General features: G+C 37.9%; 6 protein-coding genes, 1 long non-coding RNA gene and 1 other non-coding gene across 10 annotated transcripts; 7 read left to right on the top strand and 1 right to left on the bottom strand.

The window, feature by feature from the left end:
* The first annotated feature begins 29,198 nt into the window (after window positions 1–29,198).
* LOC147503984 (ABC transporter C family member 3-like) lies at window positions 29,199–41,172 on the top strand. 2 transcript variants are annotated; one of them, XM_086557103.1, is made up of 10 exons: window positions 29,199–31,736; window positions 31,972–32,058; window positions 32,144–32,800; window positions 32,898–33,062; window positions 35,331–35,625; window positions 35,723–35,937; window positions 36,441–36,746; window positions 37,082–37,145; window positions 37,341–37,580; window positions 37,680–38,005. In XM_086557103.1, exons 1-10 carry the CDS (start codon window positions 29,394–29,396, stop codon window positions 37,796–37,798), a joined length of 4,491 nt encoding a protein of 1,496 aa, XP_086413229.1. In that variant the 5' UTR covers window positions 29,199–29,393; the 3' UTR covers window positions 37,799–38,005. The 2 variants fall into 2 exon arrangements, with proteins under 2 accessions (XP_086413229.1, XP_086413228.1); XM_086557102.1 differs by lacking the exon at window positions 37,680–38,005 and adding an exon at window positions 40,768–41,172 and having other exon boundaries at window positions 29,266–31,736.
* Window positions 41,173–45,425: 4,253 nt separating this feature from the next.
* LOC147503983 (ABC transporter C family member 3-like) lies at window positions 45,426–55,797 on the top strand. Its single transcript, XM_086557101.1, has 10 exons — window positions 45,426–47,901; window positions 48,157–48,243; window positions 48,329–48,976; window positions 49,084–49,248; window positions 53,276–53,570; window positions 53,675–53,889; window positions 54,196–54,501; window positions 54,863–54,926; window positions 55,123–55,362; window positions 55,444–55,797. The coding sequence occupies exons 1-10, from the start codon at window positions 45,598–45,600 to the stop codon at window positions 55,560–55,562; spliced, it is 4,443 nt and encodes a 1,480-aa protein (XP_086413227.1). The 5' UTR covers window positions 45,426–45,597; the 3' UTR covers window positions 55,563–55,797.
* Window positions 55,798–57,137: 1,340 nt separating this feature from the next.
* On the top strand, window positions 57,138–57,210 carry TRNAA-UGC (transfer RNA alanine (anticodon UGC)). Its single transcript has one exon. It is a non-coding gene; the product is annotated as a tRNA-Ala (tRNA).
* Window positions 57,211–57,583: 373 nt separating this feature from the next.
* LOC147503981 (uncharacterized) lies at window positions 57,584–58,024 on the top strand. Its single transcript, XM_086605034.1, has one exon. It carries the CDS (start codon window positions 57,584–57,586, stop codon window positions 58,022–58,024), a length of 441 nt encoding a protein of 146 aa, XP_086461160.1.
* Window positions 58,025–70,042: 12,018 nt separating this feature from the next.
* Window positions 70,043–70,849, top strand: LOC147503980 (uncharacterized). Its single transcript, XM_086605033.1, has one exon. The coding sequence runs from the start codon at window positions 70,043–70,045 to the stop codon at window positions 70,847–70,849; it is 807 nt and encodes a 268-aa protein (XP_086461159.1).
* A 768-nt stretch (window positions 70,850–71,617) lies between these two features.
* Window positions 71,618–72,980, top strand: LOC147503979 (uncharacterized). The gene is made up of 2 exons (XM_086605031.1): window positions 71,618–72,116; window positions 72,229–72,980. The coding sequence occupies exons 1-2, from the start codon at window positions 71,618–71,620 to the stop codon at window positions 72,978–72,980; spliced, it is 1,251 nt and encodes a 416-aa protein (XP_086461157.1).
* Window positions 72,981–73,036: 56 nt separating this feature from the next.
* LOC147503978 (uncharacterized) lies at window positions 73,037–73,951 on the top strand. Its single transcript, XM_086605030.1, has 2 exons — window positions 73,037–73,164; window positions 73,495–73,951. The coding sequence occupies exons 1-2, from the start codon at window positions 73,037–73,039 to the stop codon at window positions 73,949–73,951; spliced, it is 585 nt and encodes a 194-aa protein (XP_086461156.1).
* Window positions 73,952–122,963: 49,012 nt separating this feature from the next.
* On the bottom strand, window positions 122,964–124,826 carry LOC147503977 (uncharacterized). Of its 2 annotated transcripts, none has more exons than XR_015220314.1 (4): window positions 124,408–124,826; window positions 124,242–124,314; window positions 123,413–123,560; window positions 122,964–123,321 (listed from the first exon to the last, which is right to left on the bottom strand). It is a non-coding gene; the product is annotated as an uncharacterized LOC147503977 (long non-coding RNA). The 2 variants fall into 2 exon arrangements; XR_015220313.1 differs by having other exon boundaries at window positions 124,214–124,314; window positions 124,408–124,818.
* Window positions 124,827–144,179: the final 19,353 nt, after the last annotated feature.

The raw sequence follows: 144,179 nt of genomic DNA, 5'->3' as shown, positions 1-144,179 counted from the left end.
CAACGAAATCTCTGTAGGAGAAAATCAAGGCGCGGTGCGGGTGAATGAGGCGCGGACGCGTGTCATATGCGGGCGCGCGTGAACTACTTGCGGGTGCTTGTCTTACGCGGGTGCGTGTCTGACATGTGCGGGTGACAGGCGCGGCGTGGGTTATTTTGCTCCATTTGCGCTCATTTTTCTCTAGCAAGTTCTGGTGATTCATCTCGTGCTATTCTCGGGCTCCATTTGCGTAGAAGTGTGCTGGAAACATGCGAAAAAGAAACATCAGTAACGAAATCAAGGGAAAAAAACTAAAATTTTTTAAATTAAGATTGAGAAGAAGGTTCAATGAGTGATTTTTTTCTCCATCTTCCTCTTCCCATTTGAATCCATGGCGGTGGTGCCATTGACAATATTAGAAAGTGGTGTTGGGTTTTGTTGTTGTTCATCTTAAATCCTTAGGTTAGAGGAATGGGTTGATGGTTGGAAAAATCTCTCTCTACTATTTTCTAGTCTCTCTCACTCTTGTTCTTAAGTTTTAATGGTGGAAACACTAGTTCTTTATCTAGAATAGTTGAAATCTTAAATACATTATGGATTGATTGCAAACATATATGGAATTGGTTTTTATGGATATCTTGCTCACATAGTTATACTCAAGTTCAAATGAGTATGACTAGTGTTTTGGGATTGAATAAAAGATGAGAGAAGAAATGAAACCTTGTATTGAAGAGAAGTAATGAAAACTTGTATTGAAAAGAAGATGAAAACTTGTATTGAAAAGATTAAGAACTTGGTTTAAACACGTACTAAAGCTTTGAAGAACATAAAAATGGAAAACAAGGAAATAATAAATTACACTATTAAATTAAAACATATTATCTACTCCTAATGACCAAAGATTAGCTCTAGGGTAATATTCTTTCTCTACAACTTTGGTTAATATAGGACACCAATTACATATTTGCCCCTTCTAGAAACAACCTTGAGGGTAAGATAAAGCTTGTGGGCTTTTTGAGACTGAAGCCCATACAATTGATTTCTTGATTTTGGCTTTAAATCCTTGAGTCCATAACTTTTAGTCTAGAGTCCTTGGGTCTTCAGCTTTTAGTCCTGAGTCCTTGAGAGTTGACTTTGATAGTTGACTTTGACTTTTCACCACTTTTGCTCCAAAGCTAGAATCTTCCCAAGCAACGTCAATAGTAATCCTTTTTGTGCTAAAATGCACGTATTAGGAATATACGTCCTAAATGGCCTGTATCCTGCAAAAGGTAGCAAAAGCTATAAGTTGTCTGTTCATAATTAAGCATAAGAAGGACATATTTGAAGCATTGTAAAGGTAATAAAATGCACATTTGGGGACTGATAAGATATCATGAGTAATGGAAACTTTTTAGATAAAGGTGCTACAAAAGCTCTAACCTTTCTTGGAGACCAAGCAGAAAAGAGTACTTACTGGGGTGACACAAACAATTCCAGAACATCCCAGCTCAGTACTTCTAAAGACAATGGTATCATTGAGGTAAAATATAATCCAGAGATGAAAACACTAATCGAAACCATCACAAGAAAGATAGATGCCCTTGCAACCAAACAAAAAGACCATACTCCCCAACTAGTCATGAACATCGATATAGCACCTTGCACTTTCTGTCTCGATCTAAATCACGTATCTACATATTGTCCCTTGCTCAACAACATAGCATCACTTCAACCAGAAGAAGTTTGTGCTTTCAATGTACCAAATGCACTATAGAGGCAACACCCAAATTTTCAATGGAATACTAATCCACAAACGACCCAACCACCTCCAGGGTTCACAAATCATGTCAAACCACAAAATACATTCAATCAGTTCAGACAAGGACAATGTACCAACAACAATCAAAATAGAGCGATGGTTCCATCCAACTTTAACTAGAACTACCAAAATCCACCAATCAACAACCAAAGAGACCTAGTTCTAGTTGCCTAACCTACTAATGTCCCGTTAGACAAAACATCCGAGATGATGCTATCCTTGATGCATGATGCTATCCTTAATGAATCAACAATCTCAAATCTTGGTGTCCATACAATAATCTCTAAGCCACCAAACTCAAGGGAAGGCTCAAAAAGGTGTGTTCCCAGGACAAGTAGTTCCTAATCCTAAACAAGTGAACTCAGCCTTGGAAGCTACAAGCACCTAAAACACTATCATGAATTACGCTCTACGGATGTAGAAGAAACCATTCTCGACGATCCTATTTATGAGGATTAAATCCTCTGTTCCGTGATGTATTTCCAATCCTTTCATTCCCTTACATCTGTTTCTATGGAATACATCAGAAAAGGTAACCGGACCACTCCACTTGGAGTGTGTGGTTGTAAGTGCCGGAGCCTTGAATCTACGTATACTTGCATATTCCTTGTTAGCACTTTTACTCGTAGTTTGAGTAGTGTACCTCTATGGAGCAAGTATAAAATTTCTTTTTCTTTATTTTACACTCTTTTTGTTAAAAATAGCTTTTCCTTATTGTTTTTACAAAAGTTTTGGTTTTTCCATTGTTTATAATAGAGGATTCTCGATACAACACTAGTCCTATGTTTTTTGTTCCAAAACGGGCGATGGATTCTACACAGATCAACCCCTAGAAAAACGCAATCCAGGGGCTGTTTGAGATCAGGTTTGCTTATTAAGGGTTGCCTAAATCACCGCGCTATTCGCACGGGTCAGAACATTCCATGTCTTGCGCAGTAAATCTCCCAACTCGTATAACTAAAGCTCTATCTATCTGGATTGGGTTCACTTGAATCGATATGAAAGGTGCCTAAGACAATCTGTTATGGTATGTTTTTAATCACTACTTTTGTACGAGTCCTTTGTTCTCTACATTGTTTTCAAAAACTTGAGGATATAAAAATTTTAAATCTTACTTCCCAGAGTAACCAAAATGATACTGGATAAACGAATGATTTTATCTTCTTGCAAAAGCCCTCAATTTTTTTTGAGATGCCTTTTAAGAAAAACAAGAACCAAAAAAAAAAAAAAAAACTCGACGAGGAGTCAACTTCTAGAATTAAATATATGGTGTAACCCAAAGTGAAACCATGATTTGTTTAATTCTATCATGCACCTCTCTATTATTGTCTCGAGAATCTGACGTCAAAAGACTCATTTTGTACAAAAACTTCAAAAAAATTCCCCTATTTTCTAAAAACTCTACAAAATTTCCAACTGCCAAAAAGTTCAAAAACTTCTTTTCTCCCCCCCCCGATAAGTGCTCAAAAAGTGCATTTTAACCCTCGATTATATCTTTTGTTTAGCCATCTTAGTGGACTAATAGTGCTTGTAAGTTATGTTTTATGATTCTATAGGTGAAAAAAAGAGTTTTGTAGAATATTAGAGAAAAAGGGGTAAAACGGAGCAATTCGGAGCATTGTGGATCCCATGGGAAGCCCGTGGACAATCATGGAGAAGGCCAAGGAATTGAAGCTATGAAAGATGCGACTTTGACCTATTTTAAAGCCTATTTGGAAGCCCAAGGCAAAATGATTTGTTGCTTGGACCAAATCCCGAAAAAGAGAAAAGAATGATGGAGCAAAAGAGGAAAAATAGACTCGCCGTTAATGGGGGGCGCAAGGATCGCGGCGTCCGGGCCTTGGCCTTCAGCGTCGAGATGCAAGGATCGTGCGTCCAGACGCATGAACCGACACTGTAGCCACTTCTTTCACAATTTTGGAAACAAAGTTGGACTCTGAAAGAAGTTGATTTGTATTAGGAAACAAACCACGGTTTGGGATGCTTCTAGAACTCATTGTAACTCCTATAAATAGAGGACCTAAATGCCTCATAAAATTTGCCAATTCACTTACATTCTTGTTTCCAGAACTTGAGGCAGAGAGAGATTAATAATAAAATATTTGGTTTTAACTAGTCGAGTCTTGATAAGTAGTCTTTCTAGTCTTATGTTCTTCGACTCTTCTTCTTCTCATTCTTCGTGTTCTTCCTTCTTTATAGAAGGCTAATCTTCTCCTTCAAGGGAGGAGATCTGGTTCATGGTGTTCTCCAATCAGGTTAGTTTATGTTTTTAGCTATTAGTTCCATTGCCCACACCAGGGGATGGAAGTATAGAATAGGGTTTATATTTTGCAATATTAATATCATGCTAGTGTTCTGTACTTTTCTTCTAGTAGTGTAGTTCTTTAGAGTTAGGGAAGTATTCTTTGTATTGCCTTAGAAGGGGTAGCTCAAGGAGTGGCTGCCTAGGGGAAGTATTCTTTGTGTTTGCCTTAAGTGGTGATTCATTGAATGGCCGCCCTATTAGGAAGTACTCATTGATGTTGCTCTCGGTAATACATTGAATGGCTGTCCGAGCTTACATAAAAGGAAAGAAGATATTAATAGTATAAACATAAAAACAACCTTAAGTAGAGTTATTCGTCAATGATGTTTCGTCCAAGAGGGTATCGGCACTCGCTCAATTGCCTAATTGTAGTTTACTTGTGAGAACAACCATGAAACAGAAGATCACAGATCAAAGGTAACGGTGGATTCTAATCTCTTGAATTCTCTCTCCTATAAATTCTCAATAGTTTAATTAGTTTAGTTTAGTTTAGCATTAGAATCTAAAATCTCTACAATCATAGTTTTTAATCCCTCAAACCCCCTTTCTAGTCCTGTCCTTCACATAGCATACACTTAAAAGTGGAACGATATCCTACTCATCCTTTACTAATTGAGGGATAATTAGGTTTTGATACGCTTCTATTTTGTTCATCGGTCATCATCTATCTACATCATCCATATACCATCTCATACACACAAAAGGAGCGCGTGTCACCCCCTATTTCTACAAACCTTTCAAAATGTCTAAAAATAGTTATTCTCCATCGAGCAAGGCTCAATGGAGATGTGTACCCTCTGATTCTGAAGTTTTAGCGTCTCTTCCGATTGATATTAAACATGATATCTGGAAAAGAATTCACACTATCACACCTGGTGTGGGAAAAAGTTCCTACGCCTGCAGACGGCATACAGTCAGGGAGAACTGGTGTTTGAGATGTCAAACACCAGACTGCCCTAGGCTTCATCCGATAAGTGAGGGCTCAATATTTACAGTCTACAGTACATGTGTCTTACACCAAAACACATAGCCCAGCTTCATAGAGTAATCAAACAATCTGGTTGGGATTGACTCGAGTCTTGGGGATCTAACTAAAAACGACCCACATTTTTATAGTTTTTCAAAATATAATCCAAAAATATTAATTAATCTTTAATTTCACGTTTGTATATTCTTTCCACCATCCGCTCCCTTTACTCTCGTAACACTCTTTTTTATTCATTTCGCTATTCATGCACTTTTTTTTTCAAGTTGGCATACTCTATTCTTTTTAGAGCTTATTCGTGTATACAGCTTATGTCATCTTCACGTTTCAAGACGTTCATCTATCATCTTGTGTGTCATACAACCTTGGATCAAAGTATGTGATATACCGTTGGATAGGATTTTTTGCGCTGATTGTTTAGACAGTTCGTTTGTCAGAATCGGACCGATAACAAAGCGGGGATTTGCATTTTACCAATTACGAGAAAGAATAGGACCTTTTCAGTATTTCCACATTTCATATGGGCTTGGGCCAAAAATTTCAAACCCTAAAAAACCCAACAACCGACGGTCGTACGTGGGGTTTAAATTCCAACCACTCAACGGCCTGATGCACCGTCACTCTCTCACTCAAAACCCTAGCTCACAATAATCCACCCGACATGCGCCCGCGCCTCACCTACCTGCTTTGCGCCTTCTTCTTCACCAAATTCAAAAAAAATCCTACTGCAACTAGAAAACCTTCACCCCACTTCATATCCACTTTCAATTTAACCAAACCATCTTTTCATGGCTGGCAATCGAAAGATCGTACCCGAAATGGATTTTTCAAATCTATTTGATTCGGGGGTTTTTGATGTTTTCTTCAAGGGACAGATCCTTAGAAGTGGTTGGAAGCCACTCTTGCTAGAACCCTTCGCTCATTACTCCCCTTCTCATGTTCAAGCTTTCTATCATGGCTTAGCTGGCAATAATGAAGGTTTGGTTACCGTTTCGTTTGGAGGCGGCTCGCATGTGTTGACTAGGCAGTTAGTTGGGTCAGTTTTGGGTATTGAAGCACGACACGAGGTCCCCGAGAATCAACAGTTCTATAGCACAGTGTTCGATTTGATGCATGCGACTGCGTTAGAGGGCTAGTACGTCACTGGTTCCACCTGCGCAAAGCAGACTTCTTTGAGGAAGAACTAGCTGGCAGTGGCAACTTAAATTGCGCATAACCTAGTGGGGAGGAAGAAACCTTCGGATATAGGTAAGTCGATCCTTCCTACCATTGTAACTAAGATAATGCTTACTTGGGGAGCAGCAGTTCCGAGTGACTTTGTGGTAGTAAATTTTGCCACATTCACTCCTGTCTACCTTCATTGCGTTCAGCACGACTGGTCCCCAGAGGCTATAGATGAGATTGAGCACGGTCTTGACAATGACGATGCTCCACCTCCACCTCCAGTAAGCTACTTTGCTCCAGGAGCTCTGTCTCAGTTCACGCGTCCCTTGGATGCTTTATGATTCATGCATGAGGGTCAGCGTCAACTACATCAACAGTTAAGTACAATTCAGCAAGAGCAGCGCGACTTTCATGCCAACACTCTCTAGATGCTTCAGGAGCTGCGAGATAAGATTGTTCCATAGGCTCATACACCTGAGAGAGCTTGACGAGAGGGAAGAGACAGGCGTAGCTCACATTCGTCTCGACGTCGTTAGTTACCCCACAGATTCTTACTAGGCAACTCCCTAGTGTCCGCATTGTTATATGTAATTTGTTTTAGTTTTAGTACATGTCTTTACTTTCTGCACTTCTAGTCTTTATTAGTATTATCCGTTATGTATGCCTGTGTTTTGTGGAATGTATAAGGATTTGGGGTATATGAGAAGAAGGACATACAAATATATCATGCCCAAATTTTCTTATTTTCTACACTATGCATGCTTTTACAAATAAAATTTAAAAAAGCCAAACATTTCATGTTAGAATAATTACATTTTTACCTTTTAGTTAACCCATGTACATCTTGTTCTTTATCTATCAAATCACGCTCCAAACTTGTTTGGGGGAGGTATATTTTCATAACGAAGAACAAAGTACAGGTCACTGTCGTTTTTGCTCATGTTCCTATGGTAATATCTTTCCTTTTCTTCATACTTTGAAGACAAAGCATATTTCTGTTTGGGGGTGGTATAGTAACATTCTGCAAAAACAAGACATTTATTATATAGCATTTCTTATATTAGATATATTAAGTATATTTCTATATTTCTTTCTTTCTGTCTAGTAAAAAAAAAATCGAAAAGGCCAAAAATATTTTTCTGTTTAGTACTAAAAGTCTTGTTTTCCTTTTTCTATGATGAATAAATGGTTTAGAAATCTCATTATAGCAATAGAGTAAAGATTCGTTCTTCGAACTCAGACTAATATACATACAATAGTTTTTGCATCTTTTCATAAATGGCATGCATCAGCATTTGATTGTATATAGCACCAAGTTTCCGAGACCAAGGTTAGAACAGTTAAGTTCCATATCCTGTGAGAATCTAGTCAAAAGCCTCATCTGAATGATTATTGAGTGATGATACAAAGGATATCTGGATAGAGAGATAACACGTCCACTTGCTTGATCACCACGTTATATCCTACGAGAGAATTTAGGCCATTTTTGGATCGATATAGCCAAATAAACGTTAAAATCTCAAAAAGATAGTGTTTCCTCTAGTTACCCCCTTTGATCCTTCACCAATTACTAAAAAACCTTTTTATTTATTCGACATAAATCCCTGAACCGTTACTACACACAATAAAAAAGCGTACCCTAGTGACGAGTTGAGAATTGGATGAACGGTAAAAAGAGAAGAAAAGGCCTTGTACAAAAACAGAATAGTTAGAAGCTTCAAAAGACAAAAGAAATATAAGAAAGAAAAGATTCAAAAATCGGAATCTCCCAAAAGTTCTAAATCAAAAGGTGTCGATTTCAAAAGAAATAAAAATAAAGTTAGAACTCCCAAAAATCAAAATCATATGGAGTCATAAAGACAAAGGGCTAAAGAATGAATCACAAATTCGGATGCAAAAGAACAAAACGAGGTTCTTCTCTAGTTACAAATAACTTGAAGACCCAATTTCTCAACTTGTCAGAGTTTGTCATTTTTTTTTTTTTTTTTTTTTTTTTCTAAACCACTACTTTAGCCCCGTAATTCCTAATAAAAGACATCTAGCTCAACTAGGAATAGGATGGTGTGATAGTAAGTGGATATTGTGATTAATCGACCCCGGGTTCCTTGGACATCATTCGTGTATGTGAGGAATATAAATGCCCGCTGCACTTGAGAAAATGAAACTTTAGTGAATCTATCAGAAATTTGTGATTGCAACACACCCCTGTGAGAACCCACCTTAAGGACGCTCTCCAAAAGTTTCGAAAACGACTCTGCTTTTGCATTTCACCGCTCATGTTTTGCACGTTTATTTTTAGATGATTAATTTACTGTGTATATATTATTCTAAGTTCAAAAGAGCTTTTCTTTATTCCCCCGCTAATGAGATGTATATACCTCTAAGAATAAACAAGGGACAAGACCCTTTGTACTAGATAGAGGAAGTTTGTGAGTACCTTCTATGGAAAACTCTCACGAGGCTTAAGCTCATCCACTAGGGAATTCCTAGTGGTTTAAGGCCTTGTTGCATATGGTCAATTCAATCGCACTCCGTGAAACGAGACTAGTATAATAAATCACACATTTGTGATCTTAGTTTTCTCTCTCATCTTTGCTTGAGGACAAGCAAAATGTTGTTTGGGGGTAGTTGACCAGTCTCCAAATGTGCGTTTTATTACCTTTACAATGCTTCAAATATGTCCTTCTTATGTTTAATGAACAAACAACTTATAACTTTTGTAGGTTACAGGCCATTTAGGATGTATATTCCTAATACGTGCATTTTAGTGCAAAAAAAAAAATTGCTATTGATGTTGCTTGGGAAGATTCCAGCTTAAGAGCAAAAGTGCCGAAAAGTCAAAGTCAACTCTCAAGGACTCAGGTCTAAAAGCTGAAAACCCAAAGACTCAGGACTAAAAGCTATGGACTCAAGGACTTAAAGCCAAAATCAAGAATTCAATTGTATGGGCTTAAGTCAAAAGCCCACAAGCTTAATCTTATCCTCAAGGTTGTTTCTAGAAGGAGGGGTAAATATGTAATTGGTGTCATATATAAACCAAAGTGGTAAAGAAAAAATATTACCCTAGAGCTAATCTTTGGTCATTAGGAGTTGTTAATATATTTTAAATTAATAGTGTAATTTGTTATTTACTTGTTTTCCATTTTTATGTTCTTCAAACTTTGGTGATTAAATCAAATCTTCAATACAAGTTTTCATTACTTCTCTAATTTTTTATTCAATCCCAAAAACACTAGTCATACTCATTTGACAAGTTCAAATGAGTATAAATTTGTGAGCAAGATATCCATAAAAACCATTTCCATACATGTTTTGCAATCAAATCAATAGTTTATTCAAGATTTCAACCCATTCTAGATAAAGAACTAGTGTTTCCACCATTAAAACTTCAAGAACAAGAGTAAAAAGATTATTAGAAAGACTAGAAAGTGATTTTTCAACCATCAAACCATTCCTCCAAACAAAGGATTTAAGATGAACAACACAACCCCCAACACCACTATTCTCAACCCTTCATAAGCCGGGTTAAGTCACTTAAATGACTGTTTGGGTAATTAACCCAAGCCAGACCCCATTAACTCTTCCATTTTTCGTGCAAATCGCTTAAACCCGGATGGTTTAGACCGAACTACCTGGGTCATTAATAGTGCTAGAAATAATAAAATTCAAATATGTTGTACCAAGACTCGAACGCTTTGTGCCTAGAAAACTGCTAAGAACCTTAACTAGTTCACCACAACTAGTTGTGTTGTTAATATAAATTTTGATACATATTGTAAATATAACAATATTTAATAGTAGTTTATAAAAAAAAAACAATATTTAATAGTAAAGAACCACTTTAATTCTGAAAACGTAACATGTAGGGAATCAAATCCTAGTCTCCTAGGATTGAATGGGCTAAAAGACCACTCGGGCACTAATGACTTTGTGAGATATAGGAACAAATTTAATTTATATAATATTACTGCCCGACCAATGACCCACTGGTTCAACTGGTGATCCAGTCCCTTTGCCGGGTTAGTGTTCGGGCTGTGTCTAATAACACTGGTTTTAGGTATGTTTGTTCTTATAGATATTTAGCAGTAGCAACATTACTGTCTCTGACCTCCTCTAAAGTTTAATTTGTGCCATTTGGTGAGAAATCTCATCAGCATCCCTCTTCTTAAACTTCCTTCCCCTTGGGCGTTTCTCTGATCCATGCACTTTCATGTGATGGTTGACTAGCTTCATCTAATGAAATATTAGCTATTCCAATACTGTTAGCTGTTGATCCATTGCTACTGACGCCACCACTAACATCACTATTAGAAGTGGTTTTTTGTTTTTTCGAACCAGTACCACTTTTAGCTTGGTAGTAGTGATTCCGTTTTGGACTTGCAATGAAAACATAATAACAATGCTCAAATTTAAACGGTTTGATCTTTAGCGACATTTGAATAAATATGACGTGCTCGTGACATCGAATCATCCGCGGTCCACATTAGTACCACTAGCATTCATCCTCGTTTGTTCGTTGATCATGAAAACCTTGAAATAAACTTACAGCAAGCTAGATTTGGTGAAAAAGAGATTGAACTGATCGATCCACTAGTTCGTGGTTGCCCTCCCATAGCAGCAACGACCATACGCTTGTTGAGCTCCGTATCAATTTTTTCAAAGAATACATGTCTATTTTGCAGTTCCAGAGTTATAGTATCTTATGAAATTGAAATCCAACTATGACATAAAAATTCATCTTCGTAATTTGTGAAATATTTTGAACAACCTTTTTTTTTTTTCAAATTAAGTTGGGGTTAGGCTTACCCCCATCTGTATTAATAAAAACTAAGATTTTCTTACATAGATTTTCCTTCCCTTGAACATATGTATAACCTTTGTGAAGACATTTTGTTGAAGAATGAGAGAAGAAATATGACAGAATGAGTGAATTAGTGAAAAACGAGAGAGGACATAATGTGTATAGGGTATATATATCCCAAAGTTCCAATGGACCTATATTCATCGGGCCGAACATATATATTTAGATCTGTTGGACACAACAGATAGAAATCGACCCGTTGAAATTTTTTATTAAAAAAAAACAAAACATTCAGACAGGAGCAACAACTATAATTTTCACAAAAATGGCTATGATTTTGACAACATAAATTTAGGCCCAAACACATAAATTGACCAAAAATTTCGGTTTTAGGCTTGGATGAACAGTAATTTCAGTTTTAGGACAAAAATGGGCAAACATTAACACCTATCATTAATAATTTCAGTTTTACGGCATTTTTTTGGCTAATGTCAGCAATTTATTTTTGTTTAATACCAATTCTGACCTTCTTCTCCATCTAGCAAAAAAAAACTGTAACTAAAACTTGTAAAATACTTTTGAGATCTAGTTGCTTCCATCTAGTGATTTAAGCTATAAGAAAACATTTTCTTCTCTCATGACAAACAGTCTTCTCACTTTGCAATCTATTTTTTCACTTTTCAATTCTAGATTAATATATATTATTGATAATTGAAGAATAATTGGGTCGATTTCGGCACCGGTTCGACAAACAATTGAACAACAATTTATTTTATTTTCAAATTCTCGAAACTTGTGTTAATCAATTGTGTAATTTATCTCGATTTTGATATTGTTGTCGTCGATGATATTTTTAAGTTTGGAGTTATCGTAGTCCGACACACATGCAAACACCACTATGCATGTGTACAACACACATGTAAACACCACAATGCATGTGTATACAAACATGCAAACACCACGGTGCATGTGTATACGAACATACACATACTATTATTTATGCATGTGTACAACACACATGCATACACCACTAAACATGTGTACAACACACATGCATACACCACTAAATATGTGTATAAACACACATGCAAACACCACGATGCATGTGTACAACATAGAGAGAAGAGAGAGGAAAGAGAGAGAGTGAGAGAGTGAGAGACACGTGAAAGAGAGAGAGAGTGGCTACATATGTTTGTTTTTTTTTTAATTAAAACACTTGAAGGTTTTTATATTTTTTTTAATTAAATCACTTTCTTTGTCCTAGAACAATAATTCCCAGCTGCTGCAGACATAATTATCACCCATTTCTATACCATGGGCCCGATTTCTGTTCTGGGCAATTGATGGGACGGAATCATTTGGTATTCTCTCCATTAACTTGTACTTCCAAAACACTCTTTCACTTGCTAGTCGTTACTCTCTCATAGTCTCTCTACACAGGATAGGATACTCAACCATTCATCATGTTGCTTCTGTTCATACAATAGGGAGAACTCAAAACATTTATTTTTGGAAAAGTCTTAGCAAGTAATCAATTTAATTCAGTTTCATTTGCTCATGTGTTAAGGGAAACCAATAAGGTTGCTAAATGTTGATCACCTAGCCTCTCTTTGTTGTAGTATGGACTCTAACTACTAAGTGTGTTTTGTTTCAACCTTAGATAGAATCCTTATGGATATGTAGAGGATGCTGCAGAAAAACAATATGTAATAATTGGTTAATTTGTATAGCAGGTGGGAGTCTGCCTCCCAGCTTATCTTTAAAAAAAAAGGCAAATTGGCATATTTCACCCTCGAACTTGTCAAGTTTTATCACTTACCCCCTAAAGTTTAGTTTAGGCAATTTTAACCATGTACTTGTAAAACATATCCACCTCCATATTTCTGGTTCATTTCCGGCACCTGAAGAGTGACGTGGATTAATTTTTTACTTACGTGGAATTTCTAATTTTGAGATGTATCAAATTCTTGAACACTCAGCACACTCTGGTCAAGTCAAGTCAACAAAGACACGAGAAAATCACGTGACCTACCAACAAAACCACTTCACGCACACACGAAAAATCATTCCATCTCGTACTTTCTATCCCCAAATCCCCAAATACCTAATTTGAAACCCTAATTCGCAAATTTTCAAATTGAAACCATGGAAAATCTAAATTGAAACCCTAGTTCATTATTGTTGCTCAAACTCTTCATTGTTGATGCTCAAATTCTAGATGTCTATGTCTAATTCTACCATATCTGTGAACTCTCGAGGCAACTCCCGAGGCCGAACCGTTTGCTATTGTGGACTTGAACCCAAGTTATGGATTTCTCAGACGCCAACGAACCCCGAAAGAAGATTTGTTCGGTGTAGAAAGTTTCCACACCCAGAAAGGTGTTTATTCTTTGTCTGGGTTGATCCACTGGTGGGGAATGATCATGAAGTGATTATTGCATAACTAAGAGCTAAAATTGCAGAACTAAGAGCTGAAATTGCAGAACTGAAGAAGAAGAACGAGAAGAAGAAATGGATTATAGTGTTTGTTTTTGCTTATTTGTTTGAAGTGAATTGTATCGACTTTAAAGATTGAATGTATTGACTGGTTAAGTTTGAATGCATTGACTGTGATTTTTGAGATGTCTTTGGAAGTATGTTTTATGCAAACCTTACTTATTGAGTTTTTAGATGATATGTGGATGTGAACCATTGCAGAGTAGAGAGCATTAGAGTCGATAGTGTCTGTTTGTTCTGAATGAAACAAGTTATAGATGATGAGAGCATTAGAGTCGGTAGTGTCCGTCCATCAATTTGTTTTGAATGAAAAAACAAATCAAATTTGTGCCTCCTGCTGTTCAAATGAGATAGACATCACATTCCACATTATAAACTTAGAATTGAGCAAATTCAATGGTAATCTTTTCCATAGCAACAGAACTTAAAGGCACAGAGCAACAGAGCAACATAATACATAACTAAAATACTGACAATTGTTCCAATAGAGCAACATAAAACAGCTTTGTTCCAAAATACAGAGCAACATCAAACATCTTTGTTCCAAAATACAGAACCAAAATACTGACAATTCCTACTGACAATGCCTACTGACAAAACTAACAATGCCTACTGACATAACCAAATTAAATAGAGGTGTTATATCCTCCAATTGGTCTTGGTCTTATAGCCCGTACCCTGAGGCTTAATACCCAAAGTCTTTGTTGATCTTGTATTCTTGGATGGACCTGAATCAAGAATCACAGCTGGAATTGATGCAACTTTTCTAGTAGGGGCTTTAGGTGCAGCTAATGTTTCTGTCCCTATAAGTGCAGCTGATCCTTTTCTGGTAGAGGCTTTAGGGGCTTTAGGTGCATTCTTGGCTGGTCTTGTATCCAAAATCATAGCTTTGCCTTTGGGTTGTTTACCTTTGGGTGCAGCTGTTGCTTGTGTCTCAGTAAGAGCAGCTGATGACCTTGTATTCTTGGCATGACTTGTAGCAAGAATCACAGCTTTGCCTTTGGGTTGTTTACCTATGGGTGTAGATGATGCAGATTGTGAAGCAACAACTGGATTTGATGGTTCTGGCATAGTTGGGACCTACAAATATGACATGTGTGTATATGTATGAAGTATACAAATAAAAAACAAAACCAATAAACATAGCAATACCATATTTACCAATAAACAGAGCAATACCATACCACATTCTCTTATACTTTTAAGTCTCTTATAAATGTAGTGTTATCAGCTTTCATTTTTAAAATCTCCAAGCCTCTTTACTTTTTAAGTCTCTGCTTTCTCTTAAACAAGTTATGAATTTCTGATTTCTAGCAAACTTTAATTTTCTACACATAGCAAATTAGGCTATATATGGCAGTACACAGTGAAGCAGAGACAAATAAAGGAGGTGTAAAGGAAGTACTAAGAAGTTGTAAATGAGATGAAGAAGTGTACTCAGAGGCAAATAAAGGAAGTACATGATACTACTATAAATAGAGCAATACCATATCATTTTTGGATATACTTTTAGGCTTTGTTTTACTTCGAGGTGGAGTTGTTATACTTGGAGGTGCATTACTTGGAGCTGATGTACTTGTGGGGGTACTTGGAGGTGGAGCTGTTGTACTTGGAGTTGATGTACTTGTGGGGGTACTTGGAGATGGAGCTGTTGTACTTGGAGCTGCTGTACTTGTGGGGGCACTTGGAGGTGGAGCTGCTGTACTTGTGGGGGCACTTGAAGGTGGAGCTGTTGCACTTGGAGATGCAGTACTTGGAGCTGCAGTACTTGGGGCCTACAAAAAAGGCATTATTGACCCAAAAGTAAACAAACATCATATGTTTAAAGATAAGAATGACATTATTGATACATGTTTCTTCTTTGATCTCTTTTGTGGTGGTGCACTTGTGTTCCCCTCTTTGTTTTTTCTTTTCACCTTCGAGTAGATATAAATATCCAAAATAACCCAAACAACAATATAAGTCAATAATGTAAATATCCAAAATAAAAATAGAAATAATAAAATAACCACTTACATTCAATTTGGGTTGCCTTTGAGTTGGTGCAATAGGTTCCTTGCATCCTTTCTTGTTATGCCCCATCTCCTTACAGTTAAGAGCACCTCATATGTTTCCCTTTCCTTGAAATTTGTGGTCCCTTCTTTGGTGACTCATGTGGGTCCTTCCTCCTATTTCTTTTGGGTCTACGAGGCATTCTTTTTGCCTTTGGAGGCAACAAATTTACACATTTGGTCTTCACCCATTGTACTTCTCCATTCAAAGGTTTTATATGTTCTTCATAAGCATGCTTAATTGTCTCAACCTTATACCATGACTACACAAAATTGTCCACCCTCTTGGTAGCTTTAAAGATGGCAGAAATTGCATGACAACATGGAATCCCAGTAAGAATCCACTCTCTACAGCTGCAAATCCTCTTTCTTAGGTCAACTGAATATCCATCATTCTCATTACTAACCTGAAAATCTTCATCCCCATGGTATATGGACAACCAGTCTCTACTTGCTATCTTGTTTTCTTCAATGGTTTTCCTAATTCTTGGAGCAAACACATCAGTCCACTTCTGTATTGCTTCCTTCTTTTTTTGCATCCTGTTTACTATACGAGTTCTTTTTTTTTTTTTTATATCAGTGTAATTATTTATTTCACTCCACACTCAAGTGGGTTTATAGAAATCTTATATACGCAAGCTTACTATGCTTATGAACAATGTGCCAGATGACATAAAGCACCTTCCCCTTCTCTCTCACCCACTCCCAAATAGCTATGATTTGCTTTGCCGGCTCGAGAAAAAGTCCCTATAAAGAATAGGGGAAAAATAGGCCAACTCGTTCATACTTATCGGCAAGTAGATATGAAAAGAAGATGATGCTCAGTAACCATCAAGAAATAGAAGGATCATTAACACACATCTCCAGCAACTTTATTTAGCAGCTTAAATAAAGCAAAATACGCATGAATCCAACACGTCTGTATTGTTACTGTATCATGCTGAACAGGTTCAAGGTCCAGCTACTTCCCCAGCATGCAAGCCTATTGACATATATTTGCAGGCATAGGAAGATCTAAATGTTGTGAAGAAAAGAAAATATAGTCAATTGATAAATCAACCAATTAAGCTCAAACCCCAATTCATTAATTTTTTGGCTCCCGGAGTGTTCTATAGCTTTATAAATAAATACATATCATCTTTCAATGTTCATTTTAATAACCCAAACTCAAGAAATAAGTTCAAATGATAAAAAGGGAATACATAGGTAAATATTGACTCATAAATACGTTCTTAAACTATGATGAAAAATGTATCGATCTTATGCTTCCCAACCCCTTAAGAGGTAGGTGAGAGAACCGACTGAATGTGAAGGCATCCATTCAAAGGCTACAACCCTGAGATTGACACATTGCCTTGATATTATTGAACAAAAGTGCGAAAGCGCGTCTCATGTACCTCTGCAGCTCATTGTTAACTTTCTCATCTCCCCACATAAAACCTTGAATGTTCTGGAAAAAAATGTAATAAACAGGTATTTTCCTCAGTATAAAGATAGAGGTATATGAAGTTCTAAGATAAGAATAAAGGAGAGAGGCCAAGTTCACAAATATTTAATACTATACCGTACCTGAACCCATTCAAAATAGTTCACTGTCATCCCGCCAGCTGAAAATAACATATGGATTTGTATCTTTGCATAGGATGATTTGACCAAGTTGAAAATCTGAAAATCTTTATTTGTGGGTGTCCAGCTTGGAACTGCCCCACTCTTTCTTCCTTCTCAAAGTAAAAATATTGATCAACAAATAAAATATTTAACAAATGGGTGACAAACAACCTTCAATGGAATCAGTAACTGTCACCCCAATTTTGTTGTTGCACGGTGTTAAATGTGTTGAATTTTTTTTAACACCCATCTTAATAGCTAAGGTGTCAAAGATGTGTGATCAAAATTGTAATATCTAAAAATTCGGCCTAAGAACATAAATAACTCGCCCAAAAATGTAGTAAACTAAGAAGAACATTAAAAACTTAAAATGCCTTTAAGAAAGCACCACATAAGACCATTATGTCAAAAAGAGCTAGAAAAGAAAAACTTTACCATTGTTGTACTTGCCAAGAACAAACAACCAATATAATGCTAGATATATAGCAGGAAAAACAACCTAACAAAAACAAATGTTACAGTGCCTCCTATAGACGATAAGAGGTCAGAGATAATCATAATTTAGACCTGAAAAAAGTAGTGTAAAGTGCAAATAGATCAGATGTGTACTATATATGCGGGAGCAACATATTCATACTATTGTAAACAAAGCAGTTTCCACCACTTTCTTCATGATAAGGTTATCCAAGAGACATTGCTAAGGAACTCCCGGTCCAGGATGATTGGGTCACTTCGAAAGAATGAAGTCCAGGGATAAGTTGGAAGAGTTTTTCTTTGAAGCGTATAAAGCATAAACCAAACAGGACTGCAAATATGTCTAAGCCTCTAACATATAACTGTAGATATAACTTTTTCATCAGTTTCCACTTTTTTCTATTTTCGATGACAAACCATTTCTTCTGACATGTTTTTGGCTTTTTCAATGGCTACGTAGAAAGATTTTTATTCACTTACTTTGGGTATTTGTATGCCAAATATTTTTGATTGCATGCCTTATCAAGACTGCTTTTGAGGCTTAGAATAACTCAAGAGGAACTAAACACATTAGCAGACTGTATCTTCAAAAAAAAATGACAACCAACCCTACTCTAAAAGAACATCTGGTTCACAACTTCAACAACAATACCCATTGGATCAAAGGACATCGTTCAGAAAAAACAAACTTAGTAGAGGTCACCTTCCTTGTGTGAATCAATCACCGAGGGGGTATGAGATGCATGTCAAAATACCCTTTGTCACACCCCGAATTTCCAGAATTCGAAAAAATTATTTGTCCCCCGACTCTTGATTTCGAGGTGTGACGACTCTCCACTCCCAAAACCCATAAACAGTTTTAAAATATGCGGATAATTAAAAACCAATAAAAATTTCAATTATACAAAAGTCCTCTTCATTACAAAAATTCCCAATTAAGATTAGGTTACAAATCTCTTTTCAATAACTCTTTAATTAAAATATACAAATGAGAATACAAAAACATTGTCTAGATCAAAGTTATATCACCTCAAGGGAAAAACAAAACGATCCAGGAGATGTAACGCTTAATGCAAACCACAAGCAGCAGCCAACCTTCTTTAACACTAAACCTGTCAAGACTTATCAACTATGTTCATTTAATGAACACACCCGATAAGCAAACATGCAAATCGGGTCAGCATTATAAAAATGCTGGTGTGAGTAGTCCTAAAATACAACATATAATATACATATATATACCGGGGCGATTAGTTCCTCCACCGAAGCCTTTAACTTTCAACGACTAATACAACATTCTTAAGTACAATAATCTAGGCGGGTAGTTCCTCCATTTGAGGCCTTTAACATTCTTAAGTACACTAATCTAGGCAGTAGTTCCTCCAACCGAGGCGCCTTTAACTTCCCACTAACCACACAACAACTATACTCATAATAAATAAGGCATGTAGTTCCTCCATCGAGGCTTTTAGGTTCTAACTAAACTATAACCAACCAACCATATACAAATCATCTATCTAGAGATATATCATTTACCAACATATTACCATAATTAGATTATTTCCTTTGTGTGTCCCTAAAATCACGTCAGATCTATGTCTTACCTAGTTTCCTACCACAATCGCAAACCCATCGCTTAACATGTACATCCACATGCCTCCCTTACATAATGAGTCACTCAGGCGTAACCACCCGAAGCGGGATGCCGCACACCGTAAATCCTCACACGGAAGCCAAATCTATGTAAGCACCGCCACTATTCGGCATAAAATATTAGCGATCATCGTTCTATTTTGCGAACGGAATAATCAAGCCACTATTCGGCTATGCCGGGAGGGCGCCGAAGGCCATTCGAAATTTTAATGAAACGCCGGGAAGGACGCCCGAAGGCCATTCGGTTAATCAAACGCCGGAAGGGCCAATCATACGAGTTGTGGTAGTCGTTCTAGGATTTTCGTTATGTAATTTATTCAGTGTCATACATTAATGACTCATAAACATTTCTACTATATCACGCGAGGGTCAATTACCTTATTGCACTAAGCCATAATATCTAGAAACATCTCAATTATATCTCATAGTCACTTTCGTTCTTTCATGTGCAATATATTATTGCACTACACCACACTCCGTGTATAAATATTCACCGATACTATATTAACATCTCACATATAAAATAATGGAGTGTATATACATTTCTCCAAGATATTGCATTAATATAACTATCCCAAAGATATTATATCATGTCACAATGCTTCAACGTGTCGCATACATTTTATTATAACGTATTATGAATATAATATCTCCTAACATCTCAATATCGTCACGTGTCAAAAATACACAACATCAAGGTCAAATCTTTTCTTAGATAATGACCACCCAATTATACTGGCCTTTTCCAACATTTTATTACTATATGTGTCCATATAATATACACATAAAACGTAGCACAAATAAACGGTCCAATGATCAACAATCAAAGCCCAATATATATATGCTTTTTACCCACTACTCACGTCAAATCTAAATTAGATAATGACAAACCCAAATTAGATAATATTCGAATAACGTTTTATTATTACATTTATCCATATAGTCAAATATGTAAAAACTGGAAAAGTCAACGGTCAAAGTCAACGGTTAAATTGGTCAAAGCCAAAGTCAACACATCATGGTCAAAGTCAAAGTCAACACATCATGGTCAAAGTCAACACATCATGGTCAAAATCAAAGTCAACCCATCATGGTCAAAGTCAACACATCATGGTCAAAGCCAAAGTCAACACATCATGGTCAAAGCCAAAGTCAACCCATCATGGTCAAAGTCAAAGTCCAATGTCAACGGTCAAAGTCAACCCATCATGGTCAAAATCAAAGTCAACCCATCATGGTCAAAGTCAACACATCATGGTCAAAATCAAAGTCAACCCATCATGGTCAAAGTCAACACATCATGGTCAACGTCAAAATCAACACGTCATGGTCGAAGTCAAACTGTCATGGTCAAAGTCAAACCGTCGTTTCCGTGTTCGACGGTTCAGTTCATAGCCACGGGGTTCATGGCTAAGGTCAAAGAATCATAGCTCATGGGCTCATATTAAGAAATGGTTCGGACCTAACCGCCGAGCCCAAACCCCAAAGCCTTAGAACCCAAAAAGTCTAAACATCCACTTATTTATTTTACCCCGATTGGATCTATTTTTTAAGTCCTATGGATCCGTCCCAAAGCAATATTAAAAACCGCCCAAAGCAGTTAAAGGGGTTCGGTCTAAAAATACAAATGAAACGGGCCATAGGCTAATATTAGAACCGGGTCCCAAAACTTAAGTTAAACTGGGCCCAAACTAGACTTAATTAAACCGGTCCAAAGATCAAATTAAACAGGCCCATAGATTAATATTAGAACCGCCCAACAAAACAACCAAAATAGCCCAAAATCGAAAACCGCCCAAGGCCCAACAAACTAACGGTGTAGAGAAAATAGAGTCGTCCGGAGCACTTGGGATCGCGTTCTCTGTCTTCTCCCTCCAATCCAAGATCACCAACCACCACCCAAAACCGCCGGCCACCATTCTTCACTTCATCAAACCGAAAATGAAGAGAAGGAAAAACCACATAACATTTACAAAACCAAAAACACCATTCACTAAATCGATATCCCATTCTCAAAACTAGATCGCAAGATTTGTTTTATCACCGCCATTAATGCGCCATTAATGGCTTCCCTAAAACCCACTCAACCGCCACACACCTTAATCCAACCAAAACACATCATCACCACATCACCACAAAACACCACAACCAATCAAACCAAAACAGCCCAACCACGGGTTCGTCCACCGCCATTAACACCTCCAACCGAAGCTTTGGCGGCATCGACCACCACTCCTAAACGGTTGGGTTTTCATCCCCAACAAAACCCAACACTATACCCCACAAATGAGTTCAATAGAAAAACAGCACATGCGGCGCCATTGAAGCTCATTTAAGCTTCAATGGTTAAGTTCGACGGTTTAAAACAAATCCGAAATCACTAGAGTTATACCAACTTCGACAACACGCGACGTCGAATCAAAACAAATATAATGAACATTAAAACGAAATATTAAACGATTATACGATATCACGAAAACTATAAATCCGGTGAAATAGCCAAATAGCTACTCACCAAAAACTCCTACTTTTCTCCGAAGTTCAAGCCGTCGGCTCCACCCTCGAAATCCAAATTTCATCTCCGCCTCCATTTTCATTATTTTATTTTTTTCTCGAACCTATTTTTAGAAAAATGTGTTTATATACTTGGGTCCAAACCCAAGCCCAACACCGACTTCGGCCCAAAACCAGGGCCACGTATCCCCGAGTCCAATCCGACGAATTTTGAAAATAAATAATTAAATTAATTAATAAATGATAAAATACGTATTTAAAAAATCTGGCGTTAACCCCCTTTTCCATCGATTATCATCAAGGAAAGATCCATCGGTTTATCAACGCCACCTTTAACCATCTGCCCGGCCGCGAGACAGAGCATGCCCTCGCCTTTCTACAAGAGTAAGGGAGCTCCAATCCGCATTTTCGGCAGTCAGGATATAACGGTCATCCGAGTTCAAACTCATTCTCATCACCATCTGGGCCGATGAGCTTGACCTCGTACACTGCCATTGCAGACACCCTAAAGGATGAAGTCTTCAAGCCAAATCCCTTTGAAACACTCTTGATGGATCCCAACGAAGATCTACGTGTCACACCCCGAATTTCGACAGAATTCGGAAAAACATTATTTGTCCCCGACCCTTCGATCTCCGAGGTGTGACGCACTCTCCACTCCCAAAAGCCCATAAACAGTTTTAAAATATGCGGATAATTAAAAGCCAATAAAAATTTCAACTTAAACAACAGTCATCTTCATTATAAAACAATTTACAAATGAAAAGGCAAATAATATTATCTCAACTGAAAATCTATATCACCTCGGGAAAACAAAACACAACACGAGATGCAATGCTAACGCAAAACCATAAGCGACAACCAATCTTCTTCATCACTAAACTGTCAAGACTTATCAACTATGTTCATTTAATGAACACACCCGATAAGCAAACATGCAAAATCGGTTGACATTATAAACAATCTTTGGTGTGAGTAGCTCTAAAATACATCATATACTTATACCTATATATACCCAATCCCTAAAGGCGGTTAGTTCCTTCACCGGAATTTAAACTTTCAACGACTAATATAACATCCTTAAACATAATAATTAAGGCATGTAGTTCCTCCACTGAGGCGCCTTAACTTTCAATGACTAAAACAACATCCTTAAGAATAATAGTTTAAGGCAGGTAGTTCCTCCACTGAGGCGCCTTAACTTCCCACTAACCACACAACAAACTATACACATAATAAATAAGGCATGTAGTTCCTCCATCGAGGCGCCTTAGGTTCTAACTAAACTATAACCAGCTAAGCATATACAATCATCTATCTAAAGATACATCATTAACTAACATATTTCCATAATCAGTTATTTCGGGCTTTCTTTGTGTGTCCCTAAAATCACGTCATATCTATGTCTTACCTAGTTTCCTGGCTACCACAATCGCAAACCCAACGCCGAACATGTACATCCACATGCCTCCCTTACATAATGAGCCACTCCGTGTCGTAACCACCACTGGCGGGATGCGCCGCACACCGTAAATCCTCACACGGAAGCCAAATCTATGTAAGCCCGCCACTATTCGGCATAAAATATTAGCATCATCGTTCTATTTTTGCGCGAGCGGAATAATCAAGCCCACTATTATTTCGCCCGAGGGTCGCCCGAAGGCCATTCAAATTAATCGAAACACCGGAAGGTTTACCGAAGGCCATTCGGATTAATGAAACGCCGGAAGGGCCAATCACATGAGTTGTGGTAGTCGGGTTCTAGGATTTTCGTTATGTAATTTATTCAGGTGTCATACATTAATGACTCATAAACATTTCTACTATATCACGTCGCGGTCAATTACCTTATTGCACTAAGCCATAATATCTAGAAACATCTCAATTATATCTCATAGTCACTTTCGTTCTTTCACGTGCCAATATATTATTGCACTACACCACACTCAGGTATTTATTCACCGATACTATATTAGCATCTCACATATAAAATAATGGAGTGTATATACATTTCTCCAAGAGATATTGCATTAATATAACTATCCCAAAGATATTATATCATGTCACAATGCTTCAACGTATCGCATACATTTTTATTATAGCGTATTAGGAATATAATATCTCCTAACATCTCAATATCGTCACGTGTCAAAAATACACAATCAAGGTCAAATCTTTCTTAGATAGTGACCACCAAATTATCAAGAAACCTTCCACAAACATTTTATTACTATATGTGTCCATATAATATACACATAAAGCGTAAAGACAAATAAAAGCGATCCAGCGGTCCACAATCAAAGCCCAATATATATATATATATGCTTTCACACTACTCACGTCAAATCTAAATTAGATAATGACCATCCAAGTTATATAATATCGACAATATTTTATTACTATATTTGTCCATATAAACAAACATATGAAAAACTGGAAAAGTCAACATTCACAGTCAACGGTCAAAGTCAATCGGTCAATTCAATCGGTCAAAAGTCAACACCTCATGGTCAAGGTCAAACTCAACATGTCATGGTCAAAGTCAAACTGTCATCGTCAAAGTCAAAGGTGAAAGTCAACCGTCCATGGTCAAAGGTCAAAGTCAAACTGTCCTGGTCAAAGTCAACAGGTCATGGTCAAAGTCAAAGTCAACATGTCATGGTCAAAGTCAAACTGTCGTTATCGGATTCGACAGGTTCAGAGTCGTAGCCATGGTTCATGGCTAAGGTCAAAGGTGCATGGCTCATGGGCTCATGACCAAGGTAATGGTTCGGACCCAACTGGCCAAGCCCAAACCTTAGAACCCGAAAGTCTAAACATGTAAAGACCGGAAGATCTATTTTAAGTCCAATGGACTGGTCCATACAATATTAGAAACGGGCCCAAAACGGTCAAGTGGTTCGGTCCAAAATACAAATGAAACGGGCCATAGACTAATATTAGAAGCGGGTCCCAAAACTTAAGTTAAACCGGTCCACAACTTAATATGAAACCGGTCCGAAACCAAGGGTTAATCCGGCCCCATAACTAACTAGTGTTTAGGCCCAAAACTGAAGCTGAATCGGGCCCCAACAACTAATTAGTTTGGCCCAAATCCGAAATAGAACTTCGCCCACAACTAACACTAAACCGAAATTTCGGTCCAACCACCACTGAAATTTCTACGCCCAAAACAAACAAATCGGTTTTGGCCCAAATAACTTAACTTGGTTCGCCCAACCAAAAACATAACCTCGGGCCCAAATAAACCAACCCGGGCCCAAGCCCAAACCGACATCTCTTTCTCATCTCCTCCGATTCTCTCCTCCACCTGACGCTTCAAATCCAATTACCACTATCTCTCCCTCCCCTCATCGGTTTGACTCCCCATCATAAACCAACCAACTTTAATTAAGGCAAACACCTCAAATGTTTAAATCTAGATTCCACCAAAACTAGATCGAGATTTGGTTGCCATTAAAGCATGCTCCAAGCTCCAATCGACAGCCCCACTACCACCATTCATCGTCCCTCAACCCAAACAACAACAATATCAACAAAAAGCGTTCAATCAGAATTCTGCGGTGTTTGGTTTGGGCAAGCCGCCATTGATGGATGCATTTCGGCAGCTCCCATCTACCGCCCTCACCCACTACAATCAACACTAAACAACCAAGCAAACCCAAAAACCCAAAATTTGACCACCGATTCCATTCGCCACCGCCATTCTCGCATCTTGAAGTTTCACTCAACCCCAAACTCCCCACTACCACCGGCGGTTCAACCACATCCACAATCCATTTAAACTCTAACATCACGGTAGATAACAAAAAAAGGAGTTTAAACAAGACCATCGGGACGATTTGTCCCTGCGTGGCTTGGCGGCGTCTGTCGAGATTCAACGATCCGAACGGTTTCACTACTAACCCAAAACACTATACCAATATTTAACATACCAATATTTAACTAGTTTAAACAAAATAACTAAACAGGACAAAAAGAATGAACAATAAAACAATTTTTGTATACCGGTGTAGTAGAAAACTAACTACTCACCTGTATGAACAGCTCGACGAATCCTCCTAGCCCGATTCGTCGCGCTCCAACGCTCCAGCAAACCAGTTTCTCTCTGCCTCCATTTTTAATATATTTTATTCTCCAGGAACCCTATTTTCTAGAAAAAAGTGTTTATATACTTGGGTCCGAAACCCAAGCCCAACACCGACTCGGGCCCAAAACCAGGCCCACGTATCCCGAGTCCGATCCGACGAATTTTGAAAATAAAATAATTTAATTAATTAATAAATAGAAAAAATACGTATTTAAAAATACGGGCGTTACACTACGCTTATATCTTTGCCGCGTCTGCCATTTTTTAAGATAACTGCTTTTAGTGAGTGGATTTTAATAAGATTTATTGGGCTCAAACCCGCGACCCCAACAAAGCCAAAATAACCAAGCGGGAGCCGTTCCCGTAAGTGTCCCAATTCAAAAATATCTCGACTATTAGATCTTGCTCAAAATTATCTGGATCGTCCTTTGTGTGTAATTTTGTCTTGTAGTGGAAAAAAAAACCCTAGTTTATTAGATAGATAAATCCTGATGTCCTCCAACATATGAATTAAAGGCTTGAACCTTGCTATAATAATACAACTATTAAAACACTCACTCATATTGTTCTCAACTGCATCACAAAAAGATGTATCCAACTGAAAATCTTTACACCAATGTTCTGGATTTTGTTTGGTCCTCAAGTACTCTGTTGCATCAGCTGACACTAATTCAATAATCCTTTTCATGTTCCTCTCATAAACTAGCATGGAATGGTGGTACTTTTAGCAGTCATCCAAAAAAGTCCTTTTAACATAGAACCATTAAATCTCTTCCTAAAATTGGCATATACATGCCTGCTTGCACAACACCTATGTTCTGCCAATGGCAAAAGTGTGTGCACTGCATCAACCAACCCTTCTATTTGTCTGATATAATAGTCCACCCAAACCCATCTGCCACACCAATGTCATGAACCAACAAATTCACAAACCAGAACCAAGAATCTTTGTTTTCACCCTCAACTACAGCCCATGCAATTGGATACATTTGATTATTCCCATCTCTACCCACAGCTGTCAACAATTCACCCTTTATATAACCCTTCATAAAACAACCATCCAACCCTATCACAGGTCTACAATGCACCCATCCCTTTTTCAAAGCATCTAGGCATACATAAAACCTTCTAAAATATTTTGGTGAATTAGGCTCATTTGTAACACTTTCACCCTACACTCTAACAGTACTACCTGGATTTCTTGTTAGCAACTCATGAGCATAATCATAAACCTTGGCATAGTGATATATCATAACTGAATCCCTCTCCCCTAATGCAAACTTCTTAGCTCTGGAACATTGATTCACTGAAACATTGATTGTATATGTATGCAAAATAGAAGCTACAAAGTCCTCTAGCTTCCACCTAGGGTTGCATTGGCAAGGATTTGAGTCTTGTACTTCTTAGAAAGCCATCTAGCATTGCAAAATTTGGCATTGAAATCCCTATTACATTCATGCAAATCATTTAGTGATTTAATCTGCCAGCTACACTCAACTTGCATTAGACTGGCATGACATCTCCATTTACATCTTTCACCACAAATAGCAGTTATCCTGTTTGATTCATTCTTTATAAATTTAATTGGGTAACTATTTGCCACTCCATAATCTCTTAGACAGTCCTTGAACTCATCTTTACTTGTAAACCTCATACCTAAAGCAGGTTCAATTGCAAATATATTTGTCTTTGTATTAAATGTGGGCCAACTCTTCTTTTTCTTTCTACAAACCTCTAGTTCTACTCCTTCATTTTCTTCATCACTCTCTGCTGGGCTGTAATCTCATCTTCTCCATACTCACTGTCATACCCAGTGTGCTCTGTTTCTTCAGACAATACCACATCAGGAACCATATCAGGAGGAGCACTAGTCCCTTCACTATTTATATCATCAGCAGCAGTTTGACTAGCCCCTTCACCATTTTCATCTATGTTTTGCTTACACTTCTTCATTTCAACCCTCATATGCCTAACCTCAAGTAACTCTTCATCACTCACATTGCCTATACTACCAACTTCACTTTCAGCATCACTCTGAGAAGCACTATCATCACTAGCATCACTGTCGTGTTCATCAGATTGCTTGTGTATAACATAAACTTCTATGTTCCCAAATACATTAGCCTCTTTCACCATTGAGTGTACATCACTATCGTCCTAAGTGGCCTTAACCCATTTTCTAATTCCACCCCAGGAGTGTTAAATAAAATTTCAACTATACTACTAGGAGGATAACCAAAATCATTTACCATATTTCTGAGATAAAAGTATGTCATTTTAGCATTCATATCTTCATAAGAACAATTCATTTCTCCCCTATCATACTGCAAATTGGGGCTAAGCACAAAAGTTACACCATGATGTATGCTTAAGATAAAAAAAAGATCCACTGCATTTAAGTAATGAAATTAACATCAGAAGATGCACAATTAACATTTATATAACGTAAATTACTATGGACATATCATAGAATCAAATTCATAATGAATTTACTTACTTCAGGTCGTATTCAACAAAAAGACATATAGAATTTGAGTAGCAACAATGAAGAGTTTGAGCAAAAATGATGAGTTTGAGCAACAACAGTGAACTAGGGTTTCAATTTAGATTTTCCATGGTTTCAATTTGAAAATTTGCGAATTAGGGTTTCAAATTAGGTATTTGGGGATTTGGGGATAGAAAATACGAGAGGGAATGATTTTTTGTGCGCGCATGAAGTAGTTTTGTTGATAGGTCACGTGATTTTCTCGTGTCTTTGTTGACTTGACTTGACCAAAGTATGCTGAGTGTTCAAGAATTTGATACATCTCAAAATTAGAAATTCTATGCAAGAAAAAAAAATTAATCCACGCCACTCTTCACGTGCCTGAAATGAACCGGAAATATGGAGGTGGATACGTTTTACAAGTACTGGGTTAAAATTGCCTAAACTGAACTTTAGGGGATAACTCGTAAAACTTGACAAGTTCTAGAGTGAAATATGCCAATTTGCCAAAAAAATAAAAAAATAAATAAAAATCCACAATTCCGAAATTCTTGTGTTTGTTCATTTAAGGTTAAAGATACTCTCGATGATTTGTTTAGGGTTTACTACCTTGTACTGAACTACTGATACTCTTGATATATTTGTTAATTAGTCATCATTAAACCCGAATCAGTAAACTTAGCATAGAAAAAGACACATTTTCACACTACCCCAAAACTCTCCTCACACGAGACTAATCTTGTCTGGTCCTATTTTCTCTACCCTTGGTTATAGGCTTGCTCTCCACGTTACTTTCTTCCCAAGGAAGCCATCTTCCTTTTGACTCTTCTCATTTTTAGCGCTGTACTCATTTCCCCAACAAAACTATATATATTTTTTCTTTTTTCGGCGTATCTCTATATTCTAAAACAATATTATCTCGTTCACTTGTTTCATTTCAAAGCAAACAACATAACCAGCCATCACACAAAAACAAAACACATCTTCATGGATGATGGTAATGGTATGTTGATGTTTCTCTTCTCGCACTCTTCTTCTACTCTTACAGAAATGCATCATTTACTTCTTAAGCCCATATTTATTCATGGGTTTTCATCTGTTTCTCATTTTGTTGTGTTACTTGTTCTATTTATTTCTTATGCATGCAACAAGAGAGGCAACAATGAGAATGTGAAGAGTAGACCTCTGTATCACAAGCCAACATACTTTTCTTGTGTGGTTTTATCATTGTTTCATATTGTATTATGCTTTTTGAACTATTTTTATTGGTATGCAAATGGTTGGTCAGATGAGAATATTGTGAACCAGTTGGATTTAGTACATAGAACAGTAACTTGGGTTGGGATTTCTGTTGTGTTGAATTATTCAAGTGATCGAAAATTTCCTGTGTTTTTAAGAATTTGGTGGGGGTTCTTCTTTTTATTGTCATACTATTGTTTAGTAGCAGACCTTGTTATTTTGTATTCAAAATTCCATCACTTGGTAGCATCACGTATTTGGATTTGTGATGCTGTTTCCGTTGTCATTGGTTTGTTCCTTGCTTGCGTTGGAATATTTGGAAACAAGGAAGGGGAACAAACACCTCTTCAAGAACCTCTTCTGGACAGTAGGGGGAAGAATAGTAGAAAAAATGAGGACGAAAATCCATACACAAATGCAAACCTTTTCAGTCTCCTTACTTTCTCTTGGATGAGCCCTTTGCTAACTGTAGGTAGTAAGAAGACATTAGACATTCAGGATGTTCCTCAACTTGATTGCCGCGATAGTGTTGATGGTGTCTTCCCTACTTTTAGAAATAAGCTTTACTCCAGCAAGAGTAGTTCCACTGGCGACCAACAAATATCAACTCTCAAACTTGTTAAGGCGTTGCTTTTTGCAAATTGGAGAGAATTCATAATTTCAGGTTTCTTCTGCCTTTTCTACACCTTGGCAAGTTACATTGGTCCATACCTAATTGAAACTTTTGTTCAGTACCTTAATGGTGTTCGTGAATTTAAAAATGAAGGTTATGTTTTGGTTTCTGTGTTCTTTGTCGCAAAGCTTGTTGAGTGCTTCTCGCAGAGGCATTGGTATTTTAGGATGCAACAGGTCGGCGTTAGACTTCGTGCTGCCCTAATTACAACAATCTACATGAAAGGGCAAACCCTTTCTTGCCAATCAAAGCAAGGTCATACTAGTGGAGAGATCATCAATTTTATGACTGTTGACGCTGAGAGGATTGGCGATTTCAGTTGGTACATCCACGACGTGTGGATGATCCCTATGCAACTGATTCTGGCCTTATTGATCTTGTACAAGAACCTCGGGATAGCTTCAGTTGCCACTCTAGCTGCCACCATACTAGTGATGTTGGTAAATGTTCCGTTGTGCAAGTTACAAGAAAATTTCCAGGGGAAGTTGATGGAGTCTAAAGATGCAAGAATGAAGAGAACTTCTGAGATTCTACGAAACATGAGAATCCTGAAACTTCAGGGTTGGGAGATGAAGTTTTTGTCTAAGGTAGTCGAGCTAAGAAAGAATGAGGAAGGGTGGCTGAGAAAGTTTCTATACACATCAGCCATGACCACCTTTCTTTTCTGGGGAGCCCCTACATTTGTTTCTGTCATCACATTCGGGGTCTGTATGCTTCTTGGAGTCCCACTGGAGTCGGGGAAGATTCTATCTGCACTTGCAACGTTCCGGATATTGCAAGAGCCCATTTATACTCTCCCTGACACAATCGCAGTGGTAGCTCAAACTAAGGTTTCTCTTGACAGGATTGCCTCCTTCCTCCGCCTCGATGACCTGCCAGCTGATGTTGTAGAGAAGCTTCCCAAGGGTTCTGAGGCCTCCATTGAGATTAGAGATGGGTGTTTCTCTTGGGATATCACTTCTTCTAGTCCTACGTTGAAAGATATTAATTTCCAAGTCTTTCATGGCATGAGGGTAGCAGTATGTGGTACGGTTGGCTCTGGAAAGTCGAGCTTGCTTTCATGCATCTTGGGGGAAGTTCCAAAATTATCTGGCTCTGTTAAATTAAGTGGTACAAAGGCTTATATTCCCCAATCTCCGTGGATACAGAGTGGGAAGATTGAGGAGAACGTATTGTTCGGTAAGGAGATGGACAGAGAAAGGTATGAGGCCATTCTTGAAGCTTGCTCTTTGAAGAAGGACCTAGAAATTATGTCATTTGGGGATCAGACTGTAATAGGGGAGAGAGGAATCAACTTGAGCGGTGGGCAGAAGCAGCGAATACAGATTGCACGTGCTTTATATCAGAATGCCGACATTTATCTCTTTGACGATCCTTTCAGTGCGGTGGATGCTCACACTGGAAGTCATCTGTTTAAGGTAAACATTTCTTTTGAGTTTTGAAGTGAAACTGCATCCGGATATCAGTGAACTAATGCAGAGTATTATTTTTTTTAGGAAAACACCAAGACAGACACATACTGTATATTAAATTCTGCTTTTATATTTCTGCAAAAACACATATGGTTGAGTTATCGTGTATTCCTGAATTTGAATTTAGTTATCGTTGCAACTCGTCACTGAGAATTTACACTGGACAACCTTTGCATTACAGGAGTGTCTACTAGGACTTCTGAGTTCAAAGACGGTGATTTATGTTACTCATCAAGTGGAGTTCTTACCTGCTGCGAACCTTATCCTAGTAGGTGTCTACACTTGTTCCTTCTCACTCTTTATTGCAGTTGACCTGACTTGGCGGTAATCCTCACCCTTCTCTTGTTTAACAGGTGATGAAAGATGGAAGGATCACACAACTGGGTAAGTATGAAGAGATTTTAAATTCAGGAACGGACTTTAAGGAACTAGTCGGTGCACATGAGAAGGCCTTGATGACCCTCAGTTCCACAAAGACAGCACCAACTTCTGAAAGTGTAAGTGACAACAAGCATAATGAAAGTGTAAGTGACAACAACATGGAGAATGGGAAGAAATTTGAGCTCGAAGAGGAGAAAAAGACCGAAAATACAGATGCAATAGTTGGGCCAAAAGCACAGCTTGTTGAAGAAGAAGAGAGAGAGAAAGGTAGAGTTGGTCTTGGGGTATACTGGAGATATATTACCACGGCATATGGGGGAGCTTTGGTTCCGTTTATATTGCTTTCCCAGGTTTTTTTTCAACTGCTTCAGATTGGGAGCAATTACTGGATGGCTTGGGCCACTCCTGTATCAGAGGATGTCGAACCGCCAGTTAAAGGCTCTACTATGATAATTGTCTATGTTGCCTTGGCCATTGGAAGCTCCTTTTGTGTACTTGTGAGATCTGTGCTTCTCGCAACAGCTGGATATAAAACAGCCACCACACTTTTCAACAAAATGCATATGTGTATTTTCCGTGCCCCTATGTCTTTTTTTGATGCTACCCCAAGCGGACGGATACTGAATAGAGTATGTGAACCAAAACTTTTTTTTTCCTGTTTCTAAGTTACAGTTCATATTGATTGTTGTTTGAGGATTTTGAGTTAGTATACTATCTCTCCTTCAGGCTTCCACAGATCAGAGTGCGGTAGATTTGAGCATTCCGACCCAAATAGGTGTCGTTGCTTTCTCGATTATACAACTTGTGGGAATCATTGGAGTAATGTCGCAGGTTGCGTGGCAGGTTTGCATTATCTTTGTTCCTGTGATTGGGACCTGCATTTGGTATCAGGTAATGCTTAAATCTTCCACACTTTCTCAAAGATTCACACTTTCAAGTAAATCCTGTCAGATAACTCTTTCATATACAAAAAATGGCCACTTTGTATAATGATATGTTGAACATAACACATGCCAATATTTGAAGTACACTGTTATGTGAAGCAGCTAGAACCATATCAGTTAAATGAATTTCAAAGTGGCATGTCATGCAAATCATACAATGCCCTTTGTGTCAGAATTTAGAGTGCCACATCTATTCTACGTTATAATGGGCAGCGTAGGGGTTTGAGCGGGGAAGCCGTGACATGCACCGTTCGCACAAAACAACAAAACAAATCCTTCCGCATTTTTTTTCCTTTTGGCCCCACCAATAACAAACCCTTCACACCTCTTCTTATTCTCTCTTCTTTTTTTATTGATGGCCCCCACTAATCTAAATCAATCAAACCAAGAGTAACAATATACATGTCTAAAATTAATGTGGCATCGCCACATGCTAAAAGCTAGTGGTATTGTGAAATTTAGAGTCCCATTTGTTGCTCTTTAGGTCTTCCTATCTCACACTATCTTGGACCTTTTCCTTCTTTTCATTGATTTAAATCTTGATTTATGATCTCATGATACTATTATGTACCTTTCATAAGCATGAGTGAAGGTGTGTCCTACTGGTCAAGACTTGGGTAATAAAGAACGAATAATTTAAGGAAATAGGGAATTTAAGGGCAACAAATGGCACTCATTACAACGGGGAAAGGTAATTTAAGGGATTTGGGAATAAAGTTTTAGCTACATAAAAGAAGGGCATGAGTTGAATACTCTTCTCATGCTCTTGGTATTTATTTTTTTATTTTTTCATTTTTGTTTTACGTTCAGTACTCTATTAAATTTATTTTTATACTTGTAAAAGGAGGTGCACATGTTTTGCTTCTATTTCTTTTTCTACCCTTTTAGAGTTCTCTGATGAAACATTGGAGGTATAACATTGTCAAATCTGTTAACCTGAAGTTCGCTAGGAATCACTTGAGACAATGGTTCATATATGATTAATTTATTTTGAGATAAATAATCCTAATTGGGAAGTTATTTTGTTGAGAAATATAGTTCTTGTGTTTGCCTCAGCTTTTCCTTATTACATTGCATGTAATGTTCTGTTGTCATTCTCAATTTTTTTGGTTAATTTAGTATATATTATTTTATATTTTTGCTATATGTGGATAATTGAGACGTTCGCTCAGTAATCCTTTTTTTGTTCTTCTATGACATTTTTTTTTTATAAAGATAGTTATTTATTGCATAACAATGCGGGATGTCGACACACCCTGCATATCGCGTCGTAAACTATTTACAACAAACTGTGGTGGTCTCCTCCACCAAGCTGAACATAAAGATGGTAAGGAAATAAACATATTTGCATTTATATCATTCCTATGTATATTAGGATTTGCCCACCATTGTTGATTAGCAACAAGGTTGGTCGCCCATTTAGCAAATGTATCAGCTGCAAAATTCACTTCCCTGTAATTCCACAATATCATATACTCATCTATCATCGTAATCATGTTTCGTATATCGTGTACCAGGGATTCGATAGCCTTCGGTACCTTAGTTTCCCTTTCAATGATAACTTGATGCACATACTTTGAATCTGTTTCAATTATAATCTTACAAAAGTTTAAGCACAGTGCAACTTTGAATCCAATCCATACAGCAGAGAATTCAGCAACCATAGCCCATTAGCTAGTGGAATAGGTAAGTGCCGCTCCAAATAAGAAATTTCCACCCTCTCCTCGAATTACACATGCAGAACCTGCAGGTCTAGGGGCACCCAAAGCTGAGCCTTCTGTGTTTAATTTGACCCAGTGTCACCAAGGAGGAGTCCAAGCAATTGGATTTCAATAGAGCTAGGTGTGGGTTTGTTGATTAAAACATCATTGCTGATCTTGATCATATCATCAATCAGATTGAATGCTTTAAAAAGGGATCTAACATTTGTAATCATAATATATTTGCCTTATTATTTACTGACCACAGGCTCTGACTGCTACTAGTCCATAAGCATTTCTTCAACATCTCAATTTTACAATTTCTCATATGTAACTACCACTTACTTAAAATTTTGGGCCATCAAATAATGTTTCCATGATTTCATAGTCCTGAACATGCACACACCCCAAAATCTATGGAGAGCTTAAGCTTAAGTCATTGCGGTATAAAGCTTTTCTGAAGCCCTTTGTTTGGCCACTAAAGTAGTTGGGGTTGATTGCTCTGTTGTTTCCAGCAATACTACATACCGACGGCACGAGAATTAGCACGTTTTGTTGGAGTATGCAAAGCTCCACTAATTCAGCATTTTTCAGAATCTATCTCGGGATTGACAACTATTAGGAGCTTTGACCAGGAATCACGATTCATGGAGACAAACCTGAAGCTGATGGATAGTTACTCACGTCCCGTGTTCTATTCTGCTAGTGCGATGGAGTGGTTATGCATTCGGTTGGATATGCTTTCCTCCATGACATTTGCCTTCTCTCTTATGTTCTTGATCTCCGTGCCAGAGGGAACAATTGATCCTGGTAGCATTTGGAACCTATAGTGACAATTCTCATGCCGAGTGTAACTGCCCACAGTAAGAACATGGATATCATTCTTGTCTTCTCTTCTGTTTTATAGGAATTGCGGGATTAGGAGTCACTTATGGGCTTAACTTGAATATGATACAAGCATGGTTTATATGGAATCTATGCAATCTTGAGAATAAAATTATCTCTGTTGAGAGAATGCTTCAGTATACAAGCATCCCCAGCGAGCCTCCTCTCGTGATAGAAGCACATAAGCCAGACAATTATTGGCCTTCGCATGGTGAAATTGATTTTCGTGATCTACAGGTATTCTTAGGTCATCTACAGGCCTTCACTATGCTTGTTTTTCTTCAATGATGTTAGGATACATGCCTGTAAAACTATGTTACATGGACACGCCATATTTTAAAAATAATCCGTGTTGGATACGTGTCCACGTGTCCATGTCGGACACAACACACACACATATTGTACATGATATATACTTAATTTTTGGTATTTTGCTGTGTTGGACACTTCGTATCTGTTTCAGATGCAGACACATGTTTCCATGTCAGTGTAACTTAGCTGTAAAACTATGATGAAATCTCTCTATATAACACCAATAAGAAGAGTGTCATAGTTGAACTTATCAAAATACTTGTGTTTTAGGGCTAACATAGTTTCCCTGATGTCTACCTACAGTTCTAGAGGCGCACTCATTTGAGTGCACATGCTCATCCTCTGTTATGCTAGTTAATACTTTTTACTAGTTAGTTCTTGCAAAGATAGATTATCGTTATGCGAATTGAATGCCATACGGAATGCAGGTTCGTTATGCCCCGCGAATGCCACTTGTATTGCGAGGTCTTACATGCACTATTCCTGGAGGAATGAAGACAGGCATTGTTGGGAGAACAGGTAGTGGTAAATCAACTATGATTCAGACACTCTTCCGCATAGTTGAACCTGCTTCCGGCCGGATACTGATAGATGGTCATAATATTTCCACGATTGGACTGCATGATTTGAGGTCCAGATTAAGCATAATTCCTCAAGATCCAACCATGTTCGAGGGGACTGTTCGTAGTAACCTTGATCCACTTGAAGAGCATACAGACGAACAAATTTGGGAGGTGTGTATATTTTTTCTCTTGATTTCGTGAGACTCTTGGGAAGATAATGGGAAGTTTTACTGTTTTTTGTGTTATCTTCTAAAAGTCTCCTTGAGCAGACTATAGTAACACTCGCACAACAAATGAAATTAACCACAAGCTTCTGTGATAGGTCATCTTAATGTAAAAAACTGTCCAATAAGTTTTTATTTCAAGAGGTAGGTCAGCATTTTATCTAGGTGATGCCTAGCCTTTTCAAGCCGTTTTTCTCATTCTCTACCACTCTGTCTTTGTTTCATGACGTTGCTCTCATCATGAATGAAGTAACTGATACATTTTTGTATGAATTTTTATAGGCTCTGGATAAGTGCCAACTTGGGAATGAAGTAAGAAAAAAAGAAGGAAAACTTGATTCCACAGGTTTGCTCTTTATTCTCCTTAATTCCATTCATTTAATCATTCCATCACCATGAACACTTGAGCGAACAACTAGCATCTTCTTAATACATATATCATTGTGAAGCCTGTAAGGAAAGTTTAGTACCATTTTACTTCATGATGTCCACAGTATTTACACAGTATAATATGGACTTGATTGCCTTGTGGATGTTGCAGTTACTGAAAATGGAGAAAATTGGAGTATGGGTCAAAGACAATTGGTTTGTCTTGGAAGAGTACTGCTAAAGAGGAGCAAAATTTTGGTGTTGGATGAAGCTACTGCGTCAGTTGATACTGCAACTGACAACTTGATTCAGCAAACGCTCAGGCAGCACTTTTTGGACTCCACAGTTATTACTATTGCACATCGGATAACTTCAGTTCTTGATAGCGATATGGTTCTTCTTCTCGATCATGGTTAGTACACACAAGTAGGTATAAGAGCATCTTTAGAAGAGACACTTTTCTTGCATCAAACACTAAATTTCCAACAATTTGGTGTTTTTTCAACTTCAGGAGAGTCACATGTTGATGAAAACACCAAACCAAACACCAAATCGGCCAATATTTGGTTCCAGCTTTGGTGCTGTACCAAATTTCTCTCACGCGGTTTTTCTAACACCGCATGGACTTAGGCTGCTAAGTTGGCTTCTATGGCGCGGTTTTGCAAACACTGCCTGGGCTTGGGCTTCTATAGGCGCAGTTTTGCCAACACCGCGTGCGTTTTTTTCAAAAAATTAGGAACTGTGCATAGAAGTTAAGAAATTAATAATTGTGATCCAAAATCTAAGAAATTAAAGAAATTAAGAAATTAAATAAATTAAGAATTGTGCAATCCAAAATCTATGATTATGATCTAATATCCAAAATGATCCAAAACCTATCATATTACATAAAATTTATTTTGCTCTCTTCTTACGCCCCTTACCACTCGATGCTTCTCTTCTCTCTATTTGGATGTTTCGAAACTGCTTTTCTAAGTTCATAACATGAGAACCAAGATCTTCTCTGTCTGCACGAAAGTTAACTACCTTAGCCTGAAGTTCCTCATATCCTTGACGTTGTTGCGTGTCCACCTGCTGAATATCCTCATACGCTTTTCGCGTCTCGTCATACGTACGTTGGGATTGCTGATATATTTAAGAATATGCCTCCTCTCTTTCTTGGCTATAATAATACATGACAGCCCTCATTCCATCAAACAGACAAATCTGGTTCTCATATCTTTTCCGAATCTTAGCCTGAAAATCTAAGAAAATACATTGTGAGTACATATTATATATATAATGAATAAGAAAAGTAAAATAACTAAACTCACCGTGGTGTATTAATCAATCTGCGGTTCTAACTCATGGCAACGAGCACGGGGCACCTCAAGAATGGAAATGTAAGTAGCTTCCCCATCAGGTCCACACACGGCAAATATCTGAGGATTACTGGCAGACACAGGAGCTGGATAATATGCATTCAGAGGTTGTGGATTGTAAACAGGCTGTAGCGGATGAGGAATACGTAGCTCAAGTCTCATCCCTTCTAGGCCCACAAACTCGAAGTTGTTAGCCCGACCAACAGGGGGCAACAACGGACCCATGGAGACACGGTTCCACCATCTATAATACTGATTAGCAGTCTGCTCAATAACAAAAGAAGACGCATCTGGCCAAGGACCACAACTGGTATGAACTTCATGAACTTGAGTTCTACTCCACGACTTCGCATCACTAACATCTGGCATGGGAGCACATGGAACTCCATAACGTCCAGTCATCTGTCTCCAACATCCGCCGCCACAAAGAAAACCTTATAGTCACGTCTGCAAAAAAAAACTCGTGGACGTGACAACACACAAGCATGCTGCACAACTGGATCGTCAAAGGCAGTAGACAAACGCCAAGGTCTCTACTCAATAGATGACAATGATATAATATCAATCTTAGCACGAGCCATACAAACATTATTTCTAATCTGCCCCCTGTTACGAGTCAAGTGATTCCCTGACCAACTAGCAAATCTAGGGCGAGTATCAACAATCATGTCTATATTAGGACAAAGACATCGAAAGTACTTATAAAACCAAATCTCTAAAAGTCATGTGAATCCTGCAATCTGAGGACTTCTACTTCCGAATATCTGTGAAACTTTATCTAACGCCGATATCAATGTGGCATATACTAAGCTACCAAAGTCATAATCTCTCATATTATGCAAATCAGAAACATAAGCATAATATCCAAGTCGTACCGTAGAATGATCATTGTGAAACAAAACATGCCCAATAAAAAACATCAAAAAAGCCTTAACATACACATCAGCACCCTCACTACCAGGTAGAACAGTCAAAGCTAATTCCGCTCGTGTATCAGGATGCAAGAGGGGTTCCATATATGCTGTCTTAATATGAGATAGTTTAACACCAGAAGAATCATAAGCATCCGCATCCAAGCGAGGAAAACTCATAAACATACTATCCATATTCTCATAATGTGTATTAAAAGGTATCGGTTGGCCTATACCGATACTCAACCCAGAAATCATGGTGAAGTCTAGTGGTGTGAACCCTAACTCCGCACAAGAAAAATGAAATGTATGAGTTGTATTCCACCATTTTTCTACTAAAGCTATGACCACTGCCCTAATCAGCGTTCTCATAATCGACATCAACCAAAAGACCCAAAGGTGCCACAAAATATTATCTCTAATATGTACAAACTCATCCAAACTCTTAATAACTTTCCACCACTCTCTAACACCAAGTAAAGCCGATCTAACTCGGTAGTCAATAACATGTTGATATTATGAAAAAAATAATAATGCGTATAAGATAAATAATTAATGCAACTCAACTAATTAATGCATAATATTCAAAATATTTAATCAAAACTAATTAATTACCTAAGTATTAGCCACTGCACTCGACACGTGTTTTGTATCACGTGTAGAAGACACAACTTGCATATCAAGTGCTTCACCGGGATTAAATTGTCAATCGAAGTCATTCATCTGATACTCAAGTACATACGGATGTCTATCAGTCGGCGCGACATTCTCGGCTTCTTCTCCCCCACCGTCTTGTACTTCCTCGGGTTCTTCTCTCCATCACCAATGTCGTTTGTGTACTGCCAATACACATCGTCATTATCGTCATCACCCTCGAAAGGTTTAAAAGGATCCATATAAAATTTCAAGAGTTTAGATAGGTTTTTATTTTTATTTTTTTTTACTAAAGAGAGGGTTAATAATTGAGATAAAAGTTGAAAGTGATTGAACCGCGCGGTTTTGGTCATGTACATATAGAAATAGCACGCGGTGTTGAGAACACCGCGCGGTTTTTGGAAAATCCACGTAGGCTTGGACCTGTCACATGGGCTTAAGTGGCGCGGTGTTGGAAAAACTGCGTGGGCTATTTGGCACGGTTTATCCAAAACCGCGTCATTTGATGTCAAAAATTTGATGTTGCTCTTAAAGATAGTTGGTGTTTTTATGGTTTGGTGTTTGGTTTGGTTCAAAATTTTGGTGTTTTTTTGGTTGCTCTCCTAAAAATGCTCTAAGCCCCCGTCTTTTAGACGTTTTCTTTGGTTTTCAAGTTGGTTTTGTTTTTCCACAGGCCTTATTATGGAATATGACTCCCCGTCCAAATTGTTAGAGAACAAGTCGTCTTTGTTTTCAAAGCTTGTGGCGGAGTATACCGCAAGATCAAATTCCAGCTTTTAGACAGCAATTGGATGTTACCATGGTAGTTAGGTTACATTCAGATGACACACATGGATTGTTGATGACCCTATTCCAGCAGAGTATACCAACCTATGCAAAAGATTTTGGTTACAAAAGGCCACAATGTGGTCTGAGAGATTAGAGGGGAACTGTGTTAGGCGTGATTTTGACTGCTTGATGTGTTAATTGGTAGAGGCTCTAGTTATGAATGGAAGTGCTACATTATTGTAGATTTTGTAAACTTTGTCAGCTTTATAGAAAGTTGAATGATAATGACGATAAATCTGCTTCATGCTTTTACGTCTGTATTGTGCACTCTCTGAAATCTGCAATGTCATGCTCCCAACTTCCTAAGCAGTGGGAGAGAGAGGTAGAGTCATACAAAGAGTCTGTTTCTCTATAACCCGGTACAGAGATTAATCTCTGTAACCATGTTATTTCACCGTTAAAACTGTGCCGATATACACAACACACGAATTTCGAGGTCAAGGTTCACCATTGGAGTTTTTATTATTCCCCTTGAGGTACAAGCTATTTTACCATTTAAATACATTGCCCAGCACTCCAGGTTGTCTTCTAGCTCATCCCCGTTTCGTTTCTACAAAGACCTATTCAACTGCTCACATTCAAATTAACTCCCTCCTGACTAAAGTCAAAATTACAATTTTGTCTGTTATATGGGGAACATCATACCAAATAACAATCTCGTTTGTTCTAACCTTGCTATTTCTATTTAACTTCTTTAACAGCTTTCTAACTAAGTCAACTTTTCATGAAATGTTCAACCTATTTTCTAGAGCTGTTATCTTTACTTTATAGAAAAATGTGGGGGTCGAGTAACAGAGATTTTGGTGTACGTCCCGGGGGTAAAATTGTAATTTCACTTTTTTTTAAATATTTTTTATTTTTGGAAGGGTAAAATGGTAGTTTTAGTTTTTAAATTTGTTTTTAAAGTAGGTTTTCAAAATTGGTGGACAAATAGGGCTATAATGGTAAATTTACTCTTAAATTAGTATTTTTAGTCAATTTGTAGGACCTTTCCATGTTGAGAAAATACAACACAACACGTGTTTTTACATGTGCACAAGGCTAGTTAATAAAAAATATATAGTATGGCTATTGAGAAAGTACGGTCTCCGGTGTTTGGTCTGTCAAAAGTCAAAACACAGCAAAGAAAAGATAATAAAAATGCGCGTATAGAGAATATTCATTTGGGTGCTAATCCTGTTAAGCCATAACTTATGTCAAAAACTCAAAATATACGAAAGTTACTTAACAGATTCCTCTCGATCACTTTTTTTAATGGCAACTGATAAGGAGAGAATGTTCTCTCTTTGAATTAGAGAGCGCTTAGATTGTAACCGTCCAAACAGACAGTCCTAAAATCTGTGGTGGGTTTTACCATAGTACAAAATATCAGGGTATGGATATTTATCGATATTCAATTTCTGGATATCTATCGTGGATATATCTCTCTCTTTGGGGATATTTGATATTGTTTTACATGTAAATATCGTGGATATATCTAAAATATCGATAAATATCGTAGATATTGTAGATATTTCTTGATATATAATGATACATTATTTATATTTATTTGAAATATAATGATAAATATTAAATAAAATTGTTATATACACAAAATATCTCCAAATATCCCAAATATCATTAAAATATCGCCGATATTTACAGTCGTATATATCTCTAAACATATCGTGATATTTATATATCTTTCTTTGAAATCTGGATAGATATCTCCAAATATCGCGATATATCGAGATATTTTGTACAACTAAAAGTAAACATGACGTGACAAACTAACAAAAACGAGTAGGTCGACAATCCCAATAAATCCGATGGAAAGCCCTTCTGCCAAAATTTACAAGTCTTCTCTTTGAGTTTTTGAGTTATGTTTTTAATATCTTTTTGGCAACAAATCACTGCTGATATTGTTCAACAATCATCCGAAATGGTATTGATTTCTATTTTGATAACTTTGAAGGAATTTACGAACTTGTTTTTTATCCATACCAAATTGAATAGACTGATAAGCATAAACATTACAATTCATTAATAAAATTATAGATGATATTGCTGGAAACAATGGAAATAGGTCTCAAAGTGTTGAAATAGAAGAGGAAGATAATGAAAATGAAGTGGCTGAGTTATCAATATTTGTAAGATTTCTTGTAAGATTCCTTTTTAGGTGTTGAATAGTTCTATATTTGGTGTTGGCTCCAGCTTTTAGTTAGCCAAATTAAGCTTTCTTATTCGAGAGTTGCGAGATTTATTTCCGACCCAAAAGTGGAGAGAAGAGTTCACAAAACAAGAGAGAGAAGATGAAGAGGAGTTATGCAAAATGGAAAAGAGGAGAAATAGAAAATCTTTAGTTGTATTAGCCACATGTGAGTTTAGAGATACAAACCATTTTCATTTCAACGGTTGTCGTGAAGTGCCTTCTAAATGTAAGAGAACGATCTCTCCTCATCAGAACTCTTTTTTAATATTGTGGTCACGGACTGACTTTGACAAATGCGTCACCACTGTGCCAGCATCTGGGGCCATGTCTATTGTTCCGTATATCTTCACAGTTCATGAACCAAACGACCATTTGTAGACTTTATCTCAAAGTTTTCTATCGCTATCACACTGTCGATAGATAGAAAATAAAGCTTATTTTGACTTTTGTGCACATGTTTTGAGTTTTGACAAATAAAGCTTATATTTTTTCGGCTAGAAACCTTTCCTATATATTACTTAAATTGTAACCGGAACCAGAACCGAAACTCAGACATACAAATGGTTGTGGCTAATCCAAGCGGGCAGGTCAAGATGTACATTAAAAATAATCCTATTATTAATCCAGCTAAATTTACTAAAATTAACCCTGCTATATGCCAGTTACATGAACTACAATCACTCTTCAAAAAGGAAATCACCTCCTTCAAGTGCAACTATCTCTGCTCTTCCTCTGCATCCTTAGCTCTATTGCTCCCACTAATTATGGTTGTGCATGGTTCATGGAATACAGTGGTAGAGCCAGAAAATTTATCCAAGAGGTCTAGTGCGAAACAGTTGGGCCTGACAATTTTTTTAAAGAGATTATTTGGTTAAAATATTGTTTTAATTTGCACTGTGATCATGTTAGTAATGATGTAGCAGTGTTGAAATCACAGTTTGCATTGTGTGCACCTTACCAAATTTACTTGCTTTCATTGCCAAATGTTGGTTTATTTTGCTTTGCTTTGTTTACAAGGAAACAAACATCTTTAATTTCTTTTGGCAAATATTTCCCTCTAAGATAATTAACTTATGCTTTTACTAATGCTATTTAAAATATGTATTGGTTTTTTTGACTTCAAAGGACCTTATATATTAGATATAAACTTGAAACCTCTACTTATAATGTGGATTTTAGACTTTTAGTGACTTTCTAATTCTATCTAGAGGCACTTCATTCTGTACACACAGATGAAGTCTCCTATTTAATTTTCTTGCGCTATAAAGCTGTGGAGTCTTCAAAAGGAGTGCACTTCATTCCGTAAACACATACGAAAATCTCCTGTTTTCTAGGGAAAGTTGTGGAACCATTAAAGGACATGAAAGCTCAAGTACGTGCGGTCAAACTCTCAAATGATATCTAAAATCAGTTAGCCAGGAGACATCATACATAAAGGGAGAGGGTGTAGCATACCTAATTTTTTCTTTAAAAAAAAAAAAATACTAGTTATAATAGTGTATATAATTCCTCTAAAAAAAATAGCTGTAGCAGTCCCCCTTGAATAGCAATCCTGAATATTTGTGGTGTATATTGGTTGTAGCAGTCCCTCTTGAGTGGCAATTATGGATCCACCCCTGCATATATATATATATATATATATATATATATATATATATATATATATATATATATATATATTTTTTTTTTTTTTTTTTGGTAACTATACATATATTTAGTTGAAAGCTCATTTCCAGGTTTGAATGATCATTTGGTGAACTTGCATGGTGAGGGAGGGAACAAAAGTGAAATGATCTATGAATCATTTGCATGATTTATTGTTTTGAAGTGTGGGCTTTGGATTGGGGTTAGGACAAGAACATTTGTGAGGAGAAGAACATTGGTTTCAAAAACTTTCAATTGTAGGAATGAAGCTCGTGACCAATTAAAGTCAATAGAGTACATAGTGGTTCTTAGCCAGTGAACAATTCAGCCCAATTACAAGTCAGTAAAGCTCTGGACATATGCTATCTGTTAGTAGATAGGAGTAGCAGTACTATTTTTTTTTGGTCATAATAAGTTCAGGGGGGTCTACGCCCTGCCTGGCCTGCACATAGCTCCGCCACTTTGGAATTATGAATTAATTTCAGTGAAAACAATACTGAAATATTTAAGGATGTCGCAGAATTTCGCAAGCATCACGTTCTGATCATTGAAGCCTTTTTATGAAAGAGTTTAACATTTTTCAAAATTCTTGATGGTTGTTTAGGGTTTAATACCTTGGACTTATACTATTGATATTTCTTTTCAAGTGTAGTCATCATCATCTCTCTCTCACTATCTTGGAATAAGTGCCACCTTATTTTGTCTAGTCCTCTTTTTTCTACCCTTTGTTCTTTCCGCCTACATGTTACTTTCTTCCCAAGGAATCCGTCTTCCTTGACTCTTCTAATTTTTCTTCTTCTCTGTCCTCATTCCTCTCTCTCTGCGTATCTATACTCTACTATGTTGATGTTTCTCTTCTCACACTCTTGTTCTACTCTTGCACAAATGCATCATTTACTTCTTAAACCAATATTTATTCACGGGTTTTCATCTGCTTCTCATCTTGCTGTGTTACTTGTTCTAGTTATTTCTTATGCATGCAAGAAGAGAGACAACAATGAGACTGTGAAGAGTAGGCCTTTCTATCACAGGCCAACATACTTATCTTGTGTGGTTTTATCATTGTTTCATCTTGTATTGTGTATTTTGAACTATTTTTATTGGTATACAAATGGTTGGTCAGATGAGAGTATTGTGAACCAGTTGGATTTAGTACTTAGAACAGTAACTTGGGTTGGGATTTCTGTTTTGTTGAATTATTCAAGTGATCGGAAATTTCCTGTGTTTTTAAGAATTTGGTGGGGGTTCTTCTTTTTATTGTCCTGTTATTGTCTAGTAGCAGACCTTGTTATTTTGTATTCAAAATTTCATCAATTGGTAGCATCACATATTTGGATTTGTGATGCTATTTCTGTTGCCATTGGTTTGTTCCTTGCTTGCGTTGGAATATTTGGAAACAAGGAAGGGGAACAAACCCCTCTTCAAGAACCTCTTCTGGACAGTAGTAGAAAAAAAAAGGATGAAAATCCATACAAAAATGCCAACCTTTTCAGTGTCCTTACTTTCTCTTGGATAAGCCCTTTGCTAGTTGTAGGTCACAAGAAGACATTAGACCTTGAGGATGTTCCCCAACTTGATTGCCGCGATAGTGTTGATGGTGTCTACCCTACTTTTAGAAATAAGCTTTACTCCAGCTCTACTGGTGGCCAACAAGTATCAACTCTCAAACTTGTCAAGGCATTGCTTTCCGCAAACTGGAGAGAATTCGTAATCTCGGGTTTCTTCTGTCTACTCTACACTTTGGCAAGTTATGTCGGTCCATACCTAATTGAAACTTTTGTTCAGTACCTTAACGGTGTTCGAGAATTCAACAATGAAGGCTATGTTTTGGTTTCTGCATTCGTTGGCGCAAAGCTTGTTGAGTGCTTCTCGCAGAGGCATTGGTTTTTTAGGATGCAACAGGTTGGTGTTAGACTACGTGCTGCGTTAATTTCGACAGTCTACAAGAAAGGGCAGACCCTTTCATGCCAATCAAAGCAAGGTCATAGTAGTGGAGAGATCATCAACTTTATGACTGTTGATGCTGAGAGGATTGGTGATTTCAGTTGGTACATGCACGACGTGTGGATGATCCCTATTCAAGTGATTCTGGCCTTATTGATCTTGTACAAGAACCTTGGGATAGCTTCAATTGCCACTTTAGTTGCCACCGTTCTTGTGATGTTGGCAAATTTTCCATTGGGCAAGTTGCAAGAAAAGTATCAGGCGAAGTTGATGGAGTCTAAAGATGCAAGAATGAAGACAACTTCAGAGATTCTCCGGAACATGAGAATCTTGAAACTCCAGGGTTGGGAGATGAAGTTTCTGTCTAAGGTAGTCGAGCTCAGAAAGAATGAGGAAGGATGGCTGAAAAAGTATGTATACACATCATGCGTGACCACTTTTGTTTTCTGGGGAGCCCCTACATTTGTGTCTGTCATCACATTCGGGGCCTGTATGCTTCTTGGAATTCCACTAGAGTCGGGGAAGATTCTATCTGCACTTGCAACATTCCGAATATTGCAAATGCCCATCTATACTCTCCCTGATACAATCTCAATGATAGTTCAAACTAAGGTTTCTCTTGACAGGATTGCCTCATTCCTCTGCCTCAGTGACCTGCAAGCTGATGTAGTAGAGAAGCTTCCTAAGGGTTCCGACGTCTCCATTGAGATTAGAGATGGGTATTTCTCTTGGGATATCTCTTCTTCTAGTCCTACATTGAAAGATATCAATTTCGAAGTCTTTCGTGGCATGAGGGTAGCTGTATGTGGTACGGTTGGATCTGGAAAGTCAAGCTTGCTTTCATGCATCTTGGGGGAAGTTCCAAAGGTATCTGGCTCTGTCAAATTGAGTGGGACAAAGGCCTATATTCCCCAGTCTCCGTGGATACAGAGTGGGAAGATTGAGGAGAACATATTGTTTGGTAAGGAGATGGACAGAGAAAAGTATGAGACGGTCCTTGAAGCATGCTCTTTGAAGAAGGACCTAGAAATTCTGTCATTTGGGGATCAGACAGTTATAGGCGAGAGAGGAATCAACTTGAGCGGTGGGCAGAAGCAACGAATACAGATTGCACGCGCTTTGTATCAGGATGCTGAGATTTATCTCTTTGATGATCCTTTTAGTGCAGTGGATGCTCACACTGGAAGTCATCTGTTTAAGGTAAACAATTTTTTTGAGTTTTAATACTAATTCTTGTGTTGAATATGATGTTGGAACTGCGTCTGAATATCAGTGTACTATTGCAAGGTATAACTTTTTGGAAAACACAGAGACAGACTCATACTTAATATAAAATTCTGCTTTGATATTTCAATAAATACACATATATGGTTGAGTTGTGTATTCCTGAATCAGAATATCTTTATCCTTGTCACTTGTCCCTAAGATTGACACTGGACGTCCTTTGCATTACAGGAATGTCTTCTAGGACTTTTGGGCTCAAAGACGGTGATTTATGTTACTCATCAAGTGGAGTTCTTACCTTCTGCGGACCTTATCCTGGTGAGTGTCTATACTTGTTCCTTCCCACTCTCTATTTCAGTCACCTTTATTTGGTGGTAATCCTCGCCCTTCTCTTGTTCGACAGGTAATGAAAGATGGAAGGATCACGCAATTGGGAAAGTATGAAGAGATTCTAAATTCAGGGACAGACTTTCTGGAACTAGTGGGTGCACATGAGAAGGCCTTGTTGACCCTCAGTTCCACAGAGACACCACCAACTTCTAAAAATGTAAGAAACAAAATGCTAAACGACAATATGGAGAATGGGAAGAAAGTTGAGCTCAAAGAGGACAAAAAGAATGAAGGGGACAACAGAGATGATATAGTTGGGCCAAAAGCACAGCTTGTTGAAGAAGAAGAGAGAGAGAAAGGTAGAGTTGGCTTTCAGGTATACTGGAAATTTATTACGACGGCGTATGGGGGAGCTTTGGTGCCGTTTATATTACTTTCCCAGGTTCTTTTTCAGATGCTTCAGATTGGGAGCAATTACTGGATGGCTTGGGCCACTCCTGTATCAGAGGATGTCAAAGCGCCGGTTAAAGGCTCTATTATGATAATTGTCTATGTTGCCTTAGCCATTGGAAGCTCCTTTTGTATACTTGTGAGATCTGTGCTTCTCGTAACAGCCGGATATAAAACAGCCACAACACTTTTCAACAAAATGCATATGTGTATTTTCCGTGCCCCCATGTCTTTTTTCGATGCTACCCCAAGCGGACGGATACTGAATAGAGTATGTGAACTGAAACTTATTTCTCTTAAATGGTTTCCTTGTTACATTTCCGGCCTATTGATACATGTTTGAGGATTTCAAGAGCTATTATACTATTCCTCCTTCAGGCTTCCACAGATCAAAGTGCAGTGGATTTGAGCATTCCCGGCCAAATAGGTTCCGTTGCTTTCTCAGCTATACAACTTGTGGGAATCATTGCAGTAATGTCGCAGGTTGCATGGCAGGTTTTCGCTATTTTTGTACCTGTAATTGGAACCTGCATTTGGTATCAGGTAATGTTTAAATCTTTCACATTTTATTTGAGATTCAAACTTTCAAGTAAATCCTGTCAGAGATCCGTAGTTTCTAAAATTTTCATATACAAGAATGGCCACTTTGCGTGATGGTATGTTGAACATAACACATGCCAATAGTTGAAGAACACTGTGTCATGTGAAGCAACCTAGAACCATAGTTGTCAAATCGTATATCGTATCATATATCGTTTTCCACTTCTGCATATCGTATCATGTATCGTATCGTGTATCGTAAGATACGGTATTTTTAAAATTAACCATTATATATATATATGCAATAACTTCATACTTTGCAAGAAAGGGTATTAAGGATTGAAGAGTGGAGACTCATGGTTATAGTTTTATATGTGTTTGTGCATGTGTATGTAAGTTTTGTACAAAAATAGTCTTATCACACACAATACTACTAGTGAATGGTACAAAATGTCATCATTTTCAACCACTAGGCCCAAATTAGTATTAGACATAAAGGAATAGGTTAGTTGTTAGATGAGTAAGCTAGCTGTTGCTTTTGCATTACAGTTGTTGTTTATCATATCCTAAAACTTTAGATGGCTTTTTAAGGCTTAGAAAGGAGAAGAAAAAACTAAATAAATCTTAAAAACTCGTTTCCGGATAATTTTTTTTAATATTTCATGTGTTTGAAGTGTATCGCTCAGAATGTATCGTGTATCGTACGATACGCTCCTTGTATCATGCGATACATAAAAATTTCGATACACTAGTGTGATAATGTGACGATTTATGCACGATCGTTATCGCGGTAACGCATTTATTTGATAACTATGACTAGAACCATATCAGTTGAATGAATTTCAAAATGATTTTTTTTTTTGAAGCATTAATCGGGTTCGGCTGACCCTTGAACCTACATTAGAATCTGAGATAAACCTTCCCTCTTACATCAGTAGCTACAATTTATACTAGTGTAGAAACTAGAGGGGGGCTATTACATGTACATTGCTCATTAGCGGAAGAAGAAAGGCTAGCTAGATAGTCAGCACTACTGTTCACTTCCCTGTAAACATGACAAAATTTGACCTCAAGTAAGTGAGTTACAAGTTTAACTATAAAACCTACGATATTCATACAATACCATGGGGCTCTCTAGTTGCCATTCAGAATTTGAATTGCACGTAGGGAATCTGAGCATACTTGTATTCTGGCACATGAAGAGACCAACTTCTATTGTTTTCAGCTCTTGAAAAAGAACTGACCTTCTATATCCTCCCCCTGAGTATGTGAATATCACATTTCCTTCTTGATCAAAAGTTAAGCTACCATAGCCAACTCTCTGATCAGTTACAGATCTGTCTATATTGAGTTTAAAAAACCCTGAGGGTGGCAGTTTCCACTTACAGAGAAAAGGAGTCTTGTTCGTGTGCTTAACTTGTATATCGAGTCTTGTGAGTAAAGCTTTGATCTCTACTGTATCAAGTACTGAGTCTATCTTGATGCTGAGATAAGAGTTTCATGTCATGCAGGATAGTGTTTGCAAGGTTTTGCCATGTTACTGAGTGGTTTTGAAATCTTATGCTATTCCTTTCTGACCACTGATAGCCTATAGTTGCATTCACATATTCTCTGTAGACTTCAGCCTTGGGAGATCTTTTTCTACAGTGATTAATATTGCAGCACCATTCTTTATTTGAACTCTTCACATTGCTACCCAATCCCAAAGCTTGCGTCACTCTTGACCAGACATTTGAAGAGAAATGACAACCAAAGAAGATATGTTTAGAGTTTTCTCTCTCACAAGTCCAGAAACAACACTGAGAAGAATTCAAGACTTTCTTATGCTTTAATCTATCTCGAGTAGGTAAGCTTCCCGAGAACAATTGCCATTCACTGAAAGAATGCTTTGGCAACACCAGTTTTCCCCACACCATCTTGCACCAGTTAGGACTTATTATTTTCTTTCTAAGGTCATTATAAGCTGCTTTGGAAGTGAAAACACCTGATGGAGATGACAACCAGATCACTCTATCTTCTGACAAGTGGACATTGATTTCAGTAGCTAGAATTTGACTTTTGACTTCTCCCTCTGGGAAGGTGTGAAGTGCTGATTCCATACTCCATTTGTGATTAGTGAGCTTACTTTTGCACCAAGTGGTAGTGGTAAATGCTCTTTTACTTCTTGCGAGAGGAGAAGTGAGCCCACAAGGCACCATGGGTCGTGCCATAATAGAGTATGCTCATCATTTGCAATGATGTACTTTAAGAGCTTGATAGCATGTTTCCTATGCTTCAAAATACATCTCCATGTCCATGAGCAATCTCTAGGTGCTTGCATTGTCCAGAAGAATTTCTCTTTAATGTGCTATGTCTATGTCCATGTCCATGAAATCCAAAGACTAGGTTCTTTACAAGAAATTCTGTAAATGAGTCCACAATAAGAAGCTTTGTTCCAAATAATAGGATCCTGGATGCCTAGTCCACCCTCATTCTTTGGAAATTGTAGATTATCTCTGCTTGAATGATGCATCTTTTTCCCCATTTCTGGACCACTCCATAGAAACTTTACACATGTCTTTGAAATCATGGTCAACACCCTTTTGGAAGAATGAAGGTCTTGGCCCAATAAATATGAAAAGTGGCAAGGACTGAGATGATAAGTTGTAATCTCTCTGCATGACCCAAAAATCTGTTCTTCCAATTTTCTATCTTTGTAGAAGTCTTTTCCACCAAAGGTAGGCAGTCTTTGGTACTTATTCTTGCAAAGACAAGAGGTAGACCAAGATATTTGATAGGGGAGAAATAGGTTGCATACCTATAATCTGGACTAAATGAGTACTGTCATCCTGAGTAAGACCTCCAGATAGAAGAGATGACTTGTTTAAGTTCAGATGCAAACTAGTTGCCCTAGAGAACTCATCAAGAATGAATTTAAGAGCCACGATAGAGTCTTCTCTTCCTCTTATAAAGATAAGAACATCATTTCAATCCATCTTTTGAGCTTTGAGTTTTCAAAATGATAGATTATCCAAATCATGCAAAATTCTTTATGTAAGTATTTGCAATGCCACATGGTACTTTGAAATTTGGAGTCTGCACTTTGATTATTTCTATGTGACAAGTCCTCTCTTTCAGTTTTTCCCATCTTCTACTTGCTACTTGATTTAAACTTATGATCTTGTTATACTCTTTCAGTGGGTTACTGGTCAAGACTTGGAAGGTTGGGCCCAAGGTTTTGGGTTCACCAGAGAAAGGGGATTTAAGTGACCAGGGAATAAAGTTCTACCTATCAAAAAGAAAAAAGAATAACTATATTCAACTCATGTCTTGTTTTCTTTGTTATTATTTTTGGTTCAGTATTCAAATACATCTTGATACTTGTGAAAGGAGGTGCACGTGTTTCTCTTGGAAACTTCTTTTGCTTTTCTATCCTCTCCTAGTTTTTTCATGAAACATTGGATCTATAACATAGTAAAAACTTTTAACCTGTTAAAGTTCGTGAAGAATCATTTGAGTTTCTTATGGAACATTTTTTTTGAGATATGTAGTCCTGATTGTGATGTTATTTTCTTGACGCTTATAGTTCTTATGTTCTATGTTTGCTTTCACTTTTGATTATTACATACATGTACTGTTCTGTGTGTGTGTGTGTTTTTTTTAAACATAGTAGTATTTTATATTTTTGCTTGATGAGTTTTTTTTTGGCTAAGTGAGCTTGAAATTTTATTAATAAGAAGAAGAAAAGTTACACGGACTAGATAAGTGGATAAACTGAGAACTTCGCTCAATAATCCTTTTTTGTTTTCCTATTACATTTTTAATCATAATATGTGTCGGTTGTGTCCGACACGGACAAGTGGATACGTATCCGACACGGATTATTTTTGAAATATGGTATGTCCATGTAACATTGGTTTCTGTGATCTCATAGTCCTGAACATGAACACATGCAAAATGGATGGAGAGCTTAAGTCATTACGGTATACAGCTTTTATGAAGTCCTTTGCTTGACCTCTAAAGTAGTTGTTGATTACTCTCTTGTTTCCAGCAATACTACATATCGACGGCACGAGAATTAGCACGTCTTATTGGAGTGTGCAAAGCTCCACTAATTCAGCATTTTGCAGAATCTATCTCAGGATCGACAACTATTAGGAGCTTTGACCAGGAATCACGATTCATGGAGACAAACCTGAAGCTGATGGATAGTTATTCACGTCCCGTTTTTTATTCTGCTGGTTCTATGGAGTGGTTATGCATTCGGCTGGATATGCTATCAGCCATGACATTTGCCTTCTCTCTGATTTTTTTGATCTCTGTGCCAGAGGAAACAATTGATCCTGGTAAGCCGACACAGTTGGAACCTATAACAATAATTTTCATTCCGAGGATGACTGCCAACTGGAAGAGCTTGGATATCATTTTTGTCTTCTCTGTTGTTTTATAGGAATTGCGGGATTAGGAGTCACTTATGGGCTTAATCTTAATATGTTACAAGCATGGGTGATATGGAATCTTTGCAATCTTGAGAATAAAATTATCTCTGTTGAGAGAATGCTTCAGTACACAAGCATCCCCAGCGAGCCTCCTCTTGTGATAGAAGCACATAAGCCAGATGGTGATTGGCCTTCACAAGGTGAAATTGATATTAATGATCTACAGGTATTTTAAAGCCTTCTAAGTTTCAATGCCTACTACACTTGTTTTTCTTGAATGCATTGATGTGGGATACAAGCTAGTAAAACTAAAATGAAATCTCTCTATATAAATCCTATAAAAAGAGTGTCATAGTTGAGTTTATAAAGCTTAGGGCGAACATAGTTTTCCCTATATCTACTTACATTTCTAGAGGCCCACTCATTCAAGTGCAGATCCTCATCCCATTCTTTGCTTAATAATACTTTTTAATAGTTAATTCTTGCAAAGATAGATTATCATTATGCTAATTGAATCTCATCCCAAATGCAGGTTCGTTATGCCCCGCAAATGCCACTTGTCTTGCGAGGTCTTACATGCACTATTCCTGGAGGAATGAAGACGGGTGTTGTTGGGAGAACAGGTAGTGGTAAATCAACTCTGATTCAGACACTATTCCGCATAGTTGAACCTGCTACCGGACAGATACTGATAGATGGTCTTAATATCTCCACAATTGGACTGCATGATTTGCGGTCTAGATTAAGCATAATACCTCAAGATCCAACTATGTTCGAGGGGACTGTTCGTAGTAACCTTGATCCGCTTGAAGAGCACACAGATGAACAAATTTGGGAGGTGTGTTTCTCTTTTCTTTTAATTTAATACAACTCTTGGGAAGACGATGGGAAGTTTTCCTGCTTTTTGTGTATTATTCTCTAATAGTCTCCTTGACCAGATTATAGTTACCAAATGAAATGAACCAAACGATTCTGCGGTAGCCTGTCTAAATGTTAAAAAATAGTCCAGTAGGTTTTCCACAAACTTTAGTTTCATGGGGTACTTCAGTATTTTACGTGGGTGAAGATCCTGAAGGCATGGGTGATGCCTGGCCTGTTCAACCATTTTTTCTTGTACTTTACCACTCTGTCAAGTCTCTAGATGTTGCTCTCATCATGAATGACGACATAATTAATACATTTTTGTATGAATCTTTTAGGCTCTGGATAAGTGCCAACTTGGGAATGAAGTAAGAAAAAAAGAAGGAAAACTTGATTCCACAGGTTTGCTCTTTATTCTCCTTAAATGCATTCATGTAATCATTCTATTACTGTGAACACTGGATATACTAGCATCTTTTTAATTCATATATCTGTGTGAAACCTGTAAGGACAGTTTAGTGTACCAAGTTACTTCATAATATCCAGTATTTTCACAGTATGAGATGCACATGATATGATGGCTGCTTGGATGTTGCAGTTACTGAAAATGGAGAGAATTGGAGTATGGGTCAAAGACAATTGGTCTGTCTTGGAAGAGTACTGCTAAAGAGAAGCAAAGTTTTGGTGTTGGATGAAGCTACTGCATCAGTTGATACTGCAACCGACAACTTGATTCAGCAAACACTCAGGCAGCACTTTTCGGACTCCACAGTTATCACAATTGCACATCGGATAACTTCAGTTATTGATAGCGATATGGTCCTTCTTCTTGATAATGGTTAGTACATGCAAGTAGGTGAAGGTCCTCTGCTTTTAGAGGTATTATTTGGTTTTCAAGTTGGTTTTGTTTTTTCCACAGGCCTTATTATGGAATATGACTCTCCCTCCAAATTGTTAGAGGACAAGTCCTCCTTGTTTTCAAAGCTTGTGGCTGAGTATACTGCAAGATCAAATTCAAGCTTCGAGACTGCTACTTGAGTTTTGGATGTTAGTTAGGTATGCACATGGATTGGTGATAACCCTACTCCAGTGCAATAGGCCATAATGTGGTCTGAGGTTAGTGGAACTGTGTTGGGCATGATTTTGATTTACTTGCCGATGTGTTATTAGGAGGCTCTAGTTATTACTCAAAAGGAAGTGCTACATTGCACATGTTGTAAACGTTGTCAATATAAAGTTGAATGATAATGATGATAAATCTGCTTCTCGCTTTTATGTCTGCGTTTGTGCACCCTTTAAAATCTGCAATGTCGGGCTCCTAACTTCATGGGCTTGGGAGTTGGGAGAGGTAGGCATTCAAATTTATCAGAATCATTGGCAAGTTTTTTTTCCCCCTTCCATTTCAAGACTTCAAGGTATGTTATCATTTAAATATATTGTCTTCTAGGATGTGCTACAGCCATTTTTTTTTTTTTTTTTTTGATCAGCAAGCGAGGTTGTTAATGGGGTCCCCTACCCCTTCTCATTAAAATAATAATAGTGAGTTACAACCGAATATAAGTTTTTCCCCTAGCATCGTCGTATACAATTTTCTTAATATCCTCAGAAAACGAGCTGGGAATAACTTCTATGAAACTAACAGAAGGAATATTACAAGCTAATGCATCCGCTAACTTATTACATTCCCTATAGGTATGCTTAATAGCAAACATTTCCAAACAATCAATTATTTCAAACACATCTGCTAACAGCTTCCTTCCTTGCCACGGCACTTTACTTCGCTTTTGTATAAGCGAAATAACATTAGTCGAGTCTGTCCTAGCTTCCACCTTGGTACAGTGATGCTGCCTCGCTAGCTTTAGTCCCTTGTACACTCCCTCTAGTTCTATAAGTGCAATGGTATTGAACCTTGATAGCCCTTTTGCTGCTGCTGTGACATTGCCGTCATGCTCTCGAAGTGTTGCTGCCCATCCTCCGTTAATCCCTTGAAGAGTACCATCAGAGTTCAACGCTGTGATGCCTTCGCAAGGACGTTCCCACTTGCACCTGATCAGTTCCTTCGTACTAACTTGGACATGCAGATTCCACTGTTCCATAAACCTGATTCTCTCAGCCCCATCCTCCATTACCAGTTCCAAGCTTTGCAGCTTCACCTGCTACAGCCATCGTGTTGTTCTGCTTAAAATTCATCTCTCTCCGTAAGAATAATAAGAAGAAAAAGGATTAGGATACACAGTTTTAACTAAATTTACTGTGGCAACAAGATGTATGTGCATAAGTGCATTATGATTCAGAATATTGTCAACTTTGTCTGAGAGAGAAAAGAAATGAAAAAAGAAACTAAATATGATTGTTTAACTTGATTTGTTTAATCTCCACTGATTAAACAAAATGCTCTGAAATATTGGTAATTTCGCACTTGCATAACTTAATCTTGTTGGCATTTTCGCTGTTGAAATTTCGTAGCTGTCAAATTCTCAATGTAAAATATGTAAAGCCTGCTAACTTGTAGAAATTTACCTAGATTTATGAGTTATGACACCGAAATTTTTAGCTTACAATAGGATTTGTCACGTATACAAAATCTTTAGATGTGAAACCACTTTTGATAATGGGGATGTAGCTCAAATGGTAGAGCGCCCGCTTTGCATGCGGGAGGTACAGGGTTCGATCCCCTGCATCTCCATTAATTTATTTTTGGCCCCATATACAGTCAATAATTCAAGACTGAATCTATATTGCATGCATAACTTACCTTTCCAACTAACCTCTAAAATGAACTGCATATTTACTATTTTTAACTTCAGTAATGCAGTTATTTGTAGAGTGCACAATTAAAGAGTATGACTATTTACCAAACTTAAATTATGACCCCATTCAGTCACTCTCTTTTTGCATTCTGAGAACTTCAACTACTCATATATACCCAGCCTCCAAATCTCTCACAATTGCCAATGCAAATGGCTCTATCTGTTGTCATCCTTTTAGTACTCCTCAAATTAGTTTCTTCATCCGCACCCACCGCTCACATAAGAAGAGCGAGTGATCTACCATTGGCAATGTCCAATATGAGATCACAATCTTACTATGGATTCGTAATTCTTCTAGACATGCTGAATGCCACTACTAAAGCATCACTAAGTCAACAAGCAACTTTCTTAATGCCGAGTGACGAACAGTTAGGCCAGTACACAATTCCTCCGAGTCGGCTTGAAGAGTTCATTGTTAGTCATACAATTCCAAAACCTCTAGTATTCAGTGACTTGGCACATGTACCAAGTGGAACCCTCATTCCATCCGTCTTTAACAATCGGTTGTTGAGGATCGCCAGGGTAGGGAGACGCGTCTTTGTTAATAATGCGCAAATCGTTACACCAAATGTGTGTTCGAGTGCTACAATTAAGTGCCATGGGATTAGTTCAGTCATTTCCAGTCGGAATGAGATAATGGATCATTCAGCTACTACTGCGGCTTCAGGAGCTAAAATATATGGGTCTTAGATCAAGTGGATTTGCTCCTGGTATTGCAAAGGAATAAAATGATTAGTTGGAAGTAGTCCTAATAAACCTGATATATAACTACTAAATAATCAAGGAAATCTAGATGTTTTACATGTTCCTTTATTAAACAAAAACAAGATAATTGAACTGCTCCAAGAATTGGTGCTATTTTGAAAAATGGAATAGCACTTATGGATCACATTAAGCAATTACTGGCCAACTTACACGCCTGCGGGGTCTATATCATTCTATCATTCCTATTACTTGTGTATCAAGAGCTTCTAGCTCAATTGGTTGGGTACCCGTCTCCTCATGGGAGAGGTTGCAAGTTCAAATCCCACCAAGTGTTGGTTGGGATTTCTTTCTTGTGTAATTATGTGATGGTTGTAAAGGTTCGTTTTGGTCACGACCTTACAATTCTGGATATATGGGGAAGATGGTTTTGTATGGATTTGACTGAGCTCGCATTTTGTACGAGTTGCCTACGTATCAAGTTCTATGGGGGACTTGAATCAAGTTAGACGTAGTTCCTCTTCTTTTTATATAAGAAAAGTGTCAACGTCTCGTCTTCTCCCGCGTCAGGTCAAGTTCGGGTCTTGAAATCATTTAATCAGGTATGATGGAAAGTCGTGGATGTTTAATGGAGGGTGCAACTGAAGCTCCGGTTTTGATGGTGACATCTAGGTCATACGTTACTAGCCCTTGTGGTATGGAGAATGTGAGCGCTCTGGTTCGGATCATTTAGATGACCTGATCGTAGAGGTCGTCTATTCGGTTTGAATTACGTCAGAGTGATCTGAAGATGTAAGTAATAGAGGCTGGTTGAATGTCATATTATGTTGGACACGTGTCTAATATTCACTAGATGTGTATATTACTCTCTCACATAGTTGAAGTTGTGTAAGTGGGAGATTCAAATAGTTTTGAAGTGAGGTTAACCATAAATTGTTTGGAATTTGAATGGTTGGGAGTTTTAGAAGAAAGGAAGGTATATTCTTTTAGTTTTAGAACTTGTATTGGTTAACTCTATTATATTGAATAATCTTGAAAAGGCCAAGTTATTTAAATGGTTGGAAACACAAACATTGAAAGAAATGAAATGATTGAAATGAAGAACAACTTGAAGTAAATAACTTGATTGAATGAAGAACAACAACTTGAAGAAATAACAAGATTGAAAATGAAGAACAAAAAGTAAATGAATTGAATGAAAAATGACTAGAAAATAAACCCTACATGACACTAGAATAAGTCTAGGTGCATTCTCTCCATAACTTTTAGTTCTTATACCCCTACTTTTACAAAAGACTGATTTGCCCTCTCCTATTATATTTGAGGCACCTCACCATTTGCTTTATGTTTTTGCTTTTTGATTTATTCTTGATCAAGATAGGTTTTAGAGAAAGCCTTCTTTTGTGTTAAGGACATTTATCGATCTCTGGTCTTCTGAGTTAAGGACTTGACTTTCAGCTCTTTGGTTATGAGTCCTTGACCCTTAAATTTGACTTTTTCAGCACTTTTTCATAGCAGCTTCGAATCTTCATAATAAGCATAAATAAGGCTCCTTTTGGTGCTAAGACGCAGGTTTTATGATAAATGGTATGAATTGTTCTGTAACCTGAAAATGACAATAAAAGCTATGAGTTGTCTTTTCATTAAGCGTAAGAAGGGATGTAATGCAGTAATGTAGGGGTAATAAAACGCACATTTGGGACCTGATCACCACCTTTAAATAGCATTTTATTTGTCCTCAAGTAAAGATGAGAGAAAAACTAAGATCACAAATGAGTGATTTATTATCAATTATACTAATCTCGTTTCACGGAGTGCGATTGCATTGACCATATGCAACAAGGCCTTAAACCATTAGGAATTCCTTAGTGGACGAGCTTTAAGTCTCGTGAGAGTTTTCTAGTGAAGGTATTCACAAACTTCTTCTATCTAGTACAAAGGGTCTTGTTTCCTTATTTATTCTCAGAAGTCTATACATCTCATTAGTGGGGAATAAGGACAAGCTCCTTTGAACTTAGAATAACATATGTACAGTAATTTAATCATCTAAAGATAAAAGTACAAAACATGAGCAATGAAATGTAAAAGCAGAGTCGTTTCCGAGACTTTTGGAGAGCATCCTTAAGGTGGGGTCGATTGATCACGCTTGCCACTTACTATCACACCATCCTATTCCTAATTGAGCTAGAGGTCTTTTATTAGGAGTTATGGGGCTAGGGTGATGGTTTAGAAATAAAAAAAATGGGAAAAACAAAAATCTGATAAGTTGGGTCTTCAAGATACTTGTGAGAAGAACTTCGTTTTGTTCTTTGCTTTCGAATTGTGATTTTTTAGTCCTTTGACTTTGTGACTCCATATGATTTTTGAATTTTGGGAGTTCTAACTTTACTTTTGTTTCTTTTTGTTTTTGTTTATGATATCGTCTCCTTTTGATTTGAACTTTTTGGGAGATTCGATTTTTGACTCCTTTATTTTTTTTGGAGTTTTGTTTTGTGGTGGTTCTTTATTTTCTTCTCTTTCTTTTATTTTCGAAGAAACTAACTAATCTATTTTTGTATAAGGTTTTATTATTATTATTATTATTATTATTATTATTATATCTATCCAATTCTCAACTCGTCAGCTGGGTAAGCTTTTTATTGTGCGTTGTAACGGGTTAGGAATTTATGGTGAAAAATAAAAAGGCTTTTAGAATATGGTGAAAGCTCAAAAGGGGTAATTAGAGGAAAAACTATATTTTTGGGTTTTTAACGTTTATTTGGCTGTATCGATCCAAAAAGGGCCTAAATTCTCTCTAGGATATGATGTGGTGATCAAGCAAGTGGACGTGTGATCTTTCTATCCGGACATCCTTTGTGTCATCACTCAAAAATCATTTAGATGAGAATTTTGGCTAGATTCTCACATGGTATGGAACTTAATTGTTCTAACCTTGGTCTCGGAAACTCACTGCTATATACAATCAAATGATTATGCATGCCATTCATGAAAAGATGTAGAAACTATTGTGCACGTATATTAGTCTAAGTTTGAAGAACAAGTCCTTACTCTATTGCTATAATGAAACTTCTAAACTTTTTATTCACCATAGAAAAAGGAAATAAGACTTTTTAATACTAAACAGAAAAATATTTTTGGTCTTTTTTGAATTTTTTTTTAGAAAGGAAGAAATATACTATTATATCTATTATAGAAAATGTCTAGTTTTTGCAAAATGTTATTATACCACCCCCCAAATAGAAATATGTTTTGTCCTCAAAGTATGAAGATATAAAGAAAGAGATTACCATAGAAACATGAGCAAAAACGATGATACACCTGTATTTTGTTTTTCGTGATGAAAATATGCCACCTCCAAATAAGTTTGGGGTGTGGGTTGTTTGACATATATAGAACAAGAAATACATGGTTTATTGTACTAAGGACAATTATTCTACTATAATTTTTTGGGTTTTTGTATTTTTGAAAACATATGAAATGCATAAGTTGTAACATGCATGCATGACTATTATTACACTAACAAGTGAAGAAATAAAAAGTGTGAAATGTATATAAACAACTATCTAAACGGACACATATGAAATGTGTGTGTGTATGTGTGTATTCAAAGTAATTGTTTTTCTCAATCAAAATGTATCTTTAACCATATAAAGGGTTTAACAATAAGATAAAATTATACGTGAATCCGGTATCATTTTGGTTACTCTGGGGTGTATAATTTTTATTTTTATATCCTCTAGTTTTGAAAATTATGGAGAGATGTTTTAAGATACTCGTACTCAAAAGTTGTGATTCTTAATGCTAGTTTTTGAAAACAAACCATAACTGGTGATCTCAGGCAACTTTTGTGTCAGCTCTTTATTGAACCTAATCCAGTCAGACTGTGACTTCAATTATGTGTTTGTTGGGGGATTTACTGCACAAGATGTAATGGAAGGGTTTATCTGATTGGACACTAGTGGGTGGTGGAACTAGGTCTCTTTTGTGGATTTTGGTAGTTATGGTTAAAATGGGATGGAACCAATGTTCTGTTCTGATTGTTGTATGTACATTGTCCTTGTCTGAATGTATTTGGTGGTTTGATGTGATTGGTGAACGAACCTTGGAGGTGGTTGGGTGTTGCCTCCATGGTGCATTTGGTAAATTGAAAGTACAGACTTCTTCTGGGTGAAGTGATGATATGTTGTTGAGCAAGGGACAATTGGTATCTATGTGGTTTAAGCTGAGACAGAAAGTGCATGGTGATATGGGCGACCCTTAGTAACACATAACTGATTCTTAAACCGCCCTTAGATGAATGAAGATTGCGTACTTTTAAGGGTTGGTCTAAGTGGAATCTATTGCCCGTGTTTTTGGTTTTAGAAAATCACATAACTTTAGGTGTATTGAGAATCCTTCATAATGAGAATGGAGAAAAACAACTATTTTGAAAACGAAATGTAAAACAAAGAAAAATAAAATTGTATACTCGCTTCACATGTTCACACTTATTCAAACGACGAGTAAAAAATGTTTTACAAAGAAAATGTGAGATATACGTGGACTAAGGTTCCAACACTTACAACCACACACTCTAAGAGGAGGGCCCGGTTGCCTTAAAGATGCACTCCCATGGAATGCATCGAGAAAACATAACATAAATATTTTATTGTCATATATTCAAGACTATATGTGGGGTCATTTTAAGTCAAATTCCCCAAGACTATGCATAAGATGGATGATATGTGATAAGCACCCAAAAGTGTAGTTTAAACCCCTTGATAGTATTCTACTTAGGCCAATTATGTTTATAATAAATAAGAGTTAATATTGTTTACGTGTTTTTATGTATTTTAGGTCTTGAAGCTGTTTATGTGCCTAAAGATGTCATTTTGTATAGAAAATGAGTCAAGATGATTGCTAGAAGAGTTCTATGTTTAAAGCCCAAGAATCAAGAAGAAAAAATATTTTCAAGCCCAGTCAAAGTTGGGAAGTCAAAGTCAATTCGGATAGCAAAAGAATAAAAAGCCATAAGAACTTCAAAAGGGCGTATCTTTTGACTTGGAGCTCGGAATTGGACCTACTTTATGTCAAAACGACCGGCTCAGAATAATATTTCCAATGGAATAGACCTTGCTCCAATAAGAGCTATAAACATAGATGAAAAAGGCACTGAAGTAATTTCCAGCAGAATTGACCCTTTTATACTAAACCTAATGGAATTTGGGCTCACATTAAAGGCCCAAAGTCTAGCTTCCAGGCCCTAGCACGAAAATATAACCCTAATCCTCTCATATATAAAGAGGATTAAGGCTAAACCTAACTAGATTACTCCCCAATTAGTTTAGTAGTAATTAGGATTCTCTCTCTCTCTCCCCATTTATTTAATATAGTTTAGTTTAGGGTTAGAATTTGTTTTAGTTTGTAGCTTCCATTAAAACCTTTCAATAAAAGCATTAGTTATATTCAATTCTTACTTTATTATGTTTTTATTTCATTATTTTAGTATAAAAAATCCGATGACACAATGCTACATCTTAATTAGAGGGGGTTTATGAATCCACGTGAGGATGATAGCTAATTAGTATAGTTATTGTTTTGTATAGCGTTTCAAGTTTGATTCTTATGATTGTTTAGAGATAAAAATCATAAGAGTTGAACTAGAGTTTAGAGCCACCATTAAAGAAATTTGCAGGGGAGCTAAACTCTCATGCTAGTGAAGCCATGATCAGAGATGACTTGGTATTCACTAGGGATCAAGAAAAACGATTCGATGACTAAACTAATAGCCAATCGAATCGCGTGGTGGATTAACATTCTCTATATCCTTCTCTCGATCATCAATTTAATTCACTGTTTTAGCATCATCATTTACTGTTTTCCTAGCATATTACTCTCATCATTAGTGATTAATTATTTTATATGTTTATTCATTAAGTGTTTGAGAAGCAAGAGTGGAACGACCTCGTGACTCATCTATGCTATATATTGTGTTATGAGAGTATATTAGAATTAAGTATTGATAACATTAGAAGCAGTAGCAAAACTATTATTTTTAGTTATATCAATATGTTGTTAGCTATATACTAATAATCTAAACAGTTGAGGATCAATCCATAAAAACATACACCCCCAAACAGAATGAAATGATGCATTTGGAGAGTAAGATGTAGAATGATAAGAGAATGCTTGTGTAACCCATCATGGAACTTATGCAATAACCCGTCATGTTTGAATTGTCCAAAAGAGTGAGAGGTTGGTAGTAGATGTCCTTCATGAGGCTCAGATGATGGGGAATAGGACATATCAGGTTTCTCAACTACTGAAATGATGGACTGCTGCGTTTGTATATTGGGCGAAGTCTCTTTACTAGGAAGGTTTAGAAAATTATGAATAACCTCAAAGGCAATTGGCTTAAGTATGAATTTGAGGTTTCTTTAAAATGGTTTTGTGGTGCTTTCCTCATAAATTGGTGAATTTTTAATGAATGGAGGTTGGATTTCAAGAGGTGTTAAATTGGGATGGTGATGGTTGGGTGGTGGTTCTTGAAGCTTGTTGAACAGTGGTGTGTAACTTCAAAGAGTTAGTTTAGAAGTGAGATTCATCCTAAATTGTTTAGAGTTTGAGTGTGGGAGTTATAAAGAAGAAAGGTAGACTCTTGTATAGATTAGATTGGTTTTAAGCTAATGAAAACATGAAAGCTTTAGTTGTTGGTATTTAAATGACATGAAAACATTGAAGAAAGATTGATTGAAGATTGAAATAAAAACAATAAGATAAGATTGAAGATTGAAATAAGAACAAAGGAAAACAACAAGTTTTAATTAAAAAGAAATAAAAAAAATAATAAAGTAAAAACTTGAATTGAAAAACTAGACAAGAAATTAAACAAACCAAATGGTTTGGATCCTAAGACAATGGATGCTTTCTCTCTCCCTAACTTTTTGATTATATACTCCTACTTTTGCCTTTTACATATTTGCCTTTCTCCATTATAAATGAGACACCTCACACTTCACTTTTGCTTTTGCTTTTTGATTTCTTCTTGACCAAAGTAAGTTTTAGGAGAATGTCATATTTTGAGATAAGGGTCTCCATATCTGGTCTTCTAAGTTGAAGGCTTTGACTTTGACCGTTGACTTTGACTTTTTCAGCACTTTTCCATAACAGCTTTTGGTCTTCATAATAAGTGTGATTAAGGCTCCATTTGGTACTAAGACGCAGTTTTTATGATAAGTGGTCTAAAATACTCCATAACCTGAAAAAGGCAATAAAAGCTATGAGTTGTCTTTCCATTAAGCGTATGAAAGGCTGTAATGTGGCAATATACGGGTAATAAAACGCATATTTGGAAGTTGATAAGTTCTTCACATGATCTTGAGGACTCAGAGAATTCTTCATATAGTTTTGGCGTTTCCACAAGATTGTGGTTTATACCTGCAATAGTAAGGATGTCACAAATTTGTTCTATCGATAAGTCTTTAACGACCAAACTAAATTGAAATCCACTTTCCACCATAGATTGTATATCCTCTTTCCCAAGCAATTAATTTTCTTTGTCCTCTCTGCCTAAATCTTCATAAAATTTCTCAATACCATTGTCCAAGTGTGTTGAGTCTAGTACATGCTCTTGAGTTTCTTCTGCCGGAGTTTTCTCATTTATGGGTGATGTTACATTAAGGCATGTGAGAGAAATTATGACTTCAGGCATATAGTCATCATCATAAGATTTGGAATTCACACGATAGTTAGGTGGAGGTTAATGGGGATTTAATTGGTCAGAAGTATCAGGATAGGCTTTAGCAATTGGCTTTGTTATAGTAACACCTTGTTTCTGTTTTCAGTTGGGTTATGGACTGGTGAGAAGAATATTAGTCTCAGATGTGGCATCATTTGAATCATATTGGAGAAAACATAAGGTAGTTGCTATTTGCTGAGTTAGTATTACTTGCTCAGCCATTTTCTGGTAGAGTTGGTCTGTGATGGATAGTGGAGTAGGGTATGAATTTGATATGGATGGTGATGTGAATCATAATGGGTTTTGGATGAAACCGTACTCTAACTGACCAGGTGGATATATGAATGGTGTTTGACTATTTGTGGTGGAACTCCATGAATTGTCGACATGATTAGAAAACTCTTCAGTGTATAGGGATCTAGGGAAGTTTGAAGATTGAAGTTTGTAATCGAAAAGAATTCCCGTAGTAGAGTTGAATTCGGTGTATGATGGACAATGAGATAACTAGTGATAGGACTACCGCAAAAAAAACAAGGCTCTGGGTTTGCAATGTAATTCCATGATACACAAGAGCTTCTAGCTCAATTGGTTGTGTACCCCTCTCCTCATGGGAGAGGTTGGAAGTTTGAATCTCACCCAGTGTTGTTTGGGATTTATTTCTTGCATAATTATGTGATGGGCCTTTGGGCCAAGTGAGCCATCGAGCTAGAGACAAGGTGCTGCTATGATGGGTGGACCAAGGAGCAAAAGCAAGTCTTCATGGACAAGGTGGAGGCGGTTGGGTCTACTCGAAAATGGCGCAATGGCGAGAGCCTTTGAGCTAGGTTCCCTTCGGGGTTGATGATCCTTCGGGCAATGTAAGCCTTCGGGCTAGGGTCCTTCAATGTAACCGGTGTGGGTCTACCTTAATCTTCTAAAAGAGTTACTGATCTCATTTAAAACAGGCTTGCCAATCCAAAAAAAAAAAAAATGTACTTCCATGATGGTTGTGATGCAAATTGATAAGACATGAACGTTCAATCAATGATGATGCGCAAATAGTAGAAATTCATTTTTTTGGATTTTTTTTTGAAAATATTTGCTTGGTCTATAGATTATTATGCCCTGTTCAAAGGAACAATTGGGCTAGAAATTAGGATGGATCTACTACACGGCTCAGAAGAGTAAGCAATCACTTCACCAAGTGGTGTGCTACCAAGAATCTCACTCACGATGAATTTCGGGGAGGGGAGTGAGGGAGGTAGTTGGTCCACCGGAATGTGGTAACTGATTACTCTAAATCATCGTGGCTATATTTTTGTCCTTTTCTTGAGGAACGTGACTACTTTGGGCTCTAGTTGATTGATTTTAATTCATTTTTTTGGTCTAGGGCTTCAAGAATCAAGCAACGTTCGATTTATCTACATTGGGGAATGACTTTCAAAATGGTTGTTATGTGGCTCGGGTTTAGCCTTATGCATGAATATAAATTGCAGTATCGAAATTAAAATTGAAACAATCATGTAAGCATGTTTGAACACACAAGGTATCCTCTTACATGGGCTTTGAGGAGGTTTAGAATTTACCTCTCAAGCCGTGTTTACATGCTGCTTGAAGAGAAAGCAACGTTGGTTGTCCCGTGATCTAAGAATCAGGCCCAACTGTTAGAGCGTTCCCTGTTTTAGATTACAAAAAAGGTCCACTTAAAAAGCCCACAATCCGGGTTTTTAATAATTAAACAAATTTGCCTTCAAGGGCCCAAAACATAAAAGTAAACTAACACTAATACTAAGGCTAATAGATTAACTAAATTAGATAGATTATCTAGATTAACTAGAGCTAAACATAATTGGAGTGTTAATTACTGATAAACACCCAAAACTGTATTATAAAACCCTGTAGAGACATAACATTTCGGTTAATTTTGTGCTTAATAATCATGAAATAATCGTATTCTCGTGTTTTTGTAGATTGGAGCAACCAACGTAAAAATGATGATAAAGCTAGCATTTAAGCACGGAATAGGGAGTATACATAAGCTTTCCAATTAAGCCCATGTGATGCCCAACAAATCAGGACTAAAGCCCAAAGATTCAAACAATACATAATCAAGTCAGAAATAAGATTACGTGCACAGAAGCATCAAACTTCCGAAGTTCATATCTCTTGAACTAGGACTCCGAATGCGACAAGTGAGCTGCTCAGATGATCAGTGCGACGATCTCTACGCATTAGCAGGAAGTTATAAAAATGCCAAAAGACCGGACCGCCACTGGACACATACTGCACATGGACCCACTATACGGGCCTACAAGATTTGATGAGTCATCATGCAAGTCAAGACAAAGGTGCAAATAATTGGTACAAAATTGACACCTTGCATGCAATTAATGAAGTTAGTTGGATTTAGGTGATAATTATGTAAAGAATGCAAGGTGTCAAAAGGGGGTTTAGTGTTTGGATAAGAATGGAGTGAATGAGGGGGGTGTTTCACGTGGGAGAAGAGAGAAAGCTCTCTTATGGATTAGGAAGGATGATTTGGGAGCATTAACTTCTCTCTTTTGTGAGATTCTTTTTACCATTCCTTGTCTTGTTTTATGTAAGAAAGCTTGTAATAGTGTTAATGGGGAACACCTTTAGTTTTTGAAATAAACTTCATCATTTCCTTAGGTAAATCAATGTTTAGTTTTGCTTTTCCTTCTTCCTTTCTCTCATTAGCTTATATAACTTGTATTAGCTTTTGTAGTAGCCTGATGTGCAAAGATTGGACTAAGTCCGCGATGTAGAGGATAGGAGGCAGCATAAGCAAGAACAAGGAGGAGCAGCGAATCAAGACTGCGGAACCCTAGTCCACGGGGTGGCAGGTGTACGGTCGGCAGGAGGGTCGTAGGATGACAAGACAGATGGACGGACTAGATGAGATGAAGAAGGATATAAAAAGGAGAAGATGAGGAGAAAAGAGGAGGAGGCCGCAAGAGAAAAGTGAGGGGAGGAAATAGTAAGAGAGAGAAAAAGAGAGGGAGAGAAGATTGTGTGAGAGTGAGAGTTTTAGTGTTCCTACATTGGGCGCCGTCTGTGGGGACTAGAGAAAGGCAACTTAGAAATGGCATCGAAGAGAGCAGTGGGTAGGCCAAAGAAGGTCAGGGTTCATGAGCCGATGCCGGAAGCGGTGATTGAGGAGGGAGAAGAATTAGAAGAAGCGGCGAAAGCACGGAAGAAACACTGACGCGATCACGAAAGAGATTGAGAGGCTGAGATAGGAGAATGATGAGCTGCGGAAAGAGAGAGAGAAGACGGAGGAGGAGGCCGGGGAAGAACTAAGCGAGGGGTCTGAAAATGAGGGATCTGAAGATGAGGAGGAGACCGGACTGAATCTAGTAGAAAATCCGGTAGCGTGGTTGACAATGGAGCAAGTCCAAGAAATGATAGACAATGATAGGGAGGCAAACTGGCGGCAAACGAAGGAGCGCGGAAGAGCAGCTAGTCAGGTGGTGGGTGGGTTGAATTACAACCTGTTAGCAGATGACATATGGGCCTCAGAGGTCCCAAAGCGGTTCGCCCAGCCGAGGTTTGAGAGGTATGACGGCAAAGGGGATCCAGCGGACCACATTCATCATTTTCGGCAACAGATGCCACTCTGGCAGGAGGCTAGGTATGACGGTCTGCGGTGTATGATGTTCCCGGCTAGTCTTAAGGGAGGGGCGTCAGATTGGTATTACCAATTGCCGGCGGGGAGCATCAAGAGTTTCTAGGAGTTGGAGCAGGCGTTCATAGATCACTTCATACATCAGAAAAAGCGAGTTGTGGACATCGCGACTCTATTCAATGTGAGACAAAGGTCCACATAATCAGTTAGGGAGTTTCTGTGTCAGTTCAAGGCAGAGACCCTGAAAGTTGAAAATCTGGATGAGAGGACAGCGGTGATAGCCTTTGAGAGAGGCTTGCACCCGGGGACAGGAGTGCACCAATTCGTGGCCAAGAATGAGATTGCGACACTACATGAGCTGTATCCACGAGTGGAAAAGTATATAAGATATGAAGATTCTATGTAGAAAGATTCCAAGAGAACGGGGAAGGCCGTGTTGTCCTTGGAGAAGGATCGGGAACGCCGGAAAGTGGGGACATCGGAGAAAGAAAGTGGGAGATACCGCGGATACAGAGCGCGAGCAAAGGGAAGCCGGGATGGAATCCGAAGAGAGTACAGAGAGAGGAAGCCATACCGCGAGATGGAATAGACTCCATTGAACAAGCTGCTCAGTGAGATCTTGCCCCTAATAAAGGATCGGCCGGGGTATGAAGGACCGCGAACCATGCCAATGGAGATACCGGAGAAGCCCTTATGTGCATATCATCAGATAAGGAATCATGAGACGAATGATTGTTACGCTCTAAAATGGTTGGTTCAGAGAATGGTGGAAAAAGGGAGGATGGGAGAATTTGTGAGAGACGGTCGGAATGAGGAGCGCATGCCGCCGCAGGGAAGGATACTGGGAACCATCAACGTGATTTACAGCGGGGAGGTTATGAGTCATAACGCTCATAGAGACAAGATACAGCGGACCGCGAGCATCCTGAAGATTAATGAGAGAACGGATAGGCCTCGGCAGCGAGCTGGGACAGCGGCAGAAAAGGATAGAATCGTGTTTAGCGATGCGGACCTAAGAGCAGTGGACTCACCACATGAAGACGCATTGGTCATTACAGTGGCAATGGGGAATTACATGGTGAAAAGAGTATTGATTGATTGTGGAAGTGCGGTAGATCTGTTGTTTAGAGGTGCTTTGGAGGAAATGAGAGTTGATCCTAAGCAGCTGCGTCCTTCGCAAACTAATTTGTATGGATTTAACGGAAGTATGACCGCGCCCATGGGGGAACTCCTACTGCTAGTGACAACAGGGCCGGTGACAGTCTTCGCCCGTTTCATGGTGGTGGATTCGGCGTCTCAATATAATGCAATCTTGGGAAGGCGGTGGATTCACGAGATGAAGGCGGTCCCATCAACGTATTATCAGGTAATACGATTCCCCACCCCTACTGGCATGTATGAGGTCTACGGTGATCAGGTTACGGCAAAAAACAGTCACCGAGGAACCGTGAAGAGGCTGATAGGCGGATAAGAAGGAGAGGCTTCCAATCCTAAGAAGAGGCTGGCATAGCAATTACAGTGCACCTCGGGGGAAGAGGAGGGTGAGACAGCGTCGGATCCAAAGACGCTCGATAAAATAGAGGTGGTGAATATTGGGATAGGAGAAAAGGAGAAGTTCACGGCGATAGGATCTAGCTTGCCTGAGGAGTGGAGGGGTAAATTGATACAATTATTGTCAGAAAATAGAAATGTCTTCGCTTGGACAATAGAGGATGTTAATGGGTCCGAGTTCGCATGTCATCACTTGCATATGAAAGAGAACGCCAAACCCGTGAGGCAAAAGATGCACAATATTAGGCCAAAATATGCAGAAGGAATCCGGGAAGAGGTCGCAAGATTGAAAAGGGCGGGAATAATCTGAGAGGTAGAGTTCGCAGACTGGTTATCTAATATAGTCGCGGTACCAAAAAAGAATGGAAAAGTGCGTATGTGCGTGGACTTTATGGATGTGAATCTAGAGTGTCCAAAGGACAGCTATCCCATGCCGCGAGTAGATGAGTTGGTGGACAGGATGGCCGGGTTCAAGATCTTTTCCTTCATGGATGCGTCGATGGGGTATAATCAGGTCGAGATGTATGGGCCTGATTAGGAGAAAACCTCGTTTGTGGTAGAGGGTTGTACTTACTGCTATATGAGGATGCCGTTTGGTTTGAAAAATGCAGGGGCAACCTTCTAACGGTTGGGTGAGAAAATGTTCGAAAGCAAGATTCGGAGGGAAATTGAGATTTATATAGACGACATGGTGGAGAAAAGTATGTTAGAAGAGGAACATATAGAGGGGTTGCGAGAAACCTTCGGGATACTATGTAAATACAACTTGAAACTGAACCCAGAGAAGTGTACTTTCGGGGTGACTGCAGGAAATTTTTTGGGGTATATCGTTACTCATAGGGGAATCGAAGCTAACCCTGAGCAGATAAGGTCCTTGATAGAGATGCCATCTCCGCAGAATGTGAAGGAAGTACAACGGTTAGCAGGAAGAGTCGTGGCTCTGAATAGATTCATCTCCAAGTCATCTGACAACTGCAGACCGATGTACCGACTGTTGAGGAGCACACCGGATTTTATATGGACCGCGGAGTGTGAAGAGGCATTCCAGGAATTGAAAAAATATTTGGGCAAAGCGCCTTTGTTGTCGCGGCCCGAGACCGGGGAGAAGTTGTATTTGTACTTGGGGGCCACGGAGTATGCAAATAACTTCGGTTCTAGTTCGAGTGGTAGACAAGGTGGAGAAGCCGGTATATTTTTAGAGCAAGACTTTGTTAGACGCGGAGACGCGATATAGTAGAATCGAGAGGTATGCCTTGGCATTGGTATTTTCAACCCTGAAGCTAAAGCCCTATTTTGAAGCACATGTGGTGGTGGTGGTAACGAATTTGCCTTTGAGACAAGCACTGAGAACGGAAAAATCTGGTAGAATGTTGAAGTGGGTAGTGATGCTGAGTTCCTATGAGATACAGTATCAGATAAGAACCGCAGAGAAGGCGCAGATGGTGGCTGAATTTCTGGCAGAGTTTCCCGTGGAGGATCCCCTGTGGGGAGAGGAGATGATTATGGAGCCTGAGCGGGAGAGCGAGCCAGACCTTCTAGACCCGTGGGATAAGAGGAATGGGTGGATGGTGTTCGCGGATGGATTGGCTACCGATGCATGCAGCGGCATAGGAGTCGTGTTGGTTACACCTGATAATAGTAGAATAGAGCAAACCATGAAACTAGGGTTCGCGACGTCTAGCAATGAGGCAGAGTACGAAGCGGTGATCGCAGGATTGAGAATGGCCGAGGATTTGGGAGTGAAGGAGCTGACAGTCTATTCTGATTCAAACTTAGTGGTTTGTCAAGTGAACGGAGGGATCACCGCTCGATGTCCCAGGATGGCAAGATATTTGGATGTGGTGCGTAAACGAGTTGAGAAATTCACGAAAATCTATTTCCTTCACTTGGGCCGGGGAGAGAACAGACACGCCGATGCCCTAGCATATGTAGCAGCTGGAATTCCCGGATCGGTGGAGAGAATAATACATGTGGGAAGGTTCAAGAAACCGAGTACCGAGGATGAGATGGAAATTTGTCATGTCGCGGAAGAGAAGGAGGGTAGGATATAGCCTATTAAGGACTTTCTGGCGGGAAAGGAAGTCACAGATAAAAAGGAAAGAAGGAGATGGGAGCAGACTTCTCGGAGATACGTTCTACTGGAAGGAGAGTTATATCAGAAAAACTTCAGTGGACCACTTCTAAAATGTTTGGGTCCGCAACTATCCCAGGAGGTGTTGGCAGAATTACACGAGGGTGATTGCGAGAGTCATTCGGCGGGAAGGACAACGGCACACCGACTACTGACACAGGGGTATTTCTGGCCCCACATGAAGAGGGATGATGTGGAATTTGCTAAGAGGTGTGACAAATGTCAGAGATTTGCACAGTTGATATTCGCCCCTGCTGAACCCCTTCACAATGTCTCAAGTCCGTGGCCTTTCGCTATGTGGGCAATGGATATAGTGGGCCCGCTGCCATGCTCGCGACAATAGATTATTTCACAAAATAGATTGAAGCCGTGCCCCTGCAGCAGGTAAAGGAAGCGCAAGTCATCAAGTTTTGATGGGAGAATATCATCTGCAGGTTTGGGTTGTCGTACGCCATCATAGCAGACAATGGAACTCAGTTTACAGGAGCAAAGGTGGTCAGATTCTTGCAAGCCTACAACGTAAGACAGGGGTTCTCGGCCCCTTACAACCCCGAGGGCAACGAACAAGCAGAGTCCTCCAACAAGACCATCATGAACAACCTAAAGAGGAAGTTAGAGGATAAGAAGGGAGCGTTGGCTGACGAGCTTAATTATGTATTGTGGGTCTACCGGACCACACCTCGGTCGTCCACCCAAGAGACTCCATTTTCGTTGGCTTATGGGGTGGAGGCCATGATCCCGTCGGAGATGGTGGCAGCTACAACGTGGACAAAGGTCGTGGAGGAGGGTTCAAACTGGAGAATCTTAGCAGGAGATATGAATCTAGCAGAGGAAAGAAGAGACATTGCCTGTATAAGGCTGGAGGAGTACCATCGGAGGTTGCAAAAATAGTACAACAGGAGGGTCAAGCCAAGGAAGTTCTAGATAGGTGACCTGGTGCTCCGTCGAGTGACACCTAGTACCAGGAAAGAGAAAGATGGAAAGTTGGGTCTAAACTAGGAGGGACCTTATACGGTGGTGGATATCGGAGGGGCGGGCACCTACAAATTGTGGACACAGGACGGCAAACTGATAGAGAAGCCGTGGAATGTGGGAATGTTAAAAAAAATTCACACTTGAATGGAATGGAAATCTATTGCCTGAATCTAGGGTTGTATGTAAATATATAATACAACAACATTTTGAGAAGAAATCATTGTTTATAGAGGTAGGAGTCCAAAATAACTACGAGATGTGAAATGCCAACGAGACCGCGGAGGGATGAGCCCTTCGCTGACACAATGTCAAATTTGGACCTGGGGCAAGGCGAGGCCCTAATGGCTTTCGAAAGCTATGAATCTCGCGGAGCGGGGTGAGAGGCGCAAGTAATACAGGGGGCATAGAGCCTGAAGGTGGAGAGACACAGCGGAGGGGATGAGCCCTTCACTAATGAGTTGGGGGCAAGAGGCCCCAAGGGACATGCTGAGAATACAGAACCCGCGGAGTGGGATGAGCCATTCGTGGGGGAGCAAATAGCACATGGGGCATGTAACCCCAGCATGGAGGGAGACAGCGGAGAGGAAGAGCCTTTCGCTGACAAAAGGCTAGAGGGAGTCGAAGGCAAGAGGAGTTGCCCCATTCGATTCACTGAGGTTATAAAGTCCACGGAGCGGGAGGAGCGCTTCGTGGATTATAGAGACTAACACCATGTGGGGCATGAGGCCAAACATAGAGAGAAATAGCGGGAAGTTGGAGTCCTTCACAGATATACTCTACCATCGCGAAAACAGCAAGAGGGATGAGCTTATCACCAATACAGGGAATTTGTCGCGGAGCACGGAGGCTGGATCACAGTTGAGGGAATAGCCAAACTTAGAGAAAAAGACAAGGCAAAAGCTACAAAAAGACAAGAAAAAGGTGAAACCGATGGACAAAAGGTGCAGGATGGCTTAGGCAATTAGCAAAATCAAGAGAGGAAGAGATGACAAACATGCTGAACAAAATCAAACTTCACAAGAAAGAGATTAATATTCAAACATAAACCTAAACATATATACGGATGGGAACATCCGTTAATATTCAAACATAAACAGAAGCTAGAAAACAAGTGTAATGCAATAAGTGGCTCAGATGGGACAAATGGACTTATTACAACGAAGTACAAAAGACAAAGAGTAGTTCTATTGCTTCTCAGATGGGGAGTCAGTGGCAAGTAGGACATTAGAAACTTCTTTAGAGGGTGCGGTGGTGAGGGCTGCAGTAACATTCTCCGGGGTCTCAGTATGGGTCTCTTCGGTAGCCGCGGCGGGGAGGGAGTTCTCTTCATGCATCGGGGAGCGGGGGAGTGTCTCGGTGGCAGTCGCTTCTTCATGGGCGTCTCCGGAGGGGGGCTGCAGCTGGGGTGTAAGGCTTTTCAGGTAGAAGTCGTCCTTCCTGGGTGAGTCGGGCAATTTCTTCCTAGATCTTCTTGGTTACCCGTTTGTCAGCAAGAATCTTGAAGCATTCGCGAAGAGTAGCCATGTCATCTTGGTGTTGCTGAAGTAGAGCGGTGGTAGCAGCTTCCTGTTCTTGACGGAGGGAGTCGACGACAGCTTGGTGTTGGTGGGGCTAATTCAAATAGGTTGAGCTGATGATGTTCAAGGAGCATTTCCCGCTGACTACTAAGGCAGTCATTCACCGAATCCATCTAGGTATGATAAAACGACTCTATGGAATGCAGTTCGTCCTGGGCCTTGAGTTTGGCCATGTTAGCAGCAGCTAATTCGGATTGAAGCCCTGCATGGGCGACCTTTAGTCCACCAGGGCCGTTGACCTCTTTCTCCAAGGCAGCCAATTTGTTCTTGGTGCTGAGAAGACCGCGGATCATGAAAGAAATGTCCAAGCTCACCTGGAGACAGAAATAGAGAGAGTAAAAAATGATGAGAGAATGGACGTACCCTTTCCTAGTTAGTATAAAAGGAACTGCGGTGGGTATCAAATGAACCCCCATCGGCGTAGGCAATGTCCCTAGGCAGATGGGAGTTGTAAAACAGGGAAGAGGCTACCGCTGCATTGTCTAGGGCGGAGTCAGCGGTGGATACTCGGTGGTTGTGCACGTTGAAGATGGGGCAGAAGTCTTCTGTAGGGGCCAAGTCAAAAACAGGGGCAACCGGTGGAATCGGGCCTTTGTCGCCGGGCGGCGTTGGGGAAAGAGACCGCAGAGGAAGCCAAGAAGAGTTGAGGGGGCAGGTGCTTGCATACCTGAGGTCCGCGGAACAACAGGGACGGACCCATTCAGAGGTTGAGGTCCGCTGCCTCTTGGACAAGAGCATTTTGGCAGGAGCCCTTATCTTGGTCGGGGAAACTTTAGTCACTTCATCTTCCTCAGAGTCACTGTCAAAAAGTTTCTTCTTACGAACATCCATGTCGTCGGTAGGGGAGGTGGGAGAGGTATGTTGGTCGTGTCCCAGTTGGAAATGGAGCGATAGGAGGGGATGTCTTCAGGCACGGAGGTGGCAGGAGAGTCACGGGATCTCAGGGTTGAGAGGAGGTGCGAGGATGACGGCGGTGGGAGGACGAGACACGGGATATTTTCCGGGTGGGGGGAGACACTCTGGGTTTCCGCTCTTTGGGAGGAGGAGGACGGTAGAAGGGAGTTGAGAAGCCACGGAAAGTGTGCAGACTGGGGATTTGTAACAGGGGGGTAGCGGTTGTAGGATTGATGCCTAAGTAACTGGCCTGATTGTGTCCGAGATCGCAGAGTCTTTGAAAAATGGGACAAGATACGCCGGAATAGAGTTGGGATTTGGAGTATGGTCGCCAACCTACAAAATAGAGAAGAACAACGAGTTAGAGCATAACGGTAACAATACAAGAAGAAAGAGGGGAAGTACGAAGACACTCACCACGGGTAATGAAGGTGAGGTGGTTAAGAGTTAAATCTGAAGGAAGGTCCGCGGACAGAAATTGTCCTGATACATATAAAGGGTAATGGTGCCATACTTTGTCTGAGGAGGTAGTACGGAGCAAGAGGGGTAGCTTCTGAGGACTTACACAGAATGATTGGTATCCCACACCGACATCTTTGGTGCTTTTCTTAAGGAAGTAGTGGGAGAAGATATCGCGGCTGGTGATTTTGGGCTTGCCAGTTCTATTGTAAGCGTTCACAGCATACATAGTTCTCCAGAAGTTTCCTATACCTTGGCAGGGGGGGATGTTGAAGTGGTTGCACACCTCGACATCCAAGAGAGTGAGGGGCAACTGCAGACTGGCAATAATTTGTCCCACCGTAATCACAAGGTGCTCGGGACGACGGGGAACCAGGTGAGGGTAGTGGGTGATGGATGGCACGTGTTCTAGGGTTATGTTGGCTAGAATGCCATAAGCAGCCCTAATTGCGTCTAAATTAGGACGGCGACATCGTGAGGGTGGAGGTAGTAAAGAGAGTGGGCGCCAGGAGGTGGATGGGGCCACTGTAGGGGCAAGAGGAGGCGGGGATGCTATTGGGGGTGAACGGGAAGTGGAAGAGTCACCGAAGTTAGAGCCCGACATCAGAAAAATGGAGAGACAGGCGCAGAATATGGAAAGAACTCACTATTTAGTTTGATCAAAAGTAAAACAAGCCTAGAAAACGTACCAAAGGGAGCAAGGAGAGTGGATACGCCTGAGGTGAGGTCCGAAAGGATGAAAGAACCGCCAAGAAACTAGCAGAGTGCACGTAAACCGGAAGTTGATCGGAAAGGAGTGAAGGAGAGAGCAGTGGAAAACCAAGGGAGAGTGAAAGTGAAATGAGGAAGAGGGAGAGCGAAGGGTGTTTAAATAGGGAAAGGGCAAAAATGTAACTTCATGGGTTGTGGAGCTCGAGGAGTCAGTTGAATAGCCCAGCCAGCGCTGGACACGTGGAAGCACAAAGAACGAGGGACGGCTAAAAATGCGCGTGATGATTGCAGTAAGGTTTACACGCAAACCAAGAAAAAAAGGGTATGGGCGGCATAAAGAGGATAACGGTGAGGGTTCTCGACCCCGGATCCCTTAACGAGATCGCGGAGTCGAGAAGGGGCATTTGTAGTAGCCTGATGTGTAAAGATTGGACTAAGTCCGCGATGTAGAGGATAGGAGGCAACATAAGCAAGAACAAGGAGGAGCAGTGAATCAAGACCGCGGAACCCTAGTCCACAGGGTGGCAGGTGTACGGTCGGCAGGAGGGTCGTAGGATGACAAGACAGATGGATGGACCAGATGAGATGAAAAAGAATATAAAAAGGAGAAGATGAGGAGAAAATAGGAGGAGGCCGCAAGAGAAAAGTGAGGGGAGGAAACAGTAAGAGAGAGAAAAAGAGAGGGAGAGAAGATTGCGTGAGAGTGAGAGTTTAGTGTTCCCACAACTTTCAAACAATCCAAGGATCATGAGCTAAAACCTCCAAGGTGGAGGGTTAATGATGCTCATGTGAGGATTCGTATAAATTTCTTAGAAGTAAGATTCACTGCCTAGACTTAAGGACACATATAGCACACTTTCCCAAAATGGTAGTGTTCGGCCAAAATTGAGGCCTGGAAGTTGATGAAGACTCCCGTGCACCTCCCTTTTCATGCCTGGGCTAGCAAGTCTTATTTAAGCTCTTGTTTCCATATTTGACAGGAATATGTTGTGTGAGTCCAGGAGTTAAGATGGTATTTCAGAGATGAAATACCAGTTCAACTCCTTATGCTAGGGAAATGGACTTAGAGATGAGTTCATCTCGCTAGGGATCGACACTCTATCCATTAGGGTTTGATAATGAACCCAAATCGGCTTAGAGAGTGTAGTAATATGATTCTAAGATAATAAAATGAAACCTTGCATGAGTAGCAAAAATCCTCTACCCTTTTTTCTCTTTAAATTACAAGTTAAAAATCTTAGTTTTTCTGTTTTTTTTATGTGTCTCGCATTTTTAGTATCCGAAGTTGATTTAAAACACATCAACCTTAGCTAGAAAATCCACAATAAAAACTTACTCACTAGTTTCCTAAGGAGCATAATAAAGTTGTAAGTTATCCTAGACTTTAGGTTGGTTCGAATTCCTACTCGAGCTAAACAAACGAAGACACGTGAGTAAGGACTTAAGTCTACACCAAACGGAGTAGAGAAACCGAATCTTTATACCGCAAAGTGTGGATATCAATTACCATGTTAATTTAAAGTGTGCGAGTGTATGATTCACGATATGCCTCGCACACTTGAATTTCCCAAGGCAATGAAAATTCTAACTCATGTTAAGTTGTACAACTTCAACCAAGTGTTCCACTTACATCAATCTAAATAACTAATTAAAAACTCATTTTTTTCTATTTTTTTCATTTTTTTTCTTTTTATCTCTATCTATTACAACAAAGTCCACTGATTTATACTACTTTATTACAAAATCCGGGTTTCACAGTACAACCACACATGGAAAATAATTGAACTGTGAAAAAACCAACTATCATTGTATGGAGGTGGATGGGCGGTCGCGCGGTGGATGTCGGCGAAGTTCGGTCATCCTCCAGCTACATCTTCAGCTCCTCTCCAGCATATTGATCTCGAACCTGGATTTGCAAAAAAGTAAATCAGTAATGAAAAATAATGAAATAAATCAACGAAAATTAGAAAAATAAGAAGTGAAAAGGTGATAGTGATGCTTCCCTCCTTAGATGCTCAACCAAGCATCCTTGCTCCTTCAATCCATGACGGTGGTGCCATTTGAAGCTGTGTAAGTGGGAGATTCAAAGTGTTTTGAAGTGAGGTTCACCATAAATTGTTTGGAGTTTGAATGGTTGGGAGATTTAGAAAAAAGGAAGGTAGATTCTTTTAGTTTTAGAACTTGTATTGGTTAACTTTATTGTATTGAATAATCTTGAAAAGACTAAGTTGTTTAAATGGTTAGAAACACAAACATTGAAAGAAATGAAATGATTGAAATGAAGAACAACTTGAAGTAAATAACTTGATTAAATGAAGAACAACAACTTGAAGAAATAACAAGATTGAAAATGAAGAACAAAAAGTAATTGACTTCAATGAAAAATGACTAGAAAATAAATCCTACCATGACACTAGAATAAGTCTAGGTGCATTCTCTCTCCCTAACTTTTAGTTCTTATACCCCTATTTTTACAAAAGACTGATTTGCCCTCTCCCATTACATTTGAGACACCTCACCATTTGCTTTATGCTTTTGTTTTTTGATTTCTTCTTGATCAAGATAGGTTTTAGAGAAAGCCTTCTTTTGTGTTAAGGACATTTATCTCTGGTCTTCTGAGTTAAGGACTTGACTTTCAGCTATTTGGTTATGAGTCCTTGACCTTTGACCTTTGACTTTGACTTTGACTTTTTCAACATTTTTTTATAGCAGCTTCAAGTCTTCATAATAAGTGTAAATAAGGCTCCTTTTAGTGCTAAGACGCAACTTTTATGATAAGTGGTCTGAATTGCTCTATAACCTGAAAAAGGCAATAACAGTTATTAGTTGTCTTTTCATTAAGCGTAAGAAGGGCTATAATACAGTAATATAAGGGTAATAAAACACACATTTGGGAGCTGATCAATAGCCCCTTCTCAGTAGGCCGTTTTGTGAAGAAGAGCGATCTGGTGAGAAAGTAAGGTAACACGTGTGCATCACATGTGAGGGTGGATTTGAATATGAATAGGAACCGACTCGTTTTGTAGGTGGGTGAATATGTAATCTAAAAACTGGTTAGGAAGACGTGTCGGTCTAGGGTTTTTTGTAAGATTACTTGTGTTGGGAACTAAAAGGGTATCTTGCTTAATATGCTTTTGGAGAACTGAGGGGTTTATGGCTTCTTCATTTTTTTCGGACTTTGAGAATGGTTTGAGTGTTCAGGTTAGTGTCTCTGCCATTTTTCTCTTTTTCTTTGATTTAGTCAAGTTTGTTGTTTTATAGAAGTTACGAGTATATGTTTGATTCCGATGACACTCATTTTGAAGGGTATCAAGAAAAGTCTTTAGTGTTTGAGGCTTGTGATTATGATTCTATGATTGCTATTACAAGTGGTATAGGGTCTGATGAATCTTCGTCTTCTAGTGGGTTGCCGCCTAGAATTATAGATAGATATGCGGTAAATAGCTTTTTAGATTTGAGGGATACATATGGTACAAATGTGACCGATCTGGAGATTCATGACCTTAATTCTGTAGAGAATGTTTTTAGTACGGATTTTGTCACCAGGGGTTATGGGATAGTTATTTGTGAGGGACAACTGAGAAACAAAAAGTGATCGTCACTTTCGGTAGCAACAACTTTCCCATAGTGACGATCTGGAATGAAAGTGATGATTTGGACAACTGAGAAACATAAAGTGATGCGGCTTCCCCTGACCGGAAAGGGAAGGGGAAAGTTGTTGCTACCGAAAGTGACGATCTAGAATGAAGTTCAGTCTATGTGAGTGACAAGACTGGTAAGAAGCATGTGGTTAAGAGGTCGGATTGTAGCTTTAGATCTGCACCTATTGCTAGCTGTATGTTGGATGGGATTGTTCTGGACTGTGATAGAAAGGAGCTTGATGTGAAGGATTTGGATGAGAATTTGAGGACGATATACTTGGCCCATTGTTTGGTAAGTGTTGAGTTTTTGTTTTTTTTGTTGCAGCTTCTTGCTGGGTTGAAGCTAAAACAAATGGCGCAAATTGGTAAGACTGAGAAAGTAGAGCTGGAGAAGTTGAAAGAAGAACTGGCCAATGTACAAGTCATACAAGAGGCAAAAAAGAAGGAATATGATGACCTGATGAAGTTGTATAATGATGTCGTTCTGGAGAAGGCTACATTGGGAAATTATGTTGAAGAACTTAAGGCAAAGGTGTCGACTATTACTGAATATGCTAAGACTTGCAAAGGGGTGGCCTAGAAGGTGAAGCATGCGTATGAAACGATATGTAGGGACTACGATGAGCTGGAGTAGAAGTATTTTCTTTTGAAAGATGAGCATGAACGTGGGGCTCTGGGTACAAAGGAGTTGGACGTACCTGGAGATGCAAGTAATGCTCTTGATACTAGCCTTGCTTCTGGTGAGCCGTCTAAAACACCTTCTGCTATTCTGGACTTAATTGTTGCCGTTCCTTTTGCTGATTCTAGCGTTCTTCCTGGTGCCGCTGGAGATTTGGAGCCTTTGCATACAACGATATTAAACAATGTTGTCTAAGCTTTTCTTTATGAGTGTTGTGAGGTTTTGATATTGTTGAAGCTGTTGATTGTGGTAAGTAACTTCAAAAGAGTTTGTAAGAAGTGAGGTTCATCTTAAATTGTTTAGAGTTTGAGTGTGGGAGTTAAGAAGAAGAAAGGTAGACTCTTGGTAAAGACTTGTTTAGTTTAAGCTAATGAAAACATGAAAACTCAAGTTGTTTGGTATGAAAATGACATGAAAACATTGAAAGAAGTATTGAATTGAAGATTGAAACAAGAACAACAAAATAAGATTGGTTGATCGAAACAAACAAAGAAAAATAACAAGATTTAAATGAAAGGAATTGAAGAACAATAAAGTAAAAGACCTGAATTGAAAAACAAGACTAAATCCTACAAACCAAATGGTTTGGACCCTAAAACAATGGATGTCTTCTCTCTCCCTAACTTTTAGATTATATACCCTACTTTTGCCTTTTATTAATTTGCCCTCCTCTATCACTTTTGAGACACCTCACACTTCACTTTTGCTTTTGCTTTTTAATTTCTTCTTGACCAAGGTAGGTTTTTGAGAATGCCATATTTTTAGATAAGGGCCTCCATCTCTGGTCTTTTAAGTTGAAGGCTTTGACCTTTGACTTTGTCCGTTAAATTTGATCATTGACTTTGACTTTTTCAGCACTTTTTCATAGCAGCTTCCAGTCTTCATAATAAGCATGATTAAGGCTCCTTTAGGTGCTAAGATGCAGCTTTTATGATAAGTGGCCTGAAATTCTCCGTAACCTGAAAAAGGCAATAAAAGCTATAAGTTGTCTTTCATTATATGTAAGAAGGGCTGTAATACAGTAATATAAGGGTAATAAAACAGACATTTGGGAGCTGATCACCACCCTCAAATAGTATCTTGCTTGTCCTCAAAAGGGATGAGAGAAAAACTAAGATCATAAATGAGTGATTTATTATAAGTTATACTAATCTCGTTTTGCAGAATGCGATTGCATTGACCATATACAACAAGACCTTAAACCACTAGGAATTCTGATAATTGTAAAAATAAGTTTTTACTCCTACTTAACTAATTAAACTCGGCAGAAGTAAAAACATGAATTTACCACTAGTTGTTCTCAAAGTTCTACTCTCGATTATCTTATAATAAAACTGGAGTCAGAATTCGTTCCACTCCTAGTTGCTTAGACGTAAATTTTTTTAACTTAAAACAATTCTACAATATCAATGAGAGCAATAATTTAATTATACTAATATGGCAAAAATAACTAATTAAGATATTCTAAATTATACTATGACAACTTAATGAGAAGATGTGAATGAGAAGAAGAGATTAGGGGGATTTGATTCCACCTTGATTAATTCTTAATATGATAGTGTAGATTTTTTGTTATATTTCTAATCTTTATATTTCACATAAAGGTTAGGTCTTTTTATCTCTAATTATTCATGGCATCTCTACCAACTAATAATTAGCATGTGAGGCAATTGAAACCCATTCTCATGGTGAATTAACTACTTTCTAGAGTGGAATATTTTACTATAACTATTCTATACTAACACATCAAGTCTTCATCAAGGCGTTAATCAAACCCATCTAATGAAGGTTTAGCTATGAATTATGAGACTATCATAAACAAAATAATAAGTAGAAGAAGATATAATGAAGAACTACTTTATTAAAGATAACTTGACTTGAATTAATGGTGGTTAGGCTAATAAAACAATAACTAGGGTTTAAAACTAAAGAAGAAAACTAATTTATTATCTAATGGGTTCTCCTTTAGAGTTGTGCCTTAGTACTCTTTATATAGGAGAGAGCTAGGTTTACAACTTCATGCATGGGCTTAGGAGCTATGTTTTGGGCCTTTAAATCAAGCCCAAAACCTAATTACTTAAGTTCAAAAAGGGTTTCTCTGCTGGAAATTACTGCAATAGTCTTTTCGTCCACTTTTACTCTTCTAATTGGATCAAAGCTTAGACCATTAGAAATCTCTTTCTGAGCTGGTCATTTTGACATATAGTAGGCTTAATTCCAAGGTCTGAGTCCAAAGATACGGCCTACGGAAGTTTTATTGACTTTTCTGCTCTTTTTCTGCCCGCGTTGACTTTGACTGGGCTTTAAAAAAGCTTTTTCTCCTTGAAACTTGGGCTTTAATCATAGAACTTCTTAGCAACCAACTTTTGCTTTTTTCTCTTGCAAAAGTGACATATTTCTTCACATATTTGACTCCAATACCTGAAATACACAAAAACACGTAAACAGTACTAACTCTTATTTATTATAAACATAATTGGTCTAAATGTAATATTATTAAGGGGTTAAAACTACAGTTTTGGACTCTTATCAAACCACCCCCAAACAGCATTTTGCTTGTCCTCAAGCAAATATGTGAAATCAAAATAAGTGGCCAAAAATGTATTCCTAACTACTCTCGTTTCGCTGAGTGCGACTGCATTGACCATATGCAATAAGACCTTAAACCATTAGAAATTCCCTAGTGGATGAGTTATAGCGTCATGAGAGTTTTCCAGAGAAGGTACTAACAAACTTCATCTATACTACAACGACTAAGAAATAAAATTACTGTTTCCTTATTTATTTTCAGATATCTATACATCTCACTAGCAATGAATACATAATAATCAATTGGAAACCTAAGCTAATACGTGCATAATAATCAATCATCTACGGATAAACATATTTATATATATATAATGAACTATGCTATGAAATGTAATAACATGTCCGTTTATGAAACTTTGGAATAGCGTCCTTAAGTAGGTCTTCACAAATATGTCAAGACAAAAACACTTTGATTTTTCCACTCAAGTTTCGCTCACTCCAGTGTGCAATGGGCACATTTTACCTTACAAACTTAATGACGTACAAGGAAGCCGAAGTCGATCAAACACATCTGCCACTTACTATCACACTATCCTATTCCTAATTGAGCTAGAGGTCTTTATTAGGTGTTGCGGGGATTTGGTGATAGTTTAAGAATGAAGGAAATTGATATTCAAAAGGATAAGTCTGAGATAATAGAGTCTTCAAAATATGTAACTAAAGAAAACTTTGTTCTTACTTTGCTTCTACACTTTGTTTCCATCCTTAGCCATTTTTTTCTTTTTCTTTTGGCTTTCGACTCATTTGATTATATTTTTGGAGTTCTAACTTTTTTTTTTTTTCTTTTTGGATAGAAACTTTCGTTTCTTTTCTTATTTGAAGAAACTAATGAATTCTTGGTTTTCTACAGGTCTTTCTCTTTTCTTTTCTTCATTTCATCTATATTCTCAGACTCATTCAAAAATGGGTAGGCTGTTTTTTATTTTATTTTTGTAAAAGGCTAAAGGATTGTGGTTTATGAAAAACTTTAAGAAAGGCTCAAAGGGGCGACTAGCGGAAAATAATTTCATATAGGTTTGAATTTCTGGCTATATCGATCCAAAAAGGGCCTAAATTCTCGCTTAGGATATGGTATAGTGATCAAGCAAGTGGATGTGTGATTTCTCTAATTGGAATTTAATTATCTCTTGTGTCATTATTCAGATATTTCACTCATAAGGCTTTTAGGCTATATTATCACAGGATTTGTAGAATAAGTATACTAGCCTAGATTTTAAAAACTTACTGTCAATACAAACATAGATGCTTATGTAATATATTTATGGAAAGATGCAATGACTATTATCTACATATTAACCTAAATTTCTAAAAACTATTCTAATTTAAGAGCTAATGTGAAACTTCTAGACTACTATCATCACAGAAAAAGAAACAATACCAATATTCCTAAGTGCATAGTATAAATACTTTTTATTATTTTTTTATTATTTTACTAAAAAGCAAAGTGCATATTATACATATATATATCCGAATAGGTGCCTTAAATTATGCGTGTTTCTATGCCACCCCCAAACAAAAATATGCTTTGTCTTCAAAGTATAGAAATAAGAAGGATAGAAAATACCATGGAAACACGGGAAAATTTTAGAACACCTGCAAAACAAATTTAGAACATACTAATATAGATAAATAAAAACAGACGCAACTCCTATATGAGTTCCACCCATTATGGGAATAACAACAAATTAAATTGCTTGGGACATAAGCAGACACGAACAAAAAGTAAATCTTACCTCATATCCAACATTTAAACGTTGTCCTCCTTTTCTATAAAGAAGTGAGGTTCCTTTGCATCCTGCCAAGCCATGATAATTTGCAAGGCCTCACGCAATTTATCATCAACCCTTGCTAACCTATTAAGTGCTACTTGGTCGGATGGGATGTAAGGGGCAACCCAATTAGGTTGTAGCCTCCACCCTGGCCAAATCATCGCACGGAAAGAGCGTATAATGAAATTGGTGGGTCTTACAATGCCAACCCTAACCCAATCCGTGAAATAGGTACATAACTTAGGAAAGGAAAATAGCATTATGCGGCAAACCAAAATTGGCATAAGAAGGTACTTATGCTTTATACAATGTGCTCTTGCTAAACTAGACACTAAGGTCTGGGGAAGATCAGAGCATATGTCCCTCAGCTAGAGCAAGGAAGACGTCACAAGTGGCGTTATTTACAGAAAAAAAAACGCCATTCCCCTAAGACATTCAGCATGATAAAGAACATAATAGTGCCCATGTTAAGGGACAAGCTACCAAGGGCTACATTATATTGCCCTTGGTCCTCTATACGAAAAATCCCCGCCCCATAGGTATCTTGCAAATATTCATAGTTGTAGATATATATATTATCAGCCATATAGCCCCATGAATTTTGGATTTCAGCAGGTATAGACAGTCCAATAGCAAAGGCCAACAAAAACTTGGTTAAGTCCATTGTTACATCATCAATGGTGACAGAGAACACTTGTTCCCCATCTGGTCGATAAAAAAATTTACAATGATCATAGAAATAAGTAGTAAGTGTAGGAAAATAAGTTTCATCAGCACTTACCATTAGAGGTTGCCATCCTGCCTGCACAATCAAGTCGCGGAACCAGTATCCATAGGTGTCACACTCAAGAAATTCTTCAAAAGACTACTCCGGTATGATTTGAGGAGATTTCATAGCAGCCAAATACATTACTAAACTCCTGGAAGTGAGTGCGGAAACCCCTAGAAAATAGAACTGGAGGTGTGTTGAGGTCAGGGCGTGGGTGCACTCAGAATGGTCTATGGAAGAGGGGATGCACACTCAACTCTAATCTCTGCATTCTAGGTCCTTGGGCGCGGGCGCGCTCGGTTATAATGCAATAGAGAGGGCGTGCACGCTCCGAGTGCTGTATGTGGTATGAAGTGAGAGGTGAATTTGAGAGGTGATGTGTGAAGTTTAGAGCATCCCATGTATTTATATAACCCAAGTTTCTTAATCTAAGGTCCTCAAGGTTCCCTAATTGATACAGAAAGAGATGGAATAAGAAAAAGCTTCTAAAACCAAAATAGAAACAGGCTCCAAAATCAAACCTATAGCTTTTAGGCTGGAATTAAAAATAGTAATCATCCAAATTTCTAATCCTTGAGGTTGCACAAACCAAGAGTAGCTAATTCTAGCTACACCATATTAGCAACATGCTCACACAAACCATATTCTCAAAACCTTGCAATATTAAATTCCAAATATAGGTGGATAGGGTAAAATACAATGATAAACAATTAATATCATCCCCAAACAAGTCTAGAAGGTGGGATTCATGAAAAATAGATAGCATGCTCGAACAAAATTTAAACTAACTTGAAATTCAAATAACAACCAAATACATAATCCAAAATTAACTACTTAACTCAACAATTGGAAATAAAAAATTATTCTACTAAAAACAGAGAAATTTCCTAAAAACAACAATTCAACTAAAATAACTAGCCATGAGATGAGGAAGGACCAGAATAGGAAGTTGAGTGATCAAGAATGGAAAGACCAAACACCCCACCCCCAAACAAATTTTTGAAACATGGTTTAGAAAATTTGTTTTAAAACGTGGGTCTTTTAAAGTCAGATTCCCGAGACTTACTTGACTAATGTTTATAAGGTTTTAATTTTTTTTTTTTTTTTTTTTTTTTTTTTTTTTTTTTCTGCATAAGGTTTAATATAAAAGAAAACAATAAAGTAATAAAAGTGTAAATCACTCCATAGAGAAACATGAAAACTGAATTATCACTATGAGGTTGAAGGATGAGGCAAGTTGGTGTTTGACAGCTCAATTCGAGCACCATCTTTCTCTCATAGTGCGTCTCTTACATGCATATGAACTCTTACCCAAACCAGGAATGATTTTTGGTATATGGGTTCTGTAACGCCCGTATTTAAAATACATATTTATTTATTTATTTATTAATTAATTAAATTATTTATTTAAAAATCGGTTGGATTGGATTTGGGATATGTGGGCCTTGTTTCTGGGCCCGAGTCTGTGTTGGGCTTGGGTTTTAAATCCAAGTATATAATCACATTGTTCTAGAGAATAGGGTTTTTAGATAATAAAAAAATAATAAAAATGGAGGCAGAGATAGAGGCTTGTTTGCTCGAGCGTTGGAGCGCGACGATTCGGACTAGGAGGAATTCGTCGAGCTGTTAATTAAGGTGAGTAGATATTTTATTGAATTTCTTATATATAAAATTCTCGTTAGTTGTCGATTTCACGATGCTGGAAAAATGGTCTGTGCTGTGTTTTGATTCAGTCTTGATTTAGTTTTAGTATGGAATTCTTTTTAGCGGTAACGGTTTATATTCGTGTTTATGGATTGAAGAAAACTCTGTCTCCGAAAATTTGTCCCGACCCTTGATAACAAGCGGGTAGTTAATCGATTTCAGGCCTACTGTTAATAGATGGGTAGGTCGACGTATAGATTATTGGTGGCCACGATTTGGTGGAAGCTTATACACTGTTCATGGCAACTAAAAGCCCAAACAGAGAAATCGTATTGATTATCTGTCTTGTTAGTTAAATTATTGTGGTTGTGACTTGGATGTGGGTGGTTAGTCAATTGGAGGGGCTGTTGAAGCTTGAAGGAGCGTCAAGGGAGACGCGACTCCAAACCTCCTCCCCTGTAAAAATTTCAATACTGCGATATTGAGGGATTTGATATTTGTAGTTATTTTCGTGTTTGAACTGCTATTTTGTATTGTGGGTTGGTGGTTTGATGTATGGTGGTAGTGGGGAGTTTGTGGGGGGAGGGGGGGGGGGGGTTGTTGAAAGCTCCAAGAATATTAATGGCGGGATCTAAGAGTTTAGAGGTGATTTCGAAAACTGAAAATTTGGGATTTCTTGGTGTAGTAAAGTTGTAAAGTTGTGGGGTTTTTCACCCATATCAATTTCGATGGGTTAGTTTTGGGTGGTGGGTGAAGGCTTTTGGGTGGCCTGAATTTGTGGTGGAGGTAGCTGCTGGAGGAAGAAGAAGTCTGAAGAAGACAACCTGTTCCATCTGTTGGGCCGGGCCGAAATGTTTAAATTCTTTGGGCCAATTTCTATTTTTGTTTGGGCCGAACCACATTGTTGTTTTGGGCCATTTTATATTTCATTTGTTTTGCTTGGGCCCGGTTTTGTTTTAGTTTTGGGCCAGTTCAGTTTAAGTGTTTGGGGCAAATTTCTAATATTGCTTGGGTCCGGTTTTGTTTTAGTTTTGGGCCAGTTCAGTTTAAAGTTGTTGGGCCGGTTTCTAATTTGGTTTTTATGTTGGATATGGCTAATATTATTTGAACCTTTGGTTGAGTCATAGGCTTGGCTAGTTGGGTCCGAACCATGACCCTAACCATGACTTTAACCATGAGCCATGCATCTTTGACCTTAGCCATGAACCTGTTAAACATGGAAACGACAGTTTGACTTTGACAATGACGTGTTGACTTTGACCGTTGACCGTTGACTGTGGATTGTTGAATTTTTCCAGATATTCACATATTTGATTTTATGGACAATTGCAATAATAAAATATTGTCGAACATTGTATAACCTTGTTTGTCACGTAATTTTAGGAACACGCAAAGAAAGCCTTAATTAATATAATTATGGTAATGTGTTGGTTAATGGCGTGTCTTTAGATAGATGATTGTATATGGTTTTGTAGAAGTGTGGGTCAAACTAATTACTTGGACAGAGATGACCCACTCTGTAATTGAACATGAAATGCGGTAAGTATAGAATATGCTTGGCTAGTTATTAGTTTAGTTAGAACCTAAGGCGCCTCGTAGAGGAACTACCTGCCTTACCTATTGTAGTTAAGAATGTCGTATTAGTTGTTGGGAGTTAAGGCGCATCGGTGGAGGAACTAACTGCCTTATGGATTGTGTATGTATATGTATAAATATATGTTGTATTTTAGAGCTACTCACACCAAAGATTTTTATAATGTCAATCTTGACCCGATTTGCATGTTTGCTTATTGGGTGTGTTCATTAAATGAACATAGTTGATAAGTCTTGACAGGTTTAGTGTTGAAGAAGATTGGTTGCTGCTTGTGGTTTGCGTTAGCGTCGCATTTCAAGATAGGCTTTGTTTTCCTTTGAGGTGATATAGATTTTCAGTTGAGATAAGGTTATTTGTATTTTCATTTGTTAATTTTTGTAATGAAGAGGACTTTTGTTTAAGTTAAAATTTTTATTGGTTTTTAATTATCCGCATATTTAAACTGTTTATGGGTTTTTGGAAGTGGAGAGTGCGTCACACCTCGGGGATCGAAGAGTCGGGAACAAATAATGTTTTTCTGAATTCTGTCGAAATTCGGGATGTGACAGGTTCATATCTTCACTTGAAACTGAAACTGTTTGGACACGATCATTGAAACTGATCCATCTAGTCTTTCTAGGTGGAGGGGTTTTGTTCTGAACAGAAGGCATTTTTGAAAATTGTGAATTTTTTTTAAAAGAGTTTGAGAAAGAGTGAGTTTTAAAGATTTAAAAAAAGGGGGGAATTTTTGAAATTTTGTACAAGTTTGAGTATTTTAATATCAGATTCTCGAGACAAATATAGAGAGGTGGGGACAAAAGATAGTTAAATAGAGAATAATATCACTTTAGGTTACACTATTTGTTTAATTCACGTTTGAGGACGCCTCTTCATTTTTTTTTCAATCAAAATGTATCTCTAACCATATAGAGGTTTTGACAAGAAGATAAAATTATATGTTGATCTGGTATCATTTTGGTTACTTCGGGGCGTATAATTTTCATTTTTATATCCTTAAGTTTTGAAAACTATGTAGAGATATTATACGATACTCATACTTAAAAGTAGTGATTCTTAACTCTAAATTTTGAAAACAAACCATAACAGGTGATCTTAGGCAACTTTTGTGTCGGCTCTGAGGCGAACTCAATCCAGACAGACAGAGCTTCAATTACGCGAGTTGGGGGATTTACTGCGCAAGACATAAAATATCTTGACCCGTGCAAATAGTGCGGTGATATAGGCGACCCTTAATAAGCAAAATTGATCTCAAACCTCCCATAGATTGCATTTTTCTAGGGGTTTGTCTGTGTAGAATCCATTGTCCATTTTGTTTTTGGAAAAATCATATAACTATTGATGTATCGAGAATATTGCATTAAGAGAACGGGAAAAAATAACTATTTTGAAAATAAAATGTAAAATAAAGAAAAAAAAAATTGTATACTCACTCCGTAGGGTCACACTTACTCAAACGCGAGTAAAAAATATTTTACAAAGAATATACGAGATATACATGGCTAAGGCTCCCAACCACATACTCCAAGTGGATGGTTCGGTTACCTTAATGGTGTTTTCCTTCGAAGAAAAAGATGGAATGGAAAGGAAGAGAAAGGAATGCGTACATCATGAAAAAGAGGATTTAATCATCGTAAACTAGGAATACTCATGAAAGTATTTTAAGCACTCCAACTTCATTAACATTACTTGTTGCTTCAAAAGTTGTGTTTATTTGTTCAGGATTTGGAATTGCTTGGCCTGAGAACACACCTTTCTCGGTTTTGTCCTGGGCTAACAAGTTTAAAGATTGTTGCATAGATTCTAGGATTAGAGTTTGTTGTTGCATCACAGCTAGCATTATCTCGGATGGTTTATCTGATTGGACACTAGTGGGTGGTGTAATTGGAACTAGGTCTCTTTGGTTGTTGATTGGTGGATTTTGGTAGTTCTGGTTAAATTGGGATAGAACCAATGCTTTGTTCTGATTGTTGTAGGTACCTTGTTCTTGTCTGAATATATTTGGTGGTTTGACATGATTAGTGAACCCTAGAGGTGGTTGGGTTTAATTTGTGGATTAGTACTCCATGTGTAATTTGGGTGTTGCCTCCACGGTGCATTTGGTACATTGAAAGCACAGACTTCTTCTAGTTGAAGTGATGATATGTTGGTGAGCAATGGACAGTTGGTATTTATGGGATTTAAGCTGAGACAGAAATTACATGGTGATGTATTTATGTTCATGACAGGATGAGGAGTTTGGTCATTTGTTTGGTTGTGAGGGCATCTATCTTTCTTGTGAGAATATCACCACAAGAAATGGTTTTGAGGAGATTTTTCTAGTTTATGGTGAGAACATAAATGGAGCAGGTTAGAGAATCTATCCTGATAAAATGATAAAATTGAATATAATTCTACTCCGAATAAATAATGAATATCAAACGGAAGTAAAACTAAAACTTTATACGTAACAGTTCTTATCAAAGATTTCTACTCTCGATACTATTGAAGCAGAGTTGGAATAGAAGATTCGTTCCACTCCTAGTTCTTTAGCATTCAAAGTTTTCTATAATTGCGAATCTATCCAAAGTCTAATGGGAGTTTTACGAAGGGATTATACTACGATGTGAATTCTAAGAACAAGATACTAACTATAATGATTCAACTACGAAAAGCTACGGAATACTAAGGTTTGAATCAAGAATAAGAATTATGGGGGAATTGAATCCACCTTGAATCCAACTTAATAAACTAGCATAGATTGTTGTAATCCAATTCTTACGTTCTTATGGTAAGAATTGGTCGTTCTAATCCCTAATTATACATGACATCTCTACCAATTCATAACTAGCATGTGAGGAAGTCCAACCCATTCTCATGGCGAATCAACGACCTTCTAGAGTGGAATAGACTCTTACAACGATTCTACACTACACAATCAAGTTTTCATCAAGACTTCATCAAACCCCTCTAATGGAGGTTTAGCCTTGATTCATCAAACTATCATTTCCATATGAATTAAAACTAGACATCATATAAAGATTCTAACTTTACTAATTTAACTAATCAATAGATTCAAATCTAAATTAACAACTAAGAAATGAAATTGATAACTAAATAATTAAAACTAGATTATGATTAACTAATTAGCAATTGAAGACAACTAATTTATGAATTTAACAATACTAAAACTAAACAAGAATTGAATCAATAAACTAAATCGGAATTAAAGATGAATACTTTATTATAAAACTAAATGTGATTCTAAATTAATCATTTACTTGTTCTAACTAATCTATTGCAAAGTAAAAACTAGATCTAAAACAATAATTGAAAACTAATTAATTGAATAAAACTCAAAACTATATCTAAAAATATTCTCTAATGGCTCCTTCTATCCTAAGCTAATTGATACTTAAGGGCTAAGTCTTTTGTGTGGAAATGGAGGAGACTAGATCCACATTTTCATGCATAGGCTGAGGGTCCATATTTTGGGCCGGAAAATCGAGCCCAAAGCCCAATTTCTTTAGTCCACAGGGCCCTTTTAGCTGGCTTTGACTTCAACAAGTTTTGACTTCAATAGGCTTTTTATCCACTTCTGCTCCTATGATTCAGTCAAGGTTTGGACCATTGGAAAGATCTTTCTGAGCCGGTCGTTTTGACATAAGGTATGCCCAATTCCGAGGCCTGAGTCCAAAGATACGGCGTTCGAAAGTTATGCTGACTTTATGTGCTGTTTCTGCCCACGTTGACTTTGACTTTTCAGCTTTTGACCGGGCTTCACAAAGGCTTTTTCTCCTTGAATCTTGGCCTTTAATCATAGAACTTCTTAGCAACCAACCCTTGCTCATTTATCTCGCCAAAGTGGCACATTTCTGCACATAATTGACTTCAATGCCTGAAATACATAAAGGCACGTAATTAACATTAATTCTTATTTATTACTCGCATAATTGGTCTAAAAGTATTATTGTTAAGGGGTTAAAACTACAGTTTTGGGCTCTTATCAAGCCACCCCCAAACAACATTTTGCTTGTCCTTAAGCAAATATGAGAAATTAGCATAAGTTACCAAAAATGGAGTTCTAACTAATCTTGTTTCGCCGAGTGCGATTGCATTGACCATATGCAACAAGGCCTTAAACCATTAGGAATTCTCTAGTGGACGAGTTATATCCTCGTGAGAGTTTTCCTGTAACGCCCGTATTTTTAAATACGTATTTTTATATTTATTAATTAATTAAATTATTTATTTTCAAAATTAAATTTGATCGGACTCGGGATAAAATGGGCCCGATTTTCCGGGCCCGAAGTTCAGGTTGGGCTTGGGTTTCGGACCCAAGTATATAAACACATTTTTCTAGAAAATAGGGTTGAGAGAAAGAATAGAATAATTAAAAATGGAGCGAGATGAAAGTGGATTTCGGAGGGTGGAGCCTTGACGGCTCCGACTTCGGAGAAATTCATAGAAGTCGCTCATCACAGGTGAGTAGCTATTTTGCTATTTCACCGGATTTATGGTTTTCGTATTATTAGTGTATCTTGCTTTTAATGTTTACGTTTTATATACCGCCATTATATCGCTTTATTCTGGCCGTCGTCCCGTCATTGAAAACTCTTTGAATTTGTCGTGTTGTTAAATTTGAAAACTTCGAAATTGAGGTGGAACTGTCCGAATCTTGTTTGGGCTTGTAATGGCGGATAAAGCCAAATCGCAAGAAATCGCCCTCTATGTCTATGTGAACTCTGTTGGGTGGTCCGAACCCTTATGGATGAGGTTAGAAGTGAAGGATGTTGGTTGATGTTGGGATGATGTCGGGTAGTTGATTTTCTTTGAATAAATAGAGTGTCTTTGTTGGAAGCCTCATGAGAAGCTCTGTCGAAGCTCTGTAATAATGGCCAGTTTATTTCGAACTTTGTTGTTGGTTGGTGGGTTCGGTTGTGTTGTTGTGCTCTGTTGAGTGGGGGCTTGACATGAATGCGGAATGGAGCCTCGAATCCGGCGTTAATGGCGGTGGCGAACCAAAGTGTTAGGCTGATTTTTCGGTTGGTTTCTCTTGGTTGAGTGATGGTGGGTTGGTCTATTGTTAGTTGTGGGTGTTTGGGTGAGTGGGGGCTTGATAGTAGTCTTTGTCGATTTAAGCTTGAACCAAGCTTTAATGGTGGCGATTTTATCTCGAGATCTAGTTTTGGTGAAATCGAAATTTAAACATTTGAAGTTTTTGTGTTTAGTAAAGTGGTTTGGTTTTTCCTTCTCTTCATTTTCGGTTTGATGGAAGAGGGAATGGTGCCTACGGTTTGGTGGTTTGGTGGTGGTGGTTAGGGAAGAAGATGATGAAACGATACCAAGCGATTTGGGCTTGGGCACAGGTTTAGTTTATTCGGCCTTAAATTGGTTGGGCCAAAAGCTCTAATTTTATGTGGGCGGTTCTATTTATTTGGTTGGGCCCGATTTTAAGTATCTTTGGACCCGGTTTAATTAAGTCTAGTTTGGGCCCGGTTTAAGTTAAGTTTTGGGGCCGTTTTCTTTGTTTGTTTTCGGGCGAACTTCGGTTGTGTTTTGGGCGATTCGATTATCGTTTTGGGCCCATTATCTAATATTGCATGAACCAATCCATTTGACTTAAAATAGATCTACATGGGTCTTTCACTGTTTAGACTTCTGGGTTCTAAGGTTTGGGCTCCGCCTGTTGGGTCCGAACCATTACCTTTGGTCATGAGCCCATGAGCCATGCACCATTGACCTTAGTCATGAACTATTGCTATGACCCTGAACCTGTCGAACACGGAAACGACAGTTTGACTTTGACCATCGACCGTTGACTTTGACGGTTGACTTTGACCTTTGACCATGGCGGGTGACTTTGACTTTGACCATGACCTGTTGACTTTGACCTTTGACCAGGACATGTTGACTTTGACCAGGACAGTTTGACTTTGACCAGGACATGTGGACTTTAACTTTTGACCAGGACATGTGGACTTTGACCTTGACCATGACGTGTTGACCGTTGACCATTGACGGTTGACTTTGACCGTTGACTTTTCCAGTTTTTCACATATTTGATCATATGGATATATATAGTAAGAAAATATTGTTGATATTGTATAACTTGGTTGGTCATTATCTAATTAAGATTTGACGTGAGTAGTGTGTAAAGTATATAAATATTGGGCTTTGATTGTAGACTTTTTGACTGTCTAATTGTGCTACGTTTTATGTTGTATATTGTATGGACAAGCCATAAAATAAAATGGTACGGAAACCTGCATAATTGGTTAGTCACTGTCTAAGAAAGATTTGACAGTGATGTTGTGTATTTTTGACACGTGACGATATTGAGATGTTAGGAGACATTATATTCCTAATACGTTATAATAAATAATGTATGCGATACGTGGAAGCATTGTGACATGACATGATATAATACGTTATAATATATTGATGCAATATCTTGGAGAAATGTATATACACTCCATTATTTTATATGTGAGATGCTAGTATAGCACGGTGAATATTTGCCCACGGGAGTGTGGCGTTGTGCAATAATATATATTGGAAAGAAAGAGCGAAAGTGACTATGAGATATAATTGAGATGTTTCTAGATATTATGGCTTAGTGCAATAAGGTAATTGACCGCTGCACGTGATATAGTAGAAATGTTTATGAGTCATTAATGTATGACACCCGAATAAATTACATAACGAAAATCCTAACCCGACTACCACAACTCATGTGATTGGCCCTTCCGGGCGCTTCAGCGAATCCAATGGCCTTCGCCGGCCCTTCCATACAGCGTTTCCGCTTAAAATTTGAATGGCCTTCGGGCGGCCCTCCCGGCGAATAATTAGTGGCTTGATTATTCCGTTAGCAAAATAGAACGATGATGCTAATATTTTTATGCCGAATAGTGGCGGTCTTACATAGATTTGGCTTCCGTGTGAGGATTTACACGGTGTCGCGACATCCCGGGGGTGGTGGTTACGCCGAGTGGCTCATTATGTAAGGGAGGCATGTGGATGTACATGTTCGGCGTTGGGTTGCGATTGTGGTAGCCGTGGAAACTAGGTAAGACATAGATACTGCGTGATTTTAGGGACACGCAAAGAAAACCTTAATTAATATAATTATGGTAATATGTTTGTTAATGATGTATCCGGTAGATAGATGATTATATATAGTTTTGCGAAGGGTGGGTCAAACTAATTACTTGGGGAGACGACCCACTCGTGATTGAGCATGAAATGAGGTAATATTATATAATACGTTTGTTTGGTTATTTGTTTAGTTGAACCTAAAAAACTTCGATGGAGGAACTACATGCCTTATTTATTATGTGTATAGTTTGTTTGTTGTGGTTAGTGGGAAGTTAAAGCCTCGATGGAGGAACTACCTGCCTTTAATTATTATTCTTAAGGATGTTGTATTTGTAGTTGAAAGTTAAAGCCTCGGTGGAGGAACTAACTGCCGTATGGATTGTGTATGTATATGTATAATTATATGTTGTATTTTAGGGCTACTCACACACACCATTTTTTATAATCTCAACCCGATTTGCATGTTTGCTTATCGGGTGTGTTCATTAAATGAACATAGTTGATAAGTCTTGACGAGTTTAGTGATGAAGAAGATTGGTTCTTTGCTTGGGTTTTCATAAGTAATTGCATCTCGGGATAAAGTTTTGTTTTCCTTGAGGTGATATAGATTTTCAGTTGAGATAAGGTTATTTGCATTTTCATTTTGTAAATTGTTTTTGGTAATGAAGATGACTTTGTTTAAGTTAAAATTTTTATTGGTTTTAATTATCGGCATATTCTAAACTGTTTATGGGTTTTTGGAAGTTGAGAGTGCGTCACACCTCGGAGATCGAAGAGTCGGGGACAAATAATGTTTTTCCGAATTCTGTCGAAATTCGGGGTGTGACAGTTTGGTATCAGAGCATTTGGTTAGCTTAGACTTAGGTGAGTCTAGGTGATTCTCGGATCGTGGTTTATGGGTAGTGTTTAAGGAGTTTTATTTTCAAAACTATTTCCGCTAGTTGTTTCGTTTTTACAAAGAAAATGAAAGAGATATAGAAACAAAGAGAGTCAATATTTTTTTCTTGATTTGATGGTATGTGTAAGGTGTATATTTATATTAGTTACTCTTGTGGAGTGCATAGGAGATGCTTTTATTTTTCCTTATCATTTGAGGAGTGGTTATTTGTGTAATATGTTAATTATTAATGGATTTGATCAAGATGATGTGTGCTGTTACAATATCGTTTTATTGTTGGTGTTCGTTTTCACATGGATTATGGATTAAGTGTGATAACATGTTTGTGGACTTTGTATTTGAGTGTTATGTTATTATTCAAGAAATAATAAGATATTTTAATTTATATGGAATGAGTTGTATTATCTGATGGCTTTGTGACGTACTAAGTAAGGAACTAATTGCCTCGGTGTTGGAGGAACTATCTCGCCTCACTCGTACATTGTAATGGATGAATAGTATTTTGAAGTATAAGAGATTAATTGTTAGAGGTGATTAGTTAGAAATAGATTGAATATAATAAATAAAATATATAATGTATTCTTTTTTGAGATGTGTATACTTTCGTATACACGTGTATTCTTTTTGAGGTGTGTATACTTGCGTATACACGTGTATTCTTTTTGAGATGTGCATACCTGCGTATACACGTTTATATATTATTATATATAGGTGAACTATTACCGTGCGTATATGATGGATTAATATCGTTAAATTAGTTTCACATGATTTTTGCATATTCAAGTATTTATTCTTACTTGTTTGGTTTCAGTCTATATGATTTTTATACATGAATATGAAAAATTATTTTTTTTTATATGTGTTATATTTGATCCAGTTGCAAGCATGAATTAGGATTCAAGGGTTGTTTTAAATTTAATATTTCTGAGAGCATGACTAAAGTAATATAAAGTTTATTGTAGTATCAATGACATGAGTGACTTTTGTTTTAAGTGTGCTAGGACACTAATTTTTCTTTTATGCATGATAATAAAAGACTCCATAATGTTGTATGCATGGATGAACTTATCCCATATGATTTATTAGTTTAAGTAGAATATTAATTTTTTGTAGAGTTTGCTACGTGTCGAGAAACTGCATGCTAATGAGAAATGATATGTTTATGTTGGGCGTTTAAGGGACGAATAATTTGTTTTAATATAGACAAATTAAACCGAATAGGTTTTGTAATGGCATGAGGACATATATTCGGAATTAAGTAAAATAATTAATACCAATGTTATCTTGCTTAAGTTTAATCAACGCGTGCATTCTTGTATAGGTTCTAAGTTAATAACCAACGTTGTTTGTTAAGATAGCTTTACTTCGATCTCTCGGGACTAGATTCTTTTGAGATGTGTATAGTCAGAATGCCGTGATTTTTAAATACGTATTTTTATATTTATTAATTAATTAAATTATTTATTTTCAAAATTAAATCCTTGATCGGACGGGATACGTGGGCCTGATTTTCTGGGCCGAATTCGTGGGCTTGGGTTTAGACCCAAGTATATAAACACATTTTTCTAGAAAATAGGGTTCCTAGAGAAAGAATAGAATAATTAAAAATGGAGGCAGAGATGAAAGCTGGATTTCTGGAGGGTGGAGCGCGACGGCTCGGACTCGGAGAAATTCATAGGAGCTGTTCATACAGGTGAGTAGCTATTTTGCTATTTCACCGGATTTATGGTTTTCGTGTATTAGTGTATCCTGTTTAATGTTTACGTTTTTATATACCGCTCATTATATATCGCTTTATTCCGCCCCATCTGAAAACTCTGTTGAATTTGTCGTGTTGTTAAATTTGAAAACTTCGGAAATCGAGGTGGAACTGTCGAATCTTGTTTGGGCTTGTAATGGCAGATAAAGCCAAATCGCAAGAAATCGTCCTCTATGTCTATGTGAACTCTGTTGGGGTGGTCTGGAACCCTTATGGATGAGGTTAGAAGTGAAGGATGTTGGTTGATGTTGGGATGATGTCGGGGTAGTTGATTTTCTTTGAATAAGCGTCGAGAGTGTCTTTGTTGGAGCCTCATGAAAGCTCTGTCGGCTCGTTAATGGGCCCGGTTTTATTCGAACTTTGTTGTTGGTTGGTGGGTTCGGTTGTGTTGTTGTGCTCTGTTGAGTGGGGGCTTGACAGTGGGCGGAATGGAGCCTCGAATCCGGCGTTAATGGCGGTGGCCGAACCAGTGTTGGGCTGATTTTCGGTTGGTTTCTCTTGGTTGAGTGATGGTGGGTTGGTCTATTGTTAGTTGTGGGTGTTTGGGTGAGTGGGGGCTTGATAGTAGTGCTGTCGATTTAAGCTTGAACCAAGCTTTAATGGTGGCCGATTTTATCTCAGATCTAGTTTTGGTGAAATCGAAATTTAAACATTTGAAGTTTTTGTGTTTAGTAAAGTGGTTTGGTTTTTCCTTCTCTTCATTTTAGGTTTGATGGAAGAGGGAATGGTGGTGGCCGGCGGTTTTGGTGGCTGGCCGGTGGTGGTGGTTAGGGAAGAAGATGATGAAACGATTACCAAGCCGATTTGGGCTTGGGCACGGGTTGGTTTATTCGGGCCTTAGCTGTTGGGTTGGGCCAAAAGCTCTAATTTTATGTGGGCCGGTTCTATTTATTTGGTTGGGCCCGATTTTAAGTATCTTTGGACCAGTTTAATTAAGTCTAGTTTGGGCCCAGTTTAAGTTAAGTTTTGGGACAGTTTTCTTTGTTTGTTTTCGGGCCGAACTCAGTTGTGTTTTGGGCCAGTTCAGTATACGTTTTTGGGCCCGTATCTAATATTGCATGAACCAATCCATTTGACTTAAAATAGATCTACATGGGTCTTTCACTGTTTAGACTTCCGGGTTCTAAGGTTTGGGCTCCGCCTGTTGGGTCCGAACCATTACCTTTGGTCATGAGCCCATGAGCCATGCACCATTGACCTTAGTCATGAACTATTGCTATGACCCTGAACCTGTCGAACACGGAAACGACAGTTTGACTTTGACCATCGACCGTTGACTTTGACGGTTGACTTTGACCTTTGACCATGGCGGGTGACTTTGACTTTGACCATGACCTGTTGACTTTGACCTTTGACCAGGACATGTTGACTTTGACCAGGACAGTTTGACTTTGACCAGGACATGTGGACTTTAACTTTTGACCAGGACATGTGGACTTTGACCTTGACCATGACGTGTTGACCGTTGACCATTGGCGGTTGACTTTGACCGCTTGACTTTTCGGTTTTTCACATATTTGATCATATGGATATATATAGTAAGAAAATATTGTTGATATTGTATAACTTGGTTGGTCATTATCTAATTAAGATTTGGCGTGAGTAGTGTGTAAAAGTATATAAATATTGGGCTTTGATTGTAGACTTTTGACCGCCTAATTGTGCTCGTTTTATGTTGTATATTGTATGGACAAGCCATAAAATAAAATGGTACGGAAACCCGCGATAATTGGTTAGTCACCGCCTAAGAAAAAGATTTGATGATGATGTGTATTTTGACACGTGGCGATATTGAGATGTTAGGAGACATTATATTCCTAATAATGCTATAATAAATAATGTATCGCGATACGGAAGCATTGTGACATGACATGATATAATACGTTATAATATATTGATGCAATATCTTGGAGAAATGTATATACACTCCATTATTTTATATGTGAGATACTAGTATAGCATTGGTGAATATTTGCCCACGGAGTGTGTGGCGTTGTCTGATAATATATTGGCGACGTGAAAGAACGAAAGTGACTATGAGATATAATTGAGATGTTTCTAGATATTATGGCTTAGTGCAATAAGGTAATTGACCCGCGTGATATAGTAGAAATGTTTATGAGTCATTAATGTATGACACTGAATAAATTACATAACGAAAATCCTAGAACCCGACTACCACAACTCATGTGATTGGCCCTTCGGCGTTTCGATTAATCTGAATGGCCTTTCGGCTATACAGCGTTTGGGTTAAAATTTGAATGGCCTTCGGCGACCTCTCCCGGCGTAACCGAATAGTGGCTTGATTATTCCGTTCGCAAAATAGAACGATGATGCGCACATATTTTATGCCGAATAGTGGCGGTGCTTACATAGATTTGGCTTCCGTGTGAGGATTTACGGTGTCGCGGCATCCCGCCGGGGTGGTTACGCACGGAGTGGCTCATTATGTAAGGGAGGCATGTGGATGTACATGTTCGGCGTTGGGTTCGCGATTGTGGTAGCCGGGAACTAGGTAAAGACATAGATACGACGTGATTTTAGGGACACGAAAGAAAACCTTAATTAATATAATTATGGTAATATGTTTGTTAATGATGTATCCGTAGATAGATGATTATATATAGTTTTGCGAAGGGGTGGGTCAAACTAATTACTTGGGCGAGAGACGACCCACTCTGTGATTGAGCATGAAATGAGGTACGTATATAATACGTTTGTTTGGTTATTTGTTTAGTTGAACCTAAGGCGCCTCGATGGAGGAACTACATGCCTTATTTATTATGTGTATAGTTTGTTGTGTGGTTAGTGGGAAGTTAAGGCGCCTCAGTGGAGGAACTACCTGCCTTAATTATTATTCTTAAGGATGTTGTATTTGTAGTTGAAAGTTAAGGCGCCTCGGTGGAGGAACTAACTGCCGTATGGATTGTGTATGTATATGTATAATTATATGTTGTATTTTAGGGCTACTCACACCAGCATTTTTATAATGCTGACCCGATTTGCATGTTTGCTTATCGGGTGTGTTCATTAAATGAACATAGTTGATAAGTCTTGACAGGTTTAGTGATGAAGAAGATTGGTTGCTGCTTGGGGTTTGCGTTAGCGTTGCATCTCAGGATAAGTTTTGTTTTCCCTTGAGGTGATATAGATTTTCAGTTGAGATAAGGTTATTTGCATTTTCATTTGTAAATTGTTTTTGGTAATGAAGATGACTGTTGTTTAAGTTAAAATTTTTATTGGTTTTAATTATCAGCATATTCTAAACTGTTTATGGGTTTTTGGAAGTTGAGAGTGCGTCACACCTCGGAGATCGAAGAGTCGGGGACAAATAATGTTTTTCCGAATTCTGTCGAAATTCGGGGTGTGACATTTCCAGTGAAGGTATTCACAAACTTTATTTATACTACAACGACTCAGAAATAAAACTATTGTTTCCTTATCTATGTCGCAATTATCTATATATCTCACTAGCAATGAATACAGAATAATCAAGTCGAAACCTAAGCTAATATATGCATAATAATCAATCATCTATGAATAAACATATATACAATGAGTAATACTATGAGATGAACTAGCAGGTCCGTTTTTGAAAACTCGGAATAGCGTCCTTAAGTAGGTCCTCACATAAATGTCAAGACAAAAATCACTCTGATTTTTCCGCTCAAGTTTCGCTACTCCAGTGTGTAGTGGGCACACTTTACCTTACAAACTCAATGACACACAAGGAAGCCAGAGTTGATCAAACACATCTACCACTTACTATCACACTAACCTATTCCTAATTGAGCTAGAGGTCTTTATTAGGTGTTGCGGAGATTATGAGATGGTTTAAGAAGGAAGGAAATGGATATTCAAAAAGGACAAGTCTGAGATAATAGAGTCTTCATATTATGTAACTAGAGAACACCTTGTTCTTTACTTTTGCTTCTACACTTTGTTTCCATCCTTAGCCATATTTTTCTTTTTCTTTGGCTTTTGACTCCTTTGATTCTAATTTTGGAGTTCTAACTATTTATTTTCTTTTATTTATTTATTTGGATGGAAACTTCATTTTCTTATCTGAAGCGACTAACAAATTCTTGATTTCAAAGGTCTTTCTCTTTTCTATTATTCATCTCTATTCTCAGACTTATTCAATGAATGGGTAGGTTGATTTTTTATTTTGTTTTGTTTTGTAACAGAGTAAAGGATTTGCGGTTTATGAAAGGCTAAAGAAAGGCTCAGAGGGGTGACTAGCAGAAAATAATTCATTGGTTTGAATTTCTGGCTATATCGATCCAAAGAGGGCCTAAATTCTCGCTTAGGATATGGTATAGTGATCAAGCAAGTGGACGTGTGATTTTTCTATCCGGATTTTACTTATCCCTTGTGTCATTTCTCAAATGTTCACTCATATAAGGCTTTAGGCTATATTCTCACAGATTTGTAGAATAAGTACTCTAGCCTAGATTTCAGAAACTTACTGCCAACAATTATAGATACTCATGTAACATATTTATAAATAGATGCAAGAATTATTACCTACATATTAGCCTAAGTTTCTAAAAACTATTCTAATGCAAAAGCTACGTGAGATTTCTAGATTATCAAGGGCCTAGAGATGGAAAACAATACCAATATTCCTAAGTGTACAACATAAACCTTTTATTAATATTTTTAAAATTTTTGACTTTTTTTTTTAACTAGAAAACAAGTGCATACTGTACATATCTATATCCTAACAGATGCCTTAATTACACGTATTTCTATCCACCCCCCCCTCCCCAAAAGAAGCATGCTTTGTCCTCAAAGTATTTAAATAAATAGGGTAGAGAAATACCATGAAAACGCGTGAAATTCTGGAACATCTGCAAAACAAGGTTAAACATACTAATATAGAAAATAAAAATTGACGAAACTCTATAAGAGTTCCACCCGTTATGGGGTTAATGAGAAATAATTTGCTTGGGACATAAGCAGACACTAACTGAAATAAAAACTAACCTTAACTCCCGTTTAATCCTCATCCTCATTAACTCTCCAAAGAGAGGGGGTTCCTTCGCATCCTGCCATGCCATGATAACTTGCCAAGCCCGCCGCCGTGTGTCATCAACTTGTGCTAACCTATCTAGTGTTACTATGTCTGATGGGGTGTAAGGAGCAACCAAATGAGGTTGCACCTGCCATCCCGACCAAGTCATTACTCGAAATGAGCGAACCACCCAATTGGTGGGTCTCATGACTTCAACCCTTTTCCAATCCGTGAACTGGGTACATAATTCAGGTAGACAACTGAGCATGATGCGACAAACCAAAATAGGCATAAGAAGATACTTATGTCGCATGCTTTGGGCTCTCTTAAGACTAGCCACTAATACTTTCGGGAATGTCATATTGGCAACGCCCCTCGCTTAAAGCAAGGAAAACGCCACCGATGGTACTATTTGCGAGGCAAACTACCAATCCCTAAAATATTCATCGGGATGAATAACATAGTGGTGCCTACATTTAGGGACCGCTACCAAGAGCTATGTTATGTAAGAATGCCTTGGTTCATTATCTGAAATACCCTCCTCCCCCCTCCATAATACTCATGGAAATATGTATAGTTATAGAGGTATGCATTATCGGTCATATATCCCCACGTGAATAGGATCGTATTGGTATTCCCGAAACTAACGCTACCACATACTTATTGAATTCTAGTGGTGTGTCATCAACCGTGATGAGAATTCTTGTTCTCCATTCCGGTTACAATAGAACTTAACATTATTGTAAAAAAATTCAGTAAGCTTAGGTGAATACGAGTCGTCTTCACTTACCAGAAGATGCCTCCATCCGAACTGCATGGTCCTTTCGCGGAACCAATGTCCATAAGTCTCGCTTCCCAACAAGTATTCGAAGAGCTGCTCGGTATTACTATAGGAGAAGTTATCACAAAACTACTCTCTAGAACAAACGCAACGATCCTCGAACAACCCACAAAAATTGAATTTTTCTTGCCCACGGGGTTCGTGGCTTTGGGACATAAGCGGAACACTAACTGAAATAAAACTAACCTTAACTCCCCGCTTAATCCTCATCCTCATTAACTCTCCAAAGAGAGGGGGTTCCTTCGCATCCTGCCATGCCATGATAACTTGCCAAGCCCGCCGCCGTGTGTCATCAACTTGTGCTAACCTATCTAGTGTTACTATGTCTGATGGGGTGTAAGGAGCAACCAAATGAGGTTGCACCTGCCATCCCGACCAAGTCATTACTCGAAATGAGCGAACCACCCAATTGGTGGGTCTCATGACTTCAACCCTTTTCCAATCCGTGAACTGGGTACATAATTCAGGTAGACAACTGAGCATGATGCGACAAACCAAAATAGGCATAAGAAGATACTTATGTCGCATGCTTTGGGCTCTCTTAAGACTAGCCACTAATACTCGGGGAATGTCATATTGGCAACGTCCCTCAGTTAAAGCAAGGAAAACGTCACCAGTGGTACTATTTGCAGAGGCAAACTACCAATCCCCTAAAATATTCATCAGGATGAATAACATAGTGGTGCCTACATTTAGGGACAGGCTACCAAGAGCTATGTTGTAACGCCCTTGGTTCATTATACGAAATACCCCTCCTCCCCCTCCTCCATAATACTCATGGAAATATGTATAGTTATAGAGGTATGCATTATCGGTCATATATCCCCACGTGTGAATAGGATCAGGTATTGGTATTCCCGAAACTAACGCTACCACATACTTATTGAATTCTAGTGGTGTGTCATCAACCGTGACAGAGAATTCTTGTTCTCCATTCTGGTTACAATAGAACTTAACATTATTGTAAAAAAATTCAGTAAGCTTAGGTGAATACGAGTCGTCTTCACTTACCAGAAGATGCCTCCATCCGAACTGCATGGTCCTTTCGCGGAACCAATGTCCATAAGTCTCGCTTCCCAACAAGTATTCGAAAGACTGCTCCGGTATTACTATAGGAGAAGTTATCACAAAACTACTCTCTAGAACAGCTGCAACGATCCTGGAACAACCCACAAAAAATTGGAATTTTTCTTGCCCACGGGGTTCAGGGCGCGGCTTGGGACATAAGCAGACACTAACTGAAATAAAAACTAACCTTAACTCCCGTTTAATCCTCATCCTCATTAACTCTCCAAAGAGAGGGGGTTCCTTCGCATCCTGCCATGCCATGATAACTTGCCAAGCCCGCCGCCGTGTGTCATCAACTTGTGCTAACCTATCTAGTGTTACTATGTCTGATGGGGTGTAAGGAGCAACCAAATGAGGTTGCACCTGCCATCCCAGTCAAGTCATTACTCGAAATGAGCGAACCACCCAATTGGTGGGTCTCATGACTTCAACCCTTTTCCAATCCGTGAACCTGGGTACATAATTCAGGTAGACAACCGAAAGCATGATCGACAAACCAAAATAGGCATAAGAAGATACTTATGTCGCATGCTTTGGGCTCTCTTAAGACTAGCCACACTAATACTGGGAATGTCATATCGGCAACGCCCCTCGCTTAAAGCAAGGAAAACGTCACCCGGTGGTACTATTTGCGAGAGGCAAACTACCAATCCCCTAAAATATTCATCGGGATGAATAACATAGTGGTGCCTACATTTAGGGACAGGCTACCAAGAGCTATGTTGTAACGCCCTTGGTTCATTATACGAAATACCCCTCCTCCCCCTCCTCCATAATACTCATGGAAATATGTATAGTTATAGAGGTATGCATTATCGGTCATATATCCCCACGCGGAATAGGATCGGTATTGGTATTCCCGAAACTAACGCTACCACATACTTATTGAATTCTAGTGGTGTGTCATCAACCGTGACAGAGAATTCTTGTTCTCCATTCTGGTTACAATAGAACTTAACATTATTGTAAAAAAATTCAGTAAGCTTAGGTGAATACGAGTCGTCTTCACTTACCAGAAGATGCCTCCATCCGAACTGCATGGTCCTTTCGCGGAACCAATGTCCATAAGTCTCGCTTCCCAACAAGTATTCGAAAGACTGCTCCGGTATTACTATAGGAGAAGTTATCACAAAACTACTCTCTAGAACAGCTGCAACGATCCTGGAACAACCCACAAAAAATTGGAATTTTTCTTGCCCACGGGGTTCAGGGCGCGGGTTGCGCTCAACCTATGCCTGGGTAGGGCACGGGGTGTGCCTTGGTGATTTTCGAGTTCTAGGCACTTGGGCGTAGGGCGTGCTCACTTTTTGCCTGGGATGGGCGCGGGTCGCGCTTAGGATGAAAACTGGAATTCTAGTGTTGTGGGCACAGGTTGCGCTCAGCTCTGGGCTTGGTAGGGCGCGGGTCGCTCCGATGAAATTCTCGACCGATTACCTAGGGGCGGTGTAAGCTCCCATCGGGGCGTGCTCAAACCTAATGAATTGCTAAAATGGAGAAGAAAAATGGGAAACATGGGAGTGAAAGGTGAGAGATAAAAGTGAGGTGTAGTATGGGTTGTGAGTGTAGAATGAATGAAGTTTTTATAGGTTTTAAGTTGCTAAACCGAATCAGGAAGTTGCCAAAAAGCTTTAAGGCAATTGCCGGAAACAAAAAATTTCCAAAATCGAAAACGGAAACAACTCATATTATTGATTCTAAAACAACCATAATATCTTTTAGATTGAATTTAGGATAGAAATTGCCTAACTCATCGAGATTTCATCCTACCACAATATCTATTCATAGCCATGCCCATATCGACAATATTCTCAACCCTCACTCCAAAACAAATTCTAAACTGGAGGATCATATCACAAATCATGCTAAAGTAAATAATATCACCCCCAAACAATTCGGGAAGATGGGATTAATGATAAAAACAATACACAATTTGAAAAGAACCATATTATATTAAAATTGAAATTCAAACAACATTTAACAACCAAATTCAAATTTAACTACGGAATTCATAAATTAACATCCGAACTAAATAAAAAGCAAATACAAAACAACATCAACTCATAATATTTCTAAACCACTCGCTGCTGGTAGTGGAAGGCACATGGGAAGGTGATGGCTCCTGAGCTCCTGATGGGCCAGAGCCATCCGTCCTGCGGCGACGACGCTCGTGCCTCACAGATTGCTCCTCAGAAGAAGAACCCCCCTGGGGTGGAAAGCGTGCAAGCATATTGTCTCGGAACTTGCGCTGAGCTTCCATCTCGGCCCTCGTATGTTCCCACCGCTCATCCTCGCGCTGGGCACGAGTCTCGAAGTTATGATGCATGGTAGCCTGCCGAGTCCGGAGGTCTTTGCAAATAGTATTGAGAGAACGCATGCCACGATGAATCACAGTCATGCGTTCTGCATCCGACCTACACCTCTCCAAGGCATCGACATCAAAACATGTCGTGTCCTCCTCATCCTCCGAGTCATCCTCTTCAACTACCCTATCTTCAGGCAACCTCCAAACTCTTTGGATACACTTCGTATAAATATGAGGATTTCGATGCTCTTTTCGAGGCAATCCTATCGACGGCGTGAGTCGCCTCTCCGAGGTCATCATGATCTTCGTTATCAAAACAGGGAGAGGTGCAATACTCTTCCCAACTCCCCTAATCATGTTACTCAAAAACTCTAAAATACAGAACTCATACTTCTGCTCCTGGAGTATCCATAGAACATGAAGGCAGTTTAGACTGATGTCGTTGACTTTCTCCTTCCCTATGACATTCCTACCAATCCACTGAGCTACAGCCAGCTGGTTGGTTCTGAGAGACTACTGGCAAACATAATGTGAGCTCGCATTGTAGTTCCCTTCCGAAACAGTCGCGTTCATCAAAGGCTCGACCCCAGTAAATTAGGAATCCTGTAATGTGGCATCGAGATGGCGTCTAGGCGGAATGCCTAAAATCTCAGCCAACAACCCAGTAGATACTTCTCTCCTCCTGCCAGCCACCTTACCAAAAATTATATTCCCATCAAACTCCCACGTCTTATAAAATTGTCGGACTAAATCTTCGTGGTAAAAATCATCTGTCGAGTACCACAAGCCACTCTAATCTCTCCTAACCATCTCGTCACCGTAAAACGGCGCGAAGTGGTCGGCAGTAAACACGTGCTCCGGTAAAATCCTACGTCTTTGAGCCATTGATATTGTAGAACGATTTGGGGATTTAAATGGAATGTGGGGATGGAGTTTGAGACTCCTTGACTAACAAAACAATGGTGGTGGTGCGGCAGTACCAAATTCATTAAGTTTTGGTGGTTTTCGGTGGTGGAAATTGTTGGGATTGGTGGAGGAATGTTTTGGAGAAGATTTGAAGTTGGAATTGTATTATGGGCGTGGGTGTATTGAGCTTTCTTTTTATTTTTTATTTTGGTTAGGGTTTGGAAGCTTTGTTAATGGCGGAAGTTAAAAACAAAATCGCGATTCTGTTTTAGAATTAGAGGAAGGAGACACACGTGCGTCACACGTGCGCTCTTTGGGCCCAAGCCCAAATCGTGTTTCCGAAATTTTTCGATTTTTTGCGCAACTTCAAACCAAAATCACCGATTCGTTATAGGTCCGATTTTTGCGAATGAGATATAGAAACAATCAGGAGAGAATTTCCAATCCAATGATCCATAAAACACTCAATTCCGACCGTGGATGACATATAAGAAGATGGAAAATGCCTCGAAGTGCGTGCATGATGTAAGTTATGCGAACGAATGAAATCTAAATTCATAGATAATGTCAACCCGAATTGAAATACGATTAAACTGCCTAAGCAACACAAATGGAAAGTTGAACAATCCAGTACGGAAAATGAAAATCCCACCCCCAAACAAATTTTAGACAACAGAGTTTGAAAATTTGTTTTAAAAGTGGGTCTTTTAAAGTCAGATTTCCGAGACTTCCTAAATTACTATGTTTATGATTTTAACAATTTTTTATTTTTTTATGAAAAATATTTAATATAAGAAAAACAATAAAGCAATAAATGCATAATTCACACCATAGAGAAACATGACTCAAAATCCGAGAAAACATGCAAGAGTGGAAAACGTGAATTATGTTTAATGTGGACTTAGGATCCGGTACTTACAGCCACACACTCCATAGGGAGGGCCCGGTTACCTGAATTGTGCACTTACCAATTTATGGAAGTGAAATGTAGCACACCGAAAAATAAAATGAGTATTTTATAGTCAGATACTCAAGACTTTATCTAACACATATGTATATAATGAACATGTAATTTACCATATATCAATAACCTAAAGAGTTGTGGGTCTTTCCATAAATAAATAACATGGAATGCACCTCCAAACAGAATCAAGCACCAAGATTTTCGACAACGTAACTTAGTGAAATGAAAGCGAAGTCTGATAGATCTAGAACGTAACCAAGCATGCACCTTCTTTTTCCTCCAACAAAAAGGTGGCCAAGTGAATGAGTGTGAAAAAATGGATGGTTGTGGAAGATATGGTGGATATGGATGAATTTTAGAAGTAAGGAATTAAAAAAAATGAGAATGTGGGTTTAGCATAAAACTCATTTGTGGCATGGGTTGGTATTATCACGCAACTGAAAAATGAAAGTGTCAGGTGGCTCTTTAGGTAGTATTTTCTTAATAGGAAAGTTTGAGAAAATCATGAAGCACAGGAGAAACAAGAGGATCAAGTGCAAACTCTAAGTTCCTTTGAAAGGGTGGAAGGAGGGAAATCGTGGCGGATGGTGCGCAAGGTAGTTCTTGATCGGGTGATTCATCACTTGCTCTAAGAAACTCGTCAAATTCCTTATCAAGCTTGGTCACATTCACATTACTATGGTATTCCTCTGTATCCTTGAGAAAGTCATCAATATCATCCTCATCCATAAGATGGGTATCGACTAGTGTAGGGACGAAAACGTCAGAGTCTGCACTTCCAAAGGAAAGAAATTTGGGCATTGGATTATCAGGAAACGTGTTATCGAAATAATCTCGAGTGAACCTCTCGATCATGCTAACCTCTCCATCAACAGTTATATCTGGGTACTGTTGAATCGTCTTAAAAACATTTACCTCAACAGAAAGATGGCCAAAGGATAAGGACATCGAACCATCATGGCAGTTTATGAATGCATTGGCAGTAGCCAAGAAGGGATGCCCTAAAATGATAGGAACAAAGTCGTTAGCGACTTTTGTGTCGAGGATAACGAAGTCTGCTGGGTAGTAAAAATTTTGAACTTTAACTAGCACATTTTCAACCACACCCTTAGGATACTTAATAGAACGATCCGCTAATTGCAACGTCAGTTTCGTTGGTTGCATCTCTTGTAGACCAATTTGTTTATACAAATAATAAGGGAGTAAGTTAACACTCGCCCCCAAGTCTAATAGAGCAGTTTTCATGTGATTATCCCCCAAGGTGCATTATACAGTAGGACGACCAGGGTCCTTGTACTTAACAATTCCATTATTTTCCGATATAGTTGGGAGTTGTTCAGTTAAAAAGGCGTCTTTAGGAATATTTGTCTTGTGCCTAGTAGTGCACAACTCTTTAAGAAACTTAGTATGGTGAGATAACTTTTTTATCGCTTCAAGAAAAGGAAAGTTTATCATTAGATTTTTGAAAACTTCCCTAATCTCATCGAAATTCGTATCCTTGGTTAACATTGCTAATCTCTGGGGAAATGGTGGTTTCTCTCTATATTTAGCATAAGGGTCAACAGGATGTTTAACCTTGGCTTTTTGTTTCTTAGGTTGTTGTTTAACTGGTACCTCTACAGGGGTAGGATCTTCAGTTTCCAGTTCAGTATCTAATATAATATCAGGTGTAGGGACCACTGGTGGGGTAACCACAGACATACTTACGGCGTTATCAACTACTCTGCCAGAACGGAGAGTGGTGATAACATTTAATCGATTACCTCAAAGGCTGTGTTTGGTGTTTTAGGATTAGGTAACGCTTGACCTGGAAACACACCTTTTGGTTGGGCTTTCTCTTGGGCTAATTGTTGGGTTAAATGATTAATAGATTGTAAAACCTGTCGGTTAGATTGAGCCATGGATTGGAAAAGCTATTGGTTAGATTGAGCCATGGTTTGGAAAAGGTATTGGCTAACCTGTATAAAGGCGTCAAGACGATCCGTTTGTGTAGGTGTAGTGGTCATAGGTGGTGTGACTGGAACTATCTCACGTTGATTATTAACAGGTGGGTTATGATAGTTATTATTAACCAAACGATACTTCTATTAGCATTATAATTATTATTGTTATAATTATTATAATTACCTTGTCCTTGTCCTTGTCTCTGGGGAGCTTGGTTGTAATTGGGTGCTGGCCTAACATTTTGATTATTATACCCTGGAGGTGTAACTTGTTGATTATTTTGCCAACCGAAATTGGGGTTTTGCCTCCAAGGTGCATTAGGTTCGCTATTAATGGAATAAACATTGTCCGGCTGTGTGGATGGATGTTCATAGACTAGAGGACAATAAGAGTCGGGATGCCCAAGACTTAAACAGAAATTACAGGGAATAGAGTTGACATTCATGACAGGGGTAGGCTTTTGTTGAACACAATAGCCTCTACCTTTTTAGTGAGAGATTCGATTAAGTTTTTAAGCTCAGGATCGGGTTTCATCTCAAACATCCCGGCGGCCTTAACTGTTGAAGAAGAACTAGCGAAACGGGGGATATCGTCCACTACCCCCCCCCCCCCCCCCCAGATTATTATTATGCTTTGTTTGATCTTCTAGAAATTTATAAGCCACTGAGGCTCCTTTACTGAGGAAACTAACCTCGTTCATTATGTCAAGCACCGCTTTGTGGTGGTGTAACAGTCCCTTGAAAAAGGCAAGAACTAACGTGTCTTTCACAAGGTTATGGTGTGGACACTCTATAAGAAGATCGGTGAAACGATTCCAAGCCTCTGAAAATGATTCATGAGGATTTTGTCAAAAGAAATGAATCTTGGAAAGCATTTCATCGGTATTTAGTGGTGGGTAAAAATGTTCCATAAATACTTGAACAAGTTTGGCCCACGAGTCCACAGAATTAGGCGCTTGGGCAGTTAACCAAGACGTCGCCTTATCGACTAAAGTGAAAGGAAACACCCTTAGTTTAATTTGTTCAGCACCAACCGTAAGATGGTGGAATATAGTAAGGACTTGGTCAATCCTACGCATGTGCTGATAAGGCTTTTCATGGTCTAACCCATGAAAAACGGGTAACAAATTAAATATATTTGGGGGAATTCAGAAATCCCCCACTGGGTCTGAGAGAACGATGCAAGATTTAGAGCTATCGTTCAAAGCTTTGTAAAAGTCAGAGAGAGGAGACTCTCTTTCTTCAGCCATTACTTCAGGTGGTGTGTGTGGTATATTAGCTAGAGGTCTAGTGAGTGGTATACTAGAAAGGCGTGTTTGTTGACGTTGTCGGTTGATTACGTTAGGCGTTTTTCTTCGGCCTGACCTTAATCTCATGCAAGGCTAAGACCAATCTTAACGAAACACAACAACACTCCAAACAGTCCTAATATGCTAGTATGAACCTCTAACAAGAGATGCGAGGTGTGAAAGAAAAGAGTACCTGAATGCCTCCTTGCTTCACTTATGAATAGCGTCTTGTTTACGCGTGCTCAGTATGTATAACAAGTTAGAACACTGAAAACTATGAAGAAATGAAAATTTCATGACAAACCCGTGGAAATCGGCGGTTTCAACCAAAGGGCACGCAGTGGCTTCGAGAATAGGCCTAGGTAGAGGCGTAGGTGGCGCTTCGTCAAGTTGGAGTTCCAGTTTTTGGCGGTCGCTTCGAGGGAAAAACTCAAGGTCCAGGTGTTTCAGTGCGGGGGGGTGCTCGTGTTTTGCCTTGGTAAGGCGCGGGTCACGCTAAGCTGAAAAGTGGAGTTCCAGGCGTTTGGGCGCGGGTGGCGCTCTAATTTAGCTTGCCCAGGGCGCAGGTCGCGCTACGTGTAATTTTGCGAGGAAAATTTTTAGTGCTGAAACGGACAACCACAGTGAGAATCAAACAAGGGTGGGTGGGTTATGGGACTTTGGAAAACTAACAATTCTAAAGAAAACAATACTAAAGGGAACTAAGATGGAAGCGATGCCATTTGATAAAATGATAAAATTAAATATAATTCTACTCCGAATAAATAATGAATATCAAACAGAAGTAAAACTAAAACTTTATACGTAACAGTTCTTATCAAAGATTTCTACTCTCGATACTATTGAAGCAGAGTTGGAATAGAAGATTCGTTCCACTCCTAGTTCTTTAGCATTCAAAGTTTTCTATAATTGCGAATCTATCCAAAGTCTAATGAGAGTTTTACAAAGGGATTATACTACGATGTGAATTCTAAGAACAAGATACTAACTATAATGATTCAACTACGAAATGCTATGGAATACTAAGGTTTGAATCTAGAATAAGAATTAGGGGGGAATTGAATCCACCTTGAATCCAACTTAATAAACTAGCATAGATTGTTGTAATCCAATTCTTACGTTCTTACGGTAAGAATTGGTCATTCTAATCCCTAATTATACATGGCATCTCTACCAATTTATAACTAGCATGTGAGGAAGTCCAACCCATTCTCATGGCAAATCAACGACCTTCTAGAGTGGAATAGACTCTTACAACGATTCTACACTACACAATCAAGTTTTCATCAAGACTTCATCAAACCCCTCTAATGGAGGTTTAGCCTTGATTCATCAAACTATCATTTCCATATGAATTAAAACTAGACATCATATAAAGATTCTAACTTTACTAATTTAACTAATCAATAGATTCAAATCTAAATTAACAACTAAGAAATGAAATTGATAACTAAATAATTAAAACTAGATTATGATTAACTAATTAGCAATTGAAGACAACTAATTTATGAATTTAACAATACTACAACTAAACAAGAATTGAATCAATAAACTAAATCGGAATTAAAGATGAATATTTTATTATAAAACTAAATGTGATTCTAAATTAATTATTTACTTGTTCTAACTAATCTATTGCAAAGTAAAAACTAGATCTAAAACAATAATTGAAAACTAATTAATTGAATAAAACTAAAAATAGATCTAAAAATATTCTCTAATGGCTCTTTCTATCCTAAGCTAATTGATACTTAAGAGCTAAGTCTTGTGTGTGGAAATGGAGGAGACCAGATCCACATTTTCGTGCATGGGTTGAGGGTCCATATTTTGGGCCGGAAAATCGAGCTCAAAGCCCAATTTCTTCACTCCACAGGGCCCTTTTAGCTGGCTTTGACTTCAACAAGTTTTGACTTCAATAGGCTTTTCATCCACTTCTGCTCTTCTGATTTAGTCAAGGTTTGGACCATTGGAAATCTCTTTCCGAGCCGGTCGTTTTGACATAAGGTACGCCGAATTCCGAGGCCTGAGTCCAAAGATACGGTATTCGGAAGTTATGCTGACTTTGTGTGTTGTTTCTGCCCGCGTTGACTTTAACTTTTCAGCTTTTGATCGGGCTTTACAAAGGCTTTTTCTCCTTGAATCTTGGTCTTTAATCACAGAACTTCTTAGCAACCAACCCTTGCTCATTTATCTAGCCAAAGTAGCACATTTCTGCATGACTTCAATGCCTGAAATACATAAAAGCATGTAATTAGCATTAACTCTTATTTATTACTCGCATAATTGGTCTAAAAGTATTATTGTTAAGGGGTTAAAACTACAGTTTTGGGCTCTTATCATATCCCATGACTCTGTCTGGAGAACTGTATCTTGCTTCTTATCTTCTCTGTTTTCTTTGGTGAAAAATACTTCTTCATGAAAGAGAACACAAAACCTTTCCCTATGTATCGAAAGAATCGGGCTTCTAAGACAGAAATCATGCGTGTTGTTTACCAGCTAGAGTGAAAGGAAACACTCGTAGCTTCACTTGATCAGTGGTGATGTCCGGATGGTTTAAAATATTGCATACTTTATGTATCTGATGTAGGTGTTCCTACAGTAACTCGTGTTCAAACTCGTGGAAGATAAGTAGAAGATTGAACACGTTTGGTGGAATGCAAAAATTGTTCATGAGCGGTGTGAGTCATATACAAGATATAGGCCTATCCTGTAACGGTGTGTAGAAGTTGGAGAGAGGCTCTTCAGCTTGCATGACTTCGTCAGCCATTGTAGAAGATAGGGGACGAGAGATAGGAATTTGTCTAGGACGTCATGCTCTTTAATGTGAGTAAGTTTTATGTCTGCTAAACCTTGTAGTGCTTGATCGTAGTATCATGCACTTAAGCAAGACTAGCAAAACTACCTAAAAATGCGTAAAAGATGCAGTGGATGCTCAAAACAATCGAAATTTGTTTTTGCAATTTGGACTTTTGAAAATGTTTGCTTGGTCTATAGATTGCTATGCTCTGTTCGAAACAAATAGTTGGCCGTGAAACTAGGTGGGATCTATTACACGGCTCAGAAGAGTAAAATAATCACTTCACTAAGTGGTGTGCTACCAAGAAACTCACTCATGATGAATTTAGGGGAGGGGAGTGAGGAAGGTAGTTGGTCCACCAAAATATGGTAATTATTTACTCTAAATCCTCGTGGCTATATTTTTGTTCTTTTTCTAGAGGAGGGCGACTAGTTTAGGCTTTAGTAGATTGATTTTAATTTTTGTTTGTCTAGGCCTCAAGTAAAAAAGCAACGTCCGGTTACTACATTTGGTCATGACCACTAATGGTTGTTATTTGGCTCGGATTTAGCCTTATGCGCGAACTTAAAAAGACAGTGCGAAAATTAAACTCAAACAATCAGGTAAGCATGCTTGTAACACTCAAGGTATCTTCTTATAGGGGCTTCAAGGAGGTTAAGAGCTTACCTTTCAAGCCATGCTTACACACTACTTGAGGTGTAGTTGACGTTGGTTGGCGCGTGATCTGAGAATCAAGCACAACCGTTTGAGCATTTTATTCGGTTACAAATTTTGACTAACTAAACCTACAAGTTGGGTTAAAAATGTGGCATAGCCAATAATTTATAACTTTGCCTTCGTGGGCTTAACTTAACACAAGGTAAATAAAAAAAACTAATTACTTAACTATATAACTAATTACTAAGTTAAATGAAAAGAAAGATGTCAATGATTAGAAATTTAATCTTCAAGTTAGTTTGAGATGCGTGAGCGTATTGTTGCACTACTCGCCTCACGCATCCAAATGGTCCAAGTTGATCAAATTTCTAACACTTGGTAAGTTATTAAATTTCAACCAAAAGACAAATCACTTTTCACTTTAGGAAAAAGGTTAGTATTATCCTAAACCTTATCCTACTTTATCCTAAACCTTATCTAAGTTGATACTATCCTAATTTTTTTTATATTTTTCAAAAATAATAATGATAAAGTAAAAACATGATATTATCCTGAAACTATTATATATCTAATATTGATGATAAACTAATTTTTTTTGTATTTTTTTAAACATTAAACATTCAAAATCTAACTAGTTTCAAATGGCTAACAGTTTGATTAATCAAATCTTAGGTTATTAAACTACTAGAAATGAAAAAGAACTTGTACCTACGGAATCTTGTTCCATCAAAGAGAATTAAGGCGCGGGCGCGGCAAGGTGAGGCGCGGTCGTGACTGAGGTTGCTGGTTTTTATCCGAGCTTCTAATGGCCTCTTCAGGGACTCCGCCGTGTTCCAATGGTGGTCTCCGTTTGATTGAATCTACAGCAAAACAAGAAAACACGAATAAGTAAGTGTTATGATAAGAGCCCAAAACTGTAGTTTTAACCCCTTAATAATATTATATTTAGACCAATTATGTGTATAATAAATAAGAGTTAGTATTGTTTACGTGTTTTTATGTATTTCAGGTCTTGGAGTCAAATATGTGAAGATATCACTTTTCCAATAGAAAGGAGCAAATATTGGTTGCTAAGAAGTTCTATGTTTAAAAGCCAAGATTCAAGGAGAAAAAACCTTTTTAAAGCCCGGTCAAAGTTGAAAAATCAAAGTTAACGCGGGTAGAAATAGAACATAAAAGTCAACATAACTTCCGTAGGCCGTAACTTTAGACTCAGACCTCGGAATTGGGCCTATTATATGTCAAAACGACCGACTTGGAAAGAGCTTTCTAATTGTCCAGGCCTTGGCCTTGACCCAATCAGAGAAGCAGAATTGGATGAAAAGGCTGTTGCAGTAATTTCCAGCAGAGAAACTATTTTTGGACTCAAGTAATTAGATTTTGGGCTTGTTTTCATGGCATAAAACATGGCTCCAAAGCCCATGCACGAAATTGTAAGCCTAGCCCTCTCTTATATAAAGAGGACTAAGGCATAACTCTTAACTACCTAGGATTTAATTCATATAACTCTTTCATTAGTTTTAAGTTAGTTAATTATTCAATACTTAGTATTTAATATAGTCTTTATATATATATATATATATATATATATATATATATATATATATATATATATATAGCACTCCCCTCCTCAATTGAGTAAGCGTTGTTAGAGTGTCCACGTATTTAATTATGCTCTGTATATTTTTGTTTGATTTTTCTTCATAATACGCATCAATAACATATTGCTTTCACTTACCCATTTAATTTGTTTTGCAAGTTAGCGTTTCCCTCTTGACAAAAAAAAAAAAAAAAGTTGGTATTTAACTTCAACTTTCCTATATTGTTCCATTGATGATTCACTGGAAATCAGGTTAGTGTTTGCATTTGATTGCATTGTTGTTAAAGTCTTCTCCTCTGAGGGATCTCTGTTAAAGAAATTAAGACAATAAATAATTACATTGTTCCCTGGCAACCAACTTCTTTTTTTTCCTTTTTCTTTTGCAGTGGATTTTATTGGATAAATATGTTCATTGTTCTGATAAGAATCATCCTGATTATTTGGGAAATCAAAGTTGTGTTCAAACTTTTAGGATTACATATTTTGCGTTATGAGCGTGATTGGTTATTAAATGGTTTGACAAATGCTCTTATTGTTTCTGTCCAATGTCAGCGAATAAGATTACCCCAAACCCCAAAGGAACTCTAGAACCGCAATGTTGGAAGTTACCAACCCGGCAAACTCTATTTAATAGGTGAACAAAGCTGATGACAAAAGTGAAATTGATTGAGAAAGGGAGTGATTAAGGTTTTAATGGTGACATCAAAATAAACGGTTTTGTTTTAAGAGTTTTGTTCGTGGTGAATTCTTTGAGGTCTCTTGATTTAGCGTTGGCTCAAAAGAGGCTGGTTGTGCTCCTATTTTTCATCTCTTGGCTACTTGAGTCGAAGAAACAAACTTTTAATTCATATCATTAGAAGCCATGAGGACAGACGTGGGCGAGAGATGATAGGTCTCTCCCCTCCTCAATTGAGAAAGTGTTGCTAGAGTGTCCATGTCTCCAGACTAATTACGATAAATCAGGAGGAAAAAATGGAAGTTTGTGAAAGTTTCATAAAATTGGAAGTTTAAGTAAGAAATAAAAAAACAATCGGACTCCTCCCTAAACTCAACCGTTCATCTACTTTTTTTTGTGCCGGCTTTGTCCACTCACGAGAAAAGGTAAACCCAAAAAGAAACCCCAAACTCTCTCACAGACACAAAAACAAAAACATAAAAACATCATCAAACTCAAAAGACCTTTGCCAATCGATTCCCCACCCCAACTGTAACACTTCTTATTTTCTTCTAATATGCTCTAGCAAATCCTCAATTTTTTTCTACTTCAGTCTTAAGGTATGAGTTTTCTTTTCCAATTTATTGATTTTTTTTTGTTTTTGTGAGTCCTCTACCCAATTTCTATTCTTTTTCTTTCTCCCTTTTTTTTTTTTTTATAATCAACAAGCATGCTGATTATACATACAATTATCCTTTTTATATGTGTTCATGGATCGTTGTTATAGGATTGTTATTAGAAACTTAGAATGGTTGAGAGGTTGTTAGGAAAGAAACTTATGTGATTCGGATGTGAAAATTTTGGTAAATCACTACCCACTAATTAATGGGTTCTACTTTACCAAAATTATTCAAAAGTGATTCTATTGAACTGAACAAGGATTTTATTGTTTGTTTTTAATTTTAGTGGGTTTACAGAGAAGGCTGCATGGGAGTTCGCCAAAAATACAGGTTTGGATGTGGTAGTCATCCATCCCGGCTCTGTATTGGGACCTATTATAATTCCTCCACTCCTTAATGCCAGCATGATAATGCTACTTCTCCTTCTTGAAGGTATCGTATTGTAGTTTTAACTACTAATCTATTATGTGTGATTGCAATGGCCAGACCGATAAGAGTAACCAATTGCAAGTTATTTGAATTAATACCGCCTATCATATCTGGTATTATTGTTTAGTTTTTTTATCACTACTTTATGGTACAGGTTCCACCGAAGAGTATGGGCATTTTTACATGGGACCTATTCATGTCAAAGATATGGCCCCTTGCTCAAATTATGTTATATGAAAATTTATCTGCGTCAGGAAGGCACCTGTGTGTCGAAGTCATAAACCACTGGAGTGACTTTGCAGCTAAACTCAGGAGAACTTTACCCCGAATATAAGGTTCCCAGGTAATGAACTTCACTATATACATGACTTGAAGTAGGAATTGTAACACATTTTAACTAGACATAGGTTTTCTTTGGTAACAATATGTCGACCGGAACTTTTGCATAAAATAGGCTATCCTAACTTACTCTGCAAGTATCCAAAGAAGTTTAGCTAGATTTGACACTACAAGATCTTTAGCAAACGTGAGCTATAACCAAACATGTCTCTATGCTTATTATAAGATGCACTTGGAACTGAGTCAATAGACTGAATGATGTTCCCCATATGATAATTTTCAATATTTGAAGTTTGTCTCTAAGTTCTTATTGAGATTATTTTTAGAAAAGTTATGCTTTGAATATCTGTGTAAGTAGAACCACTTATGGGACTTAATCCATGTAAATATAAACATTTACATGAGTTATTTTTTTGGCCATGTACAAAGGTGTTCAACCTATTATGTTGCTTTGAATAATCAGGTACCCCGATGCCTAATGGATAATCACCCAGCAAGATATTGCAATGAATTTAGTTGATGACTTCAAAGGTGTTGGGTGCAGATTGCTTAGATAAAATATATCAAGTTCAAATTTTTGACCAGGAAGCGTCATGGAGAAGAACATCAATTGAGAAGGCAGAAAGCACCATTAGCCAATGGCAATAAGAAACACATATTATGTAAGTTCAACTTATGTGATGGAATGGGTAGACCTTTACGTTTATGTGGTTGTTTGTTTTAATACTATTGCGATTCATAAGTTTAACTTGGAAAAAAATTCTTTATTACTGTTGAATGACTCTTCACCATTCACTAAAGCCAAGACTTATGATTTTGGCCATGATTTGTAAATTAAACGTCTCCAAATTGGTAAGCTCTTTTTTTTTTGTAATCCAATCATTACTCTTATTTCTGTGGACTTACAAGAGTAATGAATAAATCTCGAAGTGGAGATTAATAGTATTTGTAACTTTTTGGATGCAGGGGCACCTTTTTTGCTTAAGTGATCACATTGTAGGAAACATGTGAGTACGTTATGTCTCTATAGGGTATATCCTTCTTTAGTGATACTTTTGTGATTTAGTCCAATTTATTTATTTTTCTTTATTTTTATTTTGAAGTGCTTTGAATATTGAAGTGTTGTGTTAAAACCTTAAATAAGTGATTGCATTATCTAAAATACTTTAAAGATCGCACCTCTCATCTACAGTGGGGCAATAGTGTTTTAATATTTTTTTATGTATCTCTTGGTTAATTTGCCCTCTATTTTTTTTTAGTTATTTACCTAATTTAACCCTATCTAAAAAGATTGTTGGGCTTTTGGTGGACATGTATAAATGGTATATATAAAACGTATATATATATATATATATATATTATAGCAGACTTCAGACATCTAGAAGGTTAGTATTTTTTTCCCCTTGTAATAATAAGAAGGAAAAAATCTCTTTGTCTACATCTTTGTCTGGAATTTTTATTGTTAGTACATATTTTTTGGTACATAAGAAATACAAACACACTTAAACAAAATGTTTTCTCATGCTTCGACCTCATGCATGGCAAAGGAAAAGCCTTTACTTCATCCTGGATTTGTTTGCCATAATGGATTCGCCTTCCGATTTCCCTTTCCAATTGATCACTGCAAGTTCTAGCTCGACAAACTCTCTTGCAGATATGGATGGGTAATTGGTCGCTATTGGGAACTCTGTACAGTGGCCTAGGGGATTCAACACAGAATCGGAAGCAACATGTGCAAACAGCTGAGTACATCAGAATAAACACAAGTCACTTGCTTATAAAGTAATATGTGTCAAGTATTATATAAAGATTGAGCAAATTGGCTTCACTCACTGTTGAAGAAACTCTCCACAAGCTCCTCAAATAAGAAGCACAAGTATACATAAAATACTACAGCTTCCCCTATGAACTCTTAAACTTCAATAAAGTGGAGACTTCGCGTTTTAGCAACTATGCATATCCAAACACACTGTTGCCTCACCTGCAAGGACTGTTGTTATTGCACATAGCATTTTAGTAGTGTTAAACAAACCTAACTTAATATTCGTCATGGCCTAAGGTACTGATAAGGTATGCAATATGATATTATTAATGGTCTCTAGCTCCTGTAGTCCTGTAACTAATAACAGTAACCAGCTGCACATCACACTGACAACATTTGGCAGGTAAGCTTACACACTCTGACACTCTTCTGTGTGAAAGTATTTGTTGTTTGGGACTTATTTTTGCTGAAGAGAAAGAAGACGCTAAGGTGGACTTTACTATAAGCATAATAGCCCACTTGGTTGAACCTGAATGTTTCTTGGTCTAAAATTCGAGAAAGGTTGTACGTCTTCCCAGTAGAGTCAAACAGATAAGAAGAGAACAAGGGAAATTTCTTTGAATCAAATGAATTAGTCCAGTATGCAGCTGGAACAAGGACATATGAAATTAGGAGGAAACCAAAGAGTACATTAAGGATGGTAAAACCAGGGGCTAAGGGACTTCCCAGAAAACTAACTACAGTATTCCAGTCAAATGATATGGAACCGATTTCGAGACCCTTGAGACCTGATCCAATCTACTGCGCTGTGACCGAGTCTTTCCATATCCAACAAACAAATGATAGAGAAGTAATCCCTGGGAACAAATAACCTGGGATGATGTAATATGAAAAACTTGCCATGAAGATCGTAAGAAAGAATTGTAGCCTTAATAGTCCTCCCCTCAGCCTTTTATCCGTCTCATGCAACGCACTGTATAATATATGCAAACAATTGATCAGAAAACAGTGAACATATATAAAAGGATTGAGATGGCTATCTATAGGAGAGATAGAGATGCAGCACCTGAACAGAGAAACTTGAACTAAGTTTGATGGCCACCACATATAGGGAGAATCCACAAGATATTTCCTGAATATACCAGCCCATCCATATCCTAACAACTGAATTTCAGAAACACCAAATGAAACATAAGAAAGAGGTCGCGGAAAGCCATGCTAAACATTACACTGTGATCACCATAAGCTAGAAAATAATTTAACTGACTAAAACACACAAACTTGCAAACTATCAAGACATATTACAATTCAAAACAAAAAAAAAAATGCCCTCCAAAAACAAAAAAACTAACACCAACTTTCTAAAATTAACAAAACAACATTTGGTGTTTCTTAACAAAATCCACAGCTAGCTAAACAGCCAGCATATGTGCTTCAGCCTTGGACTTTCCTATCCATTTTTGTGTTTGCAACAACCACATATTTGTCTTCCCAATCATCCATACTCTGACATAGGGGTGGGCAATGGGCCGGGTCGGACTAGCCTGACCCTAAACATTTAAAGCCTTTCAGTTATTAGGGCCGGGCCAGCCCGGCCCTAAAGTCCTCATAGGGCTGGGTCGGGTCGGGTCATAAGTATAAATTTCAATCCCTGACCCTACCCTATATATTTTCTTCTTTTTACTGCATCAGTTTTAAAACTCATTTATATTACAAAAAAAATTCAAAGATTTGCAAACTCAAAGTCCCACCACTTTGAAATTTGAATAACAACCAATCTAGTAATAATTCTTGATAAGTCCAACAATTTAAAATGCATATCCACAATCTAATAAACTGAAGTACATAGAGACTCATATTTATATTTCAAAATTACAGTTAAAATGCACAAGACACATTTTGGAATGAGCTTTCACTGACATAAATCCGTTATTTCTTGTACTCAAATCTCACCAAAATTACATTTAACATTGAAGAACACAAAGACAAATAAGAGTATGGAATGAGTTTTACTAACGTCAACCTATTTTTCATTAGGCTAGTGCCCAGTGCTCATTATTGTTATTGGCGACTAGGTTAGATGGGGAGTTGTGAGGTGTACGTGAGTTGTGAGATAGAAACAATTAGGTTTACAAGTTTTTATGATATAAGACAAGTTATTAGAAGTACCCATACGGTAAGTGATAAATTACAAAGGACAGTGTTATTTTAATTGAAAATATGTAATAAGGAGTTGGATAGTTTCAGTTGTGTATTTTATAGTGAAATTATAACTAAGGCTTGGTTAGGGCTTGGTTAGGGTCGGGCGTATGTTTCAGAACCTTAGCCCTAACCCTGCCTTAGAAGGCATTAGGGCCGGGTCGGCCCTGCCCTAAATTCTGTGAGGGCTTTAGTTGTGAGGGCTTTATAGGGCTTAGGGTCGGGTCGGCCAGGGCCGGGTTAGGGTCGTTAGGGCCAAATTCCCACCCCTACTCTGACATATTACTCCTCATGCAGGTTTACTACAAAACCTGACAAATCAAACATAAAATATTCAATTTAGCCAAAATAGAAATTAAGAGAAAGAGGAAGAAACGGCAAGTGATATAAGAGGAATAACCTAAGAACGTGGTTTGGAGGGTTTATACAACAACACACACACGCACAGAGAAATTGCAAAGGGAAAGAAAGCCTATCACCAACCCAATCTGTAACACAAACATTTTAGGATTGTATGGACCTAGATATGACCACCAGCAGATGTGTATGGTACATGTGTATGTATCACTAAGAATGTGAAGTGACTCCATACAGATCCTTGCACACTACAAATAGGAAGGGCACAAAGAATAAATAAGCAAAAGACATGTTAACTACTTCTGTTCAATTGCCAAAACACTTAACCAATTTCCTTGCTAGAAGTGGGAATGGATCAATAATCTATTCCAATTGCCTAAAGCCATGTCATCGATATACAATGACCTTATCTAATGCATTTGTAAGCAAATCCAACTATCACACCTACCCCAGGGCATGACAAGTCAATTAAACAACAAACAAAAATAAATAACCTTCGGCTAATCAAGATCATGCATGCACACATATCAGAACACCACACAAGGATCACTTGAATAACTACTCTAACCATCTTCAAGAAGTTCATCAAAACAGGTATCTAAATTATAAAACAAGGGACCAATGCAAGAAAACATTGCCTAGAAGATAACCTAGAATATACTTAGGTAAACTGACAAACACAACCAAACCTTGAAAAAAATAGCACTACTCAAGAAACAAGACATAATCAAAACAGTAAAAAAATAAGACCTATCAACAAATGAAATTGCTAAATTTTTCTTTGTCTTTTTTTAGTATTCACATTCCGACCACTTGAATGCTCTTCGTTTTAAGACAAGGAAAAACAACCTCTTCATCAGATTTATCCAAATTAATATACTTCGTAAGAACTTCAACCCAAAATTCCATAAAGTTCAAGAAAGTTAATCCTTCAACGTTTTTCTCATAATACTCGAATAAATTATCCACTTCATTATTTACCCGGAACATCTTTATAGTATATGAATGAACACGAACACTTCAAAAAAAAAAAACCCCACACATATAAAATTAATAACATTATAAGTAATTAAATGCAAAAAAAAAAAATATATATATATATATATATATATATATATATATATATATATATATATATATATAACCATACTCATCTAATAGGTTTCTCATCCTGAGAACCGACTTTTGAGTTTCACTATTTGCATAAACATTACATACACCACGGTGTATACAACACCTCTTCTACTTGATTTTTTTAATCAGATATTCAAAAAAACCGAAAACAGTAATGCAGTCATAATTATATTGAACAAACGATTCCGCTAACCATTTGTCTTTTGGAAAACCAAAATAATTACGAAATTTACATGAACAATCTCTACAAAACATAAAAAAAAAAATAGACAAAGAAATTAGTAATCATAAAAAAAATTAACATTTAAACATAAAAATAAATTGATACTAATACAAAAATAACTCAACTTACACTTCCGTTTTGATAAAATTCCAAGAAAACCTGAAAAAAAAATTAAAATAGTGCATTACACAATGACTTCCTTATTTGATGGATCATATACTTAAATTTGAAAACTCATCCTAGCAAGGTATTCCCATAATAATAATTAGTAATGAGAGTTAGTGAGGATACACTCAAAAACAAAGGATTCGTCTAAAGAGAAATGTCTAATAGAAATCAAGTTCTACAAGATCAGAACTCCCTTTCTTCTATAATGATATAATGAATGGCCCTTCCCAGTTGGCCTGGACTTCCAACTGATTTAGTTCCATATGATCAATAGGAAAAGCGACTACACCTATGCCTTAGCGCAAGATATGAGAAATTCAAGTGATTTAGCCTAAGTAACTCAACTGAAAAAGGTGGAAATAGAACAAGAAAAAATATTTACAAACAGAAAAATTAAACACAAATACAAATCAATTGAATTACCATATCAACTATATTAGCTTTAGATATATAATTTCAATATCAAAATAATGTTTTTTTCCCAGATAACAATATTAGAGTGCAGTCCATCGCTAAACCTCTTAAGAGCTCTTCAAAGTCAAAACTGAAGTGAAATAGAGGCACGAGTGCGTTAAATGTAGCAGTCATAACATTTCCTACACTCATCTCATTATCACATTTCCTCCCCTCCACAAAAAGATAACATTTCCTACACTCATCTCATTATCACAAGTACCCATTGTATGTTTAGAATTTATATTTCTTAATGAAATAATTCAAAATAGAGGAAAGGATACCTGTAACTACTGTAATTGAGTTCTTTAGAAAAACAAAATGCGATCTTCTTAACCAATTTGATTTTCAGAAAATGAGGAAGAGAAATGATGACCATTTACTTTACTCACTTTAGCAACTCATATACGTGTTAAACATCAACAAAAAACTGTCTTACTTGACAACACGTGCTACTATTCATGTATTATATTTGGGCTTTTTATTAACTAACTATACTATGAGGCCCAATCACATGCAACGTTTAGGCTTTTCTTTTAAGATCTTGGGCTTTGTGATAAAAAACCATGAGACCCATTACAAATTTGGGGTGGTTTGGGATTTTTTGCTTATCAAAAGTTGTTAGGTACTAATATGTGAAATAATCATGTTTAAATTTTATGCCAATATATACTTTGTTCTTGGGTTTGGCAAATTTCTTCCCTTTTGAAAAGGCCCATGGTTGTACCTCTTTAGCTCCGTTGCTATGTAAAGCTTTACAGTGGTCTTTGCATCTCCCGCAATCTTTGAAAGTCTGGTATGTCAAACTTATTTTCAGGAGTCACAATGCCAATCGATTGGGTGGTATGATCAAGGGACTATGGCTGAGTGCCCATTCTATATTCACAATGTCTTTTCTTCTACCCTTGGTTTTGCTACTATTGTGTTTTAGCTTGGGTTCATTGTTTGCGTTATTTTATGCAAGTTGCAGCTTCTCTGGAGATTGAAAGCTTGCTTGAGTTAGCATGGCAGAAGGTGAACGACACCGCAACAAACTGTTTCACACTTTCACCCTAGAGGAAAAGGCGGCCTCTAGAGAATGGACAATTGGGCTTTTGAGGTTTAAGCGAACCTGTTGGATGTGGATGGAGCTTTGGGTATTTAATAAAGTTTTATGTGGCATTCAATCAAGTCTTATGGTTAGGAAAGAATTCTACTGTCATTAATAAGTCTCATAGGTAATGATAGATGATTGTGACGGAAAGCAAGATTCTTAGATTCAAACGAGTATCGACAAAGTAGCGATTTAACTACACAACTAGGATGAGATCACTCGCTTTCTCTGATCGCTTCCCATGGGAAGGAGATTGGATAGGTGCATTTACCAATAAATTTATTATTTTCTTTATACCACCATCATTTATTATCTAGGTTTGTTCTTACATACTTGATTCACAACTGATGCAATGTTGTCTACTAGCTTAGCCTCTCAGTACTTGGTTATGACTACATAAACCTAGGTATCATTTTTTGCTTATCAAACTTATTTTCAGGAATCACAATGCCAATTGATTGGGTGGTATGATCAAGGGACTCTGGTTGAGTGCACATTCTATAATAATATAACGCCACCCGTTCGTGAGACACCAAGATTATATATAACTATTAGAGCCACCACGATGTATATAACACCTCTTCTGCTTGATCTTTTTAATAAGAACATGAAGTCATGAACACAACAAGATCAAAGATTAATTCTTGAGAAAAAATATGAAGCAACATACACATACATGATACATGCATATCAGCACATTTTAGTTTGTTTCACTAAAGTAGATGAAAAATAGTACCTGAGAGAGATCAACAGAGTGACTGACAATTAACGAAAATAGAGACTCCCAACAATGATATAGAAAATAGTGTAGTCATTACTTTCTATGATTATTAACCACACACATGGCAATCAAAATTCAGGAAAATTTTAACAACTCATTAAATTAACAACGCGTGTCGATTGAGATACCCTACTATTATTTGCAGCTTCATGATTGTTTGAAAATTTCCCATTGCTAAGTTCTGCTATAAGTTTTCTTTGTTTTTTTTAATGCATTTATGATATTCATCAAGACCACCAAGTTTTGGGGAATTTCTGCTATATTGATATAAACGTAGTAGGGATGTCATGTATAGTTTTTCATTGAAAATAGTGGCAATATCATATTCGCTTAATTGAAATTTGATTTTCCATTGAAAATAGTGGCAATATCATATTCACTTCATTGAAATTTGATTTTCAGAAAATGAGGAAGAGAGAGGATGACCATTTAATTTACTCACTTCAACAACTCACATATGTGTTAAACATCAACAAAAATCCGTCTTACTTGATGACACGTGCTATTCATGTATTATATTTGGGCTTTTTATTAACTAACTATGAGGATCAATCACACGCAACATTTGGGCTTTTCTTTTAAGATCTTGGGCTTTGTGATAAAAAACCATGAGGTTATAGGATTTTATTTATAGATATTATGTTTTTACAGCAATTTGTTGTTTACGAAACTTTACGGTGTTTTATGTATGGCTTCATGATTGGTTTACGATTGCTTAAATTTTGAATTATGACCTTCATGATTGTTTGAAAATTTTCCATTGCTAAGTTCTGGTATAAGTTTACTTTGTTTTGTTTATGCGTTTCTGATATTCATCAACACCACCAAGTTTTAGGGAATTTCTGCTATAATGATATAAATGTAGTAGGGATAGTTTTGCATTGAAAATAGTGGCAATATCATATTCGCTTCATTGAACAATTTCACATAACATCAATAAAAATTCTATTATTAAACAACAAAATAAGTCCAAAAGATTTATCAAATGAGGGTTTTTTCTTTTTATAGACAGTAGGGATTTCAAGTTGGATAAAATATAGATGAGTGATCAATATAATATTCATATTTCATAGTGATAAATAGTTACTAATATTTTTCATAATAATTTAATATAAAGCAAGATCAACAAAGTTAAGATAGTTGGTAATCCTAATAAGTCAAACTAACAACCATTAGTTAGACTTTAAACCATGCTCATGCTAAGTATTCCCCAGAATTTCGTTTGGCATTGAAAAACACTATTTATGTTTCACAAACGGGGAAATTATATGATAAAACAGAACACGTGGATAACAATTAAACAACAAAACTGGAAAAAGACAAAGAACTGACCACATAAAAAATTTAGTGAAAATCAATATAATATTCATATCTCATAGCTTTATATAGAACATGTGGATAACAGGTACACAACCGAACTAAAGAAGACAAAGAACCATCCACATAAAAATTTTAGTAAAAGCCAATATAATATTCATAACTCATAGCTCCAGATAGTTACTAATAATTTTCATAATAATTTAATATAACGGTACCCGTTCGTAGGATGGGTTCGAAAACTAGTTTTAATTCTTAAACTCTCTTCTATTAGATTAATAAAACCAAGTTATTGTTCTTCATTGTGTCATATTCTTATTCTTCTATTAATGATAGTCTAATGACTTCTAGCTAAACCTCCATTAGAGGGGTTTGATGAAGCTTGATGAAGACTTGATGTATTAGTTAGGATTATTGCTTTTTAAGAGTTTCACTCTAGTAGGTTAGTTGATTTGCCATGAGAATGAGTTGAACTTCCTCACATGCTAATTATTAGTTGGCAGAGGTTGCCATGAATAATTAGGAATCAAATACTTAATCTTTATTGGTTAGGATTGCAATAATCTACACAAGCATATTAGGAATAAATCAAAATGGAATCAAATCCCCCTAATCCTTTCTCCATATTCACATCTTAGTATTTAATTGCCACAGTATAAGTTAGAACAATTTAATTAGTTAAATTACCATATTAGTATAATCACAATCTATTACTCTCATTCGTTTTGTTAGAATCGATTAAACTGGGGAAACTTACGTCTAAAGAACTAAGAGTGGAACGAATTCTCTACTCCATATATTGCATGATAAACGAGAGTAGATAACTTTGATCATCGAGTAGTAAATAGCTTTAGTTTTACTTATTCATAGCATAACTAGTTAGGAGTAGGTAAAACTATTGTTTTTAGCTTTATTAAATGGCACCGTTGCCATCTTAGTTTTGTTTAGATTCATTTCCTTTCATATTTTTGTTCCTACCAAAACCCCATTAAACCCACCCACCCTTGTTTGGTTCTAACTGTATTTGTTTGGTTCAGAAATAGTTTTTTTCAAAATTCTACCTTGAGCGCGCCCGCGCCCTAGGTACTCTATTTCGTGAGCGCGCACACCCTCAAGTTATTAGAATTCGTATCAAGCAAGAGCGCGCCCGCGCCTTCATAAGCCTATTTCCAAGCGCACCCGCGCCCCTTCTGACGAAAGCCCGATTTTTCATAGGTTAGTTCCAACTCTCTTTGTTCAAGTTATTCAGTGTTTCCAACTTCGTAAATACACTAAGATTGCGTATACAAGACGTTATTCAAACGCGTAGCAAGGAGACATTCAGGTACTCCTTCTTCCACTCCTCGCCTCTTTTGTCAGAGGAGTTTTTAATTCTAGCATATCAGGGTTGTTTGACTACTATTAGTGGTTTGTTTCTTATTGGCCTTAGCCTTACATAAGATTAAGGTCTAGTACTAGTAAACCATCTTCTGTTATTTATCGTAAGCGTCAACGCACACGCTTATCTAGAATACCACACACTACACCTGCACCTATGGCTGAAAAAATAAAGACTCCTCTCTCTGATTTTTACAAAGCCTTTGACGATAACCCTAAGTCTTGCATTGTTCTTGCAGACCCAATGGGGGATTTTCGAATCCCCCCAAATATATTTAATTTGTTAACGATTTTTCATGGTTTAGACCACGAGAAGCCTTATCAGTATATGCGTAGGATTGAACAAGTTCTTACCACATTTCATCATCTTACTATTGGTTCGAAACAAATTAAACTTAGGGTGTTTTCTTTCACCCTAGCCGATAAGGCAGCATCTTGGTTAACTACCCAATCACCTAATTCTGTGGACTCATGGCCAACCTCGTTCAATTGTTTATGGAACAGTTTTACCCACCTCTGAAGACAGATGAAATGCTTCAAAAGATTCATTTCTTCCACCAAAATCCCCATGAATCCTTTTTAGAGGCCTAGAATCGTTTCACTGATCTTCTCATCGAGTGTCCACATCATAACCTTGTGAAAGACACGCTTGTTCGTGCCTTTTTCAAAGGCCTTTTACATCACCATAAAGAGGCTCTTGACATAATGACTGGGGGTAGTTTCCCAAGTAAAGGTGCCTCATAGGCTTATAGGGTTTTTAGAAGATCAATCTAAACGTCAAAATAATTGGGGTAATGACATTCCCCAATCCAGTAATTCTTCTTCCACAGTTAAGGCTGCCAGTATGTTTGAGGTTAAATCTGATCTCGAGCTTAAAACTCTAATCAAATCTCTCACTAAAAAGGTAGAAGCCATTTCTATTCAACATAAGCCTATTCCTGTCATGAACGTCAACACTCTTCCATGTAATTTCTGTTACAGCCTTGAGCATTCCGACTCCTATTGTCCTCTCCTCTATGATCAACCACCCACACCACCGGATAATGTTTGTTCTATTAATAGCGAACCTAACCCACCTTGGAGAAAACACCCCAACTTTAGTTGGCTGAATAATCACCAAGTTACACTTCCGGGGTTTAATAATCAAACTGTTAGGCCAGCAAACACTTACAACCAAGCTCCACCGAGACAAGGACAAGGACAAGGTAATTATAATAATTGTAATAATAATTATAATGCTAATAGATGTATCATTCCGGTTAATAATTATAATAATTATCGCAACCCACCCGTTAATAATCAACGTGAGATAGTTCCAGTCACACCACCTGTGGCCACTACACCTTCCCAACCGGATCGCTCCGAACACTACATGCAGGCTAACCAGCAGATTTTACAATCCATTAATCATTCCATACAATAGTTAACCCAAAAGAAAAACCAACCGAAAGGTGTGTTTCCAGATCAAGCCATACCTAATCCTAAAATGTCAAACATAGCCTTTGAGGTAAACGGTAATACTAGTAATAAAAATATAAACGTAGGTGAGTTAAATGTCATCACCACTCTCCGTTCTGGAAGGGTGGTGGATAATGCCGTAATTATACCTGTTGTTTCCCACCAGTGGTCACTACACCTGATAATTTGCTAGATACCGAAGTAGTAACTGACGATCCTACTCCTGTAGAGGTCTAGTTAAACCTCAACCCAAGAGGAAAGCGGCCAAGGTTAAAACTCATATTGATCCATATGCTAAATATAGAGAGAACCCACCGTTTCCCCAAAGATTAGCCATGTTACACAAGGATACAAACTTTGATGAGATTCGAAAGTTTTTAAAAATCTAACGATAGACCTACTTTTTCTTGACGCTATTAAAAAGTTGCCATAACATGCTAAGTTTTTAAAAGAGTTGTGCACTACTAGGCGGAAAATAAATATACCAAAATATGCATTTTTAATTGAACAGTTTCCAACTCTATCTGAACATAATGGAATCATTAAGTACAAGGACCGGTCGCCCCATCTTGTCAATGCACCTTGGGGATCCACCACTGGGAGATCCTCTTTACTGAATGCACCTTGGGGATACCCACGCGACTACGCTATTATTAAACCCGGGGCTACTATTAACTTACTCCTTTATTATTTATATAAACAAATAAGTCTACAAGAGATGCAACCAAATAAAATGATGTTGCAATTAGCTGACCGTTCTATTAAGTATCCTAAGGGTGTTGTTGAAAACGTGCTTGTTAAAGTTCAAGATTTTTACTACCCTGTCGACTTCGTTATCCTAGACACTGAAGTCGCTAATGACTCTACTCCTATCATTTTAGGGCATCCTTTCTTGGCAACCTGCCATTAATAATCTGGTTCGATGTCCATGTCCTTTGGCCATCTTTCTGTTGAGGTAAATGTTTTCAAAATGATGAAATAGTTACCCGATTTGTCTATGGATAGGGAGGTTAGCATGATTGAGAGTTTAGCTCAAGATTATTTCAACAATATGTTTCCAGAAAATTAGATGCACCAATTCCTTTCCTTCGATAGTTCCGACTTCGACCATGACTCCTACTTAGAGGAAGTCAATGCCCTTTTTGAGTCTACTCCTATCTTAGATCCTTCTGTAGCTCCATCTTCTAATTTTGAAGACCTCTTACCTAAACAGGTCTTCACTACTCAAGACGAGGACCCTCCAGGATCCTTTTTACCCATTTCTCCCACCCCTGTGCTTAAACCTCTTCCTATTGAGTTGATATATATCCAACCTGATCCGGATGGTAGTTATCCGGTGATCATATCTTCTCAGTTATCTGCTGATGAAGAGGCATGTTTGGTTAGGGTGATTAGGGAACATTGTTCCGCGATCGGTTGGTCCCTGGACAACATAAAAGGGATTGACCCTGGTATATGCACGCATCGCATATATTTAGAGGATAATACAAAGACTTCACGCGAATCTCAGCGTCGCTTGAACCCTGCCACGAAAGAGGTGATCAGGGAAGAAGTCTTACGGTTACTCGATGCAGGGATCATATATCCCATCTCCAATAGTGAATGGGTAAGTCCTATTCATGTAGTCCCTAAGAAATCGGGGGTTACCGTTATTCCTAATGCTGCAGGTGAATATGTTTCCACGCGGGTGCCTATGAAATGGAGGATCTGTATTGATTACAGACGCTTAAACGCCATGACACGAAAGGATCACTTTCCTTTACCCTTTATAGATCAAATGCTCGAACGTCTAGCTGGTCATGCTCATTATTATTTTTTAGATGGTTATTTTGGCTATTTTTAGATCATTATCGATCCTAATGACAAAGATAAGACTACCTTCACATGTCTTTTTGGAACATATGCTTATAAACGGATGCCTTTTGGTCTTTGTAATGCTCCTGGTACCTTCCAACGGTGTATGCTTCATATCTTTAGTGACATGGTGGAGCGCTTCATGGAAGTTTTCATAGATGATTTTTCTATCTATGGAGACTCTTTTAGTGACTGCTTATCTAACCTCTTTAAGGTGTTGACACGATGTAAGGAGAAGAATCTGGTTTTAAATTGGGAGAAGTGTCATTTTATGGTAAAGAAAGGAATAGTGTTAGGTCATATTGTTTCTAGTGACGGCATAAAAGTAGATAAAGCCAAATTAGATAAAATAGCATCTCTACATATACCATAGACTGTCCATGACATTAGAGCCTTTTTAAGCCATGCAGGGTTTTATAGACATTTTATCAAGGATTTTTCAAAATTAGCTAGGCATTTAACTAATCTGCTTTTAAAAGATGTCATATTTGATTTTAATTATGACTGGAAATAGGCTTTTGAAACTTTAAAAACCGCTTTAATATCTGCACCGATTATACATCCTCCTGATTGGTCTAAACCTTTCGAGCTTATGTGCGACGCTATCGATTATGCTGTTGGTATTGTGTTAGGCCAGAAACTAGATGATAAGTCCACTGTTATTTATTATGCTAGTAAGACTTTAAATGATGCTCAACGAAATTACACTACTACTAAAAAGGAATTTTTAGCTGTGGTTTATGCTTTAGATAAGTTCCGCCCTTATTTGGTTAGCTCAAAGACCTTAGTTTACACCGACCATGTAACTCTTAGGTACCTTCTCGCCAAGAAGGATACTAAACAAAGATTGATCCGATGGATTCTTCTCCTGCAAGAGTTTACCCTAGAAATTAAGGATAAACGAGGAGTCAAAAATATAGTTGCCGACCACTTATCTAGACTAACCAATGACAGTGATAGTGATTATGAGTCCATACCTGACGCTTTTCCTGATGAGCATTTTTAAGCTATTTTTTCTGCACCTTGGTATGTCGACATTATGAATTATTTAGCTTCTGATATTATTCCTGATGTTTGGTTAAGAAATGAACGTAAGAAATTTTTGGCCAGAGTTAAGCTATACCACTGGGATGAGCCCTACCTTTTTAAGTATTATGCAGATCAGATTATTCGTCATTGCATCCCTCATTGTGAATATAATGGGGTTTTATCCTTCTGCCATGACAAAGAGTGTGGTGGCCATTTTAGTGGTATGGAAACGGCAGCTAAAGTTCTTCAATGTGATTTTTATTGGCCTACACTTTTTAAAGATGCCCAAGAATATTGCAAGATGTGTGTTCGCTGCCAACAACTTGGGCGTATCACTAAACGTAATATGATGCCTTTAAATCCCATTATGGTGGTAGAAATTTTTGATGTATGGGGCATTGATTTCATGGGTCTTTTTCCTACTTCCCATGGTTTTATTTATATTCTTGTTGTCGTGGACTACATTTCCAAATGGATAGAGGTCATGGCTTACCATAGCAATGACCATAAGACAGTTGTGTTTTTTGTTAAAGAATACATTTTCTATCAGTTTGGCATCCCTAAAGCCATCATTAATGATGGCAGAATGTATTTTTGCAATCGAGTTGTTGCTTAATTAGTGAAGAAGTACAGAGTTACCCATAAGGTGGCTACTCCTTATCATCCACAGACTAGTGGCCAAGTGGAAGTCTCTAATAGGAAAATTAAAAAAATATTAGAAACGACTGTAAATCCTAATAGAAAGGATTGGTCTAAGCATCTAACTGATGCCTTATGGGCATATCGGATAACTTTTAAAACTCCTATAGGAATGTCTCCCTTTAGACTTGTGTTTGGAAAACCTTGTCACTTGGCCGTTGAATTGGAGCACCGTGCTATGTGGGCTATAAAGAGCCTTAACTTCAATAGGGATGAGGCATGTGTCAAGCACAAATTACAATTAAATGAGCTTGAAAAAATCCGTAGCGATTCTTATGGTCTCACGAAATATTATAAAACTAACATGAAACGTGTTCATGATAAACAAATTTTGCGTAAAGAGTTTGTGGTTGGTCAAAAGGTTTTATTTTACAACTCCTGTTTGCATATTTTCCCTGGAAAATTAAAAACCCGTTGGTCTGGTACTTTTCTGGTTACTGAAGTCACCCCTTACAGGGCAATCACCTTGGTAAATATCAAGGACAATAGTACCTTTCAAGTTAATGGCCAATGGTTAAAATATTTTCAAGAGTTAATCTCCCCAGGTGTGGAGGATGTCCTTTTACAGGACCCTGTCTATGAGGACTGACCTTTGATGTTTGGTGTACTTCTTTTCATTTTCATATATTGGTGGGTGCACCATTCAGGTAACCGGGCCCTCCCTTTGGAGTGTATGGCTGTAAGTACCGGATCCTAAGTCCACATTTAACATAATTCACGCTTTCCACTCTTGCATGTTTGCTCGGTTTTGGAGTCATGTTTCTTTATGGAGTGCTTTATGTTTTTATTGTTTTATTGTTTTCCTTTACATTAAGCTTATTCATAAAAAATATTAAATATTAAAATTGTAAAAATAGTAATCTAGCAAGTCTTGGGAATCTAACTTTAAAAGACCCACGTGTTTAAACAAATTTTCTAAACCCTGTTTTCAAAAATTTATTTGGGGGTGGGGTGTTTGGTCTTTCCATTCTTGATCTCTCAACTTCCTATTCTTGTTGTTTATGCCATTTAGTCATATTTTGATTTGGGTTGACACTATCTATGAATTTATATTTCTTTTGATCACATAACTTATGTCATTCACGTACTTCGAGGTGTTTTCTATTTTCTTATATGTCAACCACAGTTAGATTTGAGATTTTTTTAGATCATTGGATTGTACTCTCTTTGATGATCATTTTCATAGCTCATTCGCAAAAATTGGACCGTTAACGAATCGGGTATTTTAGTTTTAAGATATACGAGGCATAGGACAGGATGGGTATTATCTATATTGTTTTGGGCTTGGGCCCAACAAACTAAACCCTACGTAGTCACGTGACACCCTTTTAAACCCCAACACGTTTTTTCTTTCTTCTCCATGCCTCCATAAAAAAAAAAAAAAAAAAACCAAACCAAGAATAAGCTTTTTAAGCGCCCTCGTGTCGCGCCTTAACCTCCACACAACCCACACTCAAATCTCGATCGAGTGTTCCTTTCCCTAAACCCCTCTTTGCATTAACCCTAATTTTCGAAAAACTCAATGGCTCCATCACAACCCAAGATTCTTCCAGAACAAGTTTTTTATTTGAATCAATTCTCACCCTTTTACGGTAATGAGATGATTAGTAGGAAGTGGCAAAAGTTATGGTATTCGACGAATGATTTTTATCACACCAATTTGGTGTATAGTTTTTATAAGAAGAAGGAGACTAAGGGTTGTCGGGTTTTTGTGAAGGTGGGTGGTAGTAGGAGGGCGTTGGATACAACTGTGTTGTCTGAGATTCTTGGCATTGGGCAAAGGCCACTCGTTCACACACTGCAGGAATCTCAGTTTGGTGGGATTGGCCCTTTGATGACTGAGACCATTTTGGAAGGACAGTACAATGCTGGCTCGCATTGTGTCCGATAGTCGTCTCTGAGGAAGAACCAGTTGGTTGTCGCTCAGTGGGTTGGTAGGAATATTACTGGCTCCACGAAAGTGAGTGACATCAATACGAATTGCCTGCACATTCTTTGGATCCTTCAGAAGAAGAGGTATGATTTTTGTATCCTCGACTTCTTGCTCAGTGAGATTAGGTCAGTTGGTGTATATACCGCCCCTTTACCTACTTTGATTACCAAGATTATGATGTTATGGGGCTGTGTTCCAAAAACTGATAGGATTAAATTGAAGTAGCATTCGAATCCACATATTTATAAAGAATGTATTCAGAAAAGGTGGAATGTGCCTGAGGTTTTGGCTGTGGATATAGTATCGGATTAGGATGATGAGGACGAGACGTCATGTTTTGATGCCGGAGTTTGGGATAGGGCTACTATGGATAAAGCCCGTGCCTCCTTACTTCATCGTGGCATGCAAACTCTCCATACTCGGTATGAGGAGATTCAGACGAGGCAGGGTAACATCAATCCGAGCTGTAGAACAATTTTCAGCAGCTAGCGGATTGTCATAAGGATCTCCAAGCTAACATGGAGATTCTCGTCCAGCGTGATCATAAGCGTGGGGAACCCATGAATGCATTTATGGAGCAACAACGAAGATTTCAACTCGAAGTTCTCCGACGCTTGCCACCTCACGAGGGATCTTCTTCTGATGAATCTGGAAGGCATGAGCATCGTCGATGTAGGACGGATGACTCTGGCCCATCCTCGTCTCGTGGCTAGTTTTTATTGTATTATTGTTGTGTTCATACTATTTTCCCTATTTTTAGTAGATTTTGATTCTGAATTGTTTAGTTAAGTAGTTAATATTGAATTCTGTTTGTTATTTTAAATTTGTTGTTTTAATTTCTAGCATATGCTATGTTTTGTATAGTGAATCCCACCCTTCCAACTTGTTTGGGGGTGGACTTATTTATTTAGCAATGCCTCTACTCATATTCACGTATTTTTTTTTGAAATATTATTGCCTGCTTGATAAGGATTGGGTTATGTGAGTATGTTGCTAAATTGGTGTAGCTAGAATTAGCTAGTGTTGTTTGGTGCAACCTCAAGGAATCGTAATTAGATGATTGCTATTTTAATTACAGCCAAAAAGCTATTAGTTTGGTTTTGGAGTATGCATTTTATCTGTTTCTATTTTGGATTTAGAAATTTTCTTTTTCCATCATGTTGCCTTAACTAGTTGGGCAACTTGTGGAACTTAGAAACTAGTCCTCTATAAATACAGGGTTCACTTTCAACTTAACATCACACGTACCTCTCACTTTGCACCTCTCACTTTTACTTTTACTTTTACTTTCACTTTATATCACTTCTGATACACGGAGCGCGCACCCTATTGTGCCTATACTCAGAGCGCGCACGCCCCCAAAACATTGGAATTCTTACCAAGCCAGAGCGCGCCCGTGCCTTTATATAGGCTATCTTAAGCGCGCCCGCGCCTTCACCTTTTCACAACATAAGTTTTGATTTGTGGGATCTTCCGCAATCCTTTCCAGGAGTTCTAGAGTGTGTTTGTTTGATATGAAGTCACCTCGGATCATACTGGAGCAGTCCTTCGAAGATTTGTTCGCGAGTAACACGTATGGATCTTAGTTCCGCGACTTGATTATAAAGGCAGGATGGCAGCCTCTAATGGTAAGCTCTGATAAACTTTATTCTCCTGCGCTTACTTCGTATTTATATGACCATTGTAAGTTTTTTTATCGCATGGATGGAGAATTGTTCTCCATCACCATTGAGGATGAAACAATGGATATAACCAAGTTCTTATTAGCATTTGCTATTGAACTTTCTATGCCTGCTAAAATCCAAGACTCATGGGGCTATTTGGTTGATAATTTTTATGCCTACAACTATGAGTTTTTACATGAGACCTATGGGGCAGGAATTTTCCGTGTAGAGGACCAAAGGCAATATAATGTAGCCCTTGGTAGCTTGTCCTTAAACGTGGGCACGGTGATATTTTTTATCTTGCTAAACATATTAGGGGAATGGCGTTTTTCTTCTACAAATGACACCACTTGTGACGTTTTTCTTGCTCTAGCTGAGGGACGTATGCTCTATGACCTTCCCCAGACCTTAGTGTCTAGTTTAGCTCGAGCCCATAGTATGAGGCATAAGTACCTTCGTATGCCTATCTTGGTTTGTCGAATCATGTTATGTTTCTTTCCTGAGTTTTGTGCCCGTTTCACAGATTGGGTTGGGGTTGACATTGTGAGACCCACCAACTGCATTATACACTTATTCTGTGCAATGACTTGGTCGGGGTGTAGGCTACAACCTAATTGGGTTGCCCCTTACACCCCCATCCGACCAAGTGGCGCTTAACAGGTTAGCGATTATAGATGATAAATGGCATGAGGCCTGACAAATTATCATGGTGTGGCAGGATGTAAAGGAGCCTCACTTCTTCATAGAATAGGAGGACAACATTTAAATGCTGGATATGAGGTAAGTTTTACTTTTTGTTAGTGTCTGCTTATGTCCCAATCAATTTAATTTTTATTATCCCCATAATGGGTGGAACTCCTATAGAGTTGTGTCTGTTTTTATTATCTACATTAGTATGTTCTAAATTTGTTTTGCAAGTGTTCTTCAATTTTCACGTGTTTCCATGGTATTTCCTACCCTTCTTATTTTAATACTTTGAGGACAAAGCATGTTCTTGTTTGGGGGTGGAATAGAAACACGCGTAATTTAAGGCACCTATTAGGATAATATATGTATAATATACACTTGTTTTCTAGTAAAAAAAAAAAATAAAATATAAATAAAAAGTTTATATATACACTTAGGAATATTGGTATTGTTTCTTTCTCCATGATGATATTAATCTAGAAGTTTCACGTTAGCTCTTAAATTAGAATAGTTTTTAGAAATTTAGGTTAATATGTAAGTAATAATAATTGCATCTTTTCATAAATATATTGCATGAGCATCTATGTTTGTATTTGTAGTAAGTTTCTAAAATCTAGGCTAAAGTACTTATTCTACAAATCCTGTGAGAATATAGCTTAAAAGCCTTTTATATGAGTGAAATATTTGAGTAATGACACAAGGGAGAAGTAAATTCCGAATACAGAAATCATACGCGTACGTCCACTTGCTTGATCATTATACCATATCCTAAGTGAGAATTTAGGCCCTCTTTGGATCGATATAGCTAGAAATTCAAACCTATATGAAATTATTTCCACTAGTAGCCCCTTTGAGCCTTTCTTTAGCCTTTTCATAAACCACAATTCTTTTACCCTTTTACAAAAACAAAACAAAATAAAAATCAACCTACCCATTTTTGAATGAGTCTGAGAATAGAGATGAAATGAAGAATATAAAAGAGAAAGACCTGTGAAACCAAGAATTTGTTAGTTGCTTCAAATAAGAAAATGAAGTTTCCATCCAAAGAAAAGAAAAGAAAAAATAAAATAAAATAAATAAATAAATAAAAAGTTAGAACTCCAAAAACATAATCAAATGAGTCAAAAGTCAAAAGAAAAAGAAAAAAATGGCTAAAGATGGAAACAAAGTGTAGAAGCAAAGTAAGAACAAAGTTTTCTCTAGTTACATACTATGAAGACTCTATCATCTCAGACTTGTCCTTTTTGAATATCCATTTCCTTCATTCTTAAACCATCACCTAATCCCCGCAACACCTAATAAAGACCTCTAGCTCAATTAGGAATAGGTTAGTGTGATAGTAAGTGGCAGATGTGTTTGATCGATTTTAGCTTCCTTGCGTGTCATTAAGATTGTAAAGTAAAGTGTGCCCATTGCTGCGCATTTGAGTGGAAAAATCAGAGTGTTTTTGTCTTGACATATATGTGAGGACCTACTTAAGGACGATATTCCAAAGTTTCATAAACGGACATGTTATTGCATTTCATAGCATAGTTCATTATATATATGTTTATCCGTAGATTATTGATTATTATGCACGTATTAGCTTAGATTTCCAATTGATTATTCTGTATTCATTGCTAGTGAGATGTATAGATATCTGAGAATAAATTAGGAAATAGAAATTTTTATTTCTTAGTCATTGTCATATAGATGAAGTTTGTGAGTACCTTCTCTGGAAAACTCTCACGAGGCTATAACTCGTCCACTAGGGAATTCTTAGTGGTTTAAGGCCTTATTGCATATGGTAAATGCAATCGCACTCAGCGAAACGAGATTAGTTAAAACTCTATTTTTGGTCACTTATTTTAATTTCTCATATTTGCTTGAGGACAAGCAAAATGTTGTTTCGGGGTGGTTTGATAAGAGCCTAAAACTGTAGTTTTAACCCCTTAATAATATTACATTTAGACCAATTATGTGTATAATAAATAAGAGTTAGTATTGTTTACGTATTTTTATGTATTTCAGGTCTTAGAGTCAAATATGTGTAGAAACATATCACTTTTGTAATAGAAAGAGCAAAGGTTGGTTGCTAAGAAGTTCTATGTTTAAAGGCCAAGATTCAAGGAGAAAAAGCATTTTTAAAGCCCGGTCAAAGCTGAAAAGTCAAAGTCAATGCGGGCGGAAATAAAACAGAAAAGTCAATAGAACTTCCGTAGGCCGTATCTTTGGACTTAGACCTTGGAATTGAACCTATTATATGTCAAAACGACCGGCTCAAAAAGAGATTTCTAATGGTCTAAGCCTTGACCAAATCAGAGGAGTATAAGTAGATGAAAAGTCTGTTGTAGTAATTTCCAATAGAGAAACCCTTTTTGGACTTAAGTAATTAGGTTTTGGGATTGTTTTAATAGCCCAAAACATGGCTCT

The sequence above is a fragment of the Coptis chinensis genome, chromosome 4 (assembly GCF_015680905.1).
Source record: "Coptis chinensis isolate HL-2020 chromosome 4, ASM1568090v1, whole genome shotgun sequence".
Taxonomy (NCBI): domain Eukaryota; kingdom Viridiplantae; phylum Streptophyta; class Magnoliopsida; order Ranunculales; family Ranunculaceae; genus Coptis; species Coptis chinensis.
This window is presented reverse-complemented; position numbering and strand designations above follow the sequence as displayed.

Bases quoted from the DNA above. Each gene is read 5' to 3' on its own strand.
- LOC147503978 (XM_086605030.1), top strand. From the start codon at position 73,037: ATGGGAGCAGACTTCTCGGAGATACGTTCTACTGGAAGGAGAGTTATA. The intron at 73,165-73,494 runs GTGATTGCGAGA...TATCATCTGCAG, and splicing joins GTTGGCAGAATTACACGAGG to GTTTGGGTTGTCGTACGCCA.
- LOC147503981 (XM_086605034.1), top strand. From the start codon at position 57,584: ATGTCCAATATGAGATCACAATCTTACTATGGATTCGTAATTCTTCTA.
- LOC147503979 (XM_086605031.1), top strand. From the start codon at position 71,618: ATGGTGGAGAAAAGTATGTTAGAAGAGGAACATATAGAGGGGTTGCGA. The intron at 72,117-72,228 runs GTATATTTTTAG...CCTATTTTGAAG, and splicing joins TAGACAAGGTGGAGAAGCCG to CACATGTGGTGGTGGTGGTA.
- LOC147503983 (XM_086557101.1), top strand. From the start codon at position 45,598: ATGTTGATGTTTCTCTTCTCACACTCTTGTTCTACTCTTGCACAAATG. The intron at 47,902-48,156 runs GTAAACAATTTT...TTTGCATTACAG, and splicing joins CTGGAAGTCATCTGTTTAAG to GAATGTCTTCTAGGACTTTT. The intron at 53,571-53,674 runs GTAAGCCGACAC...GTTGTTTTATAG, and splicing joins AGAGGAAACAATTGATCCTG to GAATTGCGGGATTAGGAGTC.
- LOC147503980 (XM_086605033.1), top strand. From the start codon at position 70,043: ATGCCAATGGAGATACCGGAGAAGCCCTTATGTGCATATCATCAGATA.
- LOC147503984 (XM_086557103.1), top strand. From the start codon at position 29,394: ATGGATGATGGTAATGGTATGTTGATGTTTCTCTTCTCGCACTCTTCT. The intron at 33,063-35,330 runs GTAATGCTTAAA...TGTTGTTTCCAG, and splicing joins GGACCTGCATTTGGTATCAG to CAATACTACATACCGACGGC. The intron at 37,581-37,679 runs GTTAGTACACAC...TTTCAACTTCAG, and splicing joins GGTTCTTCTTCTCGATCATG to GAGAGTCACATGTTGATGAA.